Raw genomic sequence first — 121896 nt, forward strand, 5'->3', positions numbered from 1 at the left:
AATGATGTCTCGCTGTATCATTGTCACAACATGCCCATCCAAGGCTTGATGTATTTTGTAACTTATACAAACTAATAATATATAGATGTATGAACTTTCAGATTTATGAAGAAGAAAATTTCTCTGAAAGTTCCGTTCCATTTTTAAAGAATGCTAACTGTTAAAAGATGTTCAGGATTTTAAAATGGTAAATCACAAGACAGATGAAATAAGAGATACAGGGAAAGTAATAATGGTCTGAGTTCTGTGATACTTTTTTTTGATTATATGTCACTGCAGTTTTCATGTGGTTATCAGATTCACCTATGTGATTACCGTGCCTGGCCAAGAGTGTTAAATGTGGTTGCCAAAGGTTAAATATCCACAGGCCAACTCAGTATCTACTAAATTCAACAACTGTCTTTCTACTGATTTAAAATGGAAACTGCACTGGGTGATTTTGTTCAAGAGATGCTGAATAATCACAGCTTACACTGAAATCACCAGATGTCTGAGTGGTCAGTACTTCTGAAAACCATGTCATATATTTGAAAGCCCAATAATGAATTCAGAGACTAAATTTAGGCACATATGTTGGAAAACTGTTGACGTGCATCAATACATGTACAGGTTTCAGACTATGCTTTGAGGCAGATGGTAACAACTGTCCCTTCTTGACTCCACTTGACAGGCAATGTAAAGAGCACTGCTAAAGCTGGCTCCAAGGGGATTTGCCTCTCTGTCCTCTAGCGTGATAACCAGTGAGAAGAAATAATCTATCAACCAGGTATACTGGCAGATGGGTCAAATACCTATGAAGAAGGGAGGTGGAAAAATAAATGCTGTTCCATATGCATGTTTTTTCTAGAGAACGTTCTGATAATGTTAACCCAATTCATCACTGGTATTTCTCAACACAGTGCAAATCTGTTAAACCTACATACATGGAATATCTATATAGAACATCTGTCTAGGTATTCTGTTATACCTGTCTTGAATCAAAAGACATCAATCCAGTCTCCTTGCTCTTTGCATCATGTCAATAGTAAATTGAAAAGTAAATGCTTGAAGTAATAATGTGTAGCAGAACACTTTCGGTAATAATTCTTTTTTCTTGTGGTTTTGTAACATATATTTTTCTAGAGTTTTTTTATTATTGTGAAACAGCAGTGATCCCACAAATGGACAAATAATAAGACAAATAAAAGGACTTTACCTAATGTGAAACGCCCATCAGGGAGTCTTGAGAACTGGTGCAAAAAGATGCTGACAGCAGATTCTAGTGGTATCTTTTTGTCTGGTGTGTTTATTTAAATCAGCAGATTCTCTCTAACCTGCTAAATATAATCTCATGTTAATATATCTAGGATATCAGTTCCATATATAGGAGATTACTGCAGAGTACAATAAGGTTAAACACATTTTTGATACAAAAAGCTGGCACCTGAGAGTCAGTTTTTGGAATGGATTATTTGATTTATATTTACATAGGCAAGTAACACTGGAGTAAAATGTAAAGAAGCTGCAAAAGGAATACCTCTGTACAATATAAAAATTATATATATATATATATAGGGCCAGTTGTAACTGAATACTTTCTAAAAGGACAACTTACAATTTTCTTGGGTGTGTGTGGGCATTGATCTGTCATTCACTTCCACACACCTGACAGAAAGCTGGCCTCTTTAAAGTCAATTTTGTAATTTATACACACCTTGAAGTCTTAAATATGATCTTCCAGGTTAACAAATTGTCCCTGTGAATACAGTGATTGTTCTTCTTTAAAAAGAAAAAAAATAACAAAATTAAAAAGGAAATTTCATCTAATTTCTCTGCAAACTACAACAGTTGCAGTGAGTCTTGATAGTATGATGAAACAAATAATTTAGATGGCTGAACAATAGGATTGCTTACCTACATAAACAATGCAATTATTTCAACACATAAAAATTACCATAAGTGAAAAAGAGCAGATATTTCATAATACACAATTATCTCCCTTGTTTCTGTCATAAAATTTAGCTCAAGTTAAAAAAAACACGTGCACAGCAAGATCAGAAATAGATTCTCCATGCAAAGCCTGAACCTGGGTCCACTTTTCAGTCTTTTCATCTCATTGGAAAGGATTTTAAGTATTACGTCTGTTGGTTATCACTATTACTTATTGACAGCTGTGTGCAAAGGACAAAGTCTTGACTCATTAGTGTTAACAGGAATATTACCATTAAATTCAGTGGAGTGAAGACACCACTCTAAGGATCAAGATTTAATATGTTTATTCTAATTGATATGTTTTTTATAGACTCCATTTGTTTCAACGGAGTAATTTTATAATGTCCATGTTATTCATAATGAAAGCAAAACTAAAATCTAATGTTAAAGGATATAGAAAAAAACACACAGAAAAAAATTAGACTAAAATAACAAAGAGAAGGGCCACATTCTGATACCTATTAAAAGAGAGAATGTAGAAATATTTAAGGAAATAATATTTTCACATACAGTGCCCCGTTAAGCTCCAGTGCAGATAGCCATGTATTGCTCAGAATGTATTCAAACAGAACTCTGGTCTCTATGTCCATCAGCACATTGAAGCCCAAGGGAGGCACAGTCTGCAGGCAGAGTGATAAGGACAGCTCTCTAGCACGTATGCTGATGGAAGCTGCCCGTACTACTAAGGAAGACAATAAAAATCAGCAGTGTATTCAACAACCCTTGATTCTACCTTTCTACCTACATCCATCCTAAGCAACATCCTAAGCAACTCCCTGGCAGTGTAAGAGGATGAAGGCTACTTCTTGCTGACTTCATGACCTTTCACTACAGTTGCATTCCTCTGGGACAAGAGAATAGTCAGCTCTATACCATGAGCAGATAAAATTTTTTTGGCAGCTGGCACACAGCTGTGGAGTTCACTCCCTGTTGATAACTGGAACAATTACAAATCTCAGCTCCTTAAGAATAAAATGTAAAATCCTTTATTTCACCTGTTCCACAATAATAATAATAATAATAATAATGAGAATAACAAAGCCATCCCTCTTAGGACATGAGGAGAAACTAGAGAACCTTTACTGTGATTACTCTTGGAGCTTGCAAAGGTGTTCTGATACCATGGTGATGAACACAGTAAAATTGCCAAGATAGATTATGGATCCAGCTGGCACTTCTCCTTCCTCCTCCACACATCATGGTGCTCACCACAACAAGTTTATGATTTTGTCCTAAAAATCTGTTGAGTCTTGTTGATCTTTACCAATTTACTTGCAGAAACTGTAAAACGCTCTGTTCACCTTGATTTAGCCTAAACTGTATGAGAGGTGCACAGTTTTTTCAGAAATGACATCTCTATGGTACATTATTCTCTTGATAAAAAATTCTTCTAAAACCCTAGCTGATAAACAAACAAATGTGAGTTCTCCTTGGGAAAAAAACTCAAGTTTTATATACCTATCTGTCTGCTCAGTCATCTCAGGCAAGTTTTACTCAGAATGGTATAATGTTTGTTACGTGAGATTTATTGTTCAGAAGCTCAAACAGAAAGTCCTCTAAGTTAGCTTCTACCTTGAATTTTTCTATTTACATAGGATTTATATACAAGGGGGGGGTTGGGGTTGGGTTTTTGTTTTGCTTTGTCTTTGTTTGGTTTTTATTTTTATCTAGAAGATGAGATAAATACTTGCTAGACTAGGCTATGTGAGAACCCGGAAATATTGCAATTCTCTTTTCTTGCAATTCTCTTTTCTTCAAGAAAGAAAAGGTGTGGAAAAATAATAGTGATCTCACTGGTCCACAAAACCTTTCTCAAGATATTTACTCAACTAATAAGTTTCAAATAATAAGTACCAGTATTTAAAAATTTCCAAATTCTTAACAGCTGCATTGTACAAGAATGTCATTGCACTTTACCTTGTGTCCTTGCTGGCAGCATCATTATAAATCAAAGTCTAAGTGGGTATGGACAAGGTGCTAATCTTTGCCCTCCAGAAGTAGAACAAGGTATTCTCAGAAATAAGTGGAAGAATTGCTGTTGTGGGGAAACCAGATGCCAGTTTCCAAGGCTTATAAATCTGTTATTCAGTATGTTAGGAGTTAAGCATAAAACATTTTTCATTGAGAAACTAATTTGAACAGACTGAACTACCTAAAGCTACTGAAATACTCTATCTGTGTACATACCTGGATGCTTCCAATACAATTATACTTGAAAAGCTGGGTGAAGTAGTAAGTACTGGGAGAATATTAGTAGATGAAATTCTAATGGATCTAAATGGGACCAGGGCTCCTTTCAGCCAGGGTGAATTTCATGCTCTATTTGCCCAAGTTGCAGAAATCTGATTAATCAAAGTTTATCCAGAAGTAAATTAGTGCTAAAGTGTGAAAATCAGAGCTTTGAGCCTACTAGAATAGCCTTATGCTAGCTTTTTGCATCCAAAGATTCCAATTAAGCAAACCTGGCAGAAGTCCCAAAAGCAAGTATTCTCTGCTGGTTGTTAGTAAAAAAATCGATCACTCTTATAAGGACAAAGGGTGCCTGTTTGCCCAATGAGGAGCTGAAGGGGGAAAATAAGAGTGCAACACCGGAACTACAGAGATTTCTTCTGGCTTTGGAAGCCAAGAGGAAAGACTGGAAACTCTAGTACCAGTCTGTTTACATCATCATTATTTCTGGCTGACAGCAAGGTAACAGATGCTTCTTGAGGTCAGGGCTTCCCAGCCTGTTCTAGACAAGCTTCCCATCCTTATTTATGGTAGATGGACTTCAGATATTGTAGCATATCAAGTGCATGAACAGACCATGTACAGATCTATCCATGCCTTAAAATGCACAGTGGGAGGATCCTTACTACAGTTTAGCAATACTGGCTTACAAAACCTGCACTGCAAGAGAAATTTAGCCTTGTACAAACAGTCAGTTCAGTCCAAAATAGTTCATCAAAAGAAGGCTTAGGGCAGACAAAAGTTATGCACAGTCTTTATGCTGATTCTCTGCACAGATTCCTCCTCTTTCTTGCAAGATGAATGGAAATACGCTGACTTGCATAAATAACTTGATTATATGGCTATACATTTAATATTTAACAACATTTAAACATTGGCTATAGCTTGCCTGAAAATAAATATGTAAATAAAAAGAAACTGGTTTCCAGTTACATTTGACCTTCTCTTGAGCCAAATTATCCTTGAAGATTTCTGGAGAGGCAAACAGAATAGTTGCTTTCCCATCAGCCTGTTCCAGCAAGGAATGTGATAATGTCTATCCAGGTGAGCCTGGAAATATAATAATGAGTGCTATTTTGCCAAAAGTTCAGTACTAGCAAATTCTCACCAAATCAGAATCCTTTAATACTTTTCACAGAAATAATCAAATAATATGGTGGCAGATGAGACTAGGTTAGAATTGCTTAAGAATTGATGAAGGTAAAAAGGTACTGTCACTTTGGAATCAGGAATAAAAGAAAATTGTCATATACCAAAGTAAATATTGTAGTGAAGTGCAGCTTTGTATGTTAAATAGGCATAGTATATCAACATCTTCACCCACTGAATCAGATTCATCAATCATACTTTTTATATATTATATACATATTTTGTGTCTGTGTGTATATATACATATATATATATATAAAATGTATATAGATATGCTTTTTCCCTGTAGTCAGTTACTCTGTTCCAAATGCATGACTTTAAACTGCTTTTCCATAATGCCAGTCTTTCGGAGAAGAATCTCAAATGCAGACTCAGATACATAAGCTCTCTCTGTAGGACACACGGAGAGTTAGATGCCTCAGAAGGGTGAAACTGAAAGTCTGCATGCTGAGTAGAAAACATGACAACTGACAACGAAGTGCTGATCACAGAGGTCTCCCTCACCTAGTGCTCTTCTATGGGGGTTAAATAGCTAGCCGACAGCAAGCAGGTGCCTCTTCCTAATCAGTTCAAGAATCTGGACTGTGAATCCTACTTTCATCTTCTCAGCAAAAGAAGGACTTGTCTCTGGTTTCTTTCTGTGGTTTTGGTTTGTTTACTCAACAGAAACCATTAATAAGAGATGAAGAAGCTACTTCAGATTAATATGAGGAAGGACAGAAAAGGAAACAGGTTCTTCAGTGAGCAGAATATCATCTTGCTTACAGTTGTTCCAGAAAGCCTAAATGTGAATGACTTGGACTTCACTTTGCTCTTCAAAACTGAAGTGGTAGGATGAGTATGAGTACTACACCAACACCAGATATACTCCACTGACTCTCTAGTCAGTGATTACTTGTTCACATTCAAGGCCTTTCTTCAAGGTTTTCACTGGAGTACAATATAATTCATATGGCTTCTGCAACTCAAAAGGTCACTGCATTCTCTGAAAACATTTTGAGTTATGGAACTCATCATGAAATGGGATTAAGAAGACACCCCTTGAAAGTCTAAGACTAAACACCGAAGATCAAAGCCTTGTACTGCATTTATAAGCAGTTGAATGTGATGTACCTTTTCCCTGAAAAGACATCTTCCATTCATGACAAGATCTAACATAAAAAATATTTCTAGGGAAGTGACACATGCATAACCACCCATCTTACTGTGAATTTGTGGGTGCTATACAGATTTAATTAAAAGACAGTAAAAGTAGATCTATATTTTCTTGATATTAAAGTTAATTGGTAAACACCAACACCAATCAGCAATCTTGCCATCTCTGCAACAGCCTTGACTAGGTTGTTAATATGCAAACACCACCTGCCGACACTCTACTAGGAATGATAAGCTCCTATTTATGCAATGCTTAGGGACATGGTTTAGCGATGGACTTGGCAGCCCTGGGTTAACCGTTGGGCTTGATGATCTCAAAGGTCTTTTCCAACCTAAGTGATTCTATGAATCTATGATTTTTCTTATTTGATTTCTTTCCATTCAGTAGCCTAAATACATAGGAACATATCATGGGTTTGATTTATGCATATAACTCCAAATGACAGCATATACAGTGTGTATGCCATAGCTTCAGTTATTAGCAATTTTTTAATTTTCCATTTTAGTTTTTATTTCCTCTTAGGCACTTACTATATTCCTCCTAGCATGCTGAGCACTTCTAATGTTTAGAAATGTTGTGGAACTGCAAAAAAGGCACAGTCAATTAATTCCTTCATTTGAATAATTAAACATTTTAAATACTCCCTCCATACCTTATGTTCAGCTATAGATATATTATTAATAGTAGCTTGTACTGCGCGCTGCAAGAGAATGTTAGGCACATAATTCCTAGAACCTGGGGAGAAGAACATTTCCTGGCACTATGAATTTACCTACCCAATGACAAAGTTATCTTGTTCTAATTCAAACATGTTTCACACTGTAATAATTACACCGTATGAATGTTGTGCTTTTTTTATGAAAAATTCAGCACAGTTAATTATTCAAAAAATTGTTATGGTTGATGAATCCATCCCACTGTGTTCAACAAAAACGTTAATCGTGCTTCACTATTTTTAGGATGTTCGTGTTTTATCATTCATTCCAGTAGCTTAGTCTATAAAGTAAGGCCATTGCATAAGTTCAAGACCTTAGGTTTGTAGCCAGACTGCCTGTTGTCAAATGGGTGTCATCAACATGCCATGGTTAAACATGGCTTATTACATCTCTGCTTGTTGGCTGCATCCCTGTACACCAATGGCCTTCAGTCTCTCTACTTCTTTGGACTGGCATAATGTAATTCTCCCACTCTCAGACCCACTCTCAAGCAACAGCATTTAGTGACTCCACCATGCTGGCTGAACAAGCCTGACTAGGCTTCATAGTAGTAGGGTTGTAGTTTTACCTGATTTTAAAGCTAGAGTGCCTGAAGTGAAAATGGATGGAGCAGTTCATTTTGCAAGGTCACTGGGTAAATTTGCCACAGAATAAATGTGCTAAGCATTGAATGTAGCACTCTTCTCATTCTTAGCTTACTGTTGTACAGAACATACAGCTTCTACGCATTCTCTACTGCATATGCCTGCAACCAACTGGCAAACATCAAAATTACCTTTAATGGTTCCAAGTCATCTGGAGAAGAGGCACTTCAGTTAATTTCTTTATTTTGCCTGCTGTACAGGGAAAGTATCTTTATTGTGATCATCCTTCAGCAAATGTAGGAACATATCAATAAGACCAAGCATTATTTCCACAAATAAAATTTTCATTCTCCATCGGTTTAAAAATGGAAGATATTCAAAGATCAGGAAAGCCACTTCTCTATTTTCAATTAAAGTCTTGCTTCTTTATATTTGAACATTGGATTCCGTTACATTTGTAACAGATTGGAAAAAAAAACTGGAGGGTTAAAATATTAAAAGAACACCACTATGGGAATACATAGTGTTTGCTGTCATTGACTTAGTTGTTACGAATAAGTACAACTGGAAAAAATCTGAAAAAAATCATTGCAAACATGGTGAAGGAGGAGAGTGGTTGAAGTGAAGGGCTAGTACAAAACAGGTGAATTACTTTTGCCTTGTAGGGCATGAAGTCTTGTCCTCATATATTAATAATTTTGAAAGTAGAAGCTTTGTGGTGTGTGTTATGTCTCCACTCATAAATCAGCCCCTGTGTGCCTCTACCAGTGTCCAGATTTGATCTTTATCTCTTTTACCCAAGGCCTGTAAAACACCTACAGATCTTTAGACCAGGAACCTAAGAGAAGTGGTAAATGTAATTTATTGCTGAGAAAATACTGTTGAAAAATGGATCCTTCTGGTTATCTAATACTATCACTAATGGAAAAGGAAAGGTCCTTGAAATTCTGAGAAACAGAAGTGCTAGACACAGCTGAAAGACAGTCCACACAGAAACATTAAAAAATCAAGTACTATTTAATTTTCAAATCATATTTCCTACAAATTAAACTAAGAGGTTTGTAATAGCAATAATTACCTATTCAGCATCCTTCATCAGTCTCTGAACTCATTTTCTTCAGTCATTACTTGACTGAAAAAAAAATTAAATGGGTCATTTATGCTTAAATTAATCTGTGGTTTTCCCAGAGTACCTTCATTGTTCATCTCTAGCTTTAATTATTGAAAAACATTTTGGTTTATATAGATCTGTAGCAAAATAGATGCATCCTTCACAATCATCCTGTTTCAGGAAGTTCAGTGACTTCTATATTAGTGACATCACAGATGGTAAAGTCAATTTTAAGATATATTTCTCATGCAAAACCTAGCACACAACATGAGTGAATACTAATGTATTGAAGAGTTCTATGAAGGTTTTAGGGGACACAAATCATTCTCTATGACAGCACAGATCTCTCAATTGCTGATGCAATCTATTGATAAGGTTGTATTTTGAGGGGAGAGTAGTGGTAGTTTGGGACCTGTGAAGGCCAATCAACAAGAGGGTTTACTTGCCTGATTGATGTATAATACAGTTTCCACTTACACAGAGGGCAGTTCTTTGGTGTCAAACCTCGCCCTGTAGCAGAAGCTACAACTTTGCAAAGTGGTATGACAATGGTTCCTCTTTCACATTTTTTTTTGTAATCACTGATATTTTTTTGTTATATCCTGTCAGAATGGTGATGTGCGTCTTGAAAATATATGTAAACAAGTGTGCAAAGAGCCTGCCTGCTAAACTTCAGGTGACAACAAAAAAAGTAATTTCCCCTGATATGAAAGAGGATGAATTCTCTTTATACAAGAAAGGAAGAAAAAGGAAGTATCATTTTTTCAAAAAAAACAAATTGTTAGCATGTCACCTGTAATGAAAAATTAGTTTTTCCAGTCTGAAAAAGACTTTTCTTCCTTCAAAGCTTTCCTTGCTTTGAGCAAATAAACAAAGGGATTTGCCCAGTATGTTTGCAATGTATTTTGAGTTAACCAATGTTAACAGTAAAACAAGAATGTCCTTGTATGCCTAGCTGCAAAAACATCTAAGTGCTCTGATTGTTTATTGAATTTTAATACTTGAAGGATTGCTGCTGCTTTGATATTTTTGGCAGAAATAGCAACTGTGGTTAATGATCATCTGGGTTTTTATTTTTTCTAATAAAATGTCATTTATCAGCAAAGAAAGGAGAAAGGAATCTGAGAGTTATGCATACAGATGCATAAACTAAATACTGCTTCTTCTGCCAGATTGCTGCTTTTGCTTGTACATTAATGGAAAATCTGTTTCTTTAAAAATCATAAAAGTCCAACAAGTCCAAATTTTCAATCTAGATGTGAATTAAAAGCTCTTAAATCTAGGTTTTCTTCTTAGACCAAGTCCAATAGTATATACCTGAAGCCTGTAGTACCCTAAACACACACACATAGGTGTGGGTGGGTGAGTGTGTATGTATATATATATATATAAAAATATTTTCTTCAGACACATTTATATGCCTAATTCCCTTCCATTTGTAACTGGATAGGTCTTGATGAACAGAAGGAATCATAAACTTTAGATAGTAGGTAAATGCCGTCCAGTTCTGACTGGAATAATTCTGGAGAACATTTAAGTCAGAAAGTTCTTAGATAGTTTAGGATGAGATGGCAGTCAATCACAAATTTTCTCCGTAATATTGGCAGCTGGTACTTCAATTAAAGCCCTGGTTTTTTTCACCTAGCTCTAGCCCTGCTGGACTGCTATGCATTTTTTCTGTCTAGCAGTTTCAATAAAAACTCATGACCCAAACGTCCCTGTCTCTTCAGGAGTAGACATGTAATGTATCAAAAATATGCACCAGATCAAATAATTGCTTCTAGTCTAGCTTTCTCATTCACTGCAGTCATTACTGGTCATGACATTTGAATTTGCTGGCAGCCCAGGTCTCAACTACTCAATGAAAGGTGCGAGTACTCAGTGTACTTGAAAATGAAATTTCAGGATAGGGAAATCCAAAATCAGAGGCACTTTGATTAAAGTAGAACTCTTGAATATTTGGCAGCACACAAAATGAAACAGACATCTTACAAAAACGACCAGTAGATCTAGATAGAACCTGTATCTGTGTCAGAAATGGGAATTCAGTGTGCAAAACAAATTGAGTTAAATAGTGTGTTTAACTCATTACATCAACTTTTATATCTCTCATAGTTACAGTGATTCAAGGAATATATTACAGGTTTCTTGAACAAATGGAGCCTGCCCACACTAAATGAGTCAGATAAAAATCAATTACATTGTGGATTCTTAACTGTGGAAATAATCAATGTCATCATTTTTCCCTTCCTAGCAACAAAATATTGGTCCTGGTCAACCAACCTTTTTAGGTTGGTTTGTGCAAAATATTTTTAATATTTTTTATAAATTGTTTTGTGGGTCCTTTGAAAATGGCAAGCCATTTGATATCAAGGCCAAATGTTAACAGGACCTTTTTTAAACAGTGATAAGCACTCTTTAATGCAGTCATTAATTCGTGTTCATACAGAATGTCAAAGGAACAGACCTTAAGTTTTATCATATTGTGTAACGTTTTAGGCTCAGATTGCTAAATTTATTTATACTGGCATAGTCATCCTGGAACCTTTTACTCTCAGCAATGGAATAGGCAACAGAGACAGAGTGGGTTAGTATGAGGTACTACTGTAAGTTTTCAAAATTTAATAATTTGTATCCATTAGTGGTTCTGGGGAAAAGAATAGGACGGGTATCATACACCAAACCTTCTAAAATGTTACATCTGCTGGGAATGCTGTCTTGTAGGATTTCTGGGAGCTGGAAGAAGAGATTAATAGAAAACAGACTTGATACATTGTATGCATTATTTATTTTCAACATAAGTCCATACTGTCTCTAAACAAATACAATGGTGTGATCCTTTTTATATCATCAGGTTTTATTAATTTGCATTATTTCCTCTAACTTATCCCTCAAGGACTCATGCACTGAAAACAGATGTTGATAATCCTGCGTGTGTTGTTTACACCTCCAACCTTCATTGGATTCCCTGAATTCCAGATGGCAGATAGTCATTCTATTCTATGTATAAGATTAAGATGGTTTAGTTTCAAATCTGCGTATCTGTCTGTGCTTTTTAATTTTAATTCCAAGGTCTAGACCAACCCTTTTCTGTCCTTTTCACCTTTTGTATTCTTCCATTTTTGTAATTTGTTGTCTTCTTGTCGTGTGCTGAGAATAGAGAAAAATTGCCGCCTCCAACCATTGCTTTGACTGTTTTATCAATCTTTATACAAATTGCTCATCAGAGATAGTACATTTTAGAATTATTTACTTGTTTTATTAGTACTTTATCTAGGTCTCTCAAAGTGCATACGATCATACTTTAAACTGCAGTCAGAAATAAAGTAGAGTGTATGCTACTGGATTTTTCAGAACTTCCAAGTTGTCAAGAACTGTAAGGATTGGCAGCATGATCTAATGCGTACTAGAATAAGTCTTAGAAGATTTGGACTCCTCAGATCTGCACTGTTCTAATCTCAGTTGTTACTAAGCTAAACCTTATATAAGCTTTTCTTTTTCGATGCCTCCATTTCTCACTTTCTATCTATCTTATTTTCAATATACTGCATGCTCTTCTAGAATGGTATATTTTCCTCTGTATGTTCACCAACTTTTTAAAATCAGTTAAATTATTCTCAATTTATACTCTATAAATAAGACAAGACACGTGGTACTGTAAATTATTTATTCAGTGTCATATTCATGACACTTTGTATAACAAATCAAGTCCGATGACAAAATTCTGCTGCTTTATCCAGGCCTCATCTGGAATAAGTCCATGAAAATCTATAATTAAACTAACATAGATCAGTAGTAACTTTAAATGATTTAGTCATAGTAAAATGAGTTTAGCATTTGGTCCATGATCTTGGCTTCAAAACTGCATACTTCAAATTTGGCAGAGTAAAAGAAGCAGGAAAGAGCAGAAATCCCCCTCCTGCACAAACACTCCCCATCCTCAGTTCTCACGTTTATATGCAAATGTTCCTTTATTTCTGCAGATGAAAACTCTTGTGCACTCCATCTGCAAAATCACAAGTAAATGTCTTTAAATTGCAAAATAGAAATTTCCTGTGGCATCCTCATTACAGTAGATAATACCCAAGCTGATGTAATATCAGAGGATCCCATTTGAAGGGGAGGCAACATAGGCACACTGCGTACTCACCATACTCATCGCCTAGAAAGAGCTGAGCATCTCCAGGCTCCTCCGTGACCCATCCTGCAAAGATATCAAACACAGTACTGTCAACAGAATTTTGTAGAAGAGAGCCCCCTACATATGCCTAGAAAAATGAGCTGTGAAGTTAGACATCTAGATAAATCCAGATCTTAGAATCCACATCTCTGTCAGTCCTTCAGACGTGCATAACTTGACTTAAGAAAAATGGTTGCCTTTAGCAACACATCCAGACAAAGGTAATTTGGTGAGCTGATCACAAGCTCATGTCCCTGTGCGACATAACCGCAGTGTGCTGTCTTGCCAAAACAGTAATGTTATCTCTATGCTTTTTGGCCTGATCTTGATGGTATTTCACTTGCAAAATTCATCCTGAGTTTAGCTGAACTCACACAGCATTCATATGTTCTAGTGTATGACTGCTCAGCCCTCTTAAGAAGATGAGAAGAAAATGGAAAAGAAAGAGAAAAGGTCAAAAATCTCTTTGGATCATTCAGCTAACTGCTCTTATATTAGCATGAGTGGTTCCAGCATTAGACCATGTTCACCTGTTCCTATGATGGTGTTAGGATATTTGGATAGGCTGCACCTGAGAGTGAATACTGCACTTCAGTATTTACTTGCTTAATGTAACAAATGCTGCCCCATAAAGAGGGGAATTGACAAAACCTACTTAATAAAAAAGACTTCCTCCAGTGCTTTCCATCTAATGATCATCAAGCGGTTTACAAGCAGGAAATAAACCGTTTTCATTTGTGGGTAATAACACCCCCATTTTACAGATGGAAAAATCATCCAGCCATAGGAATGAATGTGTTTTAGTTGGTGATGTTAACCTTCTCTCATGCTCCGCTACAGATTTCACAAGTTTAATGAGGCACTCACCGCACCGGCTGCCACACCGCGCTGGCTGCCACACCGCGCTGGCCCATGGGCTCCCGCCTGTGTGCCCGGGACACTGCGCCTGTGGTATCCTTCTCACTGTGTCGAAGCGGGACTCTGGTGCAGGAAAGATTAAAAAAACATCACCTTGCAAGGACTACCTGTGTATTCCTGTCACTCGCCCACTGCATAACATGGTGCTGAGAAACACGGGCGGCGCGTGGGCTGCAGTGGCTGCCCGCCATGCTGCCCATGGGCAAGGCAGGGCCAGGGGTGCCCAGGCTGGGGTCACAGCAGGCCCTGGGGGCAGGGGCACGTGGTGCCTTTGCTTTTTTCACGTTACTTTTGGTTTTTTTTCCCCGAGGAGCAGTTGCTGGAAACATCTGCTTTTGTGACTGCAATTAACACCAGGAGGAAACCTGACCAGTGAACATCCTTTCAAGGCGCACAGGACGGCAGCTAATGCTTTTAGGTGACATCGGTTTACTTCAGTTGGCAGGTTAGGAAAAAGCTGAAAATTAGTAAGTATGACAAATAATAATTTCCTTAATTTTCACTTAAATTCACATAAAAGCCAGCGCACGTCTGGGGCAGGCTGCTCTGCCGCCCGCGGCCGCCATGTCTCCGCGCCGCCGCCCCCCGAACATGGCCGTGCCGGGGAGCCACCGCAGCGCCCCCGCGCCGGGCCGGGCCGGCCGCCGCCTCTCCCCCAGGGCAGCCGCCGCCGCCGGGCCCCGCCGGCCGCCCTGCCCAGGCTGACCCCCGCCGGCGGGGCCTCTCCCGCCCGCGCCCAGGCGCCGCCCCCGGCGGAGGCGGTGCCGCCCCCTCGGCGGCCTGTGGCCAGGCGGCGGCTGTCGGCGGCGGCCGCGCGGCGGGCGGGAGCCATGGCGGCGGAGGGGGACGCGTTCGGCAGAGCCCGGGGCAGGACTCTGGCCGCCTTCCGCCAAGGTACGCGCCGCGGGGCCCGCGCCGAGGCGGGAGCGCCGGGCGGAACCTCGGCATAGGGCTGCGGGTTCCGGCGGGCTCTCTTCCCCGCCGCGCAGCCGGGCGGGGGGGGCGTGCGGAGGGCAGGCCCGGGGTGCCCCCGGCGGCCGCGGGAGGAGCGCTACAGCCGGAGGGGGGGACGCGGAGGGGCAGCGGCGAGGCCCTGGGGGGAGCGCGCTGCTCGGGGAGCGGGGCGCTGGGCGTGCTGCTGCCGGTGCGGGGCCCCCTGAGCGCGGCGCCGCGGCCGCCCCACGTTGATTCTCCGCGGTCGGCGGCGGGCAGAGGCCCAGGCCCGTGGGAGCGTTGGGGCCCGGCCGCAGCGCGGGGGGCTCCGCCCCATGGGAAGGTGTCAGCGGTGCCCAACACCAGATTTCTTGCTCGTGCTGCCTAACCTGATCTCCGTAGCTTGTGAAACTGCTGGTGCCAGCACTACGTTATCATGTGTTTGTTGTACCTGTAGGGTGGCCTGACAGTAGTTTGTTGTTTATGTTACTTATAAGACAGGCAGTTGTACCATAACGAATGGAACTACCTAAGATCCCAGTTTCTTCAGGGTACTCCAGCTTCTCTCGGGACAGAGGTCAGCAGCTAGGTCCTTCCCTGGTGCTCCACCCCGCGCAGAGACAGCGCTGCAAACCCCGGGCAGGGCCCAGGTGTCAGTTGGCTCCCAGCTTCTAGACCTGCCTGCCCCAGGTGAATACGGTGAGGTGGCCACTGCCAAGCCAAAGGTGGCAGCCACCTGCTTACTGCTGGTTCTTGTCTTGTGGCTGGACCAACAGAGGAGTACGTTGACTGTCTGTGTGTATCCTGCCTGTTTGTAAAGTTGTCCAAGGATGGAGGTCCTGCGGTGTGCCAGCGTTGAGAAATCTTTTCCTGTTGCCGCACGTGGAACGTATTTCATTTCCTTGTATTTGTTTGTAAATTACAGATTGTATTGGTTTGATGAGGTGGGCAAGACTATTCGATCCCAACAATTTTGTGGTATTTTCTTGAGTTTCACTGGAAATATTTGGCTTTGCTTGTTGCCAAATAAAGAAAATTCACTGACACTGAGCATGTGAAGTATACATATACAGTTATTCTGGCAACCTATTAATTACAGATGGTGTGGTTGGTTTATAACAGAATGCCTAGCATTTGTTGAGGGGACAGATGGCAGACAAGCCATCTAGTTATATCAACTGTATAGTGAAATTGTAACAAAAGGAGTGTTCAAGGGCAGTGTAAAAATTTCTGAACAGCAGTTTTACCTAAGTACTTTTAGAAAAGTGCCTTAAACATGGAAGAAAAAGATGTGATTTGGGTATCTGTTTTCCAGGTGTTTCTTTCTCCTGAAGTGTCCTTGTTTGGTATTAAGACTTAGCAACTGGTTGTTTTAAATCTTGTTCAGGACTTTTTAGGCTATCATAGTCCAGCTGCCATTTAGGTACAGTGTTTCTTTGTTAATAATTTACTGAGCTCTTAAGAGGCTGAAGTTGAACACAACCTTTTAATAACTAAATGACCTGGTAAAAAACAACCAAGGGCTGATAAAACTGAGGCAAAGTTTCTTGCAGTTTAAGTTGAAAATCAGTTCTGTTGTTTTCCTCGGGCTTTAGGTTTTACTCCTGTTGAACAGGTAGCTACACAAAACATTTACTACTGCTGTGGCTTGGCAGACTGTTTCCTTTTAAAATTTGAAATTCACCATTGAGAGCTTAATTTCCTTTTTTTCTTACTACCCTTTCTGTAAAATCACTCCTCCACATCCTGTCTCCTAACAGTAATTTGTTTAGTCTGCTTTCACATAATGTGGAGGTTATACCTGTAACGTGCTCTAATTGAGACTTGATACGTGACAAAACAGCCCCCTCAAATTTAGGGATCTAAATTATCCGTTTAATCAGTGGAGCATAGTAGCAAATAGTGTGTAAATACCCTACTTTATTGGCAAGAGACCATTGTATGCTTTGGATTTAATGTTGTTTTTTTTTAATAAATTCCCTGTCTTTTCTACCTGTGTGAAATTGTGCTTCAGATGCCTACTACTTTTAGCAGTGTTCTAGTGAAGAAACTAAATTTTGTCATCACCACTTCTCCCAAAAAGTCGTGGGGTGTTTGGGTTTGGTTGTTGGTTTTATTGATTGGTTTTGTTTTTTTTTTTTTTTTTGGGGGGGGGGGGGTGATTGTTGTTTGGTTGGGGGGGGGAATTGTTTGGGTTTGGGGGTTTTGGTTGGTTTTGTTTTGGTTTTTGGTTGGTTTGGGGTTTTTTCTGTCCCAAGTATACTTTTTTATATTTTTTATATTTTTCTATCCCAAGTAGCATACTATGCAAAGAATTTCTGGTTTCGGTGGAGAACTTTTTTCAAATAGCTAGGCAAGTGACGGTACCATCAGCTTAACTGGTTGAGAAGTTTCTCCATTTTGAACCTGTTGGCTAATTTTAGCTGATGGTTCCAAAATCTTTATCTGAAAGAGGCGGATAACCAGCATTGCATAGTCATGTTCTCAGTTCCAGACGTCACTTTGTGTTCCTCTGTCATGCCTCCCTCACCAGTCTTTTGGAAAATCTTTTAAGTCTATTCAGTTGCTTCTCATATTTCTTATTTTGCTCAGTTCTCTATTCCTTTCGTATATCTGCTTTTTTGCCATTACTGAATGTTGAGGTGGCTCTTCTTCATATCACTTGTTAGAGCTATCGTGGTTTATATGAAGTGGGTGGTGTGTTTCCCATCTGCACTATCCTGCACTTTCTGCATTGAAGTTACCTGCTTTCTTGAACAGTCATTCATGAAGAAGTCTCTCCCCAGTTCTTCACAGCCAAGCCTTATTCTTATACTGCCAAATGGCTTAGTTTTAGCAAATTTCATTTCCTCACTGTTCAGTTACTGGGACAGATTGGTTTGAATTTGTTGAACAGTATAGGTCCTAGTACAGGTTCAGGTGGGATCTGTGTATCATGTCCATTTTCTTTTCTTCTTACCAGTTTTTTATGCATGGGAGGACTGACTTTCATATTTCAAGACAGCTTGGCTTCCTTAAAAGTCTTTGGTGAATAACTGTCAGATGCTTCTTGGAGATGGTATTAAGTAGATTTCCCTGCTCCAATGTAAAAGTTGGGATTACCTGTTCTGAAGAATCAGTGAGTGCAGTAGTTACTGTCTTTGTTACAGTTTCCATTAACTTGCCTGTCCCGATGCTAGTTTTGCAATCAGTAGTTACCAGATTGCTCAGGAAACCCTTTACAATGTAGTTGTGATACTGGCCATCTTCTTGCTCCTCTGGTGCAAGGGCAGTTTTAAGCAAGCGGTAACTCCCTGTGGTTTAGCTGGTTTTTTGAGTTCTGTGGATGCCACCTAAGCTGAGCAGCTTGTTATTCTTCATGTCTGTTTGTGAAATCATCTATTTGATTGAGAGAGATCTGATGCACTGTCTATAAGGAAGAATTCTGGCATTACATCTTCACAAGTTCCTTCACAATCAACGTGGATACAAACATTTACATTGTTTTTCTGCTCTGCCTTCATCTTCAGGTGCATCTTGCATGTCTGCAACATCTGTTAGCCTTGGTGTCCGGCACGCTACCTCTTCCTAATTCCTCTAAAAAGGGCTTTATTAGTTTTCAGATGTATGCTATTTTGAGTTGTTATCACATTTTTTACCTTGATTTCTTGGACTTTGGTATCTAACCTTCCAGTGTGTAAAATCTTTCCTGTTTTCTTTATTTGGATGCTTTAGCTTGAAGAGTGCTGTTCTGCTCTTACTAGCATCCTTATGGCTGCTGTTTATGTTGTTTAGTCGGTCTGGATACTTTTTGGTCTTTCTGAAGTTCTTAGTAAATGCTGTGCATATGGTCTGAGCCTCTGGGATAGTGTCTTTGAATAGTTTCCACGCTGTCTTCAAGGATTTTTGCACTTTTAAAAAGCATCGTAATTATATGTAATTCACCTTCCTTTGAAATTAAATACCACTGCAGTTGATTTCTTAATTTTTCTTGCTTTCACATGAGTGTTGGATCTTGGCACGTTACGATTACTGTTCTAGAGCTCTTCAACAGTCATATTTTTGAGCACTGATGAGAACTGCTTCCCAGCTAGCATATTCCATTCCCAATACTGTCTCTAGGCCTCCTATGAATTAGGGAAATTTTAACGTGGGTTTTGAGCAACTTTCTGTGACTTCACCTTGTCATTATGCAAGCCACCCCCCTTCACACCTACAGTTTTGGGCTGTAAAGTTTCTGTAATGAGTTTACATGTTGAATTTGGGTGTGGGCATAAAGGCATGACTAGAGTTTAGCATTCTGTAGCCCTCAGTACAAATAAACTGTATCTGAGGGAGCATTTCCTACCTTGATAGTTATCTAAGAAGTTTAAAAGTATATCTTTTAAAAATAGTAGCACTGCCTAATGTATTTGAGAAGCTGAATTCTGTAAGTCAGTGTTTCTACTGATATTATCTCTGTAGTTTAGGCTCACTCTACTTAATTTCTACAATAATTACTCTTCTAAAGGGTTTTATTTTCTCTCAGAAAAGTTTGATACCTGTTTTGAAAGGTTTTTTTCCCTGTGCCTTCCATAATAGGTTGCCTTGGTTGTTCAGCAGAACCCTCAGTAGTCTCTCAGGTACACGTGGAAGATGTAGCTGAAAGGAATGCGTATTTCATTAGATTGAAATTCTTTTGTATTGGACATACAGACAATAATGGTGGTATTTTTGAAGCCAGAAGTGTTGATAATTTTTTATATTAAATGAGAATTTATTAAGGATTTAGTGCAAGTCCTTTATTATTTTTCAAGTGGTTCCAGGACTGACAGGAATGAAAACAAATTCTTTTAAAGGTAAACCGCAAAATAATTGCAAGGAAAAAGTTTTAGCCTTTTGTACTGTTTATGATGTATAAATGCTGCCTTCACTTAAAAGATTCCATTTCCCTTCCCATCTATAGCTTCTTTAGAAAACCAAGGTTGTGCTTCTTGGCCAATTTTACCTAGAAGAGGAGCCAGAGGCACATTTAGAGGCAGAGACTGCTCAGGGCAGGGAACCATGTACATACTTCTGCTATTCTGTGATTTTTCAGAGAAGTGAAATTAATTCCCCTGGAAAACCCAGCATGACAATGAGGGCGTTTTTCGTATTTATTGCTGCCCATGGTATACTGAGCAAGCATTACTATGTGGCCATCAGAGGCCAGCTCACAGTGGTTTATATGAGCAATCTATATGTGTGTTTGTGATCCTTGGAGAGGCAGCAAGAAAAGGGAGGAGAAATCAGAAAAATCAAAAGGCGAAGAAATAAAAGCATGGCAAGGTATTAGCTATTGTCCTCTAGAAATGGTGAGGTTTGGCTTAAATCCCACTTAGGTCCTTGAAGTGTCTTTTTGTGCATGATCACAATACATGGCTGAGGTTTTCTCTTGTGAGTTGCTGCTGACTACTTTGGCCCTTCACGGAATTAATCCTTAGATAAAATTAGAAGCTGGCACCATTTTTCAGCCTATGCTACTAAAAATACATTGCATTGATCCTCTCTCTGTACTTTGGCATGCATGGGAGCAGAAAAAGAGTGGGAAGCTATTGAAACTGAGGCATAACAACATGTTCTGAAGTTGGACTTCTTCCGTGGCGATCAGCTGTGCAGCTCTTAAGGAGGCCTGGGAGCTAAACAGTTTTGAAAAAGGAGTTTTGTGTGGCTGAGTGTGTAAGAGGAGCTCCACAGACATTATTTGCCCTTCAGAAATGGAAACTGTATATACATCAGTTATCTGGTAAATCTACTGACTTTTGTCTGACACTTGCATTTTCTTATTGCTGTGGCTGCTAACAGCCTCTGTGCTCATAGGGACGAAGAGCCAGTTTGCAGGTGTTCTCAGCTTCACTCAATTTTGCGATGCAAGAGAGAAGGCAGAAAAAAATGTTTATTAATTGAATCCTAATCTTGTATTGCTTTACCTAGCCTGCACTTTGTATAATACAACTACATAGCTCATCTAAAGGCTTGAAAATTGAAACTCCTAGTGAGAAGGTTGTCTTTGATGTCATTCCTATAAAAGTCATTGCTAGCTGCGTTTGAAGGGAAGATAGCAACTGTACATCTTATTTAATTGAAACGTTATGGAGTAACATCTAGGACCTGGATCATGACTAGATGATCACTGCAAAAACAGCTGTTCCCCCTCCCACCACTTGTGCCCAATGCTGTTTGTTACTAACCCTCTGCCAGACTTTGGCATTCCCCTAGCATAGCAACAGAATGATTTGTCTGAGCGCTCTTCTTCTGATTCAGTGCAAAGTCCAAAAAAATGGTTCAAACAGTTTTTTGTAATGCCTGACTTAACTGCTTAAGCAGGTGAGGTTCATTTGTACAGCCGAGAGTACCTGTTCTGCTTGAAGGTGATAACAAGCAGCTGGTGAGGGAGAGAAGTAGGGTACAGAAGTTTTGTTAATAATTATCTGAATACAGTCCATTGATAAATCATTTAATTGCTAGGGTAGCGGAGGATGCTTTTACATTCTGTTTTGCAATGCTACCCTCATAACATATTGGTCTGTTGAAAGAGCACTTGCGCAGGTGAGCTGCTGGAATTAGCGGAATCGCACTAGTTGCAACACGTTAGCTGGACTGATGTTGTTATGCCTTGCACAGATAAGGAAAAAACTTGCATGACCTCTGCAGACAGATCAGTGAGGGCAATTAAGAGTTACTTCATCAATGAGCTGAGTTCAGAACAGGCTTAAGAGTTGGTGCAAGTGAAAGTTTGCACCAGTGGTGTTGTACCAATGTAACTTTCTTCATGATATTCTGCTTTTATTTATAGTACTTTATAGTAATTGAAACACATTCCTGATAAACAAAAACTTAAGTTATAAGTTTAAACTGGGTGTCCATGTATTAATTTGTTCACATATGTTCTCTTGTTCCATGCGGAACAAAAGCAGTAAGTATTAAACTAAATCAGTCAATACCACTTCATAAGTAATAAGCTAATGAAATTGGGTTAAGTACCAGGTTTACTTGCTTTTAAATAAAGTTTCTAGTTGGAGTGACCAAATAACAAGACAAAGGTAGAAAATTCAACCTTACTGCTATTTTTTTTGTAACTATTTGAGAAGTTGTCAAATACTGCAAAAGTATCTGTTGACTGAATTATTTGACTAAGACCAGATGATTACACTAAAATTTTGACTAAATGTCATTTATGTAGCCCTGATTCCTGGATCTTTTCTGTTGTCCCTGCTTCACTTTCTTCATTTTATCTTTTTCTTTCCTACAGGAGAATATAGCATATACCTCTGCACCATTTTCAGTTCCTTTCTCTTTTCACCTCCTATCTCTTTCCTTTTCTCCCCACTCTTCTTCACCTCCACCTCTGCATCTTCTGTTTCTCCTTTCTTCTGCCACTTCTTGATTCTGTCTGTGTACTGAACTTCTCTTTTCAAATTCATCTTATCAGTCTCTCTCTCTCTCTCTGCCTCACATGACCATCACTCACCCACTCAAACCAGAGCATCTGTGCACAGTCTTGGAAACATTCAGGTACTTAAAACCTAGAGAGCTACTGTATTGGCATGACTACAAGGCAGGAAAAAAAAAATGTCCATGAAGAATATATTAGAATAGCCCCTGTCTGGCTTTGCAACCTGTTTTGCATCAGCTCTGCGTGCTCCCTGACAGTGCATTGTCTGCTTGCCAGATTTCTCTCTGTTCAAGCAGTATACGTGAAGCTCCTTGTTAGCTGGGACCGGGGCCAGTCCTGCGGCCTGTGTCAGCCAGCCAGCCTGCCAGCTACCTGGCCTGCTGCAGGTGCTCCAGCTGCCTTTGGCCAACAGATGCCATCCCTGGGGCTCTGGAAAGGGAAACACAGCATGTCTGTGATTGAAACGCAGTCTTTTAAAACAAAGACTAGCGGGTTTTTTGAGTAGTTCCTGTAAAAATAAATAGATAAGTGTGTCTATATTTTACTTAGGCTACGGTGGTAAAAATTACTAGTTTCACAAAACAAGTAGATTTTGCTCTGCATTGATTATCATTACTGTCTACTGAGTTGCTGGAAAAGGGACAGGATTAAAAATCCTGCCATGTTGTAGAAAGATTTGAGCTTTTTTTTCCATTAAATGTGTTTGAGGATTGGGCCATCCCTCCAAAACAAGTTCCTGTTTCAGGTTTTCCCTTTTTTCAGTTCTGTTTTGTATAGATCATAAAAGATTTCTGTTGCAAGCTTCCTTAACTGATACTTTTCTATAGTTTTCCACTTACAAAAACTCTAAATTGATTTCTCTGCACAGACAATGCCTTTGATGCAGCACGTAAGCTGTTTTTTAAGGCATTCATATTTTGCCTTGCGAAACATAAGATAAAAACCTAAATTATTTCATGTTATTCAGCTGCTCCATAAGGCTTCTGTTGCAAACTCGTGGATAGATGGATCGTTTCACTTCTCTAAGTTATGTAATTGGAAAAGTTAATTTCATTTCATAATTAAAAGCTAATGAATGGCTGATAGTTTATAAAATCTATGTTTATTATTTGGAGCAAGGCAATGCTGGTATGAATTAACAGACAGTGTTAACAGATTATAAATAATTTTGTTCAGAAATTAAATGTTACTTTAACTGAATTGTGGAAGCTTGCATTTGGCAAAATGATCTGATGTCATAGCAACAGATGACAACTGGAAGCAGCTTCCAGGTGTTGCCCACATTACTTCTCCCTCACCCCAGCCTATCCATATCCATGGTGCAAGATATGAATTCTGACCTCTTTTTTTTCTAACCTTCCTCCAAAGAAACATACCCCTCTTCTTGCAAAGTAAGACTCTCCAGTCCACTTGGAAGAAAACCAGAAGTAAATGCACGCGGTGAACATGTACTTGTTTATGTACTGTTATTGGAAGATTAGTTTTGCCTCAAAGTGTATTTAAGATCAGATTGACATAATATAGGAGTATATTTATGGATTATATTGTAATTTGAAATAATTTGCTGTATTATTTTTTGTAGATTCAACTAGGTTGATGTAGTCAGCTTTTAACAGCTTAAATGCCATTTAAGAAAAAACCCAATAACATTAAATGTATTAAGCCAAACACAGCTGTCAAAACTGAAATATTCAGGTAGCAAATGAATGCGTTCAGGCAGCTGGAGAAACTGCAGTGTTCTCATTTTGTACTTTAATTCCAACTTGAGACATAGGTCTTGGAAACAGGATACCCAATTTTTGTTTTTAATTTGTAGCCAACTGTGGCTTTATTTCCCCAGTGTTGAGATTTTATTTATTTTTTTTATTAATGTGCTTGTAGTTCTATGTATCATGCTTCTTTTGTGGTACTTGTTAATATAGCATGCAAGAAACAAGTATACAAGAAATTTGTAGCAGTACAAATTCTGTGGTACACTGCCTGCCCTGATGGAAACGTTGTTTTTTTTTCTCAGTTCTCACCTTTTTATCATAGGTCTTGGAGCTATTGTGGCAATTCTAAATTAGGACTTTATTTGCTGCTGCTAATTAGGATGTTGCTGGATTTTGTGTTTGCTGATCCTGGTCCTGTGAATGGCATCAGTTCTAACTCCAAAGAATGCGCTACAACCAATTTCTTTCTAAAAGTATAAAACCGAAACGTATTTAACTCCTTAATAATTTAAGGACAAGTCTACTGGAACCATAAAATGTGAAATGTTGTGTACGTTTTAACTTGTTAATTAAAGAAGCAATAATTGGAGTCTTAAAGGAATAAATTGAAATATAACATTATACACGTGTGCTGTGTTGTAGTCCTTGTAATTTCCAGTACTGTTTGCTGAATTCCTCACATACTTTTCTTCTAATGAGTCTGTAATTACCATGTGGTATAATTAGATTAATATACTTTCATTTATTACAGCTCCTCATTAGAGGAAAATTTTGTACTTCTGCCTTTATATTTCTTCTATATGAATGAATACAGAATTCTGTACTTTCATTAAAGCTCTCTTAACTTACTTAGGTGAAAAGCAATCAATTTAATGATATATTGAAACTCTTACCCTTTTTATAAGTTTCTTGGTGCTTAACTTTCTTTCCCCCTGCCCTTTCTTCTTAGATGATGAGTACCAATGGAAGGGGCCCTTCTACTTCATCCAAGGAGCAGATCCTCAGTTTGGACTGATGAAAGCTTGGGCAGTTGGAGACATCAACAATGGAGATGATGAATGGGGAGAAGAAATCAAATTAACAGAGCAAGCGGTGCAGACCATCAACAAACTAAACCCTAAACCCAAGTTCTTTGTGTTGTGTGGAGACCTTGTTCATGGAATGCCAGGTAAGGCAATTAAAAGTGTAGAATGGGGATTGTAACTCCATTTTCTTTATATTTCAGATGGGCAACAAGGCTAATCTAATTTCCTTGTCTTCACAATATTCTTCCATATGATTTGGTATGCTAGTGTTTTCATGTTTGGGGATAAAAGTGTGCTTTTGGATGATTCTGGAGACTTTATTCTGACTTCTTCATCTGACTTCCTGTATCATTCATTTTAGGTATGTACCTTTGTTAGTTGCTTTCTTTTCAGTGGGCCTGAGGAATTTTCTTTGAAATGGAAGTCCTAAGAACACGTATTAAAATTCTTTCTTATAAATGAATTGCTTCAAGGGGACAAATAGGGACTGTAGCCATTGGGGGGAAAAAACAGTGCCAAGAAAAGAACAAAAATTATCTATAACTTTTTGAGTACCTAAAGTGGATGAAGATCGGAGAATTCTGTGGCTTTCTAATGCTTAATAAATCCAACTGTTTCAATATTTAAATTTTTTAAATGCTAAAAGTTAGCAAATTCCAAGTTTTCGTATTCTGTCCTGTTGCTGTGGGACTCAGAGATCAGTCTGTTTCTGTGTACGGTCACAGGAAGAACAACAGACCATCTAGAAAGGTGGGTTACAAAGTTTGACGGTTAAAACTTTAAAACAGACTGGTAATATTTTTTTATTTTAAGAAGATAAATGCTCTTCTTGGAAGTGAAAGAAAAAGTGATGTTACCACTTGGCAGGTGGTCTGAAAAGCAGATCTAAGCACAGTGTCTTACATTTCTTAGCCTTGGTAAGAAGCAGAACTGCAGACAGCCTTAGCTGTGTAGCTGATGGCACAACAGTCCACCAACCGAGTGTGGAAATACTCCTGTGTGCTTTATGCTACACTCTGCACTCCACTTGCACCTGAGGTAGTGCTTCTGAGCTCTTGTTTGCACAGCAAGATTTTGAGCAGGTTGGAGACCGTTGACTAATTCCTTCAGGGTCCTGCAAAGTGGATTTTAAAGCCTTAGCTGTCAAATTGGCAAGTCAGATTGGTTGATCTTATTTATAGGCTAGACTTTCTTTTGACCAGAACACGATTTTAGTGACAAGAGTGGGAAAGTGTAAAACCCAACAATTTAAGCTTGATTGAATGTGTATAACACTTCAGTAGCTTGACCATAATGTAAAGTCTGTCATGATGTGGTTGCTTTATTGGTTTATGTTCTTCCATTAATTTTGGTAGTACAGATTTAACCCAGAATCATAAAATAATCTCTTACTAAGAATCATCTAGCCTTCGTGTTACAGAGTTTTAATAAGTATTTCGATTAGGAATTTTAATTTGTGTGTTTCCAATATGTTACCTTCAGTATTCCTTGTAAGAGGAAGAAAATTCAGGACAGATTATAGGTGTTCTATATCCTATTGAAAAGGATCTTTCCCATACAAATTTAAGTAATCCAGGAAGCTAAGTTAGTTTCATTTTACCTGGGTATTTCTTAAAGGCTCATAAACCCATGCAAAGTTCTGAGTAGTTTTGTCTATATTGACTTTAAACAATGTTACTCTAAGGCTTTTCTGTTGATAGAGAGTAAGTGCAAACCAGAGCGAGCCAGCAGTCTTCTAACTTCCACTGGGTACAGAGCGGCTAGATACAATAAGCCTTGCATGTGGCAGGTTTTATGTTTTGGTTTTTTCTAGTAATGGATATCTGTAGTCATTATTGTCCCTTTTACCAGCATATGTCACAGCCTTTGATACTATTTTAAATACAAACCTGTCAGGGTTTTGCAAAACATTATATGTTGATTTTGCTAACAAATGTGTTAAAGAAGCTGAAGGGATTGCACTACTGAGATATTTACATTGTGCACGGCATAAATATTTGAAGCTGCCTAGTGCAATTTCTAAGAAATTGCAAGAAAGAGCAGTTCATTACTCAATCTTAAGGGTGTTTTCTAGCCTAAATGATTCTATGATTACATCGCTTGAGCCACCATATTTCAATTCATCTAATTCCTTGTCAATTGAAATTATGTTAATACTTTTTTTGCAAGCCTGTGTTATCATATAGTTATATAAAGTAGTTAAGGAAAGGTACTGCTCAAAGGAATTTTAGAATATTCAACTGGAACAATTACTTATCTCATTACTGCCTTTGTATTTATCTATACAAATGGCGTTCTGTGCCTTGAGTTGGTAAACATAAAAGTACAATTTAATTAAATTGTACTTACAAGTACAATATTAATCAGTCATTTGTCTTTGTGTCTAAACTGATGAGAGAGATGAAAGTGAATCACTGTATGGTGCAGATACGTGTGGTTTAAGACTGACTAGTTGTGTAGAAGGGCAGGGAGACGTGATACAGCAAGGGAGACAAATGCAGTGTCAGAAGAACAATTCATAGAAGATAAATCTAAATCTGTGTGTTTAAATGAATTTGAAACAACACTTCAGTTTAAACTGCATGAATGTTTATTTTGGAAGTGAAATAATCGATATTTTCAAATGATTTTTTCCTACCTTTTCCTCTTGCTTACTTCTGGAGCAGAAACTCCTTCAAAACACAAGATGAGTTACAGAAAACTTAAAGAAAATATATTTTAAAGCAAGACAACTCAAATTCTGTTTTAAAAATCAGTATCAAGATGCTTATTTACAAGTTTTTTTTTTGTTTGGCTTGTAAATAGCTATTACTGTATCACACCAGGATGTTGACCTTATAAGAACTTACTTGCTGCCTATTATTTTATCAAAATAGCAATCCGCTGATGTTAGAAATGAAAACTTTCCACATTCCTTGCAGTGAAAGTTTTTGGAAAATGTGGAAATAACTGCAGTCATTCTCAAGTTTGCTCCCACATCCATGCTAAATTCCAGGGATTGAGGTGACTTCCTTCTCGTGGAGGAGTATTAAATTAAAATTCTTCTCTTACAAGGGTATGCGTTTAAACCACTAGTGTTTTCTGTACCAGTTAAGACACAGATAAAAAGAAGCCATTATTTCCACTGTCATATGGCTGAAGTCTGTCTCCAGTAATTCCAGTACTAATGCTGTGCTTGAGATTTCATACTTTACATAATCCATTTAAACAATACTAACTTAAAGACACAAAGAGATAAAAAGCTGTCAGCAACTGATTAAACTCTAAACAATTCTAGAAAGTGTTCCATTTCAAAATTGAGTAATATTGAAATCTGCCAGTACTTTCATTGTCTGTAAAAACATAAATTTGAAATTGTAAGTAGACTTTTGGCAACACTATATCAAAAGAGCAAGCTGAGAATTGAAAAATTTTTATTGCAAATACCTTTTCAGATAATTTGAACAAATAGATGCTTGCAGAATTGAAGCCTAGTAGTAATATTTCTTTTCCTGAAGTAGTTTAAGTATTTTCACTGTTCTAGCTGAGGATGCTTAGACCTACGTAATGCGTGTCTGTAGTAGAATGGTAGTGAATAATTTCATACTTCTCCACTGAGGAGTGTCTCCAAGAGTAATTACTGTGTCAATTCCCTTATCATGTTAGCTCAATAAAATGAAGGATTAAAAACTCATTTTTTCAGTAGGCAAAAATCAAGTGTGACGTAGGGCACTGGTTTAACGGTTGTGAATTTGACTTGTACATTTATCTTTAATGTCTCAAATTGCCTTTTAAATCACTTGTATGTGTCACCTATATTAAAACTGAAAACATCTTTAATGAAGGTATCACAGTTACTATTGCAGCATGGTTATTGACAAAAAGCTATGGTTAGCTGAAGTTCAGCAATATTTTATGATCTACTGGCCAATGTTTATCAAGTTCTTTGGATTTTACTGCTTTATAATCAATGCCTGTGAGTTAAAAGCAGGGGGAAGTCAGGTCTTCCTTGCTTCTCTTAATACATTTTTGTCATGGAATATGAAGTGTAAAGAAAGCATGCACTGTAGTCATCTAGCTGAAGCAATGTTGCAGCCTTTTGCAAAGGAACTCCAAGAAATCTCAGAATTCCAGCGGCTAGGAGTGATGAACAGAATCCTCATCAGCTGGGAAGCAATCAGGCACAGCACTTGGAATCCATTACAGATGTCATTAGAGCAACGACGTAATCAGTATCTTGGTATTTAGCTGCTGATTAAAAGTAGTTTGTACTCTGAATATTATTTTCAGAAGTTTTGCTTGATTACATAATCAAGAATAGGATATCTATTCCTGGTAACGTTAATACTGTGGCACACAATCAAGAATTTTAAGCAATACCTTGTAGTACAACTGTGTTACTGAAAGTAATTTCTGTAAACTCGATACTTACAACTAGATACACCCTGATAATGAAGGACTTACATCTGAAGACACTTGTATGCATTTAGTGTACCCTAACCTAGTATGGCAAAAATGGTGGTCTGCAAAATACTGTTGATTGGATAATTGTTTCACTGCATTTTTCTAAAACTCTGGAAATTTATTTCTAATACCAAATTGGAACCTTCTGTTTTTTTATGACAGCTTCCCATATTGTTGCATTAACTAACACCCTTTCAGTCCAACAGTCCAGCCAGTTTCTCACCCATCTAGTTCTCCACTCATCTGCAACATCCTAACTCCACAGCCTTTTGATGATTATAGATTATTTTGATGATTATAGAGAGGTGCCTCATGGTGAGATCAGCCAGCTCTCTCACTACTCTTGGATGCATCCCATCCGGTCCCATGGACTTGCTTGGGTTGAAATTTTTCAGGAGATACTTGGCTGAATCCTGTTCTGCTACAGTATGTTAAATGTTACAGTATTTCCTCTGCTCCTTTAACGCTGCAAGAACATTTTAGTGAAGATAGGCAAAAGCAGCACTGAATACCTATTGTCACTGCCTTACTCAGCAGTGGGCCTTGTATTTTCTTATTATCTTGTTGCTGAAGTAGTAGCTTTTGCTGCCCATCATGCTGCTTGCTAGTTTCAGCCCTCAATGAGCTTCGGTTTTCCCAACACCAGCCCTGCATGCCCAGGTACTCTTTCAGCATTCTTCCTTTCAAGTCCATCTTTGCTTCCATCTCCTTTTATGTCCTTTTTCCATCGGTACTCATGCCCGAGCTCCTCGTTTAGCCAAGGCATTCTCCCAATAGCCTACTTCCTTCCCCCACCAGTATCAGGAAGGACCATTCTCGTATTAGGAGGTGCTTGTCTTTGAAGACATCAACTCTTTCAAACTCCTTTTGCCTTTCAGAGCTGCCTCCCGCAGGATCCCGTATACCAGTTCCCTGAATAAGCCAGTCTGCTGTCCTGAGGCCCCAGATCTGCTGTCTGCCTTCCTTACTTCTCTCAGGATCTTGAACTCCACTTTGGTGGCTGCTACAGCCAAGGCTGCCAGGGCTTAACACATCCCCTAGCACTTCTGTGTTTGTGAGTAGCAGGGCTAGGAGAGTGGGCCCTGGTTGTCCTGTCTGTGTCAAGAGGTTGTCTCAGACTCCCTCCTGGACTGTCAGCATATGTCAGGAAGGTTAGCCTCCGGTAAGAGAGGTCACAGGCCTGTGATCTGGAGCCTTTTTCAAGCTGCTTGTGGAAGACTCAATCCACGTCTTTGCCCCTTTCGGGTGGTCTGTAACAAAACCCCGCTCTCAGTGGCTGACCTGACTCACAAACCTGGTGGCTGTTCCATAGAGTAGCTTTCGCCAAACACTGAGGGCAAACTCCCCTGTCTTCTTTCTTGCATGTATTTCCTGTTTCAGTTTAACATGAATCATTGTGCTTCCTTCTTCATCCCATACCTCAAGGATAGATCGGTGTCCAGGAAACAGCTTCCGTTTCAACGCGTTTCGTTACAAGAGCAGAGATTTCAGCTGTTCGTAGCCAAGGTCACCCTGCTGAAGCCACAGAGAAACACTGACTTGTAAAGCTGAGAATCTAGCAGCTATTTTTACGTGGCTGAATTCCTTTGAAGGAAATTGTTTAGCTGCAGGGGTTTTTTTAATGATACAACTGCTGTCAGTAACTTGATAGACATCAGTTCTAGCCAGCAACATCCTTTATGCAATGTAGCTTTAGACCAGGTGTTTAATTATTTTTCATTAATTTCTCTGCTTACATGGGTGAAAGAACAAGTAAGACATCAAGTCTCCTGCAAACTTTACTTAGCTCTGACTGTAATGAAATAAGACTTGTCTAATAATGTATATAATAAAAAAAAATTGATAGAACTTGATTAAGCTTGATCTGTTAGCAGTCTGTTAATGGATCAGTGAGCAAGTAATGTTTATGCTTGCAGTTTTAGATTAATTTGTGTGTGTCTGTGTTAATTAGAAGAAAACAAAATCACTAGGATTGAGTATTATGGTACCTGAAGTATACTGTGAATACTTGTACTAATTCCTTTAGTTCAGTGAAGGCATAATCTCTAATATGCACATTCCTGCCCAGGTCATTCAGTGCTATATAATCTGTCATCAGCCTTTTCAGTCAATTAAGTCCGAAGTATTGAAAAATATTCCCCCCCGCCTTTGCTTTGTATTTATAGTTTAATTACAGGCTTTCAAACCGTTATCTATAGCACATTTCTGAAACATTTGATTCTGGTGAAGGAACCTTTAGCACTGCTAAGGTGAGGGGAACAGCACCTGACAGGTCAGAGCTGTAAGTGTTGTGCTCTTACTTCAGAATTTCTTTGTTTCGCTGAGAGCTGGAGGATGTCCACATCACTTGCATCTGCTGTTTCAAAGGTCTTTTCTCTGAACGATTCACATATGGGTTTTTTTAATGTCCATTTGCAAAGAACAAATCAATCTAGACAGCTGTGTAAGTGATGGCAGGAGACTAAGCCATTGTATTTGAAATAAACTGAATTCCAACACAGGAATTCTGTTGTCTGCTCTTCTGACGTGCCTAGGGAATTAATTATGATGATACTTCTTCCTTTTTAATTAACCTGTGTATACTTTCATTTCTCTCACTAGCTTCCGAAGCAGTCATCCATCTTGCTTTCTAGTTGGATCACAAGATAAGCTGTTGTTGCCTATTCATGCTTTCTTATTCATTCCCAAGGTCTGGTGTTGTGCGGCTTTTTTTGCATAGATTTCCATTCATTTTATAGCGGATAAAAAAAATATTTAAGTGGTCTTACTCATTTCAGACACCTTTAGTACCTTTCCTAGCTCTCTTGAATTACTTCTGCTGCATTGCGCCTCCTCTAAGGCAGAGGCTGTGGGGAGGGAGGGAAGCTGGAAGGAGCCGTTCGCTGGAGTTAGAGCTGCTTTGTGCCATTTTGGACCTCAGCAGTGGCCCTGAAATTGGTACACCTTGTTCCAGTGGGTGTTTAAAAATAGTAAAATTATCTTGTCAGAGGTATATGCGATATTCTTAAGCTTAAGCACCCATCAGTAGAAATTAATCTGACCAGTTTTTCCATAACACTTCTGATGTCATACACTGACCATTTGGGGTCTCCATTAAGAGTAGCTGTTGTGGTTTTCTAACAGTGACTACCATATTATTATAATATAAATATATATAAATATAATATAAACAGGCAGGTTTTGCACAGAAAAGAACAAAATTCATTTAATGTGTTATATCTAACCAATATATGCTGTTCTTACAGGGGCTTTTCCTCCTGTCTCAGAATATTGGGAATACTTGCAGCCTTTCCAAGATACTATTTTGAGTGGTTACAGTGCTGTAGTAAAGGGGCCTGTGAGGAAGGACAGTAGCTTTGTAGAATGTATATGATCGCAATATGAATTTTGTATCTAGCCTAAAGACAAGGTCTCATTTAACTTCTTGTATTCTATTATTAAATATCTTTCCTTAACATTAGACAGGTTTGCCATATACATTTAATAGTTGTCTGTCTGGTAGAATAAGCGTGTGCCAACATATCTATTTTTGCATGTGTTTTTCCATTCATGTATACACAGAAATCCATTTCAGATCTTCTAAGTATTGTGAATATGGTACACTGCAGTAAAAAAGGCATGACTTTTTTATTTTTTCTTTAGTTGCAAACTATTTACACCTTAATGAACAGAAGATGTTTGGAGAGAATTAAACTGAAGCTTCCGAGTTTAAACAAAGCTGTCCCAGTCTGCATAGTACAGCAGGAGAAAATGTAGGGAATTTTTACCAACCATGACATTGCACAAAAATGTGTGCAGAGGGATGTTATGTAGTCCAGTATGAAAAATTTAACTGTGCTCTTCAACAAAACAAATTGTACAATGTTTAAAATTGTCTACAGAGGCTATTACCAGCTAGACCCAGCCTTTTATCTTAATTTTGTCCAACTTTTTGGATAGTTGGATGGGTTTTGTTTAACCCACTAATGTCAATCAAAGCCTGGAAGGTTCTTTATGGTAGGATAACAACATGGAGTTGGTCAGAATATTGGTACCTTAAAGCATGATAAAATATACATGCTTTTATAATTGTCTCTTCTGTAAATGGAACAAGTTAAAACATGATTGTTTCAATCAGCTTTACAGAGTTAGTCATATTTTGTAATTTTTTTACTGCTCCTTGGTATGCTTGCTGTCTGTATCTGTCACACTGTTGGGCCATAGTTGGATTGCAAGATCTTCCAGGATTGTGTCTGTTACATGTTGTCACAGTTTTGCTATGCTGTCTGATGTATGTTTCAGGCTGTTAGCACAACAGAAAGTACCAGAAGAACTTCAGACAGACAGCAGGGGCACACCTATTGAGCTGGATGGGGTTAGGCTGCAGCTAAAGGAGATTGTTAGAGCCTGAATGTCTGAATTGCAGTTGAGGCAGCTACATTTTTTTTCCCCCGTATCTGTAAAATTTAAATGTCCTAAAAAGAATAGCAACAACTGCTGTTTAATCCAACAGAGCGCCATATACTAAGGCAACATAGAAGATACATAGTCTTATATTTGTAGTATAACTGTAGGGACTCAACAGGAGGGAACAACTGGCTGCTGATCTTGATGGAGAAGGCAAATTGTGATGTGCCACCAGTCTTCTGCAGAGAGATGGTACCTATATGTACAGTTTTCCATAGTCCGTTCCATAGGTACGTTACAGCCAGTTAAGGTGTAAATTGTCCAGTATCAATTTAAACCCAGGGCAAACCCCTAATCCTTTGGGAATGCCATTTCATACTTTTCTGTTGCTGAAGACATCCTTGAAAAGGATGTTAATTATCCTGGGCAATTATAGAATGGTCATGTATAGGTATGGATGCCACTGTTGCCCAGGAGCACAGTCAGAAGAGTATTGCCATTGCTACCTACAGACCGCTGGCCAGATGCTGCAGGTCCTGTGGGGCTTGTCAGCTTGTTACCGGCATTGAGGCGGTGCAGCCCTGAGAGCTGGGATAAGACTGCTTTAAGCGTAACGGGCGTGAAAAAGCAGGTAGGTAGCAAGGCAAGGCACCTGCTGCAGCTGAGGGAAGCAGTGCCCTTTAGCACCATGCTGTGTATAGTGGTGCAAAGGTACAGACTACCTAGACAGTCTGGTATCCTGTAAAAAAAGGCAAGATCATGGATTTGCAAGGGAATTATCACCGTCACAGAATCACTGTGAGGTTGCTGGACATGCATGTGCACCGCCAGCTTCAGCATCCCTCCATATTTCTCACCCCCTTTGCCTGTTCTCCCTCTGCTTCAGGCATCCTGAGCCCCTGCCTGCCCAGCTGGGATGTGTGGCTCTCCTGCTCTCTGCCTGCTGCTTCCAGGGATTCTACTGTTCTGGGACCTTCTCACCTGCTAGCCAGCTCCTCATGACTGCATACAGTGCTCTCTGGTGCATGGCTTTTTTCCCCCCAAATTCTGCACATTTCATTAATGCTTGAACACTTCTGTAAAGCCTCAATAAAGCATATCAGCCTAATTCAGCTAATTACAATTTTGGGCAACTCTACGTGCTTTAATGCGAAAAGCAAAACTGCTTGCTAGGTGTCTCCTCAAAATTATGCACCCTATCCTCTCTTCCATGCAAACAGTTTTTTCATATAATACAGGCAATTATATGCACAACGATTTTAAAAAGCAGGTGCCAAATATTGGAATTTTGAGTTTGTATTCAGGCAGCAATTAAGGGACATGATTTTCAAATCAGCACTTCTCCATTTGACTTCTGCTTGACAATTTGATGATCAGGATACAAGATGAGCTGGGCATACTGGCTTTTATACAATCAGTACCTCTTATAAGCTCTGACACATATGCTGCAGAGAGTGAAGTTATTTACGTTCAGAATAGACAGCTTCAGAGCTGAGGAACATGAGAGCTGATGGTTCTGGTGTCCAGACAGCAGTATGGCTTCAGTTCTGTTTATAATCACTGTAACATTTGAAGGCATCCTGTCTCCCAAGAGAATTACTAACTGGATTATTTTGAGCCTCTTTCCCATACCCAAATTTGAAGTGCAACTGCCGCAGTCCAGAATATTTCAGTCTCGTTGTTTCTGTTAAATTCTGAGTGCATTAATATGACTTCAAAAGTGTAGTTCTAATAGATACTAAATCTTAAAGTATAGGCTGAAGCATATAATCAGAACACCTGCCTTACAGGGCAACTCTAAGAAAACTCTTGTTCAGCTTTCTAAATTAAGGGGAAAGTACAGACCATAGCAAATGTTTCTAGTCAAAGTTTTACTGTTTAAAACCAGTTGTTGAATGTTATAAATTCTCTTACTTAAAAAACAGTCTTGGGCTTGACCAAGAAAGGTCAGTGAATACTTGGTTTCCGTAAGAACTAAAGTTGGTGACTCCCAGGAAGTCCCACCAGTCTTTCAGTTTCGGATCCACTAAAAAGGACTGTTGAGATAATACTGAAGTTCACGACTCTTACTGTATTTGGTAAAGTCCACAGTCATTTGCGCATGTATGTTCTTCGTAGGAAATACTTCACAGACATTTAATGTACAAACATCTAAATTTGCAATTGTTTTGCAGTCGATTCAGCCTGATGTCCTTTCTAGAAGGCAGACTGCTGTACTTGTATTTTATTACATCAGATATGAACTAGCTTGTTCACATTTCAATAACTGAGTTGTTTGGAGATTTGGAGATTTGCTGCTGGTGGGTTTTGCACACAAGATGTGATATGAATGTAATGCTGAAATCTGCATGCAAATGCACAAGCTGCCATTTATACATTTGTGAACTGAATAAATTACAGAGAAATGTCAGGTCCCATTCAAGTTCTTACTGTTATATAGAGCAAATTAGTAGGACATTATACAAAGGAAAAAAATGCCTGATAATGCTTAATATCTTTCTCAAAAAGTTATTTTACCACAGTAAGTCTGGCTGTGAACTGCTTTCATTACTGCTTTTAAACTACTGTTAAATAACCCAAAACACTGGAATGTTAATCTAAAAAAAAAAAACTTGCTAGATAAAATTAAGCTGCTCTGCTAGTCCTTAAGGGAAGCATGTATATAAGGAGATATTTTGTAAAGTTTTAACTTTAACTAAAAACTTAATTGTTCTTTTAAAATTTCCCTTTCTCATTTAGAAGACAAGAGCATGAATGCTGATGTTTCATTTGTGCATATAACAAGCATATGAGCAGGTTAAGAAATGGTGTCTTAAAATATGGTTCCAGCTTGAAAAATGACTGTAGGCATGTCACCTTTGGGGGGGGGAGATGCCATTTGAACTGGCTGCTTAGTTTACTAACAAAAGCAAGTTTGTGTAGGTTTTTTTAACTCCCATCAGCCTGGCACAGCTGGGGAGGAGGCAGCTGTATTCTACTGTCACATGCGGTTTCAGCAAAATTGTCAGCTAAATCCCAATTCCTAAATCTTTGTTAGTGGAGATTTATAATAGAGCACAAAGTAGAAAAGGCACAGATTGGCTTTTTAAGTGCAAGGTAGAAGCAGTGGCTTTACAATGTTTATACTGAATCAGGCTATAGGTAAAAAATTTGTTGAATACAAGGCGATTTTTTAATGAATACATTACTGATCAGTGGGGCTTTTTTCTGCTACCGCCTTGAAATAACATGAGCAGTGTTTGTCTGACCTAATTTACTGACAATAAGGTAGCTGAATCTAAATAAACTCACCGCATCCATGCCTGTTGCTGTTACAACCTATCAAAAACTTAGATATGCTCAGTAGGATGGAGCTCAAACCAAAAGGATTCATGGCTGTTTTCTTCTCCAAACTCTTATGCTAATGCTAATTAATAACATCTGAGAATTTGGGTAAGTAGCACATTCTTTGTCAAACACCTAATAACACCTATTTCAAGGACTGTAGCTATGGTTGTGTAAGTAAACATTTTATAGTAATTACCTGATTCTAGTAAACCTAATGGAGCATTCAAAGCCTCCAAACAGCTTAGTGTGAAATTTAATGTACTGTCATCAGCCTAAGAGCAGGGAAGCATGAGAGATGCTCCGTGCATGTTCAGCAATACACTGCAGTTTCATACTGCAAAGAAACCACTAGGCTGTCAGAAGCAAATATTTAGTCTTCAGCAAGTATATACTTACTTGTATTTTAGACTCTAGTCCAGTCCACGGAATCCTGTTGATGGTAACACTCTATATATGAAAGTCATTGAGATGCGATTAATTACACGCTTAGCTCAAATCGTATACTTTTATGATACCAGTATCAGTACAAGTACTAGATTCAGTACTAGTACTGAAAATCTAGCGCAAGTACTAGATTTTATGTATGTATAAAAATACATATAAATATGTATGGAAGCATAGTTAATTTTCTTCATGTTCTAGTAAGAACTTAAATTCTAAAAGTCCAGTTGTGATTTCTTTTTTTTGCTTCTTTCTCTGACCAGAAAGTTTTGGTTTAGCTTATCATAATTTCAGCTTTAGCCATTCAACTGCTGTCTATGAACATTTGAAAATACGTACATGGAGCAGACATCCAGAGGGAGTTATTTATTTGGCACACTGTACAGTAACTACGTCTCTGTGTTAGTCTTTGTTGCCTCCTTTGTTTTCTTGGAATTGGATTTGCAATTTGTAAAGAGTAACTTGCACAAAGTCAGTGTTTGGATTATGCAGGTATGGTCAGACGAGGTAATTAGACCTGTCTTTCTAGTTTAAAAGCATTGACTTTTTAAAAGGCACATTTCCATGCTTTTCCATCTCTCTGAATTCTAAAGGATTTTCTTCTTCCTTGGAAGTCAGTGGCAGAAGATGTAGCCCACATAATTCTGAGTTAATCAAGTTGAAACAAGTCTTTTCCAAATTCACAACTTTTAACATAGTTGATGGATGGTAACACGGTTTTACTGGGTAGGAATTGGGCTAGAGCATCCAGCTGCTGCCTGTGCCTGTGGCTCTGAGCAGGCTGCGTTCCCGCTCTGCCTGCCTGCATTGTGAGCAATTCTCTGAACTACAGCTCATTCACAAACAGGCAAAAGATTATTTGGGCTAAGAGAGTGTATTCTAAGGAAGAAGTGTTGTGTCTGAACCATTGACTCTGGCTGATATTAACTGCCTCTTCATTCTGCACTTGTTCTGGTAGCAAAGATGTCTTTGTAAGGGTAGACAATGCCTTAGACATCAGGAGAAGCACACATCTTCAACATTTCCCAGTTTAACAGTGAGGACAATTACATTAGACTTAAGGGGCTGATGTTTCCAAGAGTTATTAGTCATGCTGTAACTGCTTAATATGAAAATGCAAATATGAAGGCGGCCCCAAAAATCTGTAAAATTCACACAGGTAGTCATTTGAAGAAAGTGCCAAAGATTAAAATCTTGCTCTGTGTCTTAAAAATGAACAATTACTGGAAATTAGACTTCTGTATCTTCAGCTTGTTTTTCTTGTTGGCTGTTGTAACTTCTGTAACATTGTGGAATTTTTTCGTGCCTGTGATGATTTCATCAGAAGAACAGACCCAAAGGCAGCAATGGGCTGTGCTTGATGTGACAGCTCTACATAGCCAGGAGATGAGTAAGGGTAAGGAAGGCAGAGTTGTGCTTAAGCGAAGCGTAATACTTATTTTCACAGCAGAAGGTGGAACAGTAAATGGCACAAATTAGGTTGTTAAGTGGGCACCTGTGTGGCTGGCACTCAGAAAAATGATGGCATTTGCAGTCATTATATTTAATGTCATGCACCAAAAACCTAGGAGCGATGGATCCCCTAATAGGCTTCCACTTTTGGGGTTTTGTCGTTGTTTTAATGTAATTATTAATTACTAACTAGAGCTGGAGTTTTCTTCTTGTTTCAACGCCCAAAGTTACAAAATAAACTTAATTCTGTTCATGCAGGTAAATTCTTTGGTGTGATCACTTTTTGTCTCTCGGGACAGATTATTACTTGTTTCTAATGCACTGAAAAAAATCAGTCCCTTCCAGCTGTAGCCAAATGAGAGTTTCAGTTCCTGCTTTTCAGTGGAGCTCATGAGATGAGGTTCTTTATAAATCACACTGAGCAGTCAGTTTGTCCAGTGGTGAATATAGTCATACTGACATTATTTTTAACTGTGTAATAATTTTTTTATGCACATCATGAAATTGTTTTCAGGCTATTTGACTATTAGAAATATGTATGTCCAAAGAAGAGAGAGGAGACATTTTAGCTATTCCAGCACAGACTAAGCCAGCAAAGCCTATTTCAGAACATGACAGTACTGGGTTTATGAAAATTGATCAGCTTATTCTTGCATGTAATAACCCAGAATGACACAGTGTGTTGCATGACTTCGTTATGGCAGATACTAGAGAGGAAACTTTAAAACAATGCTAGATGCTAGAGGGGAAGGTTTGAAAGATAAAACAACGAAGACTACAGACTAACAAGAATACAAATAAGGCTGAACTGGGTGGCCTGACAGATTTTTTTTCTTTCTATGCCAGCACCCAGTCTATTATCACATTTTTTTGTAGCATTCTAGGAAAAATTAATGTGGAGAGCAAGGTGGGTTGTTTTTTTTCTAACTGTTCACTGAAAAGGAGAGAATCATTGCTTTTATGGGATGGTAATGTAAACAGATGAGAAGAGTGTAAGAGTTTGGCTGTGAGAGTGAAGCAGGAGTCACCTGTATGGATGAGATGAGGAAGGTTAGGAAAGAAGGCAGCCCAGGAGGGAATGGTGTTAGAGCTTTGGGGTGGGAAAGCTCCATCTGCATCAGAGCTCTGGGTTGCATTTGCAAAGATTAGAGAAAACTGTGTATCAGTAATTGAGATGTGACAAGATTAGAGCTCAGTTAAACTTTTGTTTATGGTAGTGCATCAAAATTAGATGCATTAAAGATATAATTGCAGAAGGGGCCTGTAAGATACAGTCTGTTCTTGATGATACCGTTTGTTTTGGGCTTGCGTCGTCTTCCAAGTGACTGGTGCAGCAGTGAGGCTGTCACTGGGTGCGGGTCAGCTCAGAGATGCTGAGAGGGATGAGTAGGAACTTGGCTGCAGCCCTGTTAAACTGGAGCAGCCAGCCAGGTATCCAGAAAGGCTGCAGAGATGAAAGGCAATCCTGTGTTGAACAGGAGGAGGCTGTTTTCCCGCAGATGGAGAGAGGGAGCAGTTAAACGTGTTTCAGCAGAGGTGCTTAGAGAAGGAGCATGCTGTGAATACAGCCTGGGACTCCCCTCCCCTCTTCTCCAGAAAGTCAGGGAATACTACTAGGGAAAGTCCTCTAAATGGCATGCCAAAGGAGTAGAACAACTGCAGAGAGTCATGAAAACCTAAAAAAAAAGGACAAATCTCAAGAACAGGAAAGTACCCAAAATAATCAGACTCTCGGATTAAAGCAATTCTGATGCACTGTAGAGCCCAGGAAATACACAGGTCTGTCTTTTGTTTGTTTGTAACAGTCATGTGATTGCTTCCAACAAGAATTAATTTTCACGTCAGAGTAATTCTCCTGGTATCATTAACAAATTACAGAAAAATAGGCCCAGTGTTTTTATAAATTCCATTTGCATTGATGGCATTTTGACTTTTTTTATTTTGCTTTTATCATATTTAGGTATTATTTCTATTTGATAGTTTGCGTAGTATTTTAATCTACAATCTAGCTCTTACCTGTTCTTTGGTAATCAGTCTCTTGGGTTACATGTCAGGCAGATTCCAGTTGACATATCAGGACTTTTCCAAGTGTTGCTTACATAAAAGCTCATAGTTAAAACATCTTTAACTTTTTTTTTTCTTTTTCAAACTGAAAATTTGTGCTTTCTTTTAAATATTTTGTTTGCGACTCCTAACTTTGGGACACTTTTAAGATACATTGGAATACTGAAACAGAGTAATTTAGATATCCAGGAAATCACTGTGCTACATTTGTACGTACTGAGTAATTCATCCTAGAAGTACCTGTTCTGGTCCTCAGCCTAAGCCGAGCAGCGTTGTTGCAGAGATGTCGTAGCGTTGTGCAGAGCATCAGTGGGGACATACATATGTACCGTGGCTCAGCTAGGGCCCCCCTTGCCAAACTTTTAAAAGCAGGTGTTGGGTCCGCATGTTTTTTTATGCCTATAGCCTTTTGTGTCGCAAATCATGACACAGTACTGTCTGTGTCAAGATGTGCTGAGCAGGTACACAAGAGAGGTACTATTCCGGCTTCTGAGAAAACCCCACCCCCAAAAGGTTTAGAAACAGCAGCGACATCAATATCACGGGTCAAGCTGCAGCAGTTTGCCCTGTGGCTGAGTCAGCTTGTGCCAGCCAGGTCCCTGAAAATGCCTCCTCAGATGTCTGGAGAGTAGAAGTTCTCTGAAATGCAGTGTCATCACACAATATTGAGTCATTGACCTCTTACGGTCTCGTTTCTCTGTGAATTTATGACCAATAGCTTTGATCATTAAAAGAAGTCGGATTAGCTCACTAGAACTTCCGTTTCTTGGAAAATGACATGAACTGGAGATCCAGGCCAATACCCACACCGTTCCCACCACACCTGTGCCCCCCACAGGGGCTGGCAGGCTTCTCCTGCCTTGGTGGGGGGGAGTACTTGGATTTCTCCTAACACTGACACAGAAACACCTGGGGGTACCACCTAATAATACCATTATAACTCCCCCCTTCCCATCTCCTAATTCGTATCAGTAGAAAAACAGGTGCTGTTGTTAATCAATTGCCAGTTTTTAATTTGGAATATTTTGGGGGGAAGTTACAGTATTGGTGGAGGTTACTGTAAGTGAAGAGTTGTCTCAGATGCAGGAATTGCTCTCAGCATGCATCGCAGAGATGCGGTCTGGAGGTAAACAGTGCTTCGAGTTGTTTTTATAGCTAGTGCCTTAAAACAGACCCAGTGCTTAGAATTCCAAAGTAAACTGTGTATTAGTAGCTAAAGGATTATTTCTTATGCAGAATAATCTGTGTATTCTGCTGACAGAAGCCAGCTTCAGCAAAAACGCTTTAAAAGTACTTTCTTGAAATCTGCTCTTGGAGTGTGTGAAGGCAGGTCATCTTGGCTCCTTTAAGCAATGCAGGAAAGCCTGTTGGAAGTGTTTAGGTAAACAGTGATACAACACACAACAGAAAACAGTGATACAACACACAACAGAAAGCTGTGATGCCACAGAGACGTTAACGTTGCACCGTTACGTTCCTGTTCACTTTCAAAAACGATAGACTGGGAAGCTGTGGGAAATTGTAGGCAACTACAGTAGCAACAGTTCTGACTTTCATGTTTTTCATAGAAGCCAAACTGCCCTCTATGGGCTTTTAATTTGTGAAGTCATTTATCTCAGGGCAGGACTGTATTTACAGAACCGAACATAAAGACAGAATATTGTAGCCTGGGATTTAAAAATGTCAATGCACATGATGCCAGGATAAACAACAGAAATTAATTTCAGTTACATCTACCCTGACACTTCTCAAATTATTTTTTATCATTGCCTCTTGGTATTCTATTTTTTTCCTGTTCATCCACAACAAACCTCTACCTAAGCTAAAGAAATACATGTAATCAAATTGTTCTTCATACTAATTGGAATAATTAAATACTATACATAGATAGCTCTGTGCCCGGTAGAGATCAAAGGGGGTGTGTTTTATGCTATGGCAGTGACCACTGTAGTTTTCTAGCGGCTTTCTCCTTTTCTTTATCCCTTCTGTATCTTCTTTATCTATTAACTTACCTCAGTTTTAGAGGAGGGTGCATTCAGGGGGGCACCGTGCAGTGGTGTGGCTCACTGTAGCACAAAGTGTGTGCCGCTGTAGTACAACTCACCATTAGCGTGCATGTCTTAGCCCTTCCTCTCCAGCACTACACCCAAAGAGTACAGAGACAGTACTTTGCCTCCTCCCAACTTTATCTCCATGGGTTTCTCTTCTTTTTGAAGTTGTTTTGACCTTTTACCAAGAAAAGGTCAAGCCAAGATACAATAAAATAATCTTTACTTGGTGTGATTTCCTAGACTCTTTGGGCAGAGACCTTGTTTTCCATTTTGAGCAGTCTGTTTTCTGCAATAAAACACTGAATAGGTCTCTCTGTTGCTATAGAAATAATATCGCATTAAATGAGGGAACTAGCGCCTTGCTGTCGACAAATCTAATCTAAGTGTTAGTCTCTAGAGCCTGCATTTCACCACTGGGAAGAGGTATACATAATTCTACAAATTATTTCTGTAACTTATGCATAAATGTCTTTATACTCTGAAACTGTTAGCTAAATTTCCCAAAGTGATAGCATGGAGATTAACATGGTGTAATGTGTTTACATATATCTTAACAGAGCTTTCCTCCTTGCCTTTTCCCCACCCCCCCCTCCCCCATACATTTTCATATTTATAGCTTGAAATTTCCAACTCTTTGCATAGGAAGGTCAGGGAGTGGCAGGAAAAGCAGCTTTCTCAGCCAGGTACCCTACCCCATGGACAACAAAGTGTGCCAGATTTACTTAAATTTTATTTTTATTTTTTAAAATCCAGCTCCCCAAGTAATATAAGGTGCCATTTGCCCTGTTGTTTCTCAGATTAATATTTTCTATTATTTTCTATTTCAGATCAGTATTTTCTATAACTGGAAGGACAGTCTAAACTGGCCACCATCCTGGTGCATTAATATACCCCACAAACTGATCTGCTGTCCACTACTTTCTAGACTGCACTGGGAGTCATATTCCCAGTATTTCTCGAGTTACTCAAAGATTTTGCTACAGTAACTTTCTGCCTCGTACAGCAGTTAAACACAAGAGAGTTGTGGATTTTGACTTTTATGCACCACATACCAAATCTTACATCTGTCTTGATGTTTAGACATAACATGAATATGGCTTTTTCCCACTTTTTCTAAAGGTGTAGCATTCTAGTAACAACAATAAGGTAGTACTTAACCCTATATCTATAGGGTATAGAAAAGGAATTGAAATCTTCAGTAATAATAGTTACTAAGGGTCAGTGTTTGTCAACATCTTGATCATAGAGTATTTTGAAGAAACATAGAGAAAAAATCTTTTATCTCATAGTTACATTACAGGAGCCCCCGATACATTTCTGTATGTATGTGTAGTTACAAAAATAGAACACTAATTAAAAATACATTATGATTGATTTGCATAGACCTGTATGCAAATGTATATTATAAATCTATTTCAGAGTTCTTGTAAAAATCCTGTTACAACTTCTTAGTTAAAAAATGCAGTAATTATTTATGAAATGTGCCCATGTTAGATACATGTTATGTATTGCAGGACAAAATACAATTTATAAATGTTCAGTTTAATCCATGAAGAATAAACATATCAATGGCCTCTGGTTAAAGATTACTCTTTAGAAAACTTTAAAACCCCTCTGTCATTATTAAACCGCTTCTTTTTAAAAAAATACTTTCTAATTTTTTTTTCAGTGAATTTAAATTAATCTAGCAATTACATAAACCTACCTAGACAAGGACAAATTTCTGAAAACCAGAAAAGCAACTGTCTGGGTATGCATATTAATATAAAAACAGGTGTGGGAAAAAGTAGCGAAGTACACAATTACCTTTCTTTGAAATTAATGCCATGCTCATGATTAAAATAGGCTCATCATATAAAGAAGTTACCACAAGATACTAATTATATTTTTGCTGTTAAAGTAGTTCTTGTAATAAATTAAAAAACACCCCCCCAAAAAAAAGACAAACCACCAAAATAACTAAATTCCTTTGCACAGCCATAAAATACAAACCAGAAGTTGACCCGGTTTTTACCTTGTGTAAAACTGTTACACCATCCAAGGCTGCTACATTTTTTTGCCACATCTGTCTATAAATGGAAAGAATCAGCCTGCTAAAGCTTCTGGTGCAAAACACTGACCACTGTATCACCTACTGCTGTGCTATCTGTTGGTTCCTATCCAGAGCCTTGCTTAAAGCAAGTTATTGAAAATGGCTGAGTATTGATATAGGAAGGAAAGAAGTGGGAGGGAAAGGGTTGAGTGGACATACAATATGCGTGTTATCACAGTCACATCTAATATAAAATATTTTCTTAATTTACATAGTTCCATAAATGAAAGCTAACAATAACGATAGGAAAAAATAGCATAAATACTAAAATGTGGGTTTTTTTCTATAGGAACTCAATGGAGAAAGGACCAAGAACAAGATCTAAAGAATGTTTTGAAGAACACTGACCAGGATATACCATTGGTATTTGTCAGTGGAAATCATGATATCGGCAATACTCCAACAAGAGAAACAATAGATAATTATTGCAAGAACTGGGGAGATGACTACTTCAGCTTTTGGGTTGGAGGTGTTTTTTTCCTTGTGCTGAATTCGCAGTTATACTTTGATTCTTCCAAATGCCCTGACTTAAAGCAAGCCCAGGATGCGTGGCTCAATGAGCAAATGGCTACTGCTGAAAAACAGAAATGCAAGCATGTAATAGTGTTCCAGCACATCCCTCTGTTTTTGAGAAAACCTGATGAAGAACATGATTATTTCAACTTGGAAAAATCAGTTCGTCAAGAGATAATGGAAAAGTTTCATAAAGCAGGTATTTTCTTACATTTTCCTATTTTTAAATGTTTGTTTCAAATTGTTAATGGTTATGCTGCCAGACAAAATACATTTAACTTAAATGGTACTGTTTTCAAGGAATTTTTGGTACTGCTTATAAGCCTCATTGTTCCCTGCAGGTCAAAATTATCAACCAAATCTAATCATACAAAAAAAGAGTATCAAGAAAAACTTAAAACTTTGAAAGAAAAGTTGAAAAGTTAGAAACTCTTTAAAATAAATAGCAAGCATTCCATTTTGCAAGTACCGATAGATGTAAGAACCTGAGTTTTTCATGCCTACAGAGTGGAAGATCAGGTATTGCCGTAGGAGAAAAATATAGAATTTATGTTTTACATAAAACATGGAAACAGAATTCAGAATTACCTTGGAGGTTGTTTTCTCCCACACTGAGCCAATTTTAAACCAAGAGTGTAATACACTCCAGATTTATTCAGTGTTAAAAAGAATCTTGCTCTGCTAAGATCAATCCTTTGCATATCCATTACTAATAGGGGCCATTTCTGGGATGAAGGGCAGGTGGAACATGCGCTGAACAAGCACATTGTACCAAATCCCTTAGCTTTGTTTGATGACACTTGAATGCCATGGAGACAGACAGAGTACACAGCTCCTCTTCCATGCTGTTCCATTATTTCCTGTTAATTGCCTGCATGTTACTGGAGTGTGTTAGTCCCTCAAAATTCCCTGCCAGCCTGCCATTGCTGCATTGGAGTGGTGTTTTCCCTATATCTGTATGACAGCATGTTACTTGGATTACTGAACAATGCAAGTATTTTATAATATTGTTCCTAATTTACCATATCATTGTTAAGCCTGGACTCATCCAAAACCAATTTCCAAGCTCTGAATCTCCTACTCTTTCCAGCCAGTGGGGCCAAAATCCACAGCTGAGGGCTCTCTAGGAGACTGACATACTTGCAGATTCCAGGATTTAGAAGAGGGTTGTGGGTTGATTTTTTTCCCATAAGGAGACACATTAAGAATACGTCAGTATCTTTTTTTTAATTTCTGTGCTAGCGTTAATATAGTGGGGAGTATTGCTTTTGGAAAGTGAGGCAGCTAAATGACTGCTCATGTACTGTTGCCTAAAAACAGGTCCTGGTTCATTGGAGAGCTTATTAGCAGAAGGACATTGCCATACAGGTGTATCCCAGTAAACAAGCATTAGTGTGGAAACCCAAGCAGTGCTGTTCTAGAGTTTTGTCGCCCAGATGGTTTACTAACATTTTGCAACACTCAGTTGTCATGGTTTAATCCCGGCCAGCAATTAAGCCCCATGCAGCCGCTCACTCACTCCCGCCACAGTGGAGTGGAGCAGATTCTCTCCATCAGGGAGAGAATCGGAAGAGTAAAAGTGAGAAAACCTGTGGGCTGAGATAAAGACACTTTAATAGGTAAAGCAAAAGCCGGGCACGCAAGCAAATCAAAACAAGGAACTCATTCACCGTTTCCCATGGGCAGGCAGGTGTTCCGTCACCTCCAGGAAAGCAGGGATCCATCATGTGTAACAGTTACTTGGGAAGACAAATGCCAAAACGCCAAATGTCCCCCCAATCCCTTCCTTCCTTCTTTCTCCCAGTTTATATACTCAGAATGACATTCCATGGTATGGAATATCCCTTTGGTTAGTTGGGGTCACCTGTCCTGGCTGTGTCCCCTCCCAGTTTCTTGTGCCCCTCCAGCCTTCTCACTGGCAGGGCCTGAGAAGCTGTAAAGTCCTTAACTTGGTATAAACATCACCCAGCACCAACTGAAAACAGTGTGTTATCAGCATTGTTCTCACACCAAATCCAAAACACAGCACTGCACCAGCTCCTAAAAAGAAAATTATCCCAGCTGAAACCATATGCTTAATCAAGAGGTAAAAGAAATTACACAAAATGTTATTATCATAATATCTATCGTTGTTATGTTATCATGTTTCTTAGAGAAACATTTCAAAGTAACGTGTATCCAGAGGCTTAACCAAAAGTTGGGTAGGTTTCAAGTGACGGGGGAAAGGCAGAGAGAATGGGAAGTCAGCAATACAAGGCAACTCTATGGAAGAAATTCCCAAACGCCTTTCTGTGCCAGCATTCCATTTGTACCTTCCCTCCGTCATTTCCCGTTGTGTCCTTTGTTCCCATTCCCAAAATGACGCATTGTTTGGTTCCTTCATGAATATATTAAAACATTGATCTTTTGTTTGCTGTGTTATACAAGAAGTAAATGAGTCAATAGGTAATATTCACAATCCAATGATCAAACATTTTGCTAATTAAATGAATATAGAGAGCAAGCAGCTCAGTGTAACTCAGACTGCAGAGAAAAATTAGCTGAACCAAAAGTTGGCTCAGAGTTTCCTTAGTAACGGATGCGTTCTGTTTCCATTTTATTATTCAATTGAAGAACCGTCTTTGTAAGACCACAAAACGTTATCAGTGGATTGCAAACAGCAGGCAGTTACCATGGTATGACAGATGCACAGACAGGCAATGGCACCACTTATTTTCTGACTCTCTGCTTTGTCAAAGAATAATCGATTTCAGCATATCATTAGACATCAAATTGGTTTTCCCCCCATTCACTTCACATGTTCTTGGCAGACTGAAGCACAAGAATATTGCTAATGAAATCCCAATTTACTTTGCATGTTGTTGTTTTTAATTATGACTTGCAGTTTAAGGAGGCTAACCCCTTACAGCATTTAATTTAGAAATTTGGTATAACTATTTATTCTGGGGAAAGAAAGTAAGTCTAGCTTTTCAAGGAGTCCACCAGGCTGCTACTGTTCTTCTTCCCCTGACCTGCCACCAGTCCCTCCTTCCTTCTGCTTTCTCGCTCTCCGATTCAAGTGTTTCTAGCCACTCTAAAGGTTTGTTGAGTAATTATGTAAAATTACAGTGTAACGTGCATGTTTTGGGGGTTGCTGTGTTTGGCAATGCAATGTTATTATATGAGCATCATATTTTAGTTGTCGGTAACCCAGGATCAGACCTGGAATTACCTCAGTTTTCATGTTTATACTTTTTCTGTAAGTGTCAAACAGAGCTGTAACTCACCTGGTTTGAGTGAGACAGGAGAGGAAGGACAGTCTCGTAATTCAGGTCTTTCCATGAACAAAGAAATTCGTATGGGTATGTGTAGGGAATAATCAGATACTTAAAGTATGATGATATTGCACAGGTGCGTTAGAGTGAGGTATGCAATTTCAGAAAACTGTTATTTTAAATTCAGAGCCCAGATTTTCTGTAGTTATTCTCTTCTAATCAATTATGTATTACATAATGGTTTTGGTTTAAGTATCCGCTCATTACAAGCAGAGATAAAAGACTAGCTGTAGAGGCTACATCTGGTACGAAATACTGAATTACATTTCTCACATTAGAAGTGTCCTTAGCAGTTGGGCTAATTAAAGATAAAATCATGTTCTTATGATAAATATTTATAAATTGAAAGTCTGGCACTTGTAAACACATATTACTACTATGCAAAGTTAAGCCATGCTTGTAAGCTGCACATCTAAGAAACCCTCATACTCTGTTTTCTTTAAATGCATTATAACAAGTATTGTCCTAGAAAAAGTGATTTCAGTGACACTGAAAATCAACTCAGTTGAGAGTATAGTTTATCATTAATGTGAAAATTCATTTCTGAAAGCAGATTTGTATAACTTCGGAAAGTTTAGCCTCAGTTGTCAGTGCTCTGGCTCCTCTACGTACAGAAGCGAAGTACAGAAAAAAAACCTGTGTGCAAGGACTGTGAATGAGCAGACCTGACGTTCTCATCTGTGAGAGCGGCTGGAGTCACTCGACTCTGCTGTGTGAAATGCATATTCAGCTTTTAAGAATTATATAGTGCTGATATAAATAGGTTTCCTCATAGCTTTGTAGGGAAAATAAAGAAGTAGTAGTGGTCTAGCCAAAAATCTGGTCTGCATGTCATGTGTCTTTGATAAACGTAAGTAATAAACTAGGTCTTAAATTAAGCGGTTATGTAATGGAAGACATACTTTTTCTTACATATCTTATTCCCATATAATTTTCTTAGGATGTTAAAGACTTTTTTTCTATGACCTGAAAAGTATGGGTACTTTTTGTTGAGCTATACACAATCTTTTAAAGACCTTTTTCCCACTGAGATTACTTACATTCCTTAACACAACATAGTAATAAGTGTTTCTTAATGGCCCTAATGAACTAAAACATTTAAGCAAATGTCTGAACTTGTTTAAGAGCTCTGCTTTATAAAACCTAAATTAATAGCTACATTTTCACCAACGAAGTTGAGAAAAGGCATTTTTGTTCAGAGTGAGATGAAGAGTATAGGTGGTCTATCTAGGTGAAAGATTTTGTATCCAAGAGAGAATTACTAGATAATAGACATGTGTCCAGCTTTTTTTAATTAAAAAGTTTTAAGTTCATCTAAATGTGTTCAAGGCATTTTTTCAGATGTGGTTAAAAATAATTTTTACTTATGGGGAAAAATAACAACCTAACTTTATTAAATGGCATATTTTTTCATTATATTTCTGACTGTAGATGCTGTAATTCTAACACCTTTACTCATTAAGAAAGTGTGATAGCTACGTTCTCCCCTTAAAAATGTTATGACAGGAGAGTAGTATTAAAGGAAGAAGCTTTCTGAACATCCACAGCTGAGATATATTTGAGCACAAAATTAAAGCATGGAATGTTGAAAGCTGTTGTTTCTAAAATTTACCAGACAACATATGCTACGTTTTATTATTTTCTTTATTGTGTAATCAAAGTTGACAAGGCAGTAATATTTTCTTCTTCCTGCCACTGAGGCCTTGATTTTGGCAAAGCCCATACACCAAGTGAGTAATCTCAATGCTTGCTTTTGTGTTGCTTTGGCAGTATTTAAGATAATTGAGATTAAATACTTTCAACTCTAGTGATTTAGGTCAACCTCTTTCAACCCTGAAATCAGGCACTCACTGTATAGGTAGAGTGACCAAATTTAAGATCTTCTACATCACTGTGTAAGAGGGTTTTTTAAGACCAATCCCCAGGTATGATAATGTAATCTAGCATGTAGATACACTTAAGACTTTTTTTTTTTTTCCCAAAAATTTCAGCAGCAAGTACAAAAGACGTTTATTTAATAGTCTGTAATGACATTAAGTAACAGTTGTTCTTAGATCAGTTTCTGAAATCTTTTTTATCCACTGGGCTGTAGTTTTGGTTGATGAAAATTTCTTTTTGATCCTTAAAGCACATGGCAAACCAGGATAGTTCGGAGTTTGTGTCAAGTCTCTGACAAAGCCTCACTTTCAAGTTGAAAAAGCAGCAAAACCAGGAAATAAATTCCACTGAAAGGTCACAAGAGGCATTCACAAAAATTAACTTGAAGCGCAGAGCAACCTTCTACAGACGGCACCTTTAAAGTGTCATTTAGACTAGCATTTTAATTAGGTGATCTGGACTGACCCTCTGGGTGTGCTGCTTGTTTCTCCTCTGATTATACTGAAAAAACAAGTGAGACTAAGATCTTTCTCTATATAGCTCTACTCAGTGTTGTCCTATATAAAAATACTTTTCACAGATACTTTGCAAAGTAATGTCTCCCACTTACACGGACCCACTGACCACCAGTTTCATCAAGCTCTGGATTCTTTAGCGTACAAAGCAAATTTAAGGAGTTTTCCTGCAAGTTTGCAGGATCATGTTTGTGAACAACAGTACATGGCATATTTTTATTAAGGTGCTTATAGTGCTATGCACTATAAATGTTCATATTCAGTTCTGTTTTATTCACACAACTCCTCTGATGAAGGAGGTGGCATGACATAGAGCTTCTAAAGGGCTACACAAAATTCTATGATGTTGTTATTTAAGGTTGACTGAAGAGGTTACAAAATGATGGGTGTTGATCCCCGACACTTACCAGTGGGACAGCTTCCTTCTACTGGAGCCCTGTTGGTAGCTAATGATTTGGGCTTTTTTGGAGGACAGGGTCTGAGAACTGCCTGAGCACGAACAGTTCTGTTAACAGTGCTGTGACTGATGCTTTCACATCTGCGCTGCTTGGAAGACGGGGTGATGTGAGCACCCTCAGACTGCAATGAGGTAAAATCAGTTCTATTCCACATGAGAGGTTTTGTTTCCAAAGACTACTAAATATTATCATTCGCTCTGTAGTACTGCGGTCTTGAAAAAACGATGTATAGCACCTCCTTTGGGGAGAAAAAAGTTATGGTAAAAAATGCTTGTGGTTAATGTGTGCTCTTGTAGGGAAGCCGAAAGAACATCATTTTGAGGTGCAAAATTGTTCTAAGGACAGGTATTCTGTTGAACTGACCACATTGTTCAGCACTGCAGAAAGCAGCTGTACGCTGCAAGTGAAAGGAAGAAAAAAGAAAAGCCAGTTTGTGCCTGATACTCCAGGCGAAGTGCTCAAGATCAACTTATCCATGTGACTTAAATGGTTGTATTTGCCAGAAACGTTGTCTTTAAAAAAATAGATCTACACATACATCTGTGTGGGTGTACACATACACACACGTCTCTTATAGTAGCATCTCCCTGTGCCTGGATACTACTTATTTTGTTCTTCTGCCTATGAAAACTCTTGAACTACTAGAAGTACTAGAGTGTTGATAAAGTTCAAGTTTTTCACTCAGTAAAATTTATTTTTTTTACAGAATTGGCTTTCTACCTGCTTGCTTCCATTTCGGCTCTACTGCTGCTCCTCTCTAGCTCTTGCAGGTTTGGGAACAACTATATATAGGATCTGCTTTTGCTAGTATATCCTCTTTCTTCAGTCCTTGAATGAGAGTTTTGTCCAGTGAAGCAGTGATTTTTAGATAAGCCTAATTCTATTTTAAACCTGATTTTATCATTCAACTTGAACAGCTAACATAAAAGCAGAGTAACCAGACCAGAATTATGATCCCTGTCGCCCAGTCTCCTGCTTCTCCTACTAACCAAACCCTTGCGAAGAGCACAGGAGAGCAAGTGCATAATGGTATTTCTTCCAAGTACTCTTTCTATCTCCAACATTTTTTCTTTCAGGGACTTAGTGTACCATATTAATGTTATCAATGTAGTGCAATGTAATGATTCTCTTATAGACTGGTTCAGTAGATTTTTGAAAACTCTCAGCTTTTCACAGTGCTCTGCAGGAGGGAGTTTCTTGTTTCACAGCTATGTGAAGAAATGCCTCCTTTTGTTTGCTTTGAACTTCACCTGTAGTCTGTATTGAGAGCCATAAATCTGTAAGTGAAGGGCAGTGAACACTGATTCATGTCTGCAGTTACTGTAAAAAACATTAATTAGCATTTAAAGGGGATAATCTGGACCATGTGATAAATTTCATTGCTCAGTCAGAAAAACTTTTTTCCCCAAATTCTTTACAGAGTGCATAGGAGGAGAAGCAAGGTCTGTACTGTAGCCATTACATATTTATTATGTCATTCATATTGCACTAATTTAGCCTTCTCGTTCTCTTACAGTCTCATTTGCTTTTGCTGAGAAAAGCATTTATTTAATTGAAGGCTCAGTCTAAATAAAGCATGCTACTGATTGCCTATGCTGATTATTCCAGGCATTCTCTTCCTAATTTGGAAAATCTGCTTGCTTTTCTTTGGTTTATTTTTATATTAGTAATTTTCTTCCTATATTTTTACACTGCCTGTAGTGCTGGTTTGAGCAGTTTGATTTCCAACTGAGGCTAGGCCAGTCGCATTTTGGATGCAGCAAACCTGCTTCAAAATGGTGTTTTTGTATGTTAGGAACTAGAGCTGGAAAACAGCTTCTTCTGAATTCAGGGGGTTTTGGAAGCAAGCCGTGGAAGTGAGTGTAGTTATAGAAACTGAAATCAGACAACCCTGGAATTTAAACTAGTTTGAGCCTGAATTCCAGCCCAGTATCATCTGATCGTGGGAGAAAAGTTGTTTTCCAGGTGGCATGTTTCTTTATGAAATAATTTTTAATATTTCAAGATAAATGTGAGTGCATTGTTTTCCATCCTCGTTTAAACTATTTGGATTTCTGTAATCACTGCAACTAGATCTCCTTTGAGACTCAGGCTCAATCTGTATTTCTTGAATTAAACTAGCAAGCATCAAATTTTTCAAGAACTTAGGAAAACAGATGTATTTCACAAAATCTTACTGTTGCATTGTTATGGAATATGCCTGCTGTCTATTTAAAAAAGCAAAAAAAAATTCTTTGCTAGCATTTCAAGTTTAAAGTAGTGGTATTTTGTAGTGACTTAACTACTCCTTAAACAGAAGAAGTGGTCAAAACACTGACTGAAAAGATGTGGTTGTCTGTTGGCCCCCATAGAGAAGGCAGGCCGTAGTCCCCTTTCTTTCCAGTCTCAAATGGAGTCGAAAACATGCACAGTCTTCCATGTTCTTGCATTTTTCTATGCTACAGAATATACCAGCAGCAGAGTACTGAGTAAGGGACTCTGGGAATTACGGGTCTGCAACTGCACAATAAGCTAAGACTGGGATGTAATCACTCTCAGAGGAATTATCCATAAGACACAGCTAAATGCCTTTGTTCTCTTACAGTGCAGTTATGTCAAAATCATGCTGACCCTTTTCCCTGGTGCCGCAGAACTGTTGTTGAGAAGCGTTTCTCTGAGTGATAAACTATAATTTGTGGGAAGAAGACGATGCACTTTTAAAATTCTGTAAAACAACCTTAGCTACTCCTGCTAACAGACAAACTGTCTTCTGCATAATACTCAGTGCGTAGCTTCTTTTTAGGTAATGAACTATTTTCTCATCTGATTCTTGTCAGGAATAAAATCAACAGCATGCTAACACCACCAAGGCAGCTAAAGTTGTCTTTCAAATTTTTCCCAGTATCACCGGTCCTGGAGGAGGGGGTGGGTATTTCGTATACAGCTCTGTTTCTTTCAGAACGTTATTCTGCTTTGTCTGGTTTGGGGGCTCAGAAGCGCTGTAAGATGGTCATCATTACAAAAAATAATCTCTTTTAAATCAGAGCTACTGCAGTCTGTGAGGATGCGATGGTTGTACACATGCTTCTACGCAGGCTCCTGAGCCTGGCTGGCCTGGTCATCCCTTTCTGAACAAATCATTTCCATGAAGCAGCCAAAGCAAATCTCAGATACTTGTTTCGATGTCCTTTCCTAATGGGCCAATGAGTCAGTTTAACAGTACCCATTACACCATCTCTGCAAGGAAAGCCCTTTTTAATCATGTACTGCTTTGGCTCACAAAGCTTGATGAGAACCAAGAGAAAATGGGAAACGCTGGTAAAAATTGTCCATCTTGCCAGAGCTCTTAAACTGAGAAAGATGCGAATCAAGAGCTTGCAGAAGGTGCTGCGAGGACTACTTATGTGGTGAGCTGGCTTTAGAAAGCAGACATTGGAAATCAGGGAGGGGGCACGGGAAAGTCTTCAGAGGCGGTTTTGAATTTTCTACTGAGAAAAGCCAACAACAGAAACCATGAGCAAAGTGTTCATATCAAGTTTTTAACTTGGAAGAAGGTATCCAAATTAAAATACGAATTTTGTTTCAGATTTTTAAAACTTGAGTTGTGCTTTAAAAGATTCTGCTTATGAATGAACATACAGATAGCATCAAAGCTAGCATGATGAATTACCTGAGCTATTAATTACCCTCTGCAGCAATTACCCCTCTTGCCTTGCCGAAGTCACTGTGTAGCCTTACAGGCTGAACTGACATAATGCAGTGTGTGAATTAGCATAAAACCAAAGTATTTAGTAACTTGTTTCATGGTTAGGCTAATGAGGCGTCTAAGGCTTATCAACAGATGTTAAGTATTACATCTCTTCAGATGACTCTTGAACAATCCATGTTTTGGTTGGTTGTTATGTCATGAATTATTTATGCTAAATAGGCTGCTTTGGGCTCAGAATTTGTACGAAAATAGGTATTTCTTTCTTTAGTAGGAACACATTATTCTGCAGGGAAAAAGAGTTATGATCAGATCTCTGGAAACAGTAAATCTTTTTGTCTTTCAGATTCAGCTTTGTCAGATCAGAACTAAAAAGGACTTTTTGTGCTTGGAACAGAAAATGATGGTAAATTGCATGGCAGGAGGAATCTTTGGTTTACTAAAACCAGAATCAATTCCTGTATTTAAATATTTCTTTTCAAAGACATGGATTTTTTTGTACATTGATTGATTCTGAAGATTCATGTTTAGTGTACAGACATGAGGCTCGTTGGTTTTAGGTGTTTTCATGATCCAGGGACTGTTTTAGAACAGACAGAGCAAGATGTGGTGTCCAACACTGCATGGTGCCCAACCTGAGTCTCTGGCTTCCAGTCCTGTTCTGATCAGAAATTAATTTGGCAGTTCAGGCCCTTTCTCCCTAGCAGATACCTGGTAACTGTTGTATTGTTATGTAGTCTGACGTCAGATGATGATGATCGCAGAGACAGTGTGTGTAGTTTGTTTTCTGGTGGTGGTGCTGGGGGTTTAGTAACTATCTGTACAGTTTTTTACTTTATTCTGATTTTAATCCCTTTTTTCTTTTAATGAATTATCCATTAGATATGAGTAGTATCTTGAAGTAATGGATCCTGCTTTTTTTGATTAATGGATATTGTGAAACCTCCAGTCACATTTCAATTCAAATCACTATATATATTTCATAGAAAATGAAATACTGAACTCTTGTGAAGGTGCCATCCTTTGGACATTTATTTACACAGTAGCTGTTTAGTATTTCTTGTTTAGTATTTCATACAGCTTTTATATCAAAGCTTTTCCCAACTGCTATTTCAGAAACCAGGGATTAAAACCAAATCACTGTTCTACCTTTTTTTGTTGTTGTTGTAGTGGGAAGGGACTGTACTATTTTGTGTATAGTTGGATGCATTTGACTGACCTGAGGATACCAGAAAGCAGGCTATAAAAATGAGGTCTGCCAAGACACTGTTCTTTCCTCACAAGAGTTTAGGAAAAAGAAAGGGGGTTGGGGAGGAGTTCCTAGCAACTTGCCAGTATTACTTCAGAAAAAACATCTGAAATGAATAAATTGAGTGCATACATCTCTAAGATTCTTTTTATGTTTAAGATCAAAAGCAAGAGCAAAGTAAATTGCCTGCTTGTCATCTTAGCATTATTGCATTGAGTGGTTCACATTTCCTTCTTATGCTAACTAACAAAAGTGAGTGGAATACAGTTGAATGAACAAAAAAGTGCTATTGAAGAAAAAACATCATCAGTTAGACTTCTATTAATACATAGCAGTGACCTGTTTGTTTCTTTGTTCAAGATGTAACATACTGTAACATAACAATAACAAGAATTAATACTAGCACTGGAAATAAAGAGTACCTGAGGTCTGGGCAGAATTTTCACTGGGAGATATCTAAAGCAGATACTAAAATCTAGCAGAGGCTGATGCAGAGCAGCTAGATCCGCAAGGGCATTTCAGTGCTGAACACCTGTCTAGTGCAATTAGGATCTGAATGACATACATATGCTAAAAGGCTGAACAGTACCCATAAACACCAGCTTGTTTAGGCAGAATCTGCCACCCATAGCCAACAGGGGGTAAAAGGGGTTTAAAATCACATCCTCTCTGGTCGCAGGTATGACATCTGCACTGCTTACAAATCATTCCTACTTCAGTTCCATACCAAAATACCTTCTTGAGTGTAGGCAGTTAGCAGGAGTTAAACATAATCATGGCGAAGCTGCAGTACTTGCCTAAGAAAAAAAGCTGCACAATTTGTGGGCCAAACGTTTTATCTGGTGTCTGCCTGCTGTCTAGGATGGGTTTCTAAAAATCTTCCCATGAATTTTCAGACAAGGGGAGACTCTTTTGTTTTCTTACAGCATAACTAAAGTTGCTTTATTTTGTATCCTCTGTCCTCCTAATCACACTGAGACTGTATGTTGGGGGTTGGTTTACATATACAATGTCACAATGTCTTGGCTTCTGTAAATTCTCTGGATGGTGTCACGATGCTACTTTAGGAACACAGATGCTTCCAGTAAAAAGAGCACACTTATTTCCCATACTAAAAGTGTATAACATGGGTTTACATCCTAACTAACTTTTTCATAGACTAGTTTTGCTTACCTGCAGAAGAAGTGGAAAATACTGAAAAGAACTTGTTACTATAGTAGTACTGTCACTTACCAGAAGCTGGTAAGGGTATTTTACAGATCTAGGTGGTGTAGTAATCAAGCAGGCCAGATGTGAGCTTCCTGAATGCTCAATCCTTGATCATTTAGCTGCCACTTAGCTCTGCAAGGAAAAACCAAGATACAGTTGGGTCCATGCTAGGTGTGAGACTAAGAGTAGAATCTAGAATGCTGCCAGAGATCCTTATTTAAGCACCTGAGGGACAGGAAAGTGCTGCATATGTGGATCCATTACAGGCAGCTCCAAGTTGAAAGCAAATCGGTAACGTTCAGCTTAGTGTGTCATGTTCTCCCCACAAATGCCTTCAGAGGCTGCAGTAAGCAGTCTTATCTACTCAGCATCCACTCCTAGCCCATCAGGGCTTGTTCTTTTACAAACAATGCCACAAGGCAAGATGGATCCTACTTTAATGAGTAGGATGTCATATGTAAAGGTCCCACAATGTTCAGTTTTGCTCTCTGTATTAGGAAGCAAGAGAAGAGAATGCCCAGCCATGCCATAAACAGCTCTAGATGGACACATTCTGTCTGTCACTGCAGAAGGGTTGGGGGATGGAGGTGGCAAGTGCAGCCTCATGGTTTGGACAGGTGTGCATGTAATAGGAAAGAAACACTTAGTTCTGCTGCTTGACTGACTTACATGTATGTTAAACAGTCACTGTAATAATCTACAACATGGTAGCAGTTGAGAAGTGACTGCTCACACTGACTGTAACATCAGTTGTAAAACATCTTTATATTATTATTTTATGGACCCAAATAATATCTAGGAAGTACAGAAACTGTGCAAAAAGCCCATTATGTCACAGGGCTTTTACATTCCACCTTTGCCTTCTGAGGTATTCTGAGAGAAGTGGAGGGCCTGCGATGCCAACCAGCCCCAGCCCCCAGGGAAGTCTGCTGCCTCCCTGGGGCCTGGGTAAGGGATGTTACTAGAAAACTCCCTTGTCTGGTACGGCCCGCCACGTAATGTATTTACAAATACATTAGAAACAAAAGGAGGGGCAAAGATAATCTTGGACTTGATGATCTCAAAGGTCCTTTCCAACTTAAATGAGTCTGTGATTCTATGACTGGGTTTCTCCTAAGATTTAAAAAAAAACTAAAACCAAACAAATAAAAAAGCCCCCCAAAACCTCCATGAACTGTTTTTCTAGGTCCCAGCAGCGGAGTCAGAGCAAGCTCTCAAAGTTATCATGCTGATTTACTAACAAGCGTAACTCATGCACCAGACAGATGAGCAGGTTGCACTGCACAAGAAAATTAGTACTGATAAACTAAAATACGGTAACAGACAAGTTCTAGCTGACAATGACCATGTACCACTGTTCAATATAAAGGTAACATCATTCTCTGTTTTCCACCTTGAGTCATTTGCTATTTGGGAAGGCCTTGGATTTTGAAATATGAAAGCCTGTGCAGCTTTTACCAGGCACACAGCAGAATAATTTATATTTTGCTTTCCAAGCTGCTTAATTTTTAACAATACTTTGAGCCTAGTTTATATATTTTATATCAGTCTTCAAATCACTCCCACAAAAGAAAAGGACATATGTAGCCAACGGTCTTAAAGCAAGTTCACCTCACTTTCCTTTTCATTTCATTGCTGTGAAAGAGGTCTAAAGCTACTGCAGGAGAAAGGGTGGAAGGTGTTTCTGGCCAGAAAAACAAGGATTTCCTTGTGAAGTTATAGTGCATTCCTAATCACAGCTCTCTGCCTTTAAATTGCCTCTACTCTTTTCCAGACTTTCTGCTGTCTGAAGGCAAAAATCACCTGCTGCTAGCTTTTGAGTTTTTTATATGTCATTTAAGGTTATAGCATCTCACAGATTACCCATTCTCTGGCCTACCACTTGAACAGGACTAAGCATCTCTTACCTGTTAAGCATGGAATGGCAGATGGCTGGAATATATGAAAAATAACAAATGAAGTTTGATGTTGTCATCACAGTGTCTGTCCCTGTGTATCTTTATAGGCTTACTCATTATTCTGTAATGATAAAAACAATGGTTGGAAAGGTAATTATCAGTGCTGCGAATTTAAGGATAGCTTTTAACCTGGGGTGGTAAACAAGACCCTCACTGTGTGCAGAGGAAAGGAGTGCCATCAGGGCACACCCCACACAGCCCATAATAGCTGGCGCTTGTCCCCACACGTGCTAAGCTTCACCCTTCTCTGCTGTCCTCTGCTGGAACAGGCACATGTTTAGATCTTTGCTTGTTAATTTATTTTTCAATTAAACACAAATTATGTTCAGCAAGGTACAGCATCTATAGAATAGTGCCAGCGTTTTCCTGTTATAGCACAGCAGGTTTTTAGCCAACATAGTAAACTAATAGGAAAGATTCAGTTTCATAAAGTAGGCAGTTATTTTGATGACCTGCTGGCTATCTAGTCATGGTTGTCAGGGAATACTTGAAGTGTTTTCTGAGTCACTTAGTATTAATATATTTTGAGATGCTTTATGTAGAGCCATCAAAGTGTTACTATGATTAAGGAGCACACAACCTATTGTATTTCAATAGAGAAATTACACCTAAATCCTTCAGGTGCATTTGAAAATTTTTGAGTTGTCACTAATAGTTTTGTAAATCAGCATCAGATCTAAGCAGTTCCTGTAACAAAATATGAAACTAATTTACATGTTTTGCACTTGATGATAAACAACAAAATTCCCATCTGGTCCAGTAATTTTTCTGTTTCACAACAGTATAAAATAGCATTAGATGCAGCTTCAGGAAACTGCAATAGTCTGAAATCCAAGGATCTTAGACTGAGCATGCCAAAAATTAATCCTGAAACCTGTTTGTAAAATTAGCTATTTATACTAACTCCACATTTTCATTCAAAATAAAATATGCACCATCTTAAATTAGCAAGAAAGCTGATGAATGATTTTTTTGCTGAACTACAAATGTTGTTGACTATGATGCTCAGCTGTATCTATCAACAGTGCACAGAATGGCTAACTGGTGACATAACCTGGAAATGAAATGCCTGTCTATGATAGCGTATTTTCTCTTAGGAAGAATCTAGGTTCTCAACTCTGTTGTTAATGGTTTTACAAACTGTGACAGGAAAAATACTTACTTAGCATCAAAATGACTTTTTCTTTACTTTTTTGACTCACAAGACTAAACAAGGTTTCATTATTTTGTATTAATAAAAACATTTGACTAAATTTATAAAACATCACATGGGGAAGGGAAAATAATCTATTTGGTAGTATGAAGTTGACCTCTAAAGACAATCAGAAAAGTCATTCAGAGTAGCAAATACAGCTTCTACCAATTTATTTGCTTCTGTTTGCAAGGTAGAAGAAACAAAATCAGAAATTACTGGTGTGGAGGTGAGGATGACACAATTTCATTTGATTTGAAATGGTTTCAAAATTTCTGCAAAAATCCCATAGCTACTGAGGAGTATGGCAGGCAAGTAGACCTGGCATATGGATCGTCTTTAGAGGCTGGTCAAAATCAGATAGCATTTGCAAACTTAATTTTTGTTCAATTATCGTATTCTGAGAAAAGGGGAAGAATGGTTGGACTTTAAAACATTCATTTGGCTCATCAGTTAGACAATGATTTGGCCAAGGATTTCAAAGTACATTATAAAGCCTTAAATATGAAACATGTTTGTCCTCCTTACCTGCTGATGCTTGTCATTTAGCTTTTCTTCTACTTCTGACCAAGCCTGGATGTTACTTGCATGCAACCTTCCCAGAAATTTTCAATACAGCATTCTGTTGTCTCCTACAATAGATCAAATGTATTTCTTTCTTTTCAAGTTTATAATGGAGTGGGTTTTTTACCCCCAAACAGTCCAAATATATAAATAGTCTATTTTTTTGTAAAAGAAAAGAAACATTACAGCCTTACATCATTAAAAATACAGAGGAAATCAGAATAAACCTGCTTGCTTTGTACCCTGTACTAGATAAATGTTCATTCACGTCATTACCAAGCCTGACTCCTCTTGCAGGTTGTCAACCTTTCCTTTTTTTGGTTGTTCTCATCTTTCTTCCCCTCTTATTATAACTCACAACCTCTTCTGCTTATTTGGTTTCTTTGATGTACCTGGCTCTGTTCCATCAGTGGATACCCACCCCACCCCCGCTGATGTCTTTGAGAAAAGATTACAAATTATCTTCTCTTTTTTTTTTTTTTTTTTAAGGTTACTAGCCTTGGGTAAACAAGGTTTAAGCTCTCCTTAGAAAATTTTGTTTGTTAATTGACAAATACAGCTCCGCAGTCCTTGGCTTTCAACTCATGTTTCAGTAGCATCATCCTTTAGGCTATCACTGAAAATTTTTTTCTGATTTTAATCAACCTCCTCTAGAGTGTTCCTTCTTTCTAGCCAAAGCAGTACCAAGAAGACAAACACACCTTGTAGTAAGCATAAAGAAGTTGGAGTCCAATAACCCTAAGCAGAGCTAGTACAGCAGAATGAATTATTTATTACTATTAGAATTATTTATTGCTGTTTACTAATTATTTGTTTAAAATACAAGTTCACATAGATGGTTTAATTTTATGCTTTATGAACCATTAAAGAATGAAGATAAACATAACACCTGTAGCTGTACTTGCTGTGGAACTTTCTCTACAACCCCAGCAGCTGTGTAAGCCTCAGCATATAACTGCAGCATTATCTTTTATTGTAAACACATTTTATACATAACCTGCAACTGCTAACTAAATGTGTACTCTCTTTTTTCCTTTTTTCTTTAACAGGCATTAAAGCTGTGTTTTCTGGACATTACCATAGGAATGCTGGAGGGTCCTACAGAGGACTGGAAATGGTGGTTTCATCAGCAATAGGATGTCAACTGGGAGAAGACACGCATGGGCTTCGAGTGGTTGTTGTCACAGCTGAAAAGATTGTTCATAGATACTACAGTTTAAATGAACTGAGCAGTCAAGGCATAGAGAAAGAGCTGCTAGATATGCTTGCAAAGCAAAATTAGGCTATGTCAAATGGTATGATTTTTTTTCCATATTAGACAAATAAAAAGTTTCAGAAAGCTTCCCCCAGGTGAAGCTACAGTTTTCTGATTGTGCACCATGCCCCAGAACAGATCTCAATTTGTTATCATCCTAAATAACAAGAAAGCTGTTGACATGTTTATCTTGTTGAAAATGAGACCTGTGAGGAGTATGGAAAAATAGCAGAACTAATACGGTAATCTATCATTGAAAAGAACTGTTCTGAGAATTTTTACTTTGCTTCTAGAGAAGACTTTCTTATGAGAGAGGAACGTATCAGAGTGAGAGTTGTAGCTTCTACACAACTCTATTTTAGTTTCATATTGAGAAATTATTTTATCATCAATAAATTTACTCATTTCTGTTACATTCTGGATAATATAAATGGGGCATTTTTTTACTCTGTAAAAACAAAACCTCTGAAATCACCACAGTCCCACTGACTTTTAGCAACCTTTGCATCAGATCTTGTTACCTAGACATAGTATTTTCTACCATTTCCCATATGTTACTTCCTTAGTTTTTCAGAGCCAGCAGAAATACGGGAGCAAACACATTCTGTTTAGCAGTCACAGCTCAGGTGTCTTTTTATATCCTGATTTTATGTAATGGAAAGTCTGTAAATGAAGCTAATATAGGTGCCCCTGACAAAAACTAAACATGGAAAAACTATTTTCCTTTTGAAATTTAACTACCATTCAATTAACACATATTCTTGCTATAGCTTCAAAAGTTGGAATAATTGCATGGGGAGAATATTCTGTACATAATACTGTTATCAGAAGTCACTTTGTTGATTCCTAGACAAGGGGAGAGCTTTGATTTTCAAATGCAGTATGAGAGTGCCTTACTGTATTATTATACAATATTGAATGTTGAAACCCCTAAAAAGTGTATTTTCTTCACTGGGATAAGTCTTTAAAAATAAATTATATAAAATGAAATTTGTGTGCTGCGATTTACCTATTTTTTTTTAGCAAGTGTATCCTATTTATTTACTGTTAAATATGAAAAAAAAAAGTCTTCACATAATTTAACACATACCTGCTTGTATTTTTTATGTATTTAGTTGAACATACTATAATCCATGCCACAGGCTATCTAGAAATAGAGAGCATGCAGCTTGAGCACCTGAAGAGGAAAGAACACAAACAACAGTGGCTGAAGAAGTAATGCATTCTATCCATTGTTCTGTATACTAACATACAACATTGTTCCCTAGAGGATATTACAGGTATTTAAATGGGGCGAGGGAGATGAAACGCTGTGTTGAAGAGTCAGTTTCTCTACATTTTAGTCATAACAGTTTTATCTAGGAGGCTCCTTCAAGCTTGATTTGTGGAACTGGTGAGATTCTAAAATTACCTCTGTAGCATTTCCTTGCACCAGTGAACCAGCAGTACCTGCAGATGGACAGGACCAAATGTGGGCTACCATCCCATAACAATAACCTAGGCACAGGTAATGTTTGATTCCAAAAGAAAGAAAATTATTTTGCTTTTATTCCCCACTTGGTTTCGCTTAGTTGAATGTTTTCACAGTCTCATTTTCAAGGGAACATCTGGGAAATGAGAACTAAAATCTAAGACTAGATTACTTTGCAATAGGTAGGTACCTAAGTACCCAAGTGGCAGTTTCGTTGGAGTTAAGCACTCATTAGTTCAGATACTGGTTTTAAAAATCTATGTACTTAGATATCTCTTCAGCCACTGACTACTTTTAAAATTTAGTCTTACAGAGCTGAGAGCTATTTTGTAATCACAGCTAATTAACAGTTTCAGGAATGAGACAATGCTAGTTTATGTTTTGCAGAGGGAAGAATAGTCTCTCTCTGATTTAAACCTTTTAAGTCAATTTATATCATGAGGATGAAGAAGTTCAGCAGAGGGACCTGAGATAATCTGAGCATGGAATATTCTCTCTGGTCCAGCGCAATATTGCAAAGCTGAATGGAGGAAAAATTTAAACAGTTTTTTAAATATGCCTGTTTATTAAAGGATATAATTTTTAACTATATATATATATAAAGCTTGGGAGATCGAAGCAGAACTTTGGGAGAAAGTCTTCCCACAAATATGAAAATGCTAATAGTAGTAGTATATAGTGTTCTAAATTTTCAGAGTTACAGTGTACTACTATACATCATAAATGTTTATATAAGCATAATTTTGATTCTTAATAGTATTTTTTTTCATGTGTCACTTCACCAGAAGAAATTCCATGGCATTTTGTCATGAAAATACCACTTAAGTACAAAGCTTAAGTTCAGTTTTAAAAATAAAGGTTTCTCTATATCCTAAATTCTTCTTTTATTTAGTGATTTCTAAGAATATCTTGTAATGTTCATGTGTAAAAATATTACCAGATTTGTCTTCAGTGTGGAGGTTTATAAAACAGTAAAGTTGGGCTGCTGATTTTAATTAAATCCTTGCCCTGTGTAGGATTGTGGGACCTAACACTAGCGTTGTGTAGCCATACGTGTTTTGTAGGCTCTTGCCTGGATTTCGATCCCATGTGTTCATGATAGGAGGACAGGTGATCACTAAGTAGTGAGTGTACTTCTATTATTGTTTACTGAACTAGATGGTAAAGTAGAAGAACCCAGATATAGTCTTAAAGACTTGATGACAAATGTAATTAACTTCACAAGATGAAGAAAAATATTCTCTTGAGTTTCATATTTGAAACATGGCAGATAATGATTTGGGTTCTTACCCTGCAAGTTTTCAAAGGAAGAAAATTAAACTGTGAGAGACCAGCAAGTTGTGTGCATTATTACTACTCTGTAGCCTGACATTCTGATGAACGTAACGTCAGCTGACACAGAGGAATGGCCTCTGCAGTACTTTGACCTGAGTACTGAGCCCATGCCTCATTTCAGTGAATTGAGAATTGCCTGCACTACCTGAAATAGGAAGGGGTATCCAGCATTTCATTAGTTGCTAATTTTGCCATTGTCTACAAGAGTAGTCTTAAGTTAGCACACATACTAAACTTTTGGGCATCCTAAAATCAAAGATAGAGGGAAAATAAATAAAATCTATTTCCCTTGCAATGTACATTGTTGCAAAACATTTCTTACTTTGAGTGACAACTTGAAACCTCCACCCAATTTCTCATTCATATGAAGTGGATGCAATTATGTACAGCTCACATGAAAAACACATCCTCATTTAGATAATACAATCATGGGAAGGAGGACTTTTAACCACAGTGTGTTGCTGGACATTGCTGTATGAAGCAGAGTTAAAAAAATAAAAGAGGAATGCGCTTTTTTTACCAGCATAAATGACAAATTTTCTTTGATCACTTTTCCTAGCATAATTGGCTAATTTAGAATTGATACTGATGCTTTAACTAATCTAAAATGGCAGAGGTCCTTGTGGTCACAGTGCCTCATCTTGTTTATGTAAAGTAAAATAATTCATATTATGGTAAATTATGAAACAATCCACCCATGGAGACACTAATTATAATCTAAAAAAACATATTTTGATGTTAAGGACATTAATTTTGTATCTCCAGCAGGGCTGATAATTGTAACTCTCTGTCAGCATATGACTGACTTTTAAACACGATGTCACTACAAGTTCTAACTACTGATGAAACAGGGATAGAGTCCTCATGCATTTCTGTGGACTCAAGGGGTTGGGCAGAGAAGGAAAAAAAATCTTGACCACAATTAATTTTGGTTTCCTGCAGGCAGCTAAAAGGCTGAGGTAACCCCTGATGACTTATTAAATGTGGAAAATTCATATGAGAACACCAGAACAACCTGTGAAAGTAACCAAATGCTACATAATCTGAGGTGGAGACCTACGAACAGGAGAAAAATTATTAAAAAAGTCTTTGAGATCTACCTTGGTTTGTCAGTTTCAGTGTAGGCAACGAATTTAGAAACACACTTCCTCCAAATCTTTCCAGAAAGGTCATTAAGCCTTGAATACACTTGTTTGTGTACTGCTGGCCTTTAGTTCATTAGTGTCCAGCAGCTAGTCTTGCAAGTTTTAAGAGGCAGTATTTTGATAGGACTACAGTATTCAACTTCTGGAGATTACAGACAGGCAATAAATGCTTGATGTCTTGTTAAAACTTAATCACATTTTATGTTGGGAAGGGGCAGTGGCAGAAGTAAAGTCTCTTCCACCATCTCTATTTGCAGACCCAATGTCCTGTGCTCACTCAGCTTCAATGACTGCTTTCTTGCCTCAGCACTGCAACTTGTTTTCTAGTATCTGGTTTTTCCAGACATGATCCTCAAGTAGCTTGTTTTTTATTCTGCTATGAGAACAAATACTTAGACACATCTAACATAAGCAAATATACAAAACTGCTTTAAAAATGCACAGTTCCTCTGTTTCCGTATGTCTTCGTACAAGCTGTTGCAGGCTAATACGTCATTGTTTCAGCTGATGTTAATGCTGTGAATAAGCTTCTTCCCTTAATGGTCTCATTAAGTCTCCTTTGCAACTACTATTTGAATGCAGCAGTATCCCTTAACCCAAGGGAAACATTTACACACACATTAGTTATCAGAAAGCTTGCCTGCCAAGCAAACCCTGACATTACCTATTACTTTGTGACAGTCACCATGTAGAAATGCTGGTTTGCAGTAGAAAATTGTAAAGAGGGAATTTCAACTTCACTAATATTCTACAGTTAGTAGGAACTTCTTTATCTGCCTACTCTACGGTGACATGAGACGTCACACCACTGGCAGGTATGGAAATGCAAAGCCAGATGCTTTAGGGCCACCAGCAGCCAGTTGCCATGATCCACTACCAAAATAACATCCAGCAGAGGGGCAAATTTCTTAGGCAAATAGCAGACATTTACTAAAAAGAGAGCTAATATAAGAAACCTTTCTATGGCCAGGCACGTTAAGGCCCAAGGTGTGAATCTGCTGCTACAGCTCCATTCTGGCATGTGGCAGCTTCCACATCCACCATGTTTAAGGTTATTCCAATGGCTGCTTGAAAGCACAATGGATGCTGTCATGGTATTTTTAGATTATCTGTTTTAGCAAAATTATTTCCTCTTACTAGGGAGCAAGGTCTCATGAGAAGTTTGCACCTATTCTAACCCCATTCTCCCCAACATAAAGGGGTTTTATTAATTGTTACTCAGTCATCTGAAGATTAGGCAATTCAAAGCTGATAAATGCAGGCCTGTGCTCTGTAAAAAAACGGAAAAATAAAACATATAATAGAAAAAAAGCATCAAACCGGAATATTAAATTGGCCTCCAATCTAAATGGAATCCAACTGTGATGCAGCAGATACTGGGGGGGGGAACGGACTGACACACGACGACATGGGACGGGATGTTGGGGGGGGAGGTGACACCACCCACAGAAGTAAGGCAACAGACACAAACCTCGCTCAATACCAAAAACATACCCAGCAATTTTAAGAAGAAAAAAAACCCCACAACTCAGACAGCTGTTAATTTTTTTTTTTAATTGACATTTTCATTTGTTTCTCTAGAAGTAATCCCCTCCATTAGCACTCTGTCAAATGCAGGTAGTTCACTACATTTCTACCAATAAACAGCTTTTTTCCTCTAGGAGGCCCATTAGGCCTCGTCCTATTTAAAATTATACTGGTGTTATTTCACTTTCAGGTAGCCAGCAATTGAAACATTAATCTTCTAAATATATCCCTGTCTTTCTTGAACATTGTTTAGAAAGTTATAGCGCTGTTAAAAAATACAATGTGGCCTTTTGAATGAACTTGTAATGGCATTATCTATATTTATTCCAATCTTTCTCACCCATTTCCATATTAAAAAAGGCACAGAAATATAGGAATGTATCTCATACTGCTGTAATGAACTGAAATCAGCAGGCCCACACACGGCAACCTGCCTGTCCAGAAATCTTCTGAATAATATGTCAACAGCACACCAGCTAGGAAACTAATGACTTGTATTTGGATACATGTGAGACAACGATAATACTGCCACAGAAGAACATGGTTCTTCCGGCGCACCGCAAGCACTGAAGCCAAGAAGGTGCTAATAGGACACAGAGCACAAAGAAAATAAATCTGCCTTTTTTTTTTTTTACAAAGCCTGAGCTAAACTTAGGCTTATCCTTACTTAATTCCAAGCCTTGGGCTGTCATAACTAATGAGGAGGAGATGGAGCCATCTCACTTTACTTCAGCTGGTGTTCCAGTCTGGGCAACTAGATTCCTTCCTACACACAGAAGTATGGAACTCCAGCAGGTAATTCATCCTATCCTGCAACTGATGTGTAAGCGAGATGGACTGAATTGCCCCTGAAGATGCCTCTACTGACTACAGTGATCATCTAGGTGTCATTTAGACAAGATTCCTAACCTTTAGTTAAGGTTAGGCTAACTCTGGAGGAGACAATGTTTACCTCTATCCATAACTAGCTCTTACTCTGCTAAGGTGAAAGGGCAAGGTGTGGGCTAGAAGCCACTGGGCATTGGAAAAGGTTGTAGCTGACTTCCAAATCACCAAAATCCTTACTTTGCAACAAGGCTACGTAATACAAATACAGGGACTAGCCATGCTCTGCGTGTCCAGGACAATCTTTTAACAAACAAAACAGCTGGCTGCATGCCCATGTTGCAGCTACTTGATCTGTGAAGGTTTGTGGGAAGGGTGGTTTTTATGCAACTATAAACTTCTACTTGAGTTCAAACCTTAGATATTTTATGTCACTGCAACATTTGCTTCAACCTCTTCCTCTGACCCTTGCTCCCAATACTAACCATAGCTCATATTATCATTCCCAGCACCTTCAGGAAACACCTACTTTTGCTAAGGCAACAAAATACACTCATCCTAAAAAAAAAAAATATACCAGAAAAGGTAAAATAAACCAAAATAAGACAAAACTTAGGCCTACTACAAGTTATAATCACCTCTCTGAACAACATGGCTGTTCAATGGCTTAGAAGATTTGTGCTAGGAAACAAAAAAATCCTGGAAATCTTAAACTTTTCAAAGTGTCATGTTTGTTTGCATCCAGCATCCCTAAGCTATCCTGGGTCTACCAAAGACAAAAGAATGCCTCAGATTTGAGCTTCTGGACTAGATGTGCTCATTCCAAAGACACCAAAGTGCCCTTTGGCAGCAGGCCTTCTGCTGCTTACAGAAATGCACCTCAGAAATTGCCAAATAAAAACCATGTTAAAATACGTGTTTTACTTTAAAAATACTGGTTAACATTCCTACTCATATTTTTTCACGTTTAATATTTTCATTTCTCATTTTGAAACAAAACCTAAATACAAAGCAACACAAAGGTCATCTTTGCCATTCATCCCTGCACTGTAATGACAGAAAATTCTGTTATGTACAAAGAAGACAATTAGAGCTGAAAAGCAGTCATAGATCTGGTTATACACAACATAAGCTAATAAGCATCCAGAGACTTTTATTGAGCCTATTATCTTTTACATCTTTGAAGTCTAAACAATGCCAGCACTGCTACCTGATTTGGAATGTTTTGGGGATGAAAGCACTTACTCCCTCCCATACACAAATGTACCATTTCCCTGATCATCAGCTGCGCACAGAATTTGCAGCAACAGCTCTATTCCTAAGAAGCATGCAAGCGTAGTAGTACACAGACACGTTTGCACAGAAATGTAGAGTACCATGCATTCAATCCATTCCAGGTAGCATTATGTTAATCCAGACACTAATTAAAGATAATGCCTCAGGTTTCTCACTTATGAGTGCTCTCTGATTTGGGTTTACCAAGATTCCTGCTGTCAAAACTCTTAATTCCACTGAAGCAGTTCACCCAGGTTACCCAACCTCTTCTGCCTTCCACTGGTCTAGCAATTAATTTACACCTCCTCTACACAGTGAGTAAAACACAGATGGGATAGGAAGACTTCCCTACTATAGCCACTCCCTTTGCCTCTTTTTCCTTCACTTTTTCCAAGCTGCAGATAGGAGTCACCGTTCCCACCACGTCTCATTCCAGCCCTCCACCACAGCAGAGGCAGGACACGAGCTGACAGAAACATCATACATGTGCTCAGACACTGTCTGTGAAGCTCCTCATTCTGTTTCCTCTGCCACCATCTCCCCTCAAGCCCTCCCACTCCTGTGGACTTACCTCAGAGTTATAGATTAAATCTAAGATAGGATGGGCGAGGCTCAGTGCAATAAGGCTAGGGCAGAAGTCAACAGGTCAGGGCCTGATCTTTTACCCCATGAAGCCACCTTCCACCCAGCAGGATGCAAACTGGAAGACATGTAAAAAAGAACATAAAGACGTGGGGAAGAAATGAAAGAGTATTGGGAAGCAACTCAGTACATGCTACTGGCTACCTTCGTCAGCTGGATGTCAACACCATCCTCTCCCTGACACTCTTCAGGTGCATGGGTGCTCCCGCAGGCTATTTGACTAGTTCTCTGCTAGCGAGTGGCTCAATCTGGTCTATGGCATTTGTCAAACATGGGTACTCACAGCAACGCAACATCAAGAAATTTTCACTGTTAACAACATAAATACTGATTAATGTTATACATTATGTATACCATATGGGTAGGTTCCCCAATTGCCCTGTTGTTCACTGTGTTCAAACCAGGGCAAAGTATTTCCTTGCAGCTCCACAGATCCCATCAATACCCTTTTAAATATGCACATACTTCAGTAAAAAGCAGGCTGAGCCAAAGCATTCCTGCTTTGACTCACAAGGTAACAGCTGTGGCCACCTAAAAAACTCTACCCAGCCTATTTAATTGTCAGAGCAATTTGATATATAAGCGATGTAGCACGTTAGCTTTGTAGACCACTTCCCCTTCATACCCAGTCCTTCTTTTCTGACTAAAAAGCATGTTTAGGAACATGACTACTGTAAAATAGTGTAAGATTAATCATTCCAATTTATTTCATTTTACCACAGTCCTATACAGAAGGTGAAGTGTTCATTACTAAAAACAAATTCCAGCAACACCTGGGATTGCTATACTCATTCAGTGCATTTCAGCAAATTTTGCTCAGACCGCAGATTTCTACGTTCTTCCTCAAGGTGTTTTACAATACAATTCCATCAAAATCAGGGGTGAGGAAGAGGATCTATCCTTCACCAAAATAGTATTTTTATGAGTACACTGCCATAATGCGGTGTACTCAATCACTTTTTCATGAAAGCAAGGAAAAAGAGACAGAAAGAAAGAACAGAGAATGCTGTCTGTTACTGTGACCCAATTTGAGAGCTGAAATAGAGCAATTATTGTTTAGAGAACAGCATTCCTTTTCACTGTGTAGCAATTTAACCCAGACAGTAAACGCATATTTAAAATTCAATTGATTTTAAAACATAAATGCTGTGGATCTTCCCAATCAAAGGACTGTTCTTATTCCCTACATTTGGTACACTGCCACAATAGGATAACTAAGAAGAAATATTTTGTAAATCGTATTTTTGAGCCCTGTTTTTAATAGAATTTTGTTTGCTGTGGGTAAATGATACAGGAGGTAGTATTTTATATGTGGGTCATTCAACATTAATTCTAAATTTTACAACCTGCACTTTTTATATAGCTTGCATTAAAATCAGACTTCCAAGACAAACTAATGATTTGACAAAAATGGAGACACACAGATACGTATCAAAGGGGTGAGTCTAAACAAATCAGAAGAATGATGGGACTGTGTTAAAATTCACCTCACAATAAGCATTTAGACTTTCACAAATTTATTAGTTTCACCATTTTCCTTATCTGTGCATTAGGCCATATAGAAGTTTCCTAACTTCTTTTAGAAAAGCAGCTCACAGTTTTACATTATTTCTAAGCTCTCCATTATCAAAGCAGATATCTAATGCCTCTCCTTATCCTCCTAAGAAATAATGCAATCCTAATTTATTTCTCATTAAAGATACATTGTAGCGCTAATCAGCTAAAGGTATTTTACTTGAAGCTTCAGAAGTTTATTTTTAAGTCTTCAACATTTTAATTGCTTTGCTTTGCCCTTGGGTTCCTAGAAATTAAATATAAACACAAAACTTCCTGTGGAAGTAAAATATAACCCATGAAATTTCCGTACTCTTAGACAACATTATAGCAATGCAAATTTAAGCATTTACATTTATTGCTTACTATCTTCACTTGATTCCCTCTTCTTTGCTCCCCTCTTCTTTCTTTAAAGCAGCAAAGTAATTCATTCTCCCCCTTACTGAGTTTGACTGTTAGTTGCAACTGCTACACTTCAGGACATTCACGTACTTCCTAGCTTTTGAGCATGCTTCTGCTTCCCCCTGTCCCCTGGGAGGACACACACTCTGGGAAGAAAATCCGGTTGCACAGGCCATAAGGGCAACTGAGATGCTCTGGTTAGGACAATCTGTCTAACCAAGGCCTCAGGACCTCGAAACACGAATCTGCTATAATGCAGAAATGTGATCCAATCGTTGCAAAGAAGGGCACTAAATTATTCAAGGTCTTTTATATCTTTCTTACACAGATTCATCCGTAAAAAGTCTTGCTGTTATTTTATATTTTGCAAATGTAGGAAGGGTATTTGTTATAGAATTCAATTATGCAACCCTTATATCGAGGTATCCGAAGACATACTATCCCCAAATGAACTTGCCACTATTCAGAAGTTTCCACTGTAAGGAACACTGGCACTACAGACTCTGAGATCTGTGACCCAGGAACATTATTTCAGCGTTTCCCACAATGTTTGAATGCAAAAGCCACTGAACTTTGGGATAGTGACTGCAGTCTTCGAAATCTCACAGTTACAGGAAGACCTGCTGATTAGCATTCCCAGTTTTAATTAAATCTGGTGTAGATACTGCCCTTGGGGACTGAAACATTGTGAAGATATTGTTCTGAAATTAGGACATCGCCTGACAGAGCCTTAGCAGAAAAAAATGTAGTTGACTGTAAACCAGAAAACCTAGTCAAGACAGACTCAGAGATCTGACAGAGGTTCAGACTCCAGCTCTACAACCAAATCTCAGTGAACCATGGCTGCCGAGGTTGACCTAATTTTTTTAAGTGAAGTGGCTAGCCAATACTGGAATTAGTTGTCTGCTTTAGCTCGAGCAATTGATTGTTCAAGTATTTCTTTGCTGTAGGAATTGTCTGTTTTACAATGGGGAGATAATCCTTTGCCTTACTACTGATGACTTTGCTTATTCTCCACTGGCTGTCTTCACCTCCTGCCTCAAAGATGACCAAAACAGACCTTCAAGCACATATTCAATGCAAACCTTCATCTATCAGGTACAGTGTAAATTCTAACTGATCTTCCCACAGCTCACTGGTGGCTTCTTACCATTTCAACTACCACTACACAAAGGATATTTAATTATTCCTCCCGTTAACTCTGAATTAATGATATCTTTAAGTAAGGTCTGTTAATGAGACAGAAATCAAACTGATGCTTGATGGCAGCACTCAAAATTTTTCAGCATATTGAAAACGACAAGGCATAGTTCACTCGCATTAGTAGTGTTAGTATACATTCATGATGTACTTCTACCACACCACAGACTAACTGGTGAATATTACTGCTTATTACAAAATAATATACATATTTAAAGGGAACAATTTGGCAAATATGATCAAATTTTAATGAATCTTTAATTCAATATACTTTAAGAGAAATAAATCTCTTCTTACCCCGAAACCTACAGAAGATGTCTAGGACTGTATCCCCATGAGGAAAAACACAGTTCTGCAAGTGCCATGGAGTATACAAATCCTTAATTTAATAATTATCATTAAGGTTTATTTCTTACCTTCTGAACTTATGGGCTGAGAGAAAAGTTTGCAATTTTCTTTTAAAGTTCTTTATATACATTTAACAAGCAGAAGATTTATTGCTGCAATTTACTTTGATCTCAAGTACCTGCTTCTGGGGTGTCTCAATACACTGTTTTATAGCTTTCTTCTCAGATGTTTATCTCTTTTTCCTCTTTATATCAATGCTAAAAGCAAGCTGTAGAAATACTCCATTGCAAGTAGTTTCTATAGAGTGAGGAATGTATCTCTAGAAATTAAACGTTTAAGCAAAATATTTGTAAATGCTATTAGTAAAAAAACAAAAAAAACCAAAAAAAACCCAAACAGAACTTGGGGCTTTTTTTAATTACTATTTTGACTGCATGGATGAATGCAGTTACATCTTTCTTATCCTGCACTGACCAGTCAGCCCATCTGCGGCTTTAAACATGAGCTGTCTTCCCTGTAGGAAAACACTGGAGCAGCCTGACTCATTACAAGGCCACAGGAAAGAGTTTGCCTAAACAAATCATAACCCCTCGCTTTCCTTAAAAAAAAAGCATGTCACTGTTTGACAGGGGAGGTGAAAAAAGGCTTCATTGTGAAGTCTCTCAGCAAGAACAGTCAAGCTAAAAGAAAAAAAAAATAAGATCAGAATCCTTCATTTTTTAACACAACAAAGAACTAGCAAATATAGTGTGCATCCATCAGTTCTATTTATTTCTCAGCTGGGGAACTCAAGACAACCTTTTCTGCAATGTTTATGTTCATCTTTGACTCATTAATGCTACCAGAAAACTAAATTATGTCCAGCATTTTCACTGCAGAAACTTAACAGGGCCTCCAACTGTGTGTAGGATTTCTTACTATATCAGACACTGAAGCACTACAGAGGGACCAGGATAAATTCAGACACTGATGGTGTCAACTTAGATTCAATAAAATTATTTTAAATTAACACCTGTGTCCAGAAACAGTCAGGGAAATTGTTCAGCCAGCACTCCACATTCAGAGACGTAGGAAAGAAGAATAAAGGATAGACTGATAGCTGGGGTTTTTTCACAGACTGAACTTTCTTTGACTGAACTCCCCCTGAAAACTGGTACCATGACAGCAAGTGATGTACTACTGAGTATTCAAGTGCATTGCACCTTTTTATCACCTCAGCCCCGAGTAGCTAATATTTCAGTGATGAGTACTGAACCAGACATGTGACTAATGCATTTTAATGCACTTAGAAGCCTTGATAAAAATAACCATTTATCAAAGAAAGCTTTTTAGTAAAGAAAGCCTTATGAGATCGAATAGTCTTACAGCCTTTGCAAAGTAGAACCAAGTTTCACTCAAATTAAGACTCTAAAAGCCTCCAGAAACATTATTCAAAAACATTTTGATCTGCTGGAATTGTTAGCCACTTTCCAAGTGACATCAAAGGAGGTGGAAATTAAAATCTTAGTAATCCTCCGAAATATCCTAATTTGATTACTTGACCTGGTATCAAACTGTTTGGAAGGGTTGTATTCAGAAGTGTCAGCCTGTCATCATCTCTGCTCCTGGACATTAAATTTCACTAAGCGCAGTGTAGAAGTAGCAAAGGTACCGGGAAAATTTAATACCTAGTATTTAGCATCAACCAAAACATGTGGAAGTGATTTTAGTTCCTTACCCCACTTGTAAATTAGGACATCAGTACTCTGAATCAAGGTCAATCAAATGTTATGTATTTTATTGAACACATCTCATAATATGTTTTGGACAAATTGCTGAATAAGTTATTCACACTATCTTGCGTACAGAGTAATACTACTTCAGAATGAGGGCAATACATTCTTCAAATAATCATATTGCAAATTTTGCAGTATTAATTCATTCAAGCATTTTTACCTAGAACTGGTGAAAAAACATGCCTGCTTCTTTTACCCAGTAGTTCTGTCACTAGGTACCACCATTAGCCAAAATCTTCCAAGACACTTTGGCTGGCCAAGCAGCTAAGGTGCTAGCTTCGCCATTCAAACAGCAGAAGTGTTCTATTCTAAGCTGAAAGTAGTGTGTCCAGGGCTGGGAAATAGGTTCCTCAGTCTTTGTATACTTCTGAAGTTTTTGCCTACAGTATTTAGTGACAATTAGGAAAATAAGGAATGGCCACCTCAAAACCAAGAATGAGAATAAGACAGCAAGGGTATCTTATGTGAGCCACAGAGCAGCAATAAAAGGTTTACAACTTTATCAGAGTGATATAAATGCTTCTATATCCTTTCCTGTTGTCCTGGTTTTGGCTGGGATAAAGGTAATTTTCTTCCTAGTAACTGGTACAATGTTGGGTTTTGGATTTAGGATAAGAATAATGTTGATAACACTCTGATGCAGTTGTTTCTGAGTAATGTTTACTCCAAAGTCAAGGACTTTTCAGCTTCTCAGGCCCTGCCAGCAAGTATGCTGGGGGTGCACAAGACACTGGGAGGGGACACAGCCAGGACAGCTGATGCCTGCTGGCCAAAGCCATATTCCATACCATGTGAACAATAAAACTGCTCCAGGAGTGGCTGGGCATCGGTCAGCAGCTGGTGAGCAACTGTATTGTGCATCACTCGTTTTGCATATTCTTTTACCATTATTCCCCCTTCCTCTTCTGTTCTATTAAACTGCCTTTATCTCAACCCATGAGTTTTACCTTTTTTCCAGTTCTCTCCCCCATCCCACTGAGGTGGGGGGTGAGCGAGCAGCTATGTAGTGTTCAGCTGCCTGCTGGGTTAAACCACAACACCTATATCCTTTCTACCCTTCCTATGTTATTTTTTATAAAGGATATCAATATTCTTTTTATGTATATATGTCTGGTTAGTGAATTAAATTGTTGAACTTTTTCTAAAAGCTCTTGTGCTTACTCTACAGGAATTAGTGCAAGAGGAAACTAGTCAACATTTTGAATCCTCTGAAGTTCTGGTGTGTGTTTTTATTAAAGGCCACTGAAAACAGAATATACATAAGGTTAGATACAAAGGCATAAATTTGAAATTTATATTTGATTACAAAAGGTCTTTGAGTGCTGAACAAGTTTGGAAGTTTCTAATTAGCTGTCAATGATCTTACAACATGTCATGTTCAGTAAATGCATAATTAGAACTCCCCCTCATCTTTACACATTAATTACACTGTGTGTTAACAGAGAGAAACGATGAGGTATGCTTCAGATTGTACAATTGCACTCATCATATGCTTTTGACTTCACTCTCAGCAACATGTTTTCTACTTTCTGCTGGATGATACTGTTTAAGGGAAATTAAGACCAAGAAAGCAAAATAACTGCTTTGAGATACTGAATACACTTAGATCACCATTACTTTCTGCTTAAGACAGAGCAGATGATCAGTTTGGTTCACAGCTCACAATATTTCTCCTGAAAGACAAAAAAGTCCCTACCCTTCACGAGTGCTCCACAGCTGAAGTCAGCTGATAAAGCATGTCAGTCATCTGGTTGGATTGTCAAGTGTGAGAATGATCACTATTCCTCTTTATCACTGCCACACAACACAGAGCACTCTCCATCTCGAGAGGAACGGAAATTTATTTTGAAAATGTATGCATATGGAGGAAGAAAGCATGAGAAAAAATCCTTTTCATACTTATGTTCAACACATACATTTTTTTAAACACACCAGTGTCTGCTTTAAGCCAGATTCCCTTCAACATTGCCATCTAGCACAGCATACACCAGAGACATCTCATATCAGCTATCACACTTTGAATGAACTTTGCAGAAAGGTCCAACTGAAAGCCTTGCACACCAGTATTGATTAAAGTTGTCAACGAGCTACAAATTGTAACAAGCTCTTTTCAACGTTTGCCTCAAGAAAAGCAGATCTGGTAATTCACCCCCAGCAGATAGCAACTTTCAGTTAACATTTCCTTTCCTTTCCTTTCCAGGTGGTACAATACAACCAAAGAAATTCGGATGATTGAGTGAGTTGTGGAACAAAAGCATTTGTTCAAAAGACTGAAACCCACAGTCAAAACAAGGCACAGATTTTAAAAGCAACAGGAAGTGTTAGCATTTCTCTGTCGAAGAGTACATCCTGATCATACAGAGGAATTGTGCAAGCTTTGGTCCTATTTAAGGAAACATATTTTTCACAACTGTAGATTTAAGAATTTGTAGCCTGACACCTTTCTTCCTGTACTAACAGCAAATGTACCCTCAGTCACCCCAGAATCCCAGCTGAAGGCTGGAGAGAGAAAATAAGGCAGCACCTCTGGAGGACAGTGGGTATATAGGGTTTCACAAAGGACAGCAGAACAATTTGGCTGGTCCAGATTATTTGCACAAAATTTTTTCTAGTTCTGTGTCCGTCGGAGTTATTTATCAAACATACCACCCTCAATTTTAGTCTTCTGCTTCAGTTACCTAGTGGAAGATTTTGGGAGGACCAACGGTAGAAGACTGTTTCCTATCTTGGGAAAAATAAGATTTGCCAAGTATTTTTACAATTTTTTGTTTTTAAAATTCCTATGACAAACACTTGATTCTTTTCGTTCTCTTCCAGTAACTAACTGACTGGGGTTTTAAAGTCAGGTGAGCACCAGCTATCCCTACTAGTTTCTGTGCTTCCATCGCATTTGAGTGCTTCAGTCAAAGCAGGATTCGTTGGGAACAAGTCTCAACAAACGATGATATCATGCAACTTAAAAAACAGAGCTACTGAACTACATATCCTAACACAGCTGCCAGCCTCAGCCACACTTGAAAAGCTACTGCAGGTCCAGTGCTCTGCTCTAAATACAAGGAGAGCTGCACCATGTTGTGCCACACAGCAAAGGAACAGGAAAGAAAGTGATTAACTGCAGGTTATTTTGTCTGCTGATTACAACTTAAGTACTACATTTAGTACCTGCAGTTCTTTAAGATTGGTTATTTTTATATTGCAAAGACAGAAAACGGATCTGCATATGAAAGGTAGCACTTCTGAAAGCAAAAGCTCGCACAGAGACTTAAGTGTTTCAAAAATACTTACACATTTCTGCTTTCAAATGCCAATCCTCAGACACCGGTTTTCATTTGAACAGAGGCTGACCTGCAGTATCACTGACTTCACTGAAAATTACAGGGCAAGAACTCAGGTAAAAGTAATTTTGGCAACCATCCATTAGGATGAACCTAATCACTGCCCTCAAAATAGCTTTCTCCTTTGTTTATACAAGAATTGTCAGTATATAGTGCTATCAGAACAGAATATGGAAAAAAGAAGCCAAAGGGATGCAATAGGACACATTAATCTGGAACTTCACTTCTAATCCAATTTAAAGACTGCTTATGATCACAACTATATTACAGATTTCCTGGGAACTTTTACTACTTAGGATTCTGAAAAAATGAGGCTAGAATAATACAACAAGGCCCTGCTTTGATATTACATCATTGATTTGAACTACTCTTCATTTAAAATAATGACAATTTCTCTTGGCTTCTTGGACACTAAAATCAAACTGGGTTACTTTCCTTGTCGTAACAATTATATGAAACACAGATTAAGGCAGGCAGACTTGTTTTGGACACACCAATAAGTTTAGTTTCTACCTGAATATGCTAGATTATCATCCAACTAATTACGCTTCTACAATGTTCCTCACTGACTGTGAAACCTCCTTCATAACAATCAGTGAATACTTTTACAAACAAAATTTATGTTATTTTTAGAGTCAGATCAAGTTTTCACACCAGAAGTGGTTACAAATACGGTAAGCAAGAGCATACTACTGTATGTTAAACTTTCTATGCAACACATTAAATCCTGGTATCCTGTGGAGACATTAATCACATTAAAGCTCTAAGCACATGTAATACTTCTATTTATTGATATGTTGGAGAAAAAGAAGTAACCTCAGCTCATTGACATAATTTCATATTCATATACAAACTAGAGAAATATGTCACATGGCGACTGGCTACACCATCCTTCACATTGCTATTCAGTAAAATATTCGTATGCATGCCAAGTGTCAAGTAAGTAAATAGCTTGCCAGTCACTTCATTTTTCTGAATTTCATTAGAAACAAGCCAAAGAAAAACCCATCCCAAGACTTTCAGGCTCCAAGATGCATGCTCCTATCCAAGATAAATGATGATAAAACTTCCAATTCCAGACTCACATACGCTGTGACAAGTCCTTCAGCAAGCAAGGCATTCTAAGGGACGTCAACTACCAAGAGAAGGTTTTATCAAAGCCCATCAGCAGGTAGAGCAGAAGTGCCCAGGATTGTATCTTTCCATGGTCTAGGAGTAAGTGATGAAGCAGATGAATGCCAATAATACACTTGTTTAAACAGCTATGGGACTGGGAAGACCCTGAAAAGGCTAAATTAACAAATGAGTGAAAGCCTGCACAACCCACCAAAATTGTTGGTAGCTATACAGAATCAGACTGGTTTGAGTTGGAAGGGAGCTTAAAGATCACCTAGTTCCAACCCCCCTGCCACGGGCAGGGACACCTCCCCCCAGCCCAGGCTGCTCCCAGCCCCATCCAGCCTGGCCTTGGGCACTGCCAGGGATGGGGCACCCACAGCTGCTCTGGGCAGCCTGGGCCAGCGCCTCACCACCCTCACAGTGAAGAATTTCTTCCTAATAGCTCGTCTAAATCTACCCTCTTTCAGCTTAAAGCCATATACGATGAAGTGTGACCTATGTGTGTCCTCTTTGGATCCTCCATGAACTGTTCCGATGTGTTAATGAGTTCTGATAAGTTTATGTGCAAATAAAGAGGTATTCTGGAGGCAACAGAACACTCCCTAATACTCCTATTTGTGCATATTGTTGTCTGCAAAGATATCAGGAACATGATTTTACTTTGTTTCATACACTCTGTTGACACATAAAGCACTGAAACAGAGAAAATTTTATTTTGAAAGAGACCTCTGGAGGACATATGTCCAAACCCTGCTCAAAGTATGTACTTAAGTTGAAATAAGTACATAACTTCTTCCCCTGACACTTAGCATAAAATATTTATGAAAAATAAAATCTTATTTTGGCACCCTCTGATGGCAGTTCCACTTACCCTTGCGTTTTTGTTGAAGAAAATATAATGATACCAAAGGGCTCGCCAAACTGGTTTCACACCCTGGGTAGCCATGCTGTTTTGCAGCCATTCGTTTATTGGTCTTTAAGCTGGCAAACTTGGAACAAAATGTCACACAAACAACAGAAGTCCCAACATCTACAATAACCTAGAATTGTACTCTGAAAATTCCATTCCACTTGAAAACAGAGCTTTAAGCCTTTGGAACAAATGGGGACAATGTTATTTTGCAAGAATCTATTTGTTAGCAAGTTATTTTTATTCATATCAGTAACACCTGTCTTTCTTATTTGTTCAAAGAGAATGCCAGTCTGATCTACTGATCACAGCTTTTGTACGTCCATGGTTTTCAACTTCTAGAATGCAGGAATCCATGCATTAATTAACTTAAAAAAAAAAACAAACAAAAAACAAAAAACAAAAAAAAGGATGTGCTTTTGTAGTTCACCTCCTCGAAGCCTAATATAGTAGACGTACAAAATTTTGGCTGCCAAATCTTTTTGTCAAAATGACATTTCTGGAAAAAGTGCTTTGTTGTATCTATTCACTACAGCTTGAACCAGATTCCACTGAGTGTATACCTTACGAGATTCTGACTTGCTTTCTTCCCTAATAAATCTGTCAGAAACAAAACATACACGTGCAAAAAGAGAAATGAAAGATAATGGATCTTTTTTTTATATAAATAAAAAATTTTTAAAAACCCATCAAAACCCAAACAAATAATTGTTTACCTGTTTCACATAAATTCCAAAGTCATAGAGAAGTAAGCCACAGGAAAATAGCATCATTCTACAGTGTGCCTGCCCACATGTAGTGTACTACTAAAAATCCCTGATATCAACCCAGATTTATAGCTGAGATTCCCAGACCTTGCTCCTTGACACACTCTTCCCAGGGTAATTTTCATTACCAGAGATGCAAAACGAAAGAAATTACTTTTTTGAACAATGGTTGAATAGTATAGTCTAGAAAAAGAAAAAACATTAGCTTAAATACATTACCAAAGTATAGGTTATAAAAGGATCAAAAGTAAACCAATTGGTTGAGTGCCAGCCATTGCTAACCAATAAACACATATGTCAAGACCTGTTCTGTTGGGGGGCATTTTCTTAATGTGTTTCTTTGTAATAATTTAAGAATCTCAGCTTTTGTATTTTAACATTTCTGATCCCTAAATTGGCTGAAAATAACCTAAAACAAATGACAAAGATCATCTATCTGCAGCACATTAGTTCATATCCCCCTCAAAAAAAGGAAAAAAACACCAAGAACATTCTTTAAAATGTTGAGTTGATCCCAATTTTGGGGATTAACTCATTTTTACATGTTTTGGTTTGGCAGTGTCAATTAACTTGCTTGCAAACACTCATGTCAAATTTAATAGAAGCAAGAAGGATATCCTTATGCTCAATGATTTTCTAGTTCAATAAACATTTCTCACCTGCTGGATCTGCTGTCAAGGCATATCATACACTTACTCTCTTTAGATACTACTAATTGTATTTTTGGAATTCCTCACACTTATTTCTGAAATCCAGCATGATGGATAAACATTCCATAGCTGTTTTACTTTAGTCTTAACTCCAGAGATGTTTTTAAGATGCTCTTGAAGTACCAGCAGGTTGCCCTTGGAAGACAAGCACCAACTGAATATTGGTTAAGACTTCTTCTGCCTAATCAAACTTAGTTAGTATCCTGAGACCTTTACTGAGATGAACACGTTCCTAGTTAATAATGCAGTGCTATCCATACATTTAAAAAGTTTATTCTGCCATGTCAAGCTCAGCCTGTTTCTAATGCAGTACTTGGGCTATTTCTGTTCTCAGAAGCTTTGCGCTCAGAAGTCAAGGAGCTTGAGGTATTTAATCAAATGCAGAATCATTAATATAGGAGTACTACCTCGACAAAAATTAGTTGCTGTGCAAACACAGAGTTAAAAAATACAAAAGATATAGCACTGACAGCAGTACCAAACACACATAAAATTCCAAAATGTATACAAAAACTTTTTACTGAGCTATAACTCAAATTCATGATTGCATAGTATCACACTTCAAAAGCCTTAATTTTCTGTCATCCATTAAAGATATGTGGCCCAATATAATATTTGAGATTGTAACTTTTAGATCTGAATTTTACTCTTTCCTATCTCTTCCATTTTACCCTGCTTCATTAACAATGATCCTAAAGCCAATGCTGTCTTTTTACTACCAGGAATTCAAACAGAGCAAACTTAAGCAAAAGCTTAAGAGTAATCTCAATACATATCATTCTTGTCTTCTTTCCACTATCCTCATTAAAAATGCTTGTAACAATCAATAAGCTACTTATTATTGTAAGGCAATTTATTCCTTAATGGTCTCCCTGCTAAATTCTTGCCTCAGGTTGTAAACAAAGAGCTATGGTCCATATATTCACCAGTACAGTTCAACAACACTTCCTAGTGCCTGCATGCACACACTTGCAATATCAAGCCAGACTGTGCACAGTCCTCCAAAGATTTCACTCTGCATTGGCAAAGACACATCTCTATCTGTTAAGATCTATGTTTTGTTTTCTGGCATTTATTAGTCATAGTGAATGCTGCATATTTCACATAATAAAAGCATTTTTATATTTCATGTAGAATAAATACATTTTGCCAAGTTAGAATACTTTTGGTAAACAACAGGGAGAAATCCTGAATTTTATCAGAACATCACATTATTTCACAGTTTCAGTATTTTAGATTTATCTTTTTTTCCAGTTATAAGTAAGAATTTATTTTTGGGAATTTACATAGGGATATTCAGTACTGATCAAAAACTTACCTGTATGGAGAGTGCAGACACATACAGACACATGAAGACTCTTGTAAATAACAGCATTTTTTTTAAAAGCCTCAAGAGTAGGATGACAGTCCTGAAGATGAAGATCCCATCAGGTGTACGTATGTATCTTCTGGAGCTACTAGTGCTACTAAGTACCAGTAACTATCAACTACAGCATTAGGCAAGGACTTAACTGATCTCTTCTTACAAGACAATGATGGCACTACAGGTTAAGCAAGCTCTGAAACAGGTGTCTGTATTAGACTGTGATATGAATATTATAATAATAGTAATAGAGTAATGTTTCTCTCAAAAGGCTTGAAAAGAGTTGTCTTTACTTTTTCCACACCACATGGATAACATGACCATCTGGTGTGTAGCAGTGTGGACATGAAGATGTCATATTACTGCCAGCCTTTGAAAATTACTTCACTACAAATGGGTGACCAAAGCACCTATGCCCTTTGGTAGCCTCTCCCAGCAACATAAATATCAATGCTTGGAATTCTTAACATCTGAAATCTATCATTGCAGTTCTTGCTCCATTAGCCACATGTAAATTTTAACTCACATCAGAAATATCGTAACAGATTTATTTATTACTTTCTCCTCTTCTCTCTGTCCTGGATTTCACTAGATTTTTTTCAAGTCAATTCCCTTGCCACGGGCAATGCAGGTCCAGTGCAATATAAAATTATTACAAGCCTGTTTAAAGGTTCTTATCACCTTCTCAGGGCCACAAGCTGCAGGGGACAACTGTCAGGAACAGATTTAATAATTTACAGGATTATGATGACCACATGATACTGATGCTAAATCTGATTTCAGCTGCACTAATGTGTTATAAGTGTGCTTTATCTGTCTTCATGCTTTCTGGACATAGAACTTTTTTTTAAGATTATACTGGGTTAATGCTGACTTTATTTTACACCCCTAGATAATTCTTTTTCAACAACAGAAATAATTAACAACATCTGGAATGCATATTCATTACAAGTTTGCAAGGTTATTTTAGCAAGTAATAGACTGGAAGAAGGATACTCTATACACATTGCAGACCTTTCACTGAATGTTGCCATATTTCATCCATGCGTGGCTTTGGATACTGTTTTCCAATACAAAGAACGGTGAGTAGAAATGGAGGCAAAAAACATAATCAGCGTTATGGCAGGAGCTATCAAATCTGGAGGGAATTCTTTGAGGATGCTTCAGCTATTTGATAATGCAGCATTTGGGAAGGCATCAAACCAGCAACTGTCACAGCAGTAAGATTCTACATAAGGCACCAGCCAGAAAACTTCCCTTGTCAGTTATAACATCAGTTTATTCACAGTCCTGCTCTTCATTGGCTTAATATAATAAATATGCAAATTTAGTAGTTGTTAATGACAGCAGTTATTTCCCACTTTTGCTTTAAAACCCAGCAGGAAAGACTTACTGCTATATATGCATCTCTTGTTTAGCAGGCACGTAAGACCCACCAGAAGATTACAAATACTCCGATTTTCCTGAACTTCTTCAGCTGGTTATGAATTTGTTTCTTATAAACGAGTACCAGACCAGTGTCATGGGATTCTTAACATAAGCACAGCAACAGCAGCAAAAATCAGGATCTACTTCTCCCTGCAGGACTCCCTGAGGAACTGTATCTGATGACTCAGACACTTTACTACTTGTTTATAGTGTTTGTATGCATGGAGCTGTGGGAAATGATAAAAGCTGGTACCTGAGGGTAAAGGAAGAAGAATATAGAAAGATGACTGATCAAAGCAAATGTTTCTGCCTGCCTGATTACAAAAGGAACAGAAACAAAAAAAGTTCTGGGTCACTTGCAGCAACACTTACCAAGAGTGGCTGGCTACGTGTTCATCACATGGTAAAGCAGTCTGCCCAAAGAACAAGCCCTAGACTCTATGACCTTTCACACACATATATATGCTCCTAGGTCAAATCCTGTCCACCCCATCTGCAGCAGCCAAAAGTTGTCATTAAACTAACAGATGCAGGTGGTCCCTTTCTACTTCAAAGAAAAAAAATGTCAATGTGAAGTCTGCAGGTAATGCAAAGATCAGAATGGAATGATTCTTCCTACCCTCACACAGAGGCAGAGCTCACTTAGCTGTTATTAGGCATACCTTGCCACATGTCAAAAACGCTTTCCAGAAAAATGCAACAGTTAAGAGACTCAGTGAACAGTGAAGCCATTTCCTCATAAGAATTCACGTAGCAGAGGAGGACTGCATGCAGATGCTTAAAAAAAACACAAGGACATTGCAGTGCAGCTAAGGTTCTCCCATTCAAATCTGAATACAACTGCCATGAAAAATGAGATCTCTGTGGCACAAACGGAAAACAAAGACAGCGATGCTACTGCATAGTCATCCAACAAGAATCTCTGCACATTTTTGCTACTATTGGTGTTATGATCAACACAGAACTCCCAATGAATGGACAGAGAAGTGATGAACAGTAGGGTGTTACAGTCTCTCCCACTCTGCAGGGTCTCATTAGCCCCAGGTGGTGGATCTATGCACCCAAATTGACTTACTGTACTGACCAGTAAGCATGTACTGAAGTTGCGTAAAAGAAATTTATCTTGCAGGAATATTTTCCCAGTACACTTCACCACAAAAATATTACAAGATGCAAAGTCTGAAAGGTCTGTCATAGGCAGTAAGCGGTTTGGGAAATCTAAGACATGAAACACAGTTCTCATAGGATAATCAGACCTACTCAGATTTCTGTACAGCTAACAAGCCTTGGGGAAAAGCCTATCAAAAAGTCATTCTTGTAAGAATTTTTTTTTTAATGAAAGGAAATTCCTTGAGGAAGACACCTCATTTTTGTTACTTCATCTTAAAATAAATTTGTAAGAGAATATGAAGTTTCTTGAAGATGAGATTCTTTTTATAAAAACAGGGAAACCCAAGTAAGATTTACATAAACTTGCAAAGCAATCAAAGATTACGGAAATAATGTTAAGAACACATCAAGAGTCTCCTTGACCCTAGATCATTCTGAGAACAGGAGCTGTGAGACAGCCTTCCTTGTAGTATTAAGCATATAAACATTTTTTTGTTACTAACAGGTCTGTGAAACGGATGAAAAGATTTTATAGTATAACTGCTACACAGATGAATAAGAAAATCCGATTTGATATCTTAGTAGACTACAGTACAAAGCAAGACAGTCCATTTTTGTCATAAGGGAAGCTTATGACAAAAGAAAGGCTTATTTCTTTTCATCCCTACTATGCAATCTCCAAAAACACCACTCAGCTGACTACAACTTTGAATTAATATCTGTAATGATAAATAGCTGTTTTGATAAAATGTTTTATAGTAAACTGTAAATCCATTTTCCCTTTTTCTTAGACATCTTAATACTAATTACGACAGAGATGCAATATTTGCATTCCTTTTGGGGCTCTATACTTACTGTTTATATGCAAATATGAAATAGAAGATTAGAGGAGTCACAAAGCTTACTCTTCATTTGAATCCAGCATGTGTCATAAAAAGCAAGGCAGCTGGAAAGGCAAAGGAATATGAGGTAATAGAGATTTACATTGTACAATACATTCAAACAGACAAGAAGTGGATTAAATGTACATTTGGGAAATCTGAGTATTTTATTTTCTTCCCTTTTTCCTTCCACCTCCCCAAAAGCCAGAGTTTGCACCACAAATTCTCCCTTTACAATTTTTGTTTTCCACTTCCAGTTTAATATTTAGTTCACTATTTACTGTTGAAAAACAAGCAAACAGAGATAACAGAAAGCCTGCTAACCTGTACAGTTCATAGTTTAGAAAACTTGATGTTTGGAAGTGTGTGCACGTTAAAAAAAAAAAAACAACAAAAAAACCGAACCAAACCAAAAACCAACCCTATGAAGACCTGAACTACTTTAATAAGAAATAATATGTGACTATTTCTGGTCTGCAGCTTTATGATCAAATAATCCATCTAAACAAGGTGTCCACTACCAACAGTGTCAGAATTAAATCAGTATTAGCTATTCCAGAACTGCTTGGAAAAAACTCCTACTGTAAGAAAAGACCAATGTGACAAAGACTGCAGAAATAGTACATCAAAGCTCTTCAGAAGAGACAGCAAAAAGGAATGAGAACCAAATCTCCACTACAACTAATCACAGCAAGAATGAAAAGTCTAAAAACATGGTGTCCAAAGGCTAACAACATGCATACTTGTGAAATGCCACTCACACTTGACTCCAAACACGTGGAAGATAAACCCTACAACAGGATGAAAGTCTAGAGACTTCTTCAGTAAGAATCACCTAAGTAACTATAAAAGCTAAAGAACTTGGAAAACCCACCAAATTTAATTACAATTCCTGGTCTCCATGGTCTACCTAAAGCTTTTTTCTGACAGTAACAGACAAGGGACAGCAGGTCTGCTTCTGTTTATGCCCCATCTTTTAAAGATTGATGCTAGGTAACTATAGAACCAATTTGAAAAGTCACTCTCCAGGTATGAAATCAAGCAAGCCTAGGGTCCAGGCAATGATCCTGAATAGTGCTGTTGACTCAAAAACGTAGGAAACGTTCATCAGGAGGCTATGATGCCTGCCCGGAATGTTCTACAGCACAGCTCTCCTTCCCACTGCTGCCAAAAGATCATGTTGGGTGCTCTCACAAGGAAAAGAAAATGACACTTCATTTTCAAACACTAAAGCAACCTTCCCAAGCCCCCAGAGAAACAGGAAAGTGGATTTTCTATGTATAGAAAGTGTGGAAATAAGAAGTGGAGCTGTGTCTCCTACAGAGGAGTTATCCCAGTGTCTCTGATTTAGCCTTACAGAAGAAAAAACAGAGGGAAAATTACCCTTTCCTCAGTCTTCATAGGAAGGGAACAACCTTTATCTTCACAGAGGAGAATGAGGACAAAAACAGACACACAGTCCTGGGTTACTGAGAAGGAAGAGCACTGCAAAGGTAGCAGTGATGTACCCAGTAATTGCCCATGACAAAGATGCACAGAACCCCATGACTAATGCTTGAATCTCTGAACGTCCCTACAGCTAACCTTCAAGAAACACGCACTGATCTACCTTCCTTCTTCTGTTTAACCTTTACATCCTCTACTTTCATCAAGCTCATTCATTACCCAAGAGCTTGGCAAAGATTCCTGGTTCTGCTAAAGAAAGCTGTACACATGCACATTCAACACATGCTAGCTCAGAGACATTTTTTTTCCAAGCCCTCACAGCTCTGTGAAAGTCGGGAATGCAAACACCTACACTTCACAAGAGGCGTAGCTATAATGATCCAAAACACTTGCAACCAATGTGTACAAATACACCCCATCAATACTCAATGAGAAAATATGGCCTGTGACTGCCTCTGCTCCCTGAATCATAACGGATGAATTATCCTCCCACATCTAAAAGCAACAGACACTAATATTGTACTCACCATATCTTTTCTAAATGCAATATTTAGTTTCATGTGAGGGTTATCTCCCTATCTGACTTTTCTGCATGCTCACCACAATTTCTTCTTAACTAAAACAGCCATAGTTACCTCGCTGTTCTGCAGTATGCCACTCACTGTTCTGGTTTTGGCTGGGATAGAGTCAATTTTCTTCGCAGCAGCTACTGTTGGGCTATCTTTTTGATTTGGGCTAGAAACATCACACAGGGATGTTTTAGTTATTGCTAAGCAGTGCTTACACTGAGTCAAGGCCTCTTCTGATCCCTGCCACACCAGTTTGGAGGAGGGAACACAGCTGGGACAGCTGACCCCAACTGACCAAAGGGACTTTCCATACCATACGATGTCACACTCAGTGTATAAATCTGTGGAAGAAGGAAGCAGGGGACATTCAGAGTTACGGTGCCTGTCTTCCCAAGTAACCATTACATGTGATGGATCCCTGCTTTCCTGGAGATGGCTGAAGACCTACCTGCCAATGGGAAATGGTGAATGAATTCCTTGTTTTGCTTTATTTGTGTGTGGCTTTTGCTTTGCCTGTTAAACTGTCTTTATCTCAACCCATGAGTTTTCTCACTTTTACCCTTCCGATTCTCTTCCCCATCCCACTGGGGGGGAAATGAGCAAGCAGCTGTGTAGTATGTAGTTGCCAGCTGGGGTTAAACCGTAACACTCACTAATTAGCACAGGAATGGGGGATGCTTGTTTGTTTGTTTTGGCGCAATGTTTTTTTTATATCACCACTATTAACAGGCACCAGGAAGCTGAACCACACGGGATCTTCTTGTTCCACAGCTATTATGCTGCAGATCACCAGAAAATAACAAGCTATAAAGGATGTTCTAGGCCATTTTACTGCAGACACTGGAGAGTTCTGTTCTCTGACATGTTTTAAGAACTAATTGAGTAACTCCTGGTAGTCTGAACAGAGATTATTTTTCACTTACTTCGTGTTCAGAGGAATTCTGTATTCCTTATTCAAAGACAGAAGCTGTCCAAAACCCTTCATGATGAAAGAAGGTCAGGGTCAGACTTCTCCCAGTATTTCTCCTATAGAATTTCACAGACCAAGTGTATATTTAACTGTATCTGATGCATATTTCACTCACCCCAATGAAGAAACGGGTACACAAAATTGACAACGGGGAAATATTGCTTCCAGGGCTGTGTAAAAAATTATGTGCTTATGTAGTTACATAACTTCCTATTACCAGGTAGCACTCTCTACGTGACTGGGAAGCTAGAGACTTTAGGGTCTTTGTAGACTTTTCCACTTACAAAATCCAACAAATGGCAGTGTCATCAGTCCACTGAGTCACAGACACTGTAAATAAAGCAGGCTTCGCATGATAACTTGTCATTCCTTTAAGAAATTCTGCTTTGTCAGTATCTTCCATAATACATCGTATGATGTAAAAATACCCTATCACAGCTCAGGAATAACAATACGCTCTATTTGTAAGATCTTAATGACAACAGGGTTTAGTGGTTAGAGTGAAGGATTTGGAAACTGTATTCATAAATTCTTTTCTTTGCCCTGCCAATGACTCCCTCTTTATCCACAACATTAGTGGGCTTATTTTCTAATGTTGATCCATATCGTATTAGTTCAACTGAAACATAAAGACCATACTCCTACTGCAGTCCCATCTGTCACACCAGGACAGTTATTCATGTCTGTTTGTCTTTCTCTACTCCATCAATAGTTTAGGACAATTGTATTTACCAGCTTGATGGGGCACTATACAATTATATGAAACCACATATGATATGCAGTCTGCAAGCAGGTAAGATGTAATTGGCTAAAGAATTATGAAGGGCTGTTACCTAAACTTGTATTAAAAATGAAAACTGAATTGAATCCTGTCCCACACCACAAATCAAGTACTTTCTGAGCCTGCAAACTTCAGATATATGGTTGCAAACTTTATTTTAGATTAATTTGACAGGGGAGTGCTGCTGAAGTAAAGCACCAAGGGAGAAATGAATACACTCAAAGACATAAGAGCATCCGGTCTATAACATGGGCTGGATAGAAAGGAAAAGGACAAAGATTTCTAGCTTAATTTTGAACAGCTCAGAAGTTTGCAAGGTTTCCAAGCTTTTTGAGGATTTCCATCAATAGCACAAACATAAGTTTAAAAATTAGTAATGACTGTAAGTTTCAAAAACTTAATTATGAAGTTAATTCAAGTATTTTGCTGTGGACTTTTGTAAAAAGAAATGAACCCTTTGCAAATGAACTAATGACATTATCAGAGAAAGCAGAGTACAAAGGGTAACTCTGCTCATCTCCCTGAGGTGATGAAAACTGCACGTGTCCTCCAGGACCTTCTACCTCACTAATTCTCACATCAAGTCACAGGATTTCTCTTTTATGAGTAACTATGCTACCTCCCTCAGTGACAAGTGTTGCACATTGAGTAAATACTACCCAAAAAATCATTTAAATTTTAACACCTCCTCCTCTATTAATTCACGAGTTCCTTCCTATTTTGTTCGCAAAGTAAGAGCAAAAGAAGCAAGGCAACTATAAGGGAAATACCGTAAAGGGTTGAGCACTGAAGAGCCCTGTGGCATTTCCCACTGAACAGACAGACATTAAACATCTGGTACCTTTCTCCAAAGCCAAACCGCTGCCCACACTGGGCTGCAGCAGCACACTGGGCGCAGGACACACCGGGCACAGATCAACAGGTTCACTTGTTCCCAGAATACATTCTCCCATGTATAGCTCCATAGCCCCTGTGGGGGTCACCTTAGGGCAACACAAGAGCTCAGGCTAGAAGCTCTTTTAAAAAAAAAAAAATAAAAAACCCCAAGCATATGAATGCCCTGCAGGGCAGAAGCAGTGAGGGGATGGTGGGCCGCACCACCAGCAGGCATGGCGGGTGGTGCCCCTGCAGCACCCGCAGCGGGGGAGGTTCTAGAAGCCTCCGGCTGACCCCCTCGGGGATTCGTGCAGGGCCGGCTGCCACCGGGCGCGGGGAACAGCGGTTTGTGAAAGAAACCTGGGCCACCTGTGGAGGGAGCCCAGGGCACCGCCGGCCTCAAACCAGGCCAGTTGGCAGGGAAATGCGGGCACCCCTCTATGCCACCAGGGCAGGCGCTCTGAGGAGGCTGCTTCAGAAATCTGTGGTAAGCAATTTTTTCTGGAGGTACTTACAGAGCAGCCGGAGCAGCCGCTACAGCCGCCAGGCGCTCGGCCACCCGCCCGCTCCATCCGGCGGGGCGCACACGTTAAAGCAGCCGCGCCTGGGCGGGGCGGGGAGTGCTGGGCGCGCAAAATGGCGGCAGGCGCTGTGAAGGGCTGAGGTGTGGAGCACGTATTCAACCGGGGTTAAAACAAAGTCAAGTTTTAATTTAGAGAACGTTGCTAGAGAAGGGCACCACATGGGAAGAAAGTATAGGAAGACTTTAGATTGATGAATAAGGAAAAGTTTCCACAGAAACCCTGACTGGCAGCCAGCGGTGGTGGCTAGGAGCTGAGGTGACCCCTCAGAGGAGAAAATCCCTCTGCTGCAGAGAGGTGGCATATGGTTTGCGTAGGGAGGGTAGCTTGTCAACAAAGCCTGAAACTTTGATTTTGACTGGAAAAGAGCAAGTGAAGGGTACATGGCCACCTTCAGACACCTGAGGGAAGGCTTGGCTGCCTGAGGGTATCAGGGCTGGAAGGAGCTTCCACCTTCACACTAGCCAAATGCCACCTGTGTCCCTGCAGGAATGCCTCAGCTCACTCAAAATCACTGCTAACAGGCCCTCTGAACACACCGTCCCAGTGTCTGTAACCAGCCACAGGACTGACAGATCTGTATTGCTGTTGCTGCATTCAGATTTCAGCCCTGCTTAATATCTATCTCCATGAGAGTGAGGTGGTCAACAGGTAACCAGGAGGAGATGAAATTCAGGAGGATGACAGCAGACAGGTGAGGGAAACTGGCATTATCATAATGGCCTTTCCTCCTGCACTGCAGAGATAACACTCTCACCCGCTGTTCAGAAAGAAGACCACACTCTGTGTCTGTAATATTACATAGGTAACTGTTTCTTGGCTACCATCAAGAGACTTTTCAGGTACTGATACCCTTGATCCAAAATACCTGTCAAAGATGATGACAGGAAAAACGTTGCAATCAATAACACTTACAGTTTCTCCACTTCCTGTAATACTGACCTGCTGCAAATTGGAAGGGGGCAAAAAAACCCCAAACGCTACGCTTTTTCCTTGTTCAACCTGGCAATTTACAAAGTTCATCCTTCAGTGCTGCCTCCTGGACACTGCAGATAATCCAGGATGGTAAGACAATTTGCAGATTCAGGTTTTGTTCATGAACTTTCAATTTGCCTTTCACAAGTAAAACCAATAATTGATTGGAACCAAATCCAAAGGCATCTGATTGATACAAAGGGATATAGTGTGTCACAATTGTCCAGTATTCCAGATCTGCAGAAAACTAAGATATGCATGAAATCAAAAACCAAGCAAATCCATACATTTTAATTGTGTTTTGCCAGTACTTTATCCCACCAACATGTTACAACTGGAAAGTACTGGTGGCTTTCAATGTTGTCGTACAAGTATTGTGCACAGATTTAACACCTACAATAAATGTCAGTGTCAGACTCTCATTGGTGTTTATTAACCTGTGGACATGAAGATAGTTTGAGAAAAAACAGCCACTCCTAAAAATGCAGAATTTGAATGCAAGGTATGGTGCCTGGCTTAGACTATCCACAATGCTGCAGGTCTTTTTGCTTGTAGAATCATACCTGTTTGTCTGAATTATGCGACATTTCAAAAACTTTGTTATTTGGGAATTCTCAAAGGAAATTCTAATTCTCAGAATTTGCTCCTTGCAAAATTGCACTGTCTGTGTGAACCTTGACTACTTATTAACTGCAGTATTCATAGATGGTTTTTTTTGTTGTTGTTTCCTAGACAACCACTCCAGGTTCCCCCCAGAGCTCTTGCTTTTGTGTTCCCTGATTAAGATGTACATGCTGCCTTTGGCTGATCTTGTTTCTGGGAATAGTATTAATTTTTGTAGGTGTGATACTGATTAACTTTTTATTTTCTTAAACAATATTAATTCCAGTATTTTATAAAGAATGATAGGATTACATGAATTTTAACTTTGCTAAATTATAGCGTAAGCTCCCTAATGTGGAAATTATTCTAGTGATTTTGCTCAAGGCAACTTTTGGTTTACACAACAGACTGATTGAATTCTACAGTTCAGTTTTCTTCAATTTTTATGCAGACTAGCCATAATTAGAACATGCCTATCTTGTCCTGAGGACTCCTAGAGTTCTCTTTTGAGTCACTCAACTATGGCATTTTCTGAGTTTGTAACTCAAGTTGTAACTCAAATAGTTATGTCAAATGCCAGACATGTGGCTCCTCCACTGTGGCTACTACTGCGACTTCTAGTCCCTTACGGAAGTTTTCCTGGCAGTACAAAGGCCATCAAATCTACCATCTTGTCTTGCCTTAGTCTTAGTGTTGCCTTGGTCTTTGGATAGTTAATTAAATTTCACTGGGTGTAAAATCAAATTGGGTGCAAGGGGAGGAGGGGTAGAAACACACATCTGTGTCTAGGTGAACCTGGCTCATTAGCTCCTCTCTTACTGCCTGGAAATGGATCCATTACTTCACTAGCCAGATAATCCTGTACTCAAATGAGTCAAAAATTTGGAAGAGGAACCATGCTTGGAAAAAACGTGAAAGTTATTATCTTAAAGTTCAGGTAGAGTTTAAGTACCTTCCTCCATAGGAAAAAAACTTTAGAATGTGCTTAATGGACTACAAAATCAGGACCCCAAGGGGAGCTAAGATCTGGCCATCAAGTGTAGTATCTCCTATCTTTACCTACCAGACTTGCATTCCTTTGTTTCTCCAAGCACTTACTATATTAAAATATTAATATACACATTATGTGGCTTTACTAAAAATTAATTATAGATCAAGTTTTTATTAGCAAGAAGCTAGAGTTCTTGATATGATTAAAACATCTTGCGTATTGGACAAGATATATCTGATTTGTATTTCCCAACATTAGAAACTAAACACTTTAAGCCATATTTTCTATAGTATATATCTGTTTTGTATTTTTATAACATGGACTTTTTGTGACATGTTTGAATCTTACAGAATTTACAAGACTGTTGAATGCATCTATTTTACTTGCTGAAAACTTCCCTCAAAATTAAGTAGGCCATTTTGCTTAATATGAAAAGCAAAAAACACTATTTCATAAAGATAAAAATGCAAGAATCTCAAGCAGAAACCATTATATGTGCTTTTCACCAGCACCATAAGAAATAAATAATGGAGCTCATTTTATAAATCTCTGTCAACAACTAGTACCATGTTAATTGCATTTATAAGGTGACCTGGGGCATACAAAAATATGTATTAAGGGGGAGTGGAACTGTATGATTATTCTTATTGTTATATAGTTCTTCCTGGGGAAAAGCATCCATTTCTCTTAATGAAGCAAAGTCCATTTTGCTTCATGCAGTTTATGAATGCTTTCAAGTATAACTCACTATCTGAATAATACCTGAATCCTGAAAAGTTTTTTGGAGGGGTTTAATGTATCTTAAATTAGAAAGGTTACTTCAATGGGAGACAATGAAGTCCCACAGTTTTACTGCTTGAATGTAATTCTGGAGCGTAAGGCCTTTTATAAATATTGGACAAAATGCACAACAGGTTTTCTGTTAGTACGCTGCTTTAATATTTTTTACAATACCCTTTACTGATGCCTTGTTTTCTCCTGTGGCTATTTTTGGGGGAGCATTATACACAATCAGTCAGCTTTATACATTTCAGAATTGCTTCTGATGCCTTTCTTTCACACTAAAAGCCTCTGTAGTACATTACACTGCTTTACAAACGGGAATCTCGTACCATGTTCCTTATGTACATATGTAAATTGCCTTCATTTATTTATGCCAGTGGCCTCTACGCTCAAATTGTATGACTGCTGAATAAACAACTTTTCTCTCCGAGTTACTTTTTTCATGCCATTCATGTCATGCTGCCGTGCAGCACAGGGTGTATGTAACCACTAAGTGAGGTGTGCTTAACCTTGGAACATGAGTTGGTTCCCAAAACTCCTTGGGAATACCTTGGAAATCCTTTCTGCCAGCTGCCTATTGCAGAAGAAATAAGTTTGCCCAGATTTCACCAGTGAAAATTGGAGTGCCTCTCTTTTCAAGCACAATTTTGTTACAGAAAAGTGAAAGATGTCTTTATTTCCATCTTTCCGCTAATCAACTATTATGAGATCTCTGATGTGCAAACAAGCAAACATCACATAAGCAACAACTGTGGCTCTCCAAATGCTCCCCAGTTGCCATTTCCAATTAAATGTTCCTGGAATGTTCAAGCTTAATCTCAATTGTATTTCAGTTTTCATTAGGTCAAAAGTAGGCTCTTCTCTCCATCCATCAAAATTTGCTGTTTCCTTGAGAATAAGATAGGGAAAACTGGCATATAGGTTCATAATGAACATACTCTTGAAGAGGTGGGGGGTGACCTTATTTTATTAACTTTGGGCTATATTGTCATTTGTTCCATGACTTACCCATACAATGTCTTTTCCCTTTTCCCTCCAAAACAACGCTTCCTCAACTGCCTGTGTCCAGCTGTAGTCTATGGCAGTCTCTCTCCTACTCATTGTCTGTGTTTAAGCACATTTTTGCTTTCTTGCACTAGCACAAAAAGACAGCACCATGCAAACATTTGTTTGATACCAGCTTTCCTTTCAAAGGATACAATAACAACCTTTTCTGTTTCCTTCCAGAACAGGTATCCTTGAGATGCCTTGCCAACTGCTAGACAGCAAGTATGCACTGCTGCTCTGCCAGTGAGCAGGCCAGACAAATTGCTTTCCAAGCTGTGTAATGCAAGCCCGAAACAGAGGAAAATACGAGCAAGGTAAGCACAAACCAGACACCAAAGGGAGAAAAGCATCAGACAATACCCAGTTCCAAAATGATCCACTAGCATCTACATTTGCCAGATACAGAGAAATAAGTCTAAAACACATAAAGAAACATGAAAATAAATTTTGACGCTGGGAAATCTTTTGACACCAGAATAAAGGTAGTCAATTGCATCACACTTTTTTTTGTTTGTTTGCTCCTTTTTTTCTTTAATTGAAAGTGTTTGTAAAGCTCTAACCTACAGGCAAAAGGGAGATAACAAAAAGGAGACAAAAAGAACTCAGAGAGCAGGAGTCACAGCAGCCAAAGAGTCACCTTGGGATATGCCTTGGACAAAGCTGCTCTGGCTTTTTTTTCCTGTGAGGTAGCCTATGGGGAGGAGCTGTAGGCTCAGCCCTTAGTGTTTCCTGTGTACTTGTCATCAGAGAATTGTTCTCAATGTTTCTCAATATATGGTACAGTTAATCTATGGTGGCATTGATCTTAAAATACCATGTACTTCATTACAGCCTCAGCTAACCCACCTTTAATGGGAAAATGATCACTGTTTATCCCTTGTTTATAGGTAATAGAACATAATAGCTTGAACTGTTCAAAGGCTGACCATTTGTTATAATGTCAAACTCGACACCATTTACCTTACTAAAATCCAACAAAAGATATACAGCCACAAAGAAGCATTTTTTTCCCTCTGTTGTCTAGTGCATTGGCAAGACTTTGTAATTTAGATTTACTAAAACTGTGTGCTCCAGTGGAATGCAAAGAACTCCATAAATGCTGAACGCCATTATTATTATCAATGTAAATCAAAAGGTGCAATTCTGATTGAGTAACAGAAGCCAAGATCTCTCAGCAGAGAATGTTACTAGCACCCAAGACTTTAATGGTCATATCAAACCATGTCGGAAGAGCTGCTTTTCTACAGTGCGAAATCCTTTGGTTGAGGAAGATGTTTGTTTTTAAGCAAATGCCTCTCATATAGATGATGCTTTGTGAGTAATAATGTAATGATAGAGATAAAGAAAAGAGAGTCATTCCAACAATCACTAGAAGTTGAAGAGCCCTGAATGTTTAGAACAGTTGTACTGTAGTCTAATATATACAGAAGATAAACTTACTGTTTCAAAAACACAAGCAGGTATGAAGAATTCCTTTAGAAAGAAAGACTTGCTTCCCACCATCCATTTCCATCATAGGTATTTATAGGAAACTAAATCATTTCTGTCACCCCCAAATATTTTAACAAAGGCAGGTAAGGCACACGAGAGACACTACACATACAAACACATAGCCTCAAGGAACTTCTAACTCACTTCTTTGGGAGGAAGAGAAGAATGAAGGAGTCTGTAGAATTCGTGCCTTCCATTTCTACATGAGGGAACTGATGGCAGATCTGCTTCAGAGGGAAAATGTTCTAGTTATCCTTAGCACTGGAAGCAAAAAAGCTGTGACAGGATGTCCCTGAGCTATACTGCTTTAGAGATCAAATTCAGATCTCTTGCCTGGTATTGTACTGGACCATGTAGGGACATGATTATATCACTGACTCCCCTTGTAACCTGGCACAGTTAACACCCTAACTCCCCAAATATAAAAAGAATCAATAACATTTATTTTCTTTCATCTAGAACATGTAATTTATAAACTCTATTCTTAAATATATGATGTTGCGTTAGTGTTAAGGATAGATCTTTTGCATATGTGTGTGATGTGTACACACATGCAGTCACACAAATTGTTTCAGTTTTCCAGTTTCACTGTTGTTTCAGATACTCTATTCTTTGATACGGATATAGAATTGGTGTCTATATGTGAGGGAACCTTCTTGTCAGCTGAATATTACACTGACAATGGGTCAATGCTGGCTTTCGATATCATTTGCTATGTGCATGTTACCTGATTTGTACTTTTCCTTCCTTTTCTAGTTTACACTTTGAAACAACATTAATGTTCACGGAGGAATGTTTTTATGTATCGAAGGATACATCTAAAGGAGGCATCTAAATCTAATGGAAGTACAAGGAAAGCCTCACAGACCTCACAGCATCCCTGACCTTTCCCTCACATCTGTTCTCCTCTTCCTACGCATGCATATATACAGAGTCAAAAGATTTACAAAGCATGAAAACAAATGGAGTCATACAAGTCATTCATACTGGGTCACATCCCTGCTTTGACAAGGTACAATTTAACCTCAGACTGAACCTGATTTTCATAGACCATGGGGAACAGTTATATAACAATGAACAGCTGAAACATAAATAGACAAAGATTTTACAAACCAAAGCAAAGGCAAATTATTAACTTATTTTTAAAAATTACTTTTCACACTAGCTTATCTTGAACTAAATACTATAAAACTACAACCTTAGGAATACCATTTATATGTTAGTTCTCATCTTGAACAGATAACTTATTTGATATTTTATTGATGATCCTTATATTCTAAATAATTTAAAAAGAATGAATCTCAAGGAAGAGCTTCAGCCTTAAGAATATGTCTCTGTAGTACAGCTTTATACTGCTTTAGAACTGCATCTGTATGTGGTCGGCCCTTGCACAGCCAGAGGATTCTCATGTTTGACACTTCTCTGTGGGACACTGTTGCTGTTTCTTTTTCTGAATGTTGCAATTAAGGATTTTTCAAACTGTCCCTGATGACAGCTATAGTCAAATGTACTGAACAGGTTTTTACCTCTCTGAGAAAAAAACTTCTGTATGACAATTGTAAGATGCTATATATTGAAGGCAACCTAAAAAACTAAAAAGATTAGACATCCTCCCTCCTCCTCTTTCACCTCTCTTCCCTTATTCAGATGCTTAAAATTCACTCACATTATGTCTAAATTGAACATTACATTGCTGTTTAGCAATATGTGCAATAAGATGATAATTCATAATACAAAATCCAATACCAGCTTAATGTGGTAATAGAAAACTGCTTTTACACCCTTCATTATATAGACGTGCTATATGCCTTTATAGTGTTAATGTGTGGTGCCATTTTACAGTTATAGACGAATACAAATTCAATAGAGAAGGGTAATCAGAAAGAAGAGAGACTGTTACAGTCTGTGCAGTGCTGAAGACTGACCTTGGTTATTCATGAGGTTTTTATAAAACTCCTCCCTGTAGAAGTCCAATGGCAGGAGGGATCTGATGTGAAATTCAGAGCCAATAAAGAGCACAGGGGAGTTGAGTAATCATTCTTCTCTGTAAGTGTTGGACGTTACGCAGCTTGCAGACTTCTTTTGCCTATAATTTGACTCTCTTACTCATTCTATTTCAGTAAATCAAGAGATGACTCATAGAAAATCAGAATCCAGGCACAACAGAGATACCATATAACGAGTCATTTGTTTTATACTGGGAATGTTGGCAAACTTACATGTATACATGCTGACTTCTCTCCTTAGTACTCAGTTAAGCTTTTGACTGCTGGATAATCTCTTTTTACCTTAATCAATTGCACTGTGACATAAAATTTTAAAATAGGCTGGTTTTCTTATGGTAATAATGCTGTAGAGCTGACTCAAGAACAATTGTCAAGGCTAAAATTGTAATTAAAGATACATGCTTATTGCCCAATTTACTTGTGCTTCTTAAGAACTATTTATTATTTGTTTAAGGAATGTTTTCAGAGAGATTAAATTAAAACCACCATTTTTGTCTGTGAGGCCTGTTCAAAAGAAGTAACAATTGCATTTCAGTCCTGAATCCAATATTTGAGTTTCCATATCTGATTTAAGCCTAAGCTGCTTTAAGCGAAAAATTAAATTAAAAAAAAATGCTAAGAAGCATTAAGTAAAAAAAGAAAAGATGAGAGAGCTCAGCTATCACCCAGCTGACATCTCCTAACCTCTATAAAGTGACCACAAGGCTGAAATTGGTTTGGATTTCTTTTGCTGTTGTTTGACTGGTCCTGCTCATATGTAACAGCGACATTTGTGGGGAGTACACAGAAATGTATGTTAAACAAGAATCCAGAGACACGGTGCAACGTGCTATGTTGTAAAAAGTAAGATTACTCTTGCTTCTGCTATCCAGCATGAGATATATTAGTAAGATATGATATTAGCATTTATATGAGCTTCACAGTGCACAGTACGTGAAAACTCCACATTGCACTGGCCTCCAACCTGACTGATGAGTTTACATAAATGCTAAAGCTAGCCTCTCTCACTGTATGTCATGACATACAAAAGAGATCTTTGTGAAAGACAGCAGATGGGGTAATCTTTTAAGCTGAATATTTCATGTTCATTTCTGAATTCATTGTCCCATTCCCTCAAAAGAAATTGTCCATGCTTCAGCATTTTGTTTGGGGAGGTAATAGTTTTATCTTAGCAGGAGGTGTTTATACTTGTAGGTTCTACACTTATATCAGAAACCATAAAGATTTGTGATTCTACAGTCTTGGACTGGACCCCAAGAATTATGAGTCTCTGTTCTCCCCAGAATTACAGGAGGAAGCACTTAGGATTATAACCTTTGCTTTTGAGCTTGTGTCCCAAGCAGATCTGATGCCCAACTTTTAGAACTGGCTTCAACATTGAAGGTAACTTGCTCTCATCCTCCTTATTTTCATAAGATCAGGAATACATCTCCTGTATCTGTCATCAAAAACCCTGCGGTGTTTCTTTGTCTACCTTATGGTGGACACAAATACAACCAACTTCATTCAACTTTTATATGGGCAGAGGCTCCTTTCTTTTGAAGTTGTTATAGAAACAACTTGAGCCTGAATGCAGGCTGAAGGTTTCACAGAATCCTGCTCTAAGCACCGCAGAGTAGCAGAAAGAGAGCTGCCTCCACCCCACTGATCATATTATTACGTATATTAATACCTAAACCACCACTGCCTTCTCTCTTGGCATTTTCTGCTGATCATACACAGACTGAAAGTGGGTCAAGGATATGCTGAAGAATTTTACAAGTCCAATCAATGTCTGAGTCAAAGAAACAGAGTACTGCTGCATAAAGAAGTAATTTGACACAGTAAGTTACAGTTAATATATAAACAAATAAAGTGCCTAAGTGTGGAGCAGAATTTCATGCTTTAGCACAAACAGGCCATGAGCAGAGGGTGAGTTTCTAATTAAGAGAAAATTGCTATGGTAACCAAAGGTGGTCACACATAATTGGGTGTGAAACCACATGAAGCTTCATGACAGAGGTGTCTGCATATATTATCCAGCACATTTTCTGTTTCTTAAATAGGATTCATTGTCAGGTCAGACAATATTTCCATATTTGATGTGCCTCCTTTCTGAGCAACAAAAAAATGCATCTCTGTGGGCTTCAGTGACAGTTTCAGCTCTTAGCATCCTTCCTACAGCCAAGGCAGCAGAAGTCTGGATGCAACTCCTGCATGAGCTAACAAGCAACAGAAGAAAATGACATTTTCATTGTATCTGTATGAAACGCGGGAAGGGGTCTCGGTTCTTTAGATGATATCAGAACAGCCTATGCACAAAGGCAAACTCAAACTGAGGATTCTCAGCCCCAACTTATTCTCGATCATGAGTCAAGAACAAAGAGAGGTATTTGACTACATGTTTCAGGGATGAAGGTAACACTGCTTCTCAAAAATGGGACTGTGCACACTGTCTAGCTTCTGGATATCAGACTTGATACTATAGTGTCTTAGTTAAAACAGTTATCATTGAAAGTTGGTATTTTATCACAATTAGTGGGAGAGAGAAAAGTGATAGTCTTGGAGACTGAATTATTCTGTGCAACCAAGACCAGTCTGGTAGGAGCACAGGGAATGCTTGAAGCTCACAGTACGTCAGCACAGTGACACCTGCAGCAGCAGCCAATTGTAACTAACAAATTTACTTAAATTTGTGAAAGTTACTTACCAACTTAAGCACCTCCTACTAGAGAGTTTTGAGCATTATCTTAACTAATTAGATTATGCATTATCTATGCAACGAATCGTGCATTATCTGTGTAATGAATCCTAATGAAGATTAAAGGAAAATCTCATTACTTCAGATTGTTCTGGCACAAGATTTCTGATTTCTATTAAAACTCTTTCTTGAACACATGGATATGAAAGGTCAGGTCTTTGACTTACAAATCCCCATTTCTCTGTACCAGCTGCACTTAAAGGGCACAGAGCTACTTGAATGCATCCAATATTCCTCTAGTCTGGATACATCTTGTAACTTCTCAGGACAAGATGGATTCAGAAATGGAGAGGATAATTAGAGCAGCTCCTCCAAACTTCCACTATTACTGCAACTGCGAGAATCTTTGAGACTCCGTTTTGTTAAGAACTGCTTCAGGATCTTAAATTGTCCTTTTTCCATTTACCTTATATTGATGGTGGTTCTCTAGGTCCATTGTATTTGGCAGTTTCTCTGTATACAAGGAGTCAATTAACAAGCTCTGACAACACATTTTTGCATTCCTGTTGTCTACAAAACAAGAGCCGATCTGTTCTGCATCTTTAAATGAGGTAGTGGGCTATCATTAGTCTCTCTGTATGTCTGAGAAGGCTGCTCAACTGCTCTGAAAGTGCAATCTGTATACACAGTAGGGCATTAAGGCAGCCAGGAAAAGCGTATCTGACAGAAAAGTAGTCAAAGGTAAGTCAAAACTCTCAGTCAGCACTGTACTGCCAATCTAGCTGTGTTCTGCTCTTTCTGCACATGCAGATTTCCCATTAATTACATCTCAGCAGGAGTTCTGCATAAAGCGATGTGGTCAGTCACTAAGAAAAAGCAGAATATCATAGTCTGCCTCTGTCATGCAGGGAGGAGAACCTTGCCCATGGTGATTAGGTACAATGGTTGACAACAGATGTTAATTATTAACATATCCAAAGGGTCCTATGGCTTAACAGAATCTGTAACAAGATACGTTATCTACTTCATTGTAGTTCATCGTGGAAGATATAGTGGCAGTTTGATGTAATAGGATTTTTAAGGGTTTTTGAACGTATTCCTGCATTGCATTCCTCACTCCTTTTTCTGCTTCTTCTTGATGCATCACATTGTGTTTTCTTTGTTTTCCTTTTTTTCTAGTATCTGATTACCCGCTATTTTCTGATACAGTAGAACTACTCAGAGGTACTGATCTGTTTTGTTTGCCAATTCACATGTATTTCTTTTCACCTTTAAAAAGTATCAACCAGATGGTTTCCAAAAATGCCAATTATATCTAATATATTGTTTGAAATTAAAGTATCACTGCAAAATGCCTCTCATCTTATTAACTGCTTGAAGCTATATGTATCACTTCAGATACACAAAGAACTATGTTCCGTCACTGTATTAAACAAAAGCCTACTGAGATTTTAAGCTGCTTCAAGATAAATCTGGATGAATAGCTAAATTGCATGCTACGAAGTATTAATGTGTATCTAAAGCTCAGATCTGAAAGCAGATCCTTCAAACCGTTCAGCAGTTTCAACAGCACAGTAAAAGAACACACTGATATTTTTTTTCTGTCTCAGTTAAGAAACAGACTTGCTTGTGTACATCAATGGAGACAAGATACATCTTTCTGATGACAGATGACTGAGGTGTTACCTGCTTTTGCTTGTAGCTGGGAAGTTACTTAACTCTATGAAATAATATTTCATTTTCTACTTCTCTGTAACCCTACATTCCCACTCCAGAAGGCACCTGGGGATCTTCACTGCTGAAAATCAGTTTTCTTATAAAAAAAATAAAATTGGGAACGTTAATAGTCATAATTTAGTTTCCTACTAGAAACTGAGACATAGAAACCGTCACTGACCTTGACACACATGCAAACGACTTAATTAATGGATTAATTGGCACTTGCAAAAGAACAAGGAACCAAGTGAGGAAGAAGAAAAAAAATTTAAAAATTTGTATGAACCTGATTAACTCTTTTCTTGCTATATTAGTTTAACCTGTAAATATTTTTCACAGATCGAAGCTACATAATATGAATGTGAAATCTATTTTACCATGACGGTAATTCCCAAAGAAAGGCCTTGTATTCAACAGCTCTGGCAGATGCTAGTGGGAATCATGATAAAGAGACTTATGTCATACAAAGTTGATGACTTAGAACTCAGACACTGAGTAAAACAAACCCTTGATGTACCTCAGCTGTTTCTGAACAACATGTATCACCAGAAACAAAAATTATAAAAATATTCTTAATAGGAAAATGAACTAGTTGAAGTCAGAGTGGGAGCACTATGTAAGGATGTAAGGATTTGCCAGACACATCAATTCCAGAAAACTGGGGGAGGGCAGGTCTTTTTGATCCAACAGACACTCCAAAAATACCACAGGCTCAACACAGAAGGTGTAAAGAGCAAAAGTCGAAGTGCACAAAAAAGAGTATATAAAGCATCACATACAATGAACAAGCACGAACTGCTGCAGGCCTGGCATTTGGAACTAAATGCAAGAAGTGCAGAGGCTCGCACTGTTCCGTAAGGGGCACTGTGTGCATGCAGCCAGGGCAGAGCACAACAGTTTGCACAGAAGAAAGCTCTATAGGAGGGACATCTAATGGTGCAATTAATGAATGGCCTAAATGAATGAAACAACTATAAGCTGGACATGAGTACGGATATAAGAACATTTAAAAATCCATACTTCCCAAGCAATGACAAATGCAGTGTATTGAATAAGGTATATGCACTTGCTGAGCAACTTTAAAATACTGGGAAATTAAAAACTGTTGAAATTGGCATGGATATTGTTGAATTGGAAGTAAAAAGAAAGTTATTATTGCCATTGTACTTAATGTTCACACACAATAACAGTCTGCTGTCACAATGCAGATCAAAGAAACTGCAAGAAAAATTCAGAAAATAAGTATGACAAACACATGCCATAGTTTGCACAATGATTTTCTAGAACAAAACCAAGCATGACTTACAATATATCCAAATATCAGTTATCTATTATTTTATTTTGGGGGATACAGTAAGTTCACTTACAATACTTAAAAGGTCATCCAGAAAGACTGATGTGCAGTCGCAAAAATCTTACATTATCTTAAAAATACCTTCACTCTTCTAACACATCATTTGTACAAAACTTTCTCATTTCCTTAAAATTTTAGGGGCAAACCCCCCCCCAGTAAATCCTGCTCAGAGATTTTACAAAGTTAAAGAGAGAAACTTTAAACCCTGTAGGCCCATACAGAAAAGCCAAGCCACTGCAACTCCCCAAATGCAATTTTTGCCTGAATTCATAGAAAAATCAGTCGTCCTTTTAAATGATCTTGTTCTTCCTGGGATTTTGAAAGTGGTAATTAAGCAGCAGCATCTCAGCATCTGGACAAGGCTGTGAGATACACTTAAATGCACATTAGGGTTATTGCATAAACCCTTTCCTTTCCAGCCTTCTCTGGCCCAGGCTTTTGAATCTAGTTGTCTTTCCCCCAGTTACCAGATTTTACTCTTCCCACAGCAGTTCAAAGGCTTATACTGCCAGACCATTAACTAAAGCTCAAGTGGCCAAAAAACACCCCTCAGAACAGAGACTTGTTCTGCAGCATTGAAACTGAATGTCTGGTACAGTGAGATCTTTGACTTTCATAGAGTCCGAAGACAAGCCCCCACCTTGGGGCTGTTTGGGGGCTGGTACCTCAAGAAGACAGAAACTGAAAGAAACTATGGCTTGAAACTTAATTAAAACTTTGTAAGCATAATTTTGCTTAAGATCTTAAATAATTGAAATGAAAAGCTTGTACTCTATTGGTAGCTAGTATCAGGATTGAAATTGTTCAGAAAGTCTCATCCACATTTGCTTAGAAACAACAAAATCCTATGGACTGCCAAGACAAATTAAGAGAAAAGTTCTGTCTTCTAAGTCCTGTAAAGATACCTAACCTACCACATGTTTTAAAAGATGCAGATATGTAAATATCACTGTGAATTTTACAGTAAGTGCCTTTTTTTTTTTTTAACATGAGCAGTTCAACTAATCTGATCTTCATATAATGGCAGTGGCTTGAAAATTTTTAACTGAATTAATCAGCAGGCTGTTCTGTTAGCACGAGGAATCTAACAGTATTTTTCATTAAATTATAGCTTTGTCTGTTTAGTGGAAACTGATTAAATGTATACCTCACTTCCAATTTAACACTTTCATTTTCAATGAAGCATCCAAATCTAGCAGCTTGTTTTCACATGATACAGAAGCATTCAGTTATGAACTGGATATCAAAGTGTCAGTCTGAATACCCAAATGTGTCATATCTCAATAAAAGGAAATCAAACTATGTATGTGGGCTCTGAATGTAAGAAAGCCGAACACCACAAAATAATATAAATATGTTAAATCAATCCTTTCAGAAAACCTCACTTCAAGGGATTTTTTTAGTGTCTTTTCTTATAAAACTCTGGCTTGTAGCATTGTACAAGGGAAGGAACAACGAAGAGGAGGCACCCCCTGCTCTGCTCCAGCAATGAATAGAAAGGAAGGAAAAAGTTATCCTTGTAACCTTTTCCTAGTGAACGCAGTTTTCATAAAAATCACCATTCTTCAAGGGGTTATCAGCTTGTACGCATATTGCAGACCTTCAGACAGACCTTAAAACAGCTTTGGAATTCTTGCTTTCTAAAGAAGGCAATAAAATCAGAGGGAGAGTGAAATTTCCAGAGCAAACCAGCATCAGACATGAGAACAGTGCAGATCTCAGTCTCCTGATCTGTATTGAAACACCAGTTATACTGAAATTACATGTATACCATTTAATTCCCATGTAACTTCAGTACAGATGTTCTGTATTAGCAACACACAAGACAAAAACTTGCAAAACATTGTTTTCCTTCTTGTGTGAGTGATTTTTCTAATATGTGATTATAAACTGAAATGTTCAAAATTTCTGTCAATAAATACTACTTATATGATGAAATAATAAGGCTTTTAACAAATTGAAGCCTGATACCTACATACATCATTCTAGAAATGCATTGAAAAGCATGAACATAAATCACAGAAGCAATTACAAAACAGCTAGAAAGAATAAATAAGGTGTAAGCATGCTCTATTTCAAACAAGAAAAGATGTTATTTTTTATTGTCTTCTTGGTAAAGTATACTTCAACCAGATTACAACAAAATTACCACAGGATATTTAAAAAAAAATACAAGAAAGCATTTAGAAAATTATATATATACACATTTGCTTAAAAAGTCTTTAATGTAAACATTAGCATAACAAGTTAAAATAATATTACAAACAGTTTATTAATACTTAGATGAATACTGTACATATATACGCTTCAGAATTAATACTCTTTCCTACAGTTTTAACAGGAACAACAACAAAAAAAAAATCTCCTCACCCCCCCCCCCCCCCCCCCCCTTAAAAGGGAAAACCAGCTTCTTCAATTGCCAGCAGGTTTGGTCCCACATACAAGATACTTCGTTAGATATCTAAGCATTAAGTAAGAAAGAAAGCATAGCCTTTCAGAATTCAATTTTCAACCACATTTATGTTTCTGTAATTTTTAGTGTCTTAAATGATTAATACTCCACTCAAAAAAACAATCGCAGTTTAACTTCTGTCATGGCATAGACATAATTTCTGAAATCTTGTTAAAGAAACAGATTTCCCCTACATGGAAGTGCAATACATTTGTTTCAATGCAACAGGAAAATTATTTTTTAAGCCAGATATTTGCAGCAATTTGTAAACCTGGAGAATTCATTCCTCTCTAAACATTTCAGTGCTGTTTTCTAGTATAAATTCATGCAATTATTAACCAAAACCTAAGCCACTATTATTAATTAGAAGTATACTCTGATTATTTTTAAAAAATAAATAAATAATCTTAGGTTATAGATAACAGGACCGTAAAAGCACAATTAGTGCAGAATAAGAAATAAATGAAATGTACAGTGTCAGACCACTGTGTAGAACACGTGTTTTATCTCCCATTCAATATGTGAAATACAAAGCAGTTTAACTGGTATTTTTAAAGATATTCTATATTTCGTGTATATAATTTCATATATTAAAGTGATTCTTCCAATACCTAATGCTAAGAAACTACTGAAGTGACTAAATAATAATTAAATTAATATTCCATGTGGTACAGGGCGCTGACTGAAATATCCTAACCTACAGACACTGAAGGAGAGAAATTCTTTACTTTCTTGAGTAGCCTAACCACTTTTCCAGAAGTGACTCAAGCTCCAGTACAGAAGTATTGTTATTGCTTCCACGGAGAAAATTGTGTTCTCATCTTAAATGTGTTTGTTTTCATATATACTGGAGTTCCAGCTAGAAGAGCACAGTGCTGTTATCAAAGATTTGCAAGGGTGTACAGGAGCAGAATTTGGTGAAAAAAAGTCTTTCTTTCTTTTAAGCAGCTGTTCCACAGGTTTCTCATAACAATTTCAAGCGGGTAACAGTATTTCTATCCACAGGTATATATTATCTGTCCTCAGAATTACAAGATAGTAGATGAAAAATGTTTTGAGTTGGGGGATGAGAGGTTTGAACCTTTGAAATGGCGTGAAACTTAAGCAGAAAGGAGATCCCTCTGTGCTTTGAAGGAAAAAGAATGGCAATATCTGAAAGTAACTAGTAACTGATTCTGTTAACAAAATATATTCTTAAATCACTTATGTGTCCTGACAGACAGTATCATTAGTTCACTTGGGGTTCACCAAGTCTCCCTTATTGTTAACTTGCTGCTCTGAGTCTGTCAACCCCATTTGTTAGTAGGTTCTCATTAATTAATTGACAGCTACCAAGCAGATAACCATTCTATACAATAAAACATTATTTTGTAACAAAAAAAAAATGCACCTTAGCAATAGGTCACAATTTTGAGCCAGTAATCGTTAACACCATTATGCCCTTTCTCTAAATACTTTTATTAATCCAATCACGATGGTTTGTGACTTGCAGTAGATTCTGTAAGAGAGTTTAATTTGATTACAACTATCACATCATCAATATATTCCATAAAAAAGACTGTCTTTGAAATTATTAATCTTCCTAAGAGTATGTGACTTAATGGACGTATCAATTTAAGCCTTTATAACTATGTCAATACTCTGCCTTACATAAACCTTGGAAATTTATTATTATTATTGGGAAACTTGATTTAATGCAAAAGCCAAGCCGATACAATGCATTCTCTATAATGAATGACAGAATCTCTAAATAAATGAGATTCTGAAAAACCATAGTCAATATGTAATGAATACTGATAAGACAATCACATCTGCAAAAGACAGAACCGAGTCTTGCCTGGCCTGTGTTTCTTAGGAAATTGTTCATTTTGCATGTGATTGGAGATCAGCATTAAAATAAGTGTGGTGCCACTTGTTTCTACAATTTATTTTGAATAGTCATTAGAAGGTTCCAGATGAGCAGCCCTAGAGCCCTAATACATCTGAAGATAAAACAGGAGTGAAATGAAAACAGTATTATAAATTCCTTGGTACTGCCTCACACCACGCTGTAGCCTGAGGCTCGCAGGAACAACTCCAGGGACCAGCCTGTCCGAGTTCTCCGTTTTGTGGTTACAGGGCTGACAAGAACTGGTCGAATCCATCAACTCATGGTGCACCAGCCACTGACCACATGCATACAAGGGTTTAAGAACTATCAGTCAGTACCAAAGGAAATCAGATTTGTACAAAAATTCTAACTACATGCATGGAATTAGGTGACACAGAATAAACTGACAAAATAATTCAATTGATAGAATCATTGTTACAGGTATTTTATAAGAATAACATAACTATTTGGGATTCTTAATACCAGCTGGTCAACCTTCTTCAACAGTCTTTGCTGGTTCTGGTAGATAAACATTAGAAGTGGGATTTGTGACAGATACGTACGAGTCTCTCAAAGACAGGGCATTTACAGTGTCTTGAGGTGCTAAAGATTTGGGCATTCATATCACCAGGTATCTACTTGCAGTCATGCAAGTACCTCACTGATCTTCAGAATAACCAGGGTTATAAAGTGGGAAAGCTATCTGGTGATGAAAGGCTTCCATTTAATTATTTTCTGAGATTTTAGAGAAGTCACAGATGAGCTTTTAAATGGATTAGTAATGCACCCATGATAGTATCTAGTATCACAAAGTGAACACTGTTTGCAGACTGTAATCTTAGGAGCCGATACACCATTCAGCTAAAGGTAATTAATTGTAAAGAACAATTTGTACACAGTACACATTTGTACACAGTAAACAAGTTTAGTATTTTTGTGATCTACATATATACATTAAAAACTACAAGAAGCAAGATAATCCAGAATGAAATAAGATCCAAGTGTCGATACAAAAAAATTCCTGCTAACCAACTAAAAAGATATTTAAATTTAGTCTGCACTAAATGAGATTTCTTACCATTTTCAAGTTTCTGAATAAGGAATACTTTAATTTCTGAATTATTTCCTGAAAATGAATAGAGCTTTGTGTGACAGATACATCACAAGGGTTTCCACACAGTGTTTTCTTTCAGATTTACTTGCAACTCTGTGTTAATAAATGTGTGTTATATTTCTACTAACCTAGTCTCCACTTTCAGAAAAATTAATTTAGAATTGTTTCAAAGTGAGACCATCGTTATACCTATTTTTGCTTCCAACTAAACTATCAGCAGTGTATTAGACTGAAGAGTTTGGAGAAGCATTAAATGACAAGATACTCAAGTTCTTCTTAAATAAATGTCCTGCTGTAGTTTACAGAAAACACCAACAGTAACTCATCTTATAATAAAAACAAATCAGCTAGCTCCCAGGCTGGCCTTTTGGATTTTCTTTTTATCTATTTATTTTGTAAATGAGATTCTCTTACTGACCGAAAATAGTTCCATTTCTGTGACATCATTTTACTCAGTGGTACTTCCATCTACTGAAATTTCTGACCTGAAGAGTGAACTCCACTTCCCTCTGCCACATTTTGCTATTCAGTGCAATCTATAAGCTACATATTTCAATGGTAGGAATCCAGCACTTGGGGCTCACACTCAGGCACCAGCCCACTGATGCTACTCACTGTGTGTAACAAACCCCTACTCAAAATGACTGGACCACCTACCTGACAAAACAATACATGATGGTCACAGATTTGCAGAATGGAAGTTCCAGTTTGCTAGAACTTTAGTAAAGCAGTGAGGTACACAATCTGTTATTAATCATCAGCTTGTTTTTCTGCAGAGTAATACTAGATTTCAGTATCTACTGACATGAGAATTTAATATAATGAATGGATAATAAAATGACAAGATACATCAATTTAAGTAACATTATCCAAAAAAACTTCTGAGAAGAGAGATGTTCTTACACAAAGGAAAACCAGAATATAATTGATAGAAAATTTGAACGTACACTGCTTAAACTTAATGAAGAGAAGAAGATAGTAACATATAATTAACTGCCTACGGCAGCGCAGCTAATGGATACTGAACTGGATTCCAGTTAATCCACGTCAGGACTTCCATCACTTGTAATAATTCTTGTCAATTTTTTTCATTACTCTTACAGTAGTCCCATTACAAATTACTTTTCAGTAAGAGGTGATGGGTAACAGGCACTTTCATTACAGGCAATTTTTAAGTATCGCCATGCGAAGGGTTCTACAAAACCAGAGGAAGAATTCCAGACTGCCCTGTTAATGATGGACTGTTCTGTAACATCAGCAACAAATTAATAACAAAATATAACCCATAACTTGAAACCACTGTTTTGTACCACACTAATTCTGTGTATCCTTGTTGTGGTGTGTAGAAATCAATGATATTGCACCCAGCCTTACGGCAAGACTGAAATTTCACTAAAAAATTATTACATTCTCTGACTTTAAAGAATTACTTCCCACAAATGAAGGCTATTGAGAATATCTAACTAGAAATGTACAAAAGCTATTTTTCCACCTGTAATGTTTTTCCCTTGTCAACTTCTTTGTCAAGTTTTTTAAAAACCTTTGTGTGTGTCAGAGGTTACAACAAAAAAACTCCAGTCTTCCTATTTACAAAAGGTAATAAATTAGTAAGGTTCTTTTAAGCACATTCTTCTGACATTAAGTAGTGATAATTGTAACTGTTCTCCAAAGGAAAAAAAAAAAACTGTCTTGACATGATACTCATGTCTCTCTGGAACAGAAAAACGTTCATGTAGAAAGGGAGACAACACAATACAAACAAGGAATTCATAGTAACAGAAGAACTTCAGAACAAAGGAGAATATGTGCAATGCAGCTTTACAAAACAAAGAAAATGCCTATCGGTTTGCTGAGCCCTGGTGAAGAGCCCTCATATTCTTTTGAGAAAGTGATTACTGCCTTCCAAAGTAGTTAATCAGGATATGACCCTTAGTAATGAATGTCTCCTTTCAGGATTTAAGTTGATGCAGCTGTAGTCTCTTCAGGAGTTTAAATTATAAATACAGGCTAGGAAGGAATCACAGAATTAAAGTACATGGTGCCAGTATTCACAATGACAAAAACAGGGTCAAAGATCACCACTCTGAGGTTCCAGGCTTCGTGGCTCTCTTTGGTGGCTGCGAGATAGTTTGGGGAAGCGTGTTGTCACTCTCGAGCGATTGCTTTTGCTTACTGGTTCTCCAGAAGGTGGAATATCACTAAGAAGACAAGAAATAAAGACAGAAGTATCTAGTTTATGTTATACGTAAATTATTCTGTAGTTATTCCAAACATGAAAAAAGCAGATGTTATGAGAGTCTGGCACATGACTGCGAAGTACGGCACACATCTTCAGCTACACAGAACTGCATTCTTTCTACTGGTATCTCAAGTGTGAATTACAAAATGGGCTCTTTCAAAAATGAGAACTAGTAGAACTTTCAATACTTTATGGAAGATTGCAAATTACAGGATAAAAGCGTATCTCTATGAGTTTGCAGTTCAGAAATGGTGGGAAAAGCATTCTGAAGTGATAAAAGTACAAGCAAAATAGACAAGAGCTTGGATGATGCTCTACTTAACAATCCTCTAATAATGGATGGATGTATCATTACATGATGAAGTACATTAGTAATACATCCCTGTTGGGAATTCTTCAGTCTCTTCTGACCCACAACAGACTACAGTCTTACATGAATGAGCCTTTTGGAAAAGACTCTGAGAAGTACATTAAGTTCATAAACAAGCAGTAACAGAAAATTCCAGCTTACCTAGGTGATATTCAGAGGCTATAGACTCCTCGGAAAACTACAGTATAAAGGGATAGCATTGTACTATTGCCATTCTTGTAGAGGACTCCACATGGTTTTTAATTATACTGCTTACATACAGATCAATAAATAAAACCTGAAATTTTGCATTTTGCAACTCAGCTAGGCAATAAAATTACACAGCATACAAAGCTAAGCTTATTTTTGAAAGTTAAAAAAACCCCTTATAATGCTCATCTTCAGAGCGCGTTAACAAGTCCATAAGGGAGGAACTGCTCATCTGCAGTTTTGGCCAGATTAAACACATAAAGATACATTTTAAAACAGTCACTGAATGTACCCTGTGTAGTTCCCTTTTTCCTGCGGAGTGACCTTCCTCACAGGTCAGGCAGCCCTGCAAAAGCCATGGGCACACGCGGCTCCACTTGAGCATTTTGAGCACCCACACGGGAGAGATCTCGGCAAAGCAAAAGCCTTTAACAAGTCCTGGGACTGAGTGGAAAATTCACTTGCGGAAAGCAGAGCAATTCTGCACGATAAGGCAGCTGTAGCACTGGTAGCCATTAGCTTGGTAACCACGATGCACACATTAGCTGTTACTCACTACAGTAATAATAACAAATCAGTATAGAAAAAAAATGTGTCCATATGCTAAACATTCACAGAAAATAAAATTATGGTTTTTAATGGCAGTGTATTTTACTTGTCTAAATTTCTGAGCAGAACAGTCTAAAATAACCTTAGTTAAAACACCACAGGATTTTTCTAAATTAAAATTCATCGTACTCCTATTACAGTAGTTAGTCTTCCTAGATAAGCAGGAACACCCTCACATGACAAAGTTGCATGAAATACCTGTGGTATACATCCTCCTCCTCTTTAACAAGATTAACAAATTAGGTCTCTAATTCCTTATTTTTCTTGTCACTGAAATAATAAACTCTTAAAATTAATTTAGCATATGTTATTAATTCTTGGCAGACAAGGATAATTAGACTTCCAACCCTGGTCCTATGACTTCTTATTTTGAAACTCAGCAATGCTATCTAAGTTGCTGTAGAGAATTCTGATCATGTGAATCCAGTTTCAGCTGTGCTCATTAGCATGGATTTCTTTTAGTGACATGAATATTATTACTCATTATTTTTATACTATTTATAAAATTGCAGCGATGCAGCGTTGATACACTAATAGTTGTAAAATACAGCATGGGATACTGGCTTCAGATGGTTGTGATTCTGTGTACAAGTATGCATTTTTCAGAACACGTAAACACAAAAGTACCTAAATATCAAATAAGCAATGGAATAAAATTAAATTTTCACCTCACTGGGCTTTTGTCAATCTGAAGTAGGCTAATTTACCAACACGATGGCAACTTCTGATAGTACTTTAGTTTTATCAGGCAGACAGACAGCTACTTTATGGATACATGGTAGTTTGCCGAAGAAAGCACAGTGTTACGTGCAATTACTATAATTCGGTGATTGCTTTATTGAAAGTACGTTTTTATACACAAGCTCCTCCTGCTGGCATGTCCACAACATGACATTACTGTCAGCCCAATGGGAAGTCACGTTTCCCTTCTGGAGGAAAAATGCCAGTCAAAGAAAAAAACCGCAAAAGGTGCAAAATTAATTTCCCTAAAATGAAGAGATATGAGTTAATAGAGGTCTTCCCTGATAGGCACGGCTGAGGTAATAAGATCATCTTAGGATAATTACATGAACACCAACGTGTGTGAATGGAGGACAAAAACTGCAAGTAATGCTTCTAATTTAAATGATGCTACTACAAGATATATCTAATAATGAAATTAGAGATAATTTGTCTTCAATGTCTTAGCTAATTTTTATAATAACAATCCAAATTCGAAGACAAATCATTATGTTATGTAGGTTTACAGAAACCAATTTATATCTGAAGAATGAGATCTTCAAGCGTCATCCAGCATGAAAAAGCAAACTGGAGCTGAAATTGAACTGACCAACTTCCATGGAAACAGATACTGTATGGGGAAAAAAGTTGAGAGTATTAAAAAGAAGTCCCACTTTTAGAAGTGTATCTGTCAAGCCCCTTTCCAGCCTCCTTCCTCCAAAACCTGATGAGAAAACTTGCCATCTCACCTGTTGGTCTCAGCTCTATAGCTTTTTACCCTGAAATTAAAATGCCGACTTTCAAGGAACACCCACAAAGTTTAAACTACTAAATTTGGGGAAAATATGACTAACCAGCCCCAAAACACACGGTGACCAAATAGGAGGTAAAGATTAATCTCCCATCTCTTCTGTCTCCTGTTCCTAGATTTAGTAATCCAGTTCTGGCCTTGAGCTCACATGATACTTGAAGAGTCTCTGGCACAAACCAGACACCTTTTTAAACCTATTGACAGTTGAACAGGTCAGATACTCTGTGAACGGTTGGGCAGAGATATGAAGTCCTTGACATGACCTTGTCAGCATTTCTGGCAAACGCACTTGAAGATGGGGTGGAAACGCCCATTCTTAAATCTATTTTTGCCAATCTGTGTTTGGGATTGAGGAAGGAACAAGTATACCTACATGCAGCGCCTGCAAATCCTCTCATTTGTCTCATTCTGCAAAACCAGTCTCCAGGCTAGTCTTTTTAGGGTTGAGTTAGGCTTCACCTATAGTTAACGGTTTTACTCAGATTAAAATACAAATTAGAAGTACATAAATCTAAACCAGGGAGTAGCTATTCTAGAATAACTTCCCGAACAGCTACCCCACGTCCCTGTGGTAAGCAAATACTCTTGAAGTCTGCATCTGTCCCAGTTACACTCGTTCAGTTTAAATACAAAGTTCTTCTTTCCATTCTATTATCTTCTTAGACACTGAAGTCTTAACAGGGTTTCATTTTCCAGGCTGCATCTGGCAGGCGGCTAGATGCTCACCAGGCATTACCCTACTCAGCAGCAGAATGTCCAAGTATTAAAGGCTCGAGTTCTTTTCTACATTCTCACCTTGTCCCATTCCAAAGAAAAAAAGCAACCTGCTGAGGCAATCAATTCCTTCTTCCCACCAGGTCATTGTTTAGCTTTTAAGCATTCCCGATTGATCTGCCTAGCATTTGTTTGGATACCAATTCAGTTTCATTGATTTTGTCTTGGTGTCAGGTTCTGCCTAAGGTGCATCAATAAAAATAGCTTAAAATAACTGGTCTTCTTAATCAGCTTCTAGTTTATTCATACCTTCAGTTATTGCTCTCCATGTATCAAAATGTAAACCACATTTTGTGTGTTTTTCTTTACATAGTTAGCACACAGAATGTGGTATTCTCTTAGCTGATATTGTGAACTTCTACATGAAGAAATTTAATTCCCATCTCACTGTCTACTCTTCAGGATAAAATCAGAGAAGTTTCTTTAAAAAAATAGTATAACATGTCTGCAATTAGAAATACTTCCGTACCAGCCAGAGATCAGAGACCAGAAGTAATAAGCCCATCTCGGGAGTGCAGCAAAGCTCAGGATCAAGTATTTCATATACCTCTATCTACCTCACATGTAAATGCACCTCTGGAGACATTCTAGTTTTGCTTGAGTTGTATTAAACATGCTTAAAGAAGAAAGGCAATAGCTGGCACATTAATTTGGTGACTCCTTTTTGCCAGCTTCTTGTGTTATTAATATTTTTGTTTTGTCATGATAATCATCTAATTTCTGGTTATAACCCTAATAATCATTGTAGTAAACTGGATTCCGGCAGGCAGCCTCCTCAAAAAGGTAGTATTAAACAATGCCTATATTATATTAAGAGATCCTTATTAGACAATGAGAACTTATTCTGACTTGCCAATGTAATATATCTCAGCACCTTCTTCTGCCAATTAAAATCAGCTAAAACACCTGTTTAGTGGCATTATTAACTAAGACTGACTTTGTCAAATCATTTTATGTACTCTAGTAACTCCTGCTTTGCAGTGATCTGGGTAAAATCCTTGTTTCCAATTGCTGAAGTGTAAAAATAATTGGAGCCACATTTCTGCCATCACTCCCAATTTTGTAGAAATGAAATATACTATTAAGAAAGTGATCTCCATCTATTAATACAAATGACTGAGCTGGGATGTTTAGTCAGCTATTCACAGAAGAAACAGAAAGATATGGGTAAAATAATCCGTCTATAGTACACTTCAACATGGAAAATCCTGAAGACACTATTAGAGCAAAGCTATCAGGTTAAAAACTGAATAATCATCTTCTACTAAGATTAGACCTGAACTGATCAAGAAACAAAAAGCATTAATTCTAATATTCTATCCAACTTTTTATTTAATGTACATCTCCTTCTACTTCCACATACACAGTTCTAATGATGTATTCCATCTCTTCTCGCTATAAAATAATTACAAACACATATTCATGCTTCCATTTGTTATAATTTGAATGATCCTAACTTGAACATTCTCATGCTACAAATCAGTTTCCATACCAGCATGAAGATTTTCTTCATAACCATCATCCTCATCGGTACTTGCATTTTTCTTGTAAACCATGACACCATATATAATTCTGATGACCAGACCTTTTCTTTCTTCCATTAATTTGACTTTGAAGTTGGCATAACAAGATGGTTACTGTACATTGAATGTTTAGTATCCATTGGTTCTATCCTATAAATTGAATAATAATACCTCTGAATTATACTTTATTAAATTCACTCTCATTCAGGAAATGCTCAGAACCCTGTAAAAATGGCCTTTCATTAGTTTACTTCTCAGCAGCAATACTTAGACCTAGTCTCATTCCTTGGCTTTCTAATGCATAACGGCATCTGCATTTGGGAAGGGTTCCTTTTCCATCTTTTGTGGAACAGAACAATGTCTCCAGCAATAATAGCATAATGCATAAATACGGTACTCGGGTAAATGATCCCTTCACACCTAACTAGAACACCAGAAACCACTGAACACATGTATAGGAAAAAGTTTGCCATAATACACTATTTATTCATAATTGTTTTGTGTATTTCAGTGATAAGCTAAAAGGCAGTAAGTTTGGCTATTCCATCCATTTCCATCTGGAAATCACCAACATCCCACTCTGTTGGGGGTTAGTTGGATTTCTGTCAGCAGTATAACATACCAGTTCTCATTGATAGGCAATGTAATGAACCAACGGTTCCTAAGCAGAACATGTTCCTAGCCTGTGTATATAACAAAATGTAGGATTTGCTTTCAGAACAGTGTTCAGTGAATACCTGAATTTATTTTTTCCTGCTAGTACTATAATTATCATCTTTAAGGAAAGCAGAGATAGATCTAGGATACATTTTTATTAAAAACATCAAGGTAACTAAGAACAGCAGACATGCATCAGGACTCACAATGCATCATATATGTGAAAATAAAAGGAGTAAACCTCTTGTTTGACAAGTAGCAATTTCAACGTGCTGAGACAGCAGTGCATTACAGTGACTAGCCAGGCACTTCCTCCTCCATATTCACAAGTTGTTTGCACGCAAAAATGACATGGAACAGAGACAACTTTAATTACCAAATTAGCTTTTGAACAGCCCACAATCAATACGACTAGCACTGGAAGTAACACAGGAAGAGTTTACAGATAGAGTGTTCTCAGACACCAGCGCATGAGAAGCCAGTAACAGGAGTTACATATTAGTGCTTGTGAGCTACCCATCTCTAATTTACACAGAACAAAAAGTGCGAAGTCAACCACCTTTCATGCGAAGGGGGGCAGGGGAAAGCAAGCTTTACCATCTTCTCTAATTTGCCTAACTTTGCCAATATCACAGAGAAGAAAAATCTGAAAGTTTACAACAATTCTTCCTACCTGTTCATCCCTATCATTTACCTGACACTGAGCTTACTAATGTACTTAATCTCAATTCGTCAAACTAATTTCAATTAAAAACTTGGTGCCTTACTTCACTAATATCTGACTTTTAACACCACATAATTCAGCTTCACGGGTAATGCAGCACAGTTCACCTCCTGTTCTGGAAATCCGCCACCTACGTTTCCATTTGCTCAGGGAGCAAACAGCTGCCAGTGCTTTAGTTCCGAGCTGGGGGTAACAGCCCTGGTGTTGCTGCTGTTTCCCTGTCGAGAGGCTTTGGCCCCTCCACGCTTCTTTACTCTTCTTTGCTCAAAATTCAGCCAGGCAAGAATATCTGCCCACAAGCACTAGCATTTACACTTTTCAACATAGTTTAAATAGTCTCCATGGGAATAATGCAACTTAACTGTCTTTGCTTTGAGTTTTGCAAGTAAACTGCTCATCATAAAAAAACAACCTGCACAATTACCGTTATTATTTTAAGAACAAAACCCTTCTTTTAAAATTACCATAAAAGCAAATGGGATGATAAAAAAAAGTTGTGATCAAAACATGTTGTTTTGATCTTCCAAGAAAATGCTTGAGTTTTAATTGCTCCATCAAGTTAAGAGGTATCAGCTGCTTCTCTCAAGTATCTTAATTTCTCATGAAGATTACAGCATGATATTAACATATGCAACAAGGCAGAAGAGAGCTGACATGACCATTCTCAGGGACAGATTCAGATTTGAGTGGATGTCATCTTAACAGTAATAGCAATGAATGTGAAAAAATG

The 121896-nt window shown here is 38.1% G+C and overlaps 1 protein-coding gene and 1 long non-coding RNA gene across 6 annotated transcripts; both read left to right on the forward strand.

Moving 5' to 3' along the window:
• The first annotated feature begins 14337 nt into the window (after nt 1-14337).
• On the forward strand, nt 14338-64113 carry CPPED1 (calcineurin like phosphoesterase domain containing 1). 4 transcript variants are annotated; one of them, XM_027791818.2, is made up of 5 exons: nt 22386-22459; nt 23709-23767; nt 25002-25220; nt 45623-46045; nt 62918-64113. In XM_027791818.2, the coding sequence occupies exons 1-5, from the start codon at nt 22401-22403 to the stop codon at nt 63148-63150; spliced, it is 993 nt and encodes a 330-aa protein (XP_027647619.1). In that variant the 5' UTR covers nt 22386-22400; the 3' UTR covers nt 63151-64113. The 4 variants fall into 4 exon arrangements, with proteins under 4 accessions (XP_027647620.1, XP_055661457.1, XP_055661458.1 ...); XM_027791819.2 differs by lacking the exons at nt 22386-22459; nt 23709-23767 and adding an exon at nt 14338-14459; XM_055805482.1 differs by lacking the exons at nt 22386-22459; nt 23709-23767 and adding an exon at nt 14757-14908.
• Nucleotides 64114-90620: 26507 nt separating this feature from the next.
• LOC114013112 (uncharacterized) lies at nt 90621-103720 on the forward strand. 2 transcript variants are annotated; one of them, XR_003555971.2, is made up of 4 exons: nt 90621-90724; nt 98048-98181; nt 100115-100370; nt 102648-103720. It is a non-coding gene; the product is annotated as an uncharacterized LOC114013112 (long non-coding RNA). The 2 variants fall into 2 exon arrangements; XR_008747423.1 differs by lacking the exon at nt 102648-103720 and having other exon boundaries at nt 100115-101477.
• Nucleotides 103721-121896: the final 18176 nt, after the last annotated feature.

This window comes from Falco peregrinus, chromosome 5, assembly GCF_023634155.1.
Source record: "Falco peregrinus isolate bFalPer1 chromosome 5, bFalPer1.pri, whole genome shotgun sequence".
NCBI classification, from domain to species: Eukaryota; Metazoa; Chordata; class Aves; order Falconiformes; family Falconidae; genus Falco; species Falco peregrinus.

Bases quoted from the DNA above. Each gene is read 5' to 3' on its own strand.
- CPPED1 (XM_027791818.2), top strand. From the start codon at position 22,401: ATGACCATCACTCACCCACTCAAACCAGAGCATCTGTGCACAGTCTTG. The intron at 22,460-23,708 runs GTACTTAAAACC...CTTCCTCCAAAG, and splicing joins ACAGTCTTGGAAACATTCAG to AAACATACCCCTCTTCTTGC. The intron at 46,046-62,917 runs GTATTTTCTTAC...TTTCTTTAACAG, and splicing joins GGAAAAGTTTCATAAAGCAG to GCATTAAAGCTGTGTTTTCT.